The 141,436-nt window shown below is 51.9% G+C and overlaps 4 protein-coding genes across 4 annotated transcripts in view; 1 reads left to right on the forward strand and 3 right to left on the reverse strand.

The window, feature by feature from the left end:
• LOC115914356 (acidic leucine-rich nuclear phosphoprotein 32 family member B) overlaps positions 1-2,907 on the forward strand; it is a 7,673-nt gene extending 4,766 nt beyond the window's left edge. Inside the window, exons 5-7 of the mRNA XM_030966841.1 lie at positions 155-276; positions 599-653; positions 2,546-2,907. Coding sequence (XP_030822701.1) covers positions 155-276; positions 599-653; positions 2,546-2,634 — 266 coding nt within the window. The 3' untranslated portion in view covers positions 2,635-2,907. The remainder of the gene's footprint in view (positions 1-154; positions 277-598; positions 654-2,545) is intronic.
• A 3,343-nt stretch (positions 2,908-6,250) lies between these two features.
• ZNF414 (zinc finger protein 414) lies at positions 6,251-16,756 on the reverse strand. The gene is given in 10 exon segments (XM_030966721.1): positions 6,251-6,696; positions 7,392-7,547; positions 7,965-8,015; positions 8,358-8,671; positions 8,673-8,849; positions 10,951-11,056; positions 11,228-11,335; positions 11,414-11,515; positions 11,983-12,113; positions 16,671-16,756. Coding segments are annotated over 9 exon segments (1,161 nt in total). The 5' UTR covers positions 12,053-12,113; positions 16,671-16,756; the 3' UTR covers positions 6,251-6,619.
• Positions 16,757-19,255: 2,499 nt separating this feature from the next.
• Positions 19,256-36,886, reverse strand: MYO1F (myosin IF). Its single transcript, XM_030966648.1, has 28 exons — positions 36,778-36,886; positions 33,198-33,335; positions 31,520-31,609; positions 30,775-30,869; positions 30,143-30,230; positions 29,850-29,939; positions 28,850-28,981; positions 28,050-28,184; positions 27,840-27,972; positions 26,990-27,186; positions 26,816-26,896; positions 25,723-25,809; positions 25,488-25,574; positions 25,015-25,182; positions 24,859-24,944; positions 24,435-24,516; positions 24,225-24,331; positions 23,903-24,001; positions 23,292-23,436; positions 23,078-23,192; positions 22,299-22,468; positions 22,031-22,176; positions 21,624-21,770; positions 21,396-21,544; positions 21,075-21,158; positions 20,782-20,983; positions 19,759-19,925; positions 19,256-19,678 (listed from the first exon to the last, which is right to left on the reverse strand). The coding sequence occupies exons 1-28, from the start codon at positions 36,778-36,780 to the stop codon at positions 19,602-19,604; spliced, it is 3,300 nt and encodes a 1,099-aa protein (XP_030822508.1). The 5' UTR covers positions 36,781-36,886; the 3' UTR covers positions 19,256-19,601.
• Positions 36,887-38,474: 1,588 nt separating this feature from the next.
• On the reverse strand, positions 38,475-118,620 carry ADAMTS10 (ADAM metallopeptidase with thrombospondin type 1 motif 10). The gene is given in 27 exon segments (XM_030966749.1): positions 38,475-40,066; positions 42,092-42,248; positions 43,395-43,571; positions 44,155-44,359; positions 45,573-45,702; positions 46,826-46,952; positions 47,929-48,092; positions 49,924-50,004; positions 51,442-51,565; positions 52,871-53,004; positions 59,552-59,581; positions 59,584-59,624; positions 59,657-59,685; positions 61,281-61,344; positions 62,561-62,706; positions 67,941-68,048; positions 70,493-70,634; positions 73,221-73,367; positions 75,016-75,121; positions 77,168-77,211; positions 80,893-81,038; positions 82,095-82,178; positions 85,643-85,860; positions 88,299-88,458; positions 95,661-96,016; positions 100,269-100,580; positions 118,306-118,620. Coding segments are annotated over 26 exon segments (3,384 nt in total). The 5' UTR covers positions 100,423-100,580; positions 118,306-118,620; the 3' UTR covers positions 38,475-39,956.
• Between the last annotated feature and the right edge of the window lie 22,816 nt (positions 118,621-141,436).

A 141,436-nucleotide genomic window follows, 5' to 3' on the forward strand; every position in this document is an offset into this window, starting at 1 on the left:
TGGGAGGGAAGGGGACTTGCTGGGAGGTGACAGGGCTTGGTGCTGTCCCTCCTCATCCTCTGTGACCCCTGCCTGCTGCTCACACAGCACTGAGGGGTGAGGGGTGCCTGGGTTTGGGAACTGGGGCACTTCCCTCCCTCCCCCTTTTTGGTAGAACGTGAGGAAGAGGAGGATGATGAGGAAGAAGACGATTTGGATGAAGAAGTCATTGATGATGAGGAAGATGAAGACGATGATCTGGAAGGTGAAGAGGAGGAGGATGGAGTAGATGATGAGGTGAGGCTGTCACCAGGTCCCACGTGTGTCCCTTGTGTGGTGACCCAGGTGTCACAGGAGCCTCTCTGGGGGCAGATCTGAGGGGCTTGCCATCCACTCTGGGCTGCTGAGAGTCACAAACTGCAGAGAGTTTCCGGTTCAGCCTTGGCCTGGCACTTCCATGGCTCTGAGTGATGGATCCATGCAGCTCCATCCCTGGGATGTGAGGAGCTCTTGGAGATCCAGAGCTTCTCCTGCCACCCTCAGGCTTCAGAGGGGAGCAGGACTGGGATTACTGCTCATGGAATTGTTCTTGCTACAAACCCTCTTGTTTTCACTCCAGGAGGAAGATGAGGAGGAGGATGGTGAGGAGGATGAAGAAGATGAAGCTGAGGAAGGTGAGTTGAGTCCTACCAATCCAATTTCTTGCAGAGCTCCCTCAACAGTCAAATATTTGGTGGTTTTGGAGCTTCCTCAGCCTCGGTGCTGTTGTTGCTGCAGCTTTTCTGCCCGAGCTGGTGCTGAGCAGTGTCATCAGCCAGGGGTCACCCAGGGAGGGAAAGGGATGGAATTCCAGCCATGCTGGGTCATTCTGGGAAATGTGAGAGGTCAGCTGCTCAGAAAAGCAGTTCTGGGAACTGAAGGGCTGTGCAGGAGCAGGGCTTCTGTCCCAGGAGGGTCTGAGGGAATCTCCTGGGGGCACATTCCCCTCTCAGATCTGAGCCTGGGGCCAGGCTCCTCTGGCTGTACCGACAAACACCCAGAGGAAAGCTGACAGAATATTGTGGCTGGTGTGAATTCAAGTGATCTTGGATGAATCGTGGAATTGTTGAGGTTGGGAAATCCCTCTAATACTGAGTCCAGCACCACCATGTTCACCACTGACCCCTGTCCCCAGGTGCCCCATCCACATTTTTTTGAGCATTTCAGGGATGATGATCCCACCACTGCCCTGGGCAGCCCCTTCCAATGCCTGACCTCCTTCTTGAAGGAATTTTCCCCAATATCCCATTTAAACCTCACCTGGTGCAACTTGAGGCCATTTCCTCTTACCCTGTCGCTTGTTACCTGGGACAAGACTGGCTGTCCCCTCCTGTCAGGAGCTGTGCAGAGCCACAAGGTCCCCCCTGAGCCTCCTTTGCTCCAGGCTGAGCCCCTTCCCAGCTCCCTCAGCCCCTCCTGGTGCTCCAGACCCTTCCCCAGCTCTGTTCCCATCTCTGGACACGCACCAGCCCCTCAATGTCTTTGTTGGAGTGAGGGGCCCAAACCTGCCCCAGGATTTGAGACCTCAGCAGTCCCTGAGCTTGCTCAGGAATGCCTGATTTCTGCAGATGCTGTGTTTTTGAGGGTGCTCAACAAAAAATAATCCACTTTTCAGCTGTTGTACAGGATACTTGGAGGGCAGAGAAAGTTGTTGGTGTCTCATGTGAGCCCAGGCTTTTGCAGGAGGGGCAGGGCAGGTTGGAACTGCTCCCAAATGGTGCCAGTCTGTCCAGTGGATCTGCCCCCAAATGGTGCCAGTCTGTCCAGTGGATCTGCCCCCAAATTATGCCAGTCTGTCCCATGGATCTGCCCCCAGATGGTGCCAGTCTGTGCAGTGGATCTGCTCCCAAATGGTGCCAGTCTGTCCAGTGGATCTGCCCCCAAATGGTGCCAGTCTGTCCAGTGGATCTGCTCCCAAATGGTGCCAGTCTGTCCAGTGGATCTGCTCCCAAATTATGCCAGTCTGTCCCATGGATCTGCCCCCAAATGGTGCCAGTCTGTCCAGTGGATCTGCCCCCAAATGGTGCCAGTCTGTCCAGTGGATCTGCCCCCAAATGGTGCCAGTCTGTCCAGTGGATCTGCTCCCAAATGGTGCCAGTCTGTCCAGTGGATCTGATCTGCTCCCAAATGGTGCCAGTCTGTCCTATGGATCTGCTCCCAAATGGTGCCAGTCTGTCCCATGGATCTGCTCCCAAATGGTGCCAGTCTGTCCCATGGATCTGCTCCCAAATGGTGCCAGTCTGTCCCATGGATCTGCTCCCAAATGGTGCCAGTCTGTCCCATGGATCTGCCCCCAAATGGTGCCAGTCTGTCCCATGGATCTGCCCCCAAATGGTGCCAGTCTGTCCTGTGGATCTGATCTGCTTCCAAATGGTGCCAGTCTGTCCTGTGGATCTGATCTGCTCCCAAATGGTGCCAGTCTGTCCTGTGGATCTGATCTGCCCCCAAATGGTGCCAGTCTGTCCCCTGCCAGCTCAGCTGCTGTCCCTGGGCTGGGCTGGAGAGTGAATCCCCCCTCTCTTTGCAGACCACCCGTGTGGGCAGAAGAGAAAACGAAGTCTAGAGGATGAAGGAGAGGAAGATGCAGAGGATGAAGAGGATGATGAGGATGACTGATCCCAGCGAGCCAATCAGTTTTACAGACTCTGTGCTTGTCTTAACCTCCCCGTTGTGTCTGTGTGAGACTGTAAATCCCTGTCTCCCACTCCTCCTCCTCCCCCTTTGTAATGGCTGCAGCGTCCACAATATATTTTTTTAAGATTTAGAATACTGTAGGCATTCAGGGGAATCTTCCATACAAGGCTCACTTTTTTTCTCACAACTATCTCATGACCAAAGGCTTTTCTCCGTTCGGTGGTTTGTGCAGCAGCTTAAAAAAAAAAAAAAAAAAAAAAGGCAAAAAAAAATCAAAAAAAAAAGAGGAAAAAAAAAAATCTCCTCCTTAGGGTGTCAGGGTGTCCCAAATCAGCTGTGCCACACTGGACCCAGAGCTCCAGCTGTCACCCTGCCAGCACAGAAGGCCTTTGCCACCCTCGTGCCCTCAGCCCAGGGCTCTGAAGATGCTTTTTGAGCCACCTCGGGTGCAAAATCTGGTTCATCTGCGTGGACTCACAAGGATCCTGAGGGTGTCTCAGATCTGAAATCATGGTGATGTGATCTCTGGACATGCTTGAAGATGCTTTAGTGCTGGGGATGGGGGTGCCTGGGGTTTTGGGGGAGGGGAGGGAGGGAGGGGCTGCTTGCATGACCTGGTACCTCTGCCGATGCACCTTGCAGTAACCCTGCACTTGCTTTCCTATTTTATTTTATAAACTGGAACATTTTTCCCATTGGCCACTCAAAGAACCATCCCTTGGGCTGTCCCCAGGTGAGGGGGGTTCCTGTGGCTGTGTCTGTGCTGTGGGAGCCCTGCAGCAGCTTTGGGAAGGGATAGGGAATGCAGGTGGGGGGGTACTGCTCCTCCAGCCCTCATTTCACACTGCACAGCCCTGTGCAGCCACCACCATCACTGTGATCGATGCTCCTGCAGACCGTGTTAGCCTGGAAATTCTCAGGGTCCTTCTGCCAGCCAGTGCCACCTCTGCACGGGCCCCTGGTGCCAGCCTGGCCTGGGCATCCTCCTCTTCCTCCTCCTCCTCCTCCTCCTGGGTTCCCAGCAGGGAACAGAGCTCCAGCCTCGTGTCCCCACTGTGGGGGTGGCACCCCTTGGTGGCTGGAGGGAGGATTTGGGGGAGCCAGGCAGGTTCATGCAGCATTCCCAACCCCATTCCCACCTTCCCTGCCATCCCAGAGGTGTCCAGCCAGCGCATCCCTGGGGAGAATGGGAGGGAGGGACAGACAGAGGGACAGCCCGGGGGTGCAGACAAGCACTGGCACTTTGTGGCATCCCCACTGGGGGCTCCGTGTGCCCCCGGGGCCGAGGCTCCAGCCCTCCCCTGCCCTCCCGGGGGGTGTGGGGTGTGTTCAGCAGCACATCCCCCCTCCCTGCCTCGCTTTGCTGGTGTCTCTTGCATTGTACAGTCGCTGTGACCATTCGGACAAGAACTAATCCTGTAAAATGCAAACTGAGTAACTTATAAATGTTTTAAGGAATTTAAAAAAAAAGAAAAAAAAAGTCAGAGCAGCAGTTACTTCTAATTTTTTTTCCCTGCATTTTTAGCAGATTGTATGGATTTTATATTAGCCTAGTAACTGTCAGGTTTTGATTGGTCAGACTAGTCCCAGAAATAAGGATCTCCAGCCCTTTTGTATCTTTTGTTACAAAATTTGGATAAAACTTTAATAAAGACTTCAGTTTTTAAAAATCCATTGCTATGGAGCTTGTCTTGGCTGCCTCTGCCTTGGGACCAGCCAGGAATGCTCAGAGTGGGGGCTCTGGGGCACGTTTGGGTTTGTGCTGGGAGCAGGGACTGTCCCTGTCCCCAGCAGGGCTGGGCTGGGCTGGCAGGGACAGAGGGGGGCTCTGCTGTGGGGTCTGCAGCACCCCCTGGGCCAGTGCTGCCCTTTGGAGGGGGGAAGAGCTGGACCCAGGGTCGGGGACAGCCTGGGAAGGGTCTCTGTCCTGCCTTTGGGGTGGCACTGCCCTGGAGGAGCAGGGCAGTCACCTGTGCCAGCTGGGCATGGGGGCTGAGCTGTGCCCCCTGCCCCACTTTGGGGCCTGGGGGTCCCTCCCTTTGGGGTGCTCTGTGACCCCATGCTGGCTCTGTGATGAGCTGTCACTGCCAGGTCTGAGCAGCTCAGGGACACTTCAGGGTGTCCATCAGGGCTTGAGGGGACTGGGATGGGCTGGGGAGGGCACGGTGCCAGCTCAGGGGGGCTGCAGCAGAGAGCCCCGGGCATCCCGGGTGCTGCTCACACTGGGGGATGGCAGCAGGAGGAAGGAAGGGATGGGAGGAAGGGATGGCAGCAGAAGGGAAGGGATCACAGCAGGAGGAAGGAAGGGATGGCAGGAGGGAGGGATGAATGATAGCGGGAAGAAAGGATGGCAGAAGGAGGAAAGGATGGCAGCAGGAGGATGAAGGGATGGATGGCAGGAGGAAAGGATGGATGGCAGAAGGAGGAAGGAAGGGATGGCAGCAGGAGGAGGAAGGGCTGGCAGCAGGAGGAAGAAAAGAATGGCAAGATGAAGGGATGGCAGCAAGAGGAGGGAAGGCATGGCAGCAGGAGGGAGGAAGGGATGGCAGCAGGAGGAAGAAAGGCATGGCAAGAGGAAGGGATGGCAGCAAGAGGAGGGAAGGCATGGCAGGAGGAGGAAGGGAGGAAGGGATGGCAGCAGGAGGAGGGAAGGCATGGCAGGAGGAGGAAGGGAGGAAGGGATGGCAGCAGGTGGAAGGGATGCCCACCCCGCCCAGGTGGCCATTGAGCCTTTCCGAGCCCTCTCCCGGTGTTCGCGGCCCCTCCCAGCGCTGGCAGCAGAGCAGGGCTCCCCTCCTCGGGAGCAGAGCAGGGGCTGCCGGCCCTTCCCTCGCTCCCAGCCGGGGCTGCCGTGGGCACCGGCAGGTCCCAGCACGCCTCCCCTCAAACCAGTTTGCAGCAAACTTTTCACCCCGCTGGGCTGGGCCTGGCAGAGCGGGGCTGGGGAGCCCCAGGCTGCTCCCACGGGGGGGTGCAGCCCCCAGGCTGGCACCTGGGCCCGTGCCCCTCCCAGTGGCCCTTCTGTGCCATTCCTTCTGTGCCATTCCTTCTGTGCCATTCCGTGCCCTGTGTCTGCGGCAGGGCTGGGACAGGCACGGGGGCTGCCCGGGGCTGGGGTCCCCCCCTGCTCTGGGTGTTGGGGTGCAGAGGCTGCAGCCCTGTGTGCTCTGGGATGGGCTGGCAGGGGGCAGAGCAGCCCTTCCCCCTCCTCAGACCTTCCCCTTCCTCAGACCTTCCTCTTCCTCAGACCTTCCCTTCCTCAGACCTTCCTCTTCCTCAGACCTTCCCCTTCTTCAGTCCTTCCCCTTTCCCAAACTCTTCCCTTTCCCCTTCACAAATTCTTCCCTTTCCCCTTCCCCAAACTCTTTCCCTTTTCCAAAACACTTCCCTTTCCCAAACATTTCCCTTCCCCCTTTCCCAAACTCTTCCCTTTCTCCTTCCCAAACTCTGTCTCCTTTCCCAAACTCTTCCCTTTCCTTCCCCAAATTCTTCCCTTTCCCCTTTCCCAAACTCTCCCCTTTCTCCTCCCCAAGCCAGCCCCCGGCAGTGCCAGCCCAGGAGCACAGTGTCACACCTCCTGTGTCCCCATGTCCCCCTCCTTTGGTTTTTGGGGGCTCTCAGTGCCAGCCCCGCTCCCCCTGCCCCAGGGACTGACAGAGCCTCTCCCGGCTGCCACTCCTGTACAATTCCCATTTATTTTTCCGAGATCTCGTTCCAGAGCAGTCCACTAACTCCTGAGAACCTACCGGGCTCCCTGCAGAGCCCTCGGGGCTGAAGCAACAAAACCTTTCAGGGAGGGAGGAACAGCGGCTCCGGCTGCTGGAGAGCTCCCGAAAATACAAAGGAAGGGGAGAGGAAATTCCAGGGGAAACATCGGCCCTGCTGCTGCTCCTGTCCCAGCTCGGGGCTGTGCTGTGCCCCTGCCCGGCTCAGGGGAGGTGCAGGAGTCCCTTGGGAGCCGAGGGCATCAGAGCTGGGAGTACAGGGAGTTCTCCATCTCCGGCGGCAACTTGGCGTGGAACGGGGCCAGCCCCACCCCGAAATCTGCAGGGAAAGGGAAGAGAAGTGTCAGCACCTCGTGGGGCGGGGGACACGGACCCCCAGGGGCATCAAAGGGGCTGGGGGGCACTGGGGGGCACTGGGAGGGCACACAGAGACCCCCAGGGACATTGCAGGGGCTGTGGGCACTGGGAAAGCACACACAGCCTCAGGGGCATTGCACGGGCTGGGGGGCACTGTGGGGCACTGGGAGGGCACACGGACACCCCCAGGGTCATTGCAGGGGTTGGGGGTACAGAGTGGGCAAGCACATGGACCCCTCCAGGGCACAGCAGGGGTTGGGGGGCATGGAGAGGGCACTGGGGGGGCACAGAGACCCCCGGGGCACTGGGGGAACAGGGGGGCACACAGACCCCAGGGGCATTGAGGGGCTGGGGGCACAGGGAGGACACACAGACACCCCCAGGCCATTACAGGGGCCGGGGGCACAGGAGGGGCACACAAACCCCTCCAGGGCACTGCTGCAGGTTTGGGAAGCAGGGACTGGAACCCGGCCAGGCTGTGCCAGGCCAGAGGGAGCAGGATGTGCCTTATCCCCGCGGATCCCTGCCGCCCCCGGGAGCATCCCGTGCCTTATCCCCGCGGATCCCTGCCGCCCCCGGGAGCATCCCGTGCCTTATCCCCGCGGATCCCTGCCGCCCCCGGGAGCATCCCCGCAGCCGGGGGGGTCCCTCCCGTACCCATCTCTGCCTCCAGGCGCCCGGGCGGGGGGTTCTTGCGGTGGTCCTCGGTGTGCAGGGTCATCTCGTCGCGGGAGGCGGTGGAGAAGGGGCACTGCGTGCAGCTGTAGCGGCCCCGCGTGTGCTCCCAGACGATGCGGCTGGCGGAGGAGTGCCCTGCAAGGACGGGCGGGCAGGGAAGCACAGGGATCGCCCGGAGCCGGGGGGCTGGAGCCCTTCCCAAGGGAAGAACCCCGAATGCGGGAGCAGGGGGGCCAGGCTGGTCAGGGCACGGCGGGTTCTGGGGGTACTGGGGGCACTGGAGCTGCTGCTGCTGCTCCTCCTCCTGCTGCTTCTGCCCTCGGGGCCAGGCTGGGGGGTTTTGGGGGGGTGCAGCCGGTAACCCCCCTGCCTCGGAGCCGCATCCCCTCTCCGCGTGGCTCCCAAAAAGGAGGGAGCCCGCCCTCCCCCTGTGCCCTCCGGGGAGCACCGCAGTGCCCCTGGGGCATCTCCCGTCCCCTGCGCCCCCCCCCGCCGCCCCCCAAACCCCCCAGTGACAGAAAGCAGCCCCCACCCAGCAGGTGCCAAACTAACCTGGAGTCACTCCTGAGCCAAAGCATGGGAGGAGTGGGCTGACACTCACACCTGCGGAGGGAATCGAGGCCCGAGACAAGCATTAGGTCTTCCCCTCCCTTGGCTGGGGGGGACTCGTGGGAGGGCAGCCCTGGCCCGGCCCCCCCAGCACGCCGGGGAGCAGCAGGGCCGCTGGGGACAATTTGGAGGAGAATTTGGAGGCGTTTTTCGGTGCTTTTGCCCAATCGAACATCACACAGGGGGTGGCACAGGCGGGACGGGGATTTTTTGGGGGAAAGGCCGGGCCGGAGGAGATGGAGGGGGCCGGATCCTCGGGTCCTGCTCGGGGAGCTGCTGCTGCTGGTCAAGGCGGGAGCAGAAGAAGGTTTGTCCCGCACGGCTCCGCGCTCTCACCTTGGCTTTTCTTCCAGACGGCGTTGGAGACGCTGGGGGGGCCGTGGCCCGGCAGGAAGGGCCGCAGGCGGTGCTGAGCCGGGGGCTGCGCCAGCCCGTAGGGCGAGGGGGGCACGTAGGACAGGAACGGCCCCGGCACCGAGGACGGGGCTGGCCCCGAGAAGCGAGTCAAGGACGAGGGCCCGAACAGGGCGGGCTCCAGCAGCGGGAAGGGGTGCGGGGTCCCCGGGAGCAGCGGCTCCAGCGAGCCGGGCAGCGCCGCCGGGGCTGAGTCCGCGCCCGCGCCGGCGCTTCCTTCTCCGGGGGTCGCAGCCGGGCGGCTTGGGCAGCGCCTCGGGGGGCTTGGCCGGGGGCTCCTTGTGCGGGCTGGAGGTAGCGGGGGGCAGCACCGGCCGGGGGGGCGGCGCGGGGCCGCTGGCGCTGTCCGAGCAGACGTGCAGGTGCTTGAAGAGCGAGCGGTGCGTGCGGAAGCGCAGCAGGCAGTTCTCACACCTGGGGTGGGGAGAGAGCCGTGAGAGGGACTGGGAGACGATGATGGGCATGTGGGGATGGTTCTTGAACAAAATGACATTGGTTCGGTGTCACAGACGTGTGACACCGAGCTGACATGGAGGTGCTTGAAGAGTGAGCAGTGTGAGCAGAAGCGCAGCAGGCAGTTCTCACACCTGGGGTCAAAAAGAGCTGTGAGAGGGACTGGGAATCGATGATGGGCATGTGGGGATGGTTCTTGAACAAAATGACATTGGCTCGGTGTCACAGACATTGACCTGCACCCCTCTGACCTGAGCTGGGCTTGCAGAAGCAAAGTTGTTGCTACTGCTGGTGTAACTCAGAGATCTGTGTGAGTCCATGTTTATGACATGAGTTGTTACTATTAATATTTTTTGTTATGAGGAAACATTATAGTAAAAATAATGTCTGTAGTGACAAGAAAGAAACTGATGATCAAAGAAATTGATAATAATAATAATTATCAAAGAAATTGATAATAATAATAATTATCAATGAAATTGATAATACTTAGGAATTAAGTAGATTATATACTTAATTAATATATATTAAAGTATATAATTATTAAGAATTATAACATTGAATTGTTATTTTAGAGTTTGTAATAGTTGATAAATTTTAAATCAGTAGAGAATTTTAATTTAAATTTAGTAAATTTAGTAGCTTTAGTAAATCAATCACGTGCAGGTGCTTGAAGAGTGAGCAGTGCATGCAGAAGTGCAGCAGGCAGTTCTCACACCTGGGGTGAGGAAAGAGCTGTGAGAGGGACTGGGAATCGATGATGGGCATGTGGGGATGGTTCTTGCACAAAATGACATTGGCTCGGTATCACAGACATGTTTTATGAAAAATCTTTTCCTTAGGATTTTTCCTCCTGAGAAGCTGAGAGGCCTCAGGAAAAAAATGTAAACAATGGTTATCTGCTGCTGTGGAATGCAACAGGTGCATCTGTGATTGGTCTCATGTGGTTGTTTCTAATTAATGGCCAATCATGAATTAGATCAATAATAATTAATAATTAATAATTAAAGATTAATAATAATTAGTAATAATAATGTCCAGACTGTCTCGGTCAGTCACAAGCCTTTGTTATCATTCCTTTTCTATTCCTTGCTAGCCTTCTGATGGAATCCTTTCTTCTATTCTTTTAGTATAGTTTTAATATAATATATATCATAAAATAATAAATCAAGCCTTCTGAAACATGGAGTCAGATCCTCGTCTCTTCCCTCAACCTGAGACCCCTGTGAACACCAACACAGCTCGGCATGAGGCTCCCATGTGGATAAACCCAGAGCTGATCCCAGAGCTGTCACTGTCCCTTCCTGCCTCTCCCGCCCCAGCGTGGTCCCCAAAGCCCCCAAACATCCCCCCCAGGCATCACCAGGATCCTGCTCCTGTCCAGCCCACAGCAGCTGTAGCCAAAATTTCCCCCAAACTGGGGGGAAATTCCTCCCCAGGAATTGGAGGAACTGGGGAATTGCTCCAAGGATCCTCCAAGGGGATCCTCTCCAAGGCACAGGGATTGCTGGAGCTGCTCCTGCTCCCAGGGCTGGGGGCTCACTGGGTGCTCCCCTCAAAATCCCAAAGGGTTTTCCAAGCCAGGTGGAGCAGCAGGTCCCAGTGAGTGACTGGGAGTTGATGATGGGCATGTGGGGACAGCTCTTTCCCAAAATTACATTGGCTTGGCATGAGGGTCCCACATGGATGAGCCAAACTGGAATTCCCAGTGAAAATCATGTGGAAAACCCCCTCAGTCTGGGAGATTTCTCTGTAGTGTCTTAATGTTGGAGTGAGAGAGAAAATGGTGATAATAATGCTAATAAAAATAAGCATTGATGAAAAGATGGACAAAATGGTAAAATAAAAAGGATAAAAGGGTAAAAATATTTATAATAATGGTGATATTGATAATAATGACAATAATAAGAAGAACAGTATCAGTGCTGGGGCTGTGAAGTGAGCACTGGGTGATGCTTCCCCAGGAGCTCAGTAACTCCTTGGGAGATCTCCCTGGGGATCAGCTCTGCTGGCCAGGTGTCCCCAGGGAGGACGGGAGGGGACAGGGAGCAGCGGGACTCACTTGAAGTAGCGGTTGGGTTTGTAGTGCACCTTCATGTGGCCCATCAGGTCCTGCATGCTGGGGAAGGTCTCGCTGCAGCCCAGCGTGGGGCACTGGAAGGTTTTGCCTGGGCAGAGGAATTCGGAGAGAGATTCAGCACCAGCCCAGGGGGGACAGCCCCACTGCAGCACCTCCCAGCTGCCCCATTCCCATCTCCATCACCAGCCCTGCCTCACTCTGAGCCCTGCTCTGCCCCCTTCCAGCCAAAAAAAGAGCCCGTAGCGTGTCCTGGCCTTACCCTCGAGGGACTGCGTGGGTCTGTAGTGGACCTTCAGGTGGTCCATCAGCTCCTGCATGCTGGGGAAGGCCAGTTTGCAGCCGTAGCTGGAGCACTGGTAGTGTTTCCCTGCAAGGACACAGATCCGTCAGCCTCGCCCCTGGCCCGGCTGTCGCTGTCCCCTCCCCGGGGCGGGGCTGGCCTCACCTGGGACAGGTCTGCGCTTCAGCGGCCGCAGCTCCGGGGCCGGGGTCCCTCCGCTCCCCGCCACCGGCATCGGGGCACCGGGCACGGCTGGCTCACTGCAGCCTGCGGGGAGGGGTCGTGAGGCTCGGACCTGACAAACCAGAGCTCTGCCCTCCCCATCCCTCAGCTCTGCCAAACCAGAGCTCTGCCCTCCCCATCCCTCAGCTCTGCCAAACCAGAGCTCTGCCCTCCTCATCCCTCGGCCCTTCCAAAGCACCCCTTTGCCCTCCCCACCCCTCTGCCCTGCCAAATCACCCCTGTGCCCTCCCCATCCCTTCAGGACAGGGAAATGGGGCCGGGGTCTGCCTGGAGGGGGCTGGAGCCCCCCAAGGTGTGAGGGCTGGGAGGGGCTGTGCTGGTGCAGGTGAAGCCTGACGGTGGCTGGAACACCCTGGGTGATGCCACCTGTGCACCCGGGCACGCCCTGGCACACCTGGGCACATCCCCATGGGCGGGGTTCACCCAAAGGGACCTCCCAGCCACAGGAGCAAAGGTTTCCCCTGCTCCTGCCCCCCCATGAGGGCACTCACCTGCCCCCTCCGTGCCGAATTTCCCCCGCAGGGAGAAGGTGGCCACGGCCTCGTCCTTCTCCGTCTTCATGGCCTGGCCGGAGCTGGGCACGGGCACAGGGACAGGGACAGGGCGGCTCCTCCCGGCGGGGCTGCACCGGGAGCAGGAGGGAGGTCAGAGCCCAGCCCGGGGTCCGTCCTCCTCCTCTTCTCCTTCTCCTTCTCCTTCTCCTTCTCCTTCTCCTTCTCTTTCTCCTCCTCCTCTCCTCTTCTTCTTTTCCCTCCTCCTCCTCGGTGCCCCGTGGTCGTGGGACCAACCGTCCCACCCAGAGCTGATCCCAGAGCTGTCACTGTCCCTTCCTGCCTCTCCCGCCCCAGCGTGGTCCCCAAAGCCACCAAACATCCCCCCCAGGCATCACCAGGATCCTGCTCCTGTCCAGCCCACAGCAGCTGTAGCCAAAATTTCTCCCAAATTGGGGGAAAATCCTCCCCAGGAATTGGAGGAACTGGGGAATTGCTCCAAGGATCCTCCAAGGGGATCCTCTCCAAGGCACAGGGATTGCTGGAGCTGCTCCTACTCCCAGGGCTGGGGGCTCACTGGGTGCTCCCCTCAAAATCCCAAAGGGTTTTCCAAGCCAGGATGAGCAGCAGGTCCCAGTGAGTGACTGGGAGTTGATGACGGGTACATGGGGATGGTTCTTGCCCAAAATTACATTGGCTTGGCATGAGGGTCCCACATGGATGAGCCAAACTGGAATTCCCAGTGAAAATCATGTGGAAACCCCCCTCAGTCTGGGAGATTTCTCTGTAGTGTCTTAATGTTGGAGTGAGAGAGAAAATGGTGCTAATAATGGCGATAATAATGCTAATAAATAATAAGCAATGATAAAAATATGGACAAAAAGATGAAATAAAAAGGATAAAAGGGTAAAAATATTTATAATAATGGCGATATTGATAATAATGGCAATAATAATAATAATAGTATCAGTGCTGGGGCTGTGAAGTGAGCACTGGCAGATACTTCCCTGGGAGCTCAATAACTCCTTGGGAAATCTCCCTGGGGATCAGCTCTGCTGCCTGGGGCACCCCATCCTTGCCATTAACATCTGCTCCAGAGGCATTTCCCCAGCTTTTGGCTCTGGGGGGTCTGGCCCAGAGGGGCTCAGCCTGGCTCAGCAGCTGTTCCTGCAGCACCCAGCACACTGGGATCACAGCCCAGCAGGAAATAAACCAGGGAGGGGGGAAAAATCCACGTGGGATTATTCCTGTGGCTGCCACTGGCCTCCTGGCTTTGTCTGGGGTTGTGGGGCCTTTTTTTTTGTTGTTGTTTTCTCAGCTCAGCAGCCTCGGGATGGAATCAGCTAGCCATGGAGCGGGGTTGGCCATGGAAAAGGGAATCTGGGACAGGGCTGGGGCTGCTGATGGCCCAGGAGAGGAAATTCAGCCCTGGATGGAGGGGATGCTCCATCTCCATTCTCCATCCCTGCAGGACATGGGGAAAACATGGAAAGCTCCCAGCAGCTTCGATGGAGCTTTGTTTATCAGGTGGAAATGAGGGGTTTGGTGGGAAAAAAGGTCCTGGGAATCTTCTTTTTGGGGAGAGGCAATGCTGCAAATGTCGAGGCAGGGCTGTGTCTGCCTGGGCAATGTCCCTGTGGCACTGCCACATTTGGTGCCCAACCCTGAAGTGTCAGAGCTGGAACTATTGGTGCTGGAGAGTGCAGTGAAGCAAAATTCCTGCTGCCCTGCTGGAAATGCCCCTCTGGATCAAAGCTGGCTGGCCCAGCCTGGGCTCAGCACCCCTGGCAGAGCCCTGGGACCAACGGGCTCCAGGTGAGCCCAAAGGGAGCAGGGCCATGGCACTGAGAGCTCAGGGGCAGCACAGGGAAGTTTCCCCAAATAAATCAGGAAATTCTTTCCCACCAGCTCTGCAGCAGGGACAGGAGCTCCTGGAGCCCCAGGGTCAAAGCCAGCAGTGCCTTGGGGTGCTGGAACCTCTGTCCTGTCCCTCTGGGATCACAGATGCCACATGGAGAGTGGCACTCCCTGTTGCAGCATCCCAGTGATGCCTTGGAAGCTGATTTTTTTTCTCTGGAAAAGCTGGGAAACCTCTTGAGCAGATTGTGTGAGGGCAGGCAGGAGGGACACTTGGCCTGTGGCCCCAAGTTCCCCACAGGTGACATGGCAGAGGACACGCTGGCAGCACTGTGGCATCCCCCTGTGCCCAGCCAGGTTGTTGGAGAGCAGGTGGCACCTGGATCATTTTGCTGTCATTTGTCACCTCCCACGGGATGGTGGCCAACACCCCCCTCCTCCAGGACTGTCTGTTCTGCAGCCCTGAGTGTGACACCCCGGCCCAGGTGCTGCTGAGCTGCCACTGTCCCCATCCCCAGTGACCTCCTGTGGTCACCAGAGATGTGACTGCCCCAAAAATGTGACTGCCCCAAAAATGTGACTGTCCCAGAGATGTGACTGTCCCAGAGATGTGACTGACCCAAAAATGTGACTGCCCCAAAAATGTGACTGCCCGAGATGTGACTGACCCAGAGATGTGACTGATCCAGAGATGTCACTGATCCAGAGATATGACTGATCCAGAGATGTCACTGACCCAGAGATGTGACTGCCCCAAAAATGTGACTGCCCCAGAGATGTGATTGCCCCAGAGATGTGACTGACCGAAAAACGTGACTGACCCAAAAACGTGATTGACCCAAAAATGTGACTGCCCCAGAGATGTAACTGACCCAGAGGTGTCACTGACCCAGAGATGTCACCCCCCTGGTGACAAGATTCCCCCAGAGACAGGACCCCCCCAGAAATATGGCTCCCCCCAAGATGTGACCACCAGTGAAAAGCTGCCCTGGAACCCCAGTCCTGGAGCCACCACTGTTGCTGCCATTATCCCCATTATTATTATTTCCTGCCACCCCAAAAAGCTGCTGGCACAAAACTCCCTCATCCCAACCCCTTGTGGGGTGAACATGGACCCCAAAACCCTTCCAGGGGCTGCCAGCCGTGAGGGTGGGCAGGATGTTTGCAGCTGCCCATCACCCCGAGCAGGCTGTGCTGCTGATTCAGTGAATAATTAACACAGCTCATCCCCCTCAAACCACCCGGGGGCTTTATCCATACCCCGAGGCTTTGCTCAACCCACCCCGCGAGGATAAATGGGACAAATAATCGGATTTGAGCATCTCTGAGGCCCGAGGATGAGGAGGCTGCCCCCAAACGCGGCTCCTCGGCGCAGGAGATGAGACAAAGGCTCGGAACAAGGGGCTCATGTGATCGCGCAGCCGGCGAGCGCCGGGGGAGGCTCCGCTCCTGCCAGTGCCACCAGCCCCGACTGAAACACACCCTGAGGGCTCTCCTGGAGCCGCAGATACCGCGGGGAGCCCTCACAGAGCTGGGGGGTGATGGGGGGGATGCTCCAGGTGTCCAACACAAGGTGGGTGCCCCAATCCGGGCTGGAGCAAAGCTGCTGTTGGGGTGCCACCCCTCCCTTGGGGGGTTCCCTGCTTTCCAACTCAGGATCTGCCTGCAGAGCCTGAGGAGCCCATCCCAAACCCCGGGTGGGCATCCAGAGGGGTGAATGCTGAGCCCTGTGCTGGCCTTGGTGTCACATCCATGGGGCAGCTCAGCTCAGGCCCCTCTTCCCTCCAAAGGAGGGTCCCCACTGTCCCCCAGACACTCCAAGCCCTGCTGCCATCTCCCCACATCCCCACACCACCCCGGTGCCCACCTTGACCTGCCTGCCTGCCTGTGGATGGCCCATGGGGGAAAAACCCCACTTTGCCTTCAGGAGCCACCTGGGGATGTTGGAGCTCCCTCCCTGAGCCTGGACAAAGCTGAGCCCAGCACCAGGCGAGCTCACCCCATGGCCAAGGGCAGCAGCCCGGGCTCTGACAGCCACAGAGCGGCTCCAGGAGGTGTGGGAGGATGGAGGGAGCACGGGCAGATCCCGGCAGGTGCATCCCGGGATGTGAGGGGGTCCTGCTGCTCCCACAGGCCACACACCTGTCAGGACCCAGGGCTAGTGGCTCCCGAGGCTCCCTGTCAGCCCCACAAGTGGTAACCCCAGGGCAGCCCCCATGGCTGCTGGTTTTGGGGCTGCTAGCCCCCCACGGGCCACACACCCATGGCTACAATCCAGGGGGGAGTGACCCCACGGCCACCACCCCACGGGCAGTGGCACCGTGACCCGGAGCCCCCGCGGGCAGCAGCCCCGGGGCTGGGGCAGGTCCCGGCTCCCTGCAGAGCCCCGGTACCCCGGGCCCCAAGCCGGTACCGCTGCTGTCCCCGGTGCAGCTCCAGCCCCGGTGCCGGTCCATTATCTGGTACCGCTACCGGTACCGCTACACCCTCGGCACCGGTACGGCCCCAGTGCTGGTTCATCCCCGGTACCGATCCAGCTCCGGTGCCAGCACACCCCCGGCTCGGTACATCCCCCGGTGCCAGTGCTCCTTTCCCGGTGCCAGCACCCCGCCGGTGCCGGGGTACCCCCGATACCGGTACATCCCCGATACCGGCACATCCCCGATACCGGTACCTCCCCGGTGCCAATACGGTCCCGGTGCCGGTACACCCCCCCGGTGCCGGTAAAGCTCCCGCTGTCCCCGCACCCCCTGTGCCAGTCCATCCCCGGTGCCGGTCCATTCCCCGATCCCGGTCCTCCCCCGGTCCCTCCCGGTCCCTCCCGGCCGTACCGGGGCTGCGGCGGGGCCGGCACCGCCCGGGTCGCGCATCAGCGGCGGGGCGGCCGCGGGGCCATTTTCTGCACGGAGCTGTCGCGAGAGCGGGGGGAGGAGGAGGAGGAGGAGGATGACGGGGGGGAGGAAGGAACGTGCGGAAGGGCGGGTGGGGGCCCCGGGGGGGGCCCCGGCTCCGCCCCGCCCCGTTCCCCCAGCTGCTTTTCCCAGGAGATTCTCCGCACCCCGCATCCCAGCGTCTGCGGGCGGCTCCAGCATCCCGGGGGGTTTGGAGCATCCTGGGGGTTTTGGAGCATCCCGGGGCTTTTGGAGCATCCCAAGGTTTTGGAGGATCCTAGGGGTTTTGAAGTATCCCAGGATTTTGGAGGATTCCAGGGGTTTTCGATTGTCCCGGGGATTTTGGAGTATCCTGAGGGTTTTGGAGCATTCCAGGGATCTTGGAGCATTCTGGAGGTTTTGGAGCATTCCAGGAGTTTCGGAGCATCCCGAGGCTTTTGGAGCATCCCAGGGTTTTGGAGGATTCCAGGGTTTTTGGAGCATCCCGGGGGTTTTGGAGCATCCTGGGGGTTTGGAGGATCCTGGGGTTTTGGAGCATCCCAGGGTTTTGGAGCATCCTGGGAGTTTTGGCGGATTCCAGGGGTTTTTGGAGTATCCCAGGGGGTTTGGAGGATCCTGGGGGTTTTGGAGCATCCCAGGGGTTTTGGAGCGTCCCCGGGTTTTTGAACATTCCAGGGATTTTGAGGCATCCTGGGGATTTTGGGGCATTCCAGGGGTTTGGGGGCATCCCGAGGTTTTTGAGGATCCCAGGGGTGTTGGAGCATCCCAGGGTTTTGAAGCATCCCAGGGTTTTGGAGGATCCTGGGGTTTTGGAGGATTTCAGAGGTTTTGGAGCAGTCCCGGGGTGTTGGAGCATCCCAGGGTTTTGGAGAATTCCAGGGTCCTTGGAGCACCCTGGGGTCTGGGATCATGCCAGCATCCCAGGGCCTTGAGCCTCCTGAAGGCCTTGGAGCATCCCAGGGCTTGTGGAACATCCTGAGACTTTGGAGCATCCAGGTATTCTGCTGAGTACCCCAGGAGCTTTGGAACATTCCAGGGCTGATGGAGCACCCTGAGGCTTTGGGAGCTTTTGGGGGGGGTTTGGAGCATCTTGGACTCCTCAGAGCCTCCAGGGCTTTGCAGTGTCCAGGGGGCTCCAGAGCATCCTGGGCTGCTCAGACCCTGAGCCCAGCGGGAAGTGCTGGAGCCCTTGGAACATCCCAGGGCCCTCTGAGCACCCCGGGCTCCTGGGAGCACCCTGGAATTTTGGGAGCAATGCAGATTCCTGGGAGCACCTCGGATTTTTGGGAACACCCCAGATTTTTGGGGGCACCCCTCCAGCTCATGTGTACCCCGAGGAGCAGCCCAGGGCCCTGCAGGATCCTCACAGGAACAAAATCCCCTGAGAGAGCCCCAAACCCCCGGGAGCCCCTGGAGCTCTTTGGAGCAGCCCAGGGGTGCCTGGGCTGTGGGAACAGGCCGGGCTCTGCGGGATCAGGGAGGAAGAGGAGGGCTGGGCTGTGGGATCAGGAAGGGAGGAAGAGGAGGGTTGGTCTGTGGGATTGGGGAGGGAGAAAGAGGAGGGCCGGGCTGTGGGATCAGGCTGGGCTCTGTAGGATCAGGGAGGAAGGAAGAGGAGGGCTGGGCTCTGTGGGATCAGGGAGGAAGAGGAGGGCCAGGCTTTGTGGGATCAGGGAGGGAGGAAGAGGAGGACCGGGCTGTGGGATCAGGGAGGAAGAGGAGGGCTGGGCTCAGTAGGATCAGGGAGGAAGAGGAGATCTGCACTCTGTGGGATCAAGCCGGGTTCGGTGGGATCAGGAAGGAAGACGAGGGCCGGGCTGTGGGATCAGGCTAGGCTCTGGGGGACCAGGGAAGGAGGAAGAGGAGGGCCGGGCTCTGTAGAATCAGCCTGCCGTCACTTCCTCTGGCGTAGGCCTGGGGGAGGCCGGACATGAGGCGGACGCGGGGCCGGACATGGGCCGGACATGGGGCGGACATCGGGCCAGGCGTGAGGCGGACATGGGCGGACATGGGGCCGGACATGAGACGGACACGGGGCCGGACGTGGGGCGGACATTCCAACCCTGTTCCTCCCTCTCGTCGCTGAACCCTCCAGGGGCAGCCCCGGCTGGGGCTCAGCCCGCAGCCCACAGCCCAGCCCGGCTGTGCCGCTGCCCCAGAGGGTCTCAGCTGCCACCCCGAGCGTCCCTCAGGGCTGAGACCCCGCACGCTACCCCCGAGGGCCGCCAGGAAAGGCAGTGACAGCTCTGAGGGCTTTGCCTGAGGGATCCTCGGAGCTGTTCCTGTGCCGAGCCAGGCACGGCAGCACCGCCCTGCTCCTGCTTTGAGCGATCCCGAGCCACAGCGGAGCCTGGAAATGCCTCAACTGCAGCCTGGCAGAGCTGGTTGGTGTATTCAGCATTTTCTGGAGGGTTCACGGTGGGAGGAACGGGGCTGCCTCTGATCTGTGCCTGCCCACGTCACAGCTTTTGTCACACAGCCTCAGTGGGTGAAATAAAACCCCCAAACTCAAAATGTGAGTCAGCTTTGCTGAGTCTGCTTATTTATGAACAATAGAATTACGAGCAACAACTCTATTCATACAGCGGAACAGTTTTAGAGTCCCTGGATACTAACAAGCAGCCAAGAGCCCGTGCTTGCTGCAGGGTGCCCCCACTGAAGGGGCTGTGGAATCCAACCCCTGGCACCGGCACAGTCCGGGGGGTTCTGAGGAAACGCTCATTCTGTGCCAGCATCAGTGAGAAAACTTCACGGTTTGGAAGTTTTTGGGAAGTTTTGAAGTTGGTGGGAAAACTTCAAGTGCCCTGGCACCTTGGTCACAGCCTCTGGAGGTGGGGTGGGAGGATGGTGACCTCCTCCTTTTCCTCCAGCTCAGATCCTCTGCACGTAATTCCCAGGGAAAAGCCCTTCCTTGCCGTGCAGATGGCCTTTCCACCAGCCAGAGGCATCTGGGGACGGAGGAGACAAACAATCAGCTGTGCTGCCAGCAGGGCAGGGAGAGGAGGCGGGCAGGGCAGGAGCCTGGTACCTTCCATCAGGATGTCAATGACGTCCCCCACGTTGAAGCTGAGCTCGTCCACGTCCTGCCCGATGTACTGGTAGAGCGCCTGGCAGCGCGGCCCCTCCGCCCTGGGCTGCGGCTTGGGGCGCCGGGCTGGGGGCGGCCGCTGGCCCACGCTGCGGCGGCGCTGCACCCTGAACGGGGAGGGACGGGGTCTGCACCGGCAGGGCACCGGCAGGGCGTGTGCTGCTGCCCCCTGCACCCACACACCCATGGGATGGCATGTGCTGCTGCCCCCTGCCCACCCTGCTGTCCCCACACACCCATGGGATGGCATGTGCTGCTGCCCCCTGCACCCACACACCCATGGGATGGCATGTGCTGCTGCCCCCTGCCCACCCTGCTGTCCCCACACACCCATGGAATGGCATCTGCTGCTGCTGCCCACCCTGCTGTCCCCACACCCATGGGATGGCATGTGCTGCTGCTGCCCTCTGCACCCACACACCCATGGGATGGCATGTGCTGCTGCTGCCCACCCTGCTGTCCCCACACCCATGGGATGGCATGTGCCTGCGGGTGGGCACTTCCAGTTTAGGGACTGGGGGAACTGGGGCAGGATGAGCTGCCCATCCTGTGCCCACACATGGGGTGCTCTGTGCCTGCAGCACACCTGTGTGCTCCCAGTTCAGGGACTGGGAGAACTGGGGCAGGATGAGCTGCACCCTCCTGTCCATCTTGAGGTGCTCTGTGCCTGCAGATGGATTCTCCCAGTTCAGAGACTGGGGGAACTGGGGCAGGATGAGCTGCCCACCCTGCTGTCCCCCACCCATGGGATGCTCTGTGCCTGCTCTCCCAGTGCAGGGACTGGGAGGACTGGGATGCCCAAGAGCCTGGGAGATGTGTCCTGCCAGCAAAGCCAGGACACATCCCCTGTCACCGAGGAGGGGACACATCTGGTCCCCTCCTCAGAGGGGAAAGCACCTCCCAGTGCTGATGGCAGTGGGAGAGGAGGATGGGGCAGGGACAGGGACGTGGGACAGGACCTACCCAGCCACGCCCTGGTCGGGCACGTTGAGGAAGTCCATGTTGTGCTCGGATGGGGGCCGTGCCTTGGGCTGGTGGCCGGTGCTGCGGGCGGGAAGCGCTGCGGCCGGGGGACCCCGCGTCTGCTTCTGGGGCATCTTGTAGGTGTCCCTCTGTGCCCGGCCATCCCCGCGGGGGATCTGGGGACCCCCGTTCCTGCAGGCTCCTGGAACAGCCCGTCCCAGGGGGGTGAATTACAGGGGGGCCATGCACAGCCTGCACCCCCGGGTATCCCCCACCCCGAACCCCCTCCTCACCTCTGGGTGCTGATGGGGCACTTCGGGAAGGTGCTGGACACCTGCTGCCACCTCTGCCCTGTGCTGCTCCCTTCCTTGTGGGCTCTGGGGGGACACAAGCCCCCCGTTAGATGACAGTCCTCAGAGCCAGCTGTAGGGGCTGTCTCCCCATTTGTACCCTGTCCCCCAAGGGTCTCATCACCAGAGCAGAAATGGGGGGGAGATACAAACCCCACAGGGTACACCCAGCTCAGCCCAATGCTCCCAGGCCTCCAGCTGTGCCTTGTGACCCCAGCACTCCTGTGTCCCCCCTCTGCCACCCTCCAGTGCCCTGGCACTCACTGGCATTCCTGGGGAGCCCATCCCCGATGCTGACCGTAAGGGTTTTGCCTCCAGCTTTGAGGGCGGCCACGTCGCCCTGTCCTCTGACGAAGGTGACGTTGCGGGTGCCACCGCCGCCCCAGCCCTCCTTCTTCACCCGAAACTGTACTCTGGGGGCAAGACAAGCCATGAGGCTGCGGTGACAGGACCCTGTCCTGCTTTGTCACCTCTCCTGGCCTCCATCCTTACGTGTCCTTGAAGGAGAGGGGCAGCTTGGAGCGGGTGAGCTCCTCGAAGCGTTTGCACAGGAGGCTGATCAGCTCCGTCTTGAAGATGGACTCCAAGAAATTGTCGGCGTCATTCTCGTGGAGGATGAAGAAGTCGTCCTGCCTGGTGCTGGGGGGGCAACCAGGGGTGTCAACCTGGCTAAGGCTGGTGCCAGCTGGGCTGGGGGGGATTTGGGGACCCCACAGGGCTTGGGTCCACCCCAAGGAAATTTGGAGGGCAATTTGGAAAACTCCCTGGCTTCTGCAAAGCACCCATGGGGAGTCTCCTCCTCAGGGCTGGATGCCCCCATGGATGAGGGATTGGGGAGCAGCAGGGCATGGAGAGAGGGGAAGCCCAACCATGGGGAGAGCCTCTGGTAAGGGACACACCTCAGAGAGACGCCGCTCACTGCCTGCAGCTCCACCTTCTTCTTGAGCACCTCCTTGATCTGCCCCTTCTCAGGCCCCTTCTTCACCTTCTCCCGCCCGATCAGGTAGAAGTACTTGGGGGTGAGAATGAAATCCCGCTTGATGGGCTGGGAAAGGGCAGGAGAAAGGGGGTGAGGGGGCTTTGCTGGGGGGAACAAACCCCACAAACACACATCCCACCTGAGGGAAGCCACCAGGACCTGCAGCAGCCCCGGGTGTGTCCCTGCACCTTGAACCTCCGGTCGTATTTGGTGACGGAGTCGGCGAAGTCGACGCGCTCCCGCTTGGCCAGGAACTGCCGCAGCTCCGGCCGCTCCTCCATGCCCAGGTAATCCCCCACGAAATTCCTGTTGATGCTGTTCCTGCGCCGCTCTTTGAAGTTGTAGAGGATGCTGGCAGCTGGGAGGGACCCCAAAGAGGTGCAGGTCTGAGTGCTGGTGGCTCAGAGCCCCCCCAAGATGTCACACGGATCATGGCAGCAAGAAGTGGGGCTTGTTTTATGCCATGGGAGGAATCCCAGCTGCTTGAGCTTGGCTGGTTTTGAAACCTATTAATTGCCTTCAAAAACCTCGTGCTGTGGGAGGGAGGGATGGACCCAGCTGTTTTCTGGGTTTTCCTCCTTGATTTTTCCTTCTTGCTTGGGATGGTGGGAAAACCCATCATGGGGTCAGTGGCTTGTCCCATCCTTTTGCCATTGTGGGAATCAGCCTCTTTCCACAAACACCAGTTCATCCCAGCTGCTCCCCTCCATCCCTGTGCAGGCCATGAAATGCAGAGTGAGACAGCACAAGGCTCCCAGGGCTGGAAATAGGAGCAGGAAATCCCTGCTCTCCTTTCAGAGTGGGAAAAGACTCCCAACAACTCATGAGCCGGTTCCTCCATCACCTAATCACCATTAGTGCCATGATTAGGAGCCAGGCTGCTGCTCTCCCAGCTGGGCGGTCCTAGTGAAAAGCACCCTAAAAGGGCTGCTGGGGTGGCGCTGTCCCTGTCCTTGCCCAGCCTTACCCTCCTCTCTCATCTGCTCGTATTTGCGGATGGCCACGTGCCGGCGCCAGGCCTTCTGGATCACCCGGGCGAAGCTGTCAAATTTCCTCTCCCGCATCTCCTCGAGCAGGAAGAGCTGCGAGGGACAGGCAGTGCTGAGCCAGGACACCCCAAAAACCCCTCCCCAGTGATGCCCAGCCACGGGCAGTGCCCCCCAGGAGTCAGGGCCACCCACCGACTCGGGGTTCTTGACGAACACCTTGCTCCTGCCCATCTGGTACTGGTCTGGGTCCATGTTGACCGAGCGCAGGAGGTGCTGCACCCCTTGGCGCTCGTCCCCGCGCCACGACGGCCACGTCTCGGGGGTGAGGATGGCATAGCTGTGGGGACAGAGCAGGCTCACAGAATCCCACAATAGTTCAGGTTGGGAAGGACCTTAAAGCCCATCCAAGTCTTGCCACAGCAAGGACACCTTCCACTGTCCCAGGGTGCTCCAAGCCCCAATGTCCAACCTGGCTGTGGACGCTGCCCTGCTCTGGGCACCCTGTGCCAGGGCCTCCCCACACTCCCAGGGAACAATCCCTTCCCAATATCCCATCCATCCCTGCCCTCTGGCAGTGGAAGCCATTCCCTATGTCCTGTCCCTCCATGCCTTGTCCCAAATCCCTCTGCTGTTCCTTTTAGTCCCTGGAAGGGGCTCTAAGGTCTCGCCCAAGCCTTCCCTTCTCCAGGTTGAACACCCCCAACTCTCTTCACCTGTGAAGCTGTGCCAGGGCCTCCCACACCCTCCTCTCCTCCTGAGGAGATGCTGTGGGCCCTGTGTGCCCCGTGCCAGTGGCCACTCACCGTTGCAGGAACTTGTGGAAGAGGCGGCGGTAGGCGAAGCCTGCCCGGCGCACCCGGATGTTCTCCTTCAGCCCCAGGTACTCGACCTGGTGCTTCACCCTGTACAGCAGGGAGGGGCAACGTGGGATGATGACAGATTAGGAGGGCACCTAAAGGTGCACCTAAAGAGGACAATGTGTCCTCACACGCTCCTCGTGCTTCCCTGGGTTAGTGGACAGCTCAGAAGAACCAGCCCACGGCTGCAGTTTTTGGAGGAAAGCTGGTCCTGGCCACATCTCCATGGCTGGGTCCCCTTCCCTGGGCTCTGTGGGCTCCCTGTTACCTGCTCTCCTCCCAGTCCCGGGGTTTCTTGGTCTCGTTGGGTTTGATGCAGCGGATGTAGTGTGGGGTGCACTTCATGAGCGTGTTCACCAGGTCGTTGGCCTGTTTCTGGTGCAAGGATCGACCTCTGTAGCATCAAAGGGGGTGGTGGGAGCACTGCCCCTGCTACCTCCCCAGAGGCAGCTGTTGCTCTGCAGCCCTTAGGACACACCTTGATTTTGGAGCCTGCTGTGGTCGGCCGTCCCTTTTTGTCAGAATCAAGTTTTTCTGGGAAAAGCATCCGGATGAAACCGCTGGAAGGGAGGGGACAGTCCCCAGGTGAGAGCTGCCAGCATGGCCTGGGCTGAGGCCAGCTGGGAAATCCTCTACTGTGGAGCTGAGTGCCTTCTCCCTGACTATCCCCAGGAGCAGGAGCAGGAACAGGAGCAGGGGCAGGAGCAGGAGCAGGAGCAGAGCTGGTGGATGACCCTGCTCTGCCCAACCCTGCAACCCTGGGATGCCCCTGGTACCCATGGGGCCATGCAGGACTGAGCACACCAACCCACAAAGGCAGGACCAGCCTTTCAGATCTGCATGCTGAGAACTCTGCCCTCTTCCCCAGCCCTTTTGGGGTGCCTCAGCACTGCCAGACTCACTATTCACTGCTCTGCATGAGCTCGATCAGGTCGGTGAAAAGCACGTCCCGGTTGCGCTCGCAGAAGCCGTTCACATCGTAGGACACCTGGGGACAGGAGGGGACCTCAGCTGCGGCTGTGGGGTGCAGGCTGGGGGCTTTGGGGTGCCCTACCCACCTTGCCAGCGTAGTGGTGGATGACAAAGCCTGAGCTCCAGCTGTTGAAGTGCTCGTGGGTGCCCACGGCTGCCTGCAGCTTCTGCAGCAGGGTCTGGTCGGCGCCCTCGCCTGTGGCGTGCATGGTGGCACACACGTCATCCAGCACACTCATGATCCCAGGAGGGTTCTGTGACAAGGAAAGGGGAGCCATGGGTGTGGCAGGGCCTAATCCTGCACCTGGTCACAGCTGCTTGATGCTGAGCTACAGCTTAAGTGCTGGTGCCCTCGCATGGGTGCTGGAAGTGGCCAAGGATAGGTTGGACAGGGCTTGGAGCACCCTGGGATAGTGGGACAAGATGATCTTTAAGGTTCCTGCTAACCCAAACTAGTTTGGGATTCTCTGCTGCTTGGCACCTCAACAACCCACCCAGCCCCTTTCCCTGGGGCCTCTGCTCCCCAAAAAGCCTCCCCAGCAGAGGAGACCCCACTCACCAGCTTGTTCTCTATCAGGTCACACACCACCTTGTTGTTGAAGTACTGGATCTGTGTCCACTTGATCCCCTCCTGCACATATTCCTCCTGGGGAAGCACAGGGAGAGCTGGGTGGGCCCTGAGCCCCTGGGATGTGCTGCAGACCCTCTGCTCCAGCTGTGGTGCTGGGGAGGAGGGGGGTGCAGGAATTGGGGTGCTGGCAGAGCCCCACAGCCCCCAGCCCAGCCCCCTGTACCTGCTCTGCCTTCAGGGTCAACTCAATGAAGATCTGCTGCAGCTTCTCATTCACAAAGTTAATGCAGAATTGCTCAAAGCCATTTTTCTGCGTGAAAGATGGAAGAGAAAATGGTGCTGAGTTGTCCTTTGCTCACAGAATCACAGAATAATGAGGTTGGAAGAGACCTCTAAGATCATCGAGTCCAACCTATGCCCTAACACCTCAACTAGACTGTAGCACCAAGTGCCATGTCCAGTCTTTTTCTAAACACATCCAGAGATGGTGATTCCACCACCTCCCTGGGAAGAGCATTCCAGTACTTTATTATTCTTTCTGTGAAAAATTTTTTCCTAATATCCAACCTATACCTTCCCTGACGTAGCTGGAGACTGTGTCCTCTACAGTCTGTGTCCTGTCCTTTTTGCTGTCAGACTCCCCCAAAAGGCTCCCAAACCCAGCTGCTGCTTCCCTGTTCTGAGATGAGAAGCTCTTCAGCACAGGATCTTTTTCTGACCCTGCTGAGGCCTTTTCCAGGCTGGGGAAGTGGCCAGGAGCTGGTTGGGTCAGCACAAAAACCTCAGGGTTGTTTTTCAGAATCACAGAATCACAGAATAATGAAGTTGAAAGAGACCTCTAAGATCATCGAGTCCAACCTATGCCCTAACACCTCAACTAGACTGTAGCACCAAGTACCATGTCCAGTCTTTTTTTAAACACATCCAGAGATGGTGATTCCACCACCTCCCTGGGAAGAGCATTCCAGTACTTTATTATTCTTTCTGTGAAAAATTTCTTCCTAATATCCAACCTATACCTTCCCTGACTTAGCTTGAGCCTGTGTCCTCTGGTTCTGTCAGTGCTGCCTGGTGGAAGAGACCAACCCCACCTGTCTCCAACCTCTCTTCAGGAAGGTGTATAGAGCAATAAGGTCACCTCTGAGCCTCCTCTTCTCCATGCTAAACAACCCCAGCTCCTTCAGCTCCTCTGCCTCGTCGTGGGGAACCCAACCAGCAGTGCTTGGGTGCTACTCCAGGGACCCTTTTTGGGGCCACCTGACCCAGGTGCTGTCCCTGCTGTGGGAGCAGGGCAGGACATTCCCAGCCACACACACCTGGAATATCTCAAAGCCGTAGATGTCCAGCACCCCGACGCTGTACTCCTCATATGGCTTCTGCATGGCCCGGTTGATGGACTGCGGGGACAGAGGGGACAAACTGGCTGCAGGGCGGTGCTCCAGGCCATCTCCTGGAGCAGGGGGTGACCATCCCCTCTGAGGCCCACACACCTCCACCAGGAAGTCGAAGACACGGGCGTAGAGCCCCTTGGCCAGCGCGTCCCGGGTGTAGGCCGCCTGCTCCACGTTGAGGGTGACGGTGATGGACTCGGAGCGGCCGCCCCACTTGCTGTCCATTTTCCTGCTGGTGACCTTCTCGTTGAGGCGCTCCTGGTCGACCCCCAGCAGGTAGGCAGGGAAGGCCAGGGCTGGGCAGAGCGGGGCTGGTCAGGGCTGTGTTGTCCCCACCTGGCTCTGGCCATGGTTGAAACCCTTGGCCCCAACCAAGTGTGAAGGACAGCAGTGGGACAGTGACAGGGAAAAGTGACACCTCTCCCAAAGTGACACCTGGCATCTGTCCCCTGGCTAATCAAGCTCTGGCTGAGCCATTTACTTGCTGCCTCAAGCAAAGTTCATAGTGAGTTGCAAGCACATTGATGTGCATTTGTTATGTACCGGAGCCTTAGGCAGAGGCCTGTTGGTTAGGGCATATAGCTGTTAACTATAGTATTGTGGGATCAAAGCCCATCTGTCTAGTAAATTAGAAGGTCCTAGCTTAATTAAAGCACCTGAGTTGCACTTAGGGGATGCACGGTAATGGCCTGCGGACTTTAGCAGAAACTAAGAGGGTTTAACTCTTGTTTAAGGCTTTGAAGGCCTTCGGTTTAGGCAATCCTAAGTTTCTTAGATAATGGTAAGGATTATAGGGGAGATAGGAAGGAGGATGACGGACGTGTGGTTAAGATAGCAATTATAATGCCTGGTGCTGGTGCTGCTTCCCTCCTCTGCCAGGGGATTTGTGACACAGCCAGTTTGCCACTCCTTCCCAGGCTCCCCCTACTTGTCCCCTGTGGCTACTCACAGTCAGCGTTCTCCACCCGGGCGTAGTTGCCCTCCTCCCTGAAGCTGATGTTGCCCAGGTGCAGGATTCCTGCCACGATCTGCAGCACCAGCTGCTGGTCCTCACCACGGATGCCGATGACCTGCATGGCATTCTGGGGGTGCACAGGCCCCGTGAGCCCCTACCTGGCCCCAGGGCTTTTGGGGACTCCCCTCCCTCCCAGGCACTCACCATGGTCTCATGGAAGTCGCTGCGGTCGTCTGTGCCCTCCACCTGGTAGGTGTCTGTCTGGTTCAGGTAGAAGTAATAATCCGGGCTCATGATGCCCAAATTCTGCTTCTGCTCTTGGGACGCCCCTTGGATGAGCTGGGAGGGGACAGGGGGCTGTGGTCAGCCAGCTCCTGGTCCCCCCTGCAGCCTGGTGGCTCTAGGCCACCCCCATACTGTCACCATGATATTTTCTGAAAAATCCCTTTGCCAGGATTTTTCTCCTGAGAAGCTGAGAAGCCTCAGAAATGGAAATGTAAACAATGATTATCTGCTGCTGTGGAATGCATCAGGTGCATCTTTGATTGGTCTCATGTGATTGTTTTAATTAATGGCCAATCACAGTCCAGCTGTCTCAGGCTCACTGGTCAGTCACAAGACTCCTTTCCCTTTCCCTTTCCCTTTCCCTTTCCCTTTCCCTTTCCCTTTCCTCTTTAGTATAGTTTTAATATATAATTTTCTTTTAATATAATATATATAATAAAATAATAAATCAGCCTTCTGAAACATGGAGTCAAGATTCTCATCTCTTCCCTCGTCCTGGGACCCCTGCGAACACCAGTACACCTGGTGACCCTGAGTGAAGATAAATTGCACATTTGGTGATCCCGAGTGAAGAAAAATTCCACATCTGATGACCCCAAGTGAAGAAAAATTCCACATCTGATGACCCCAAGAGAAGAAAAATTTCACATTTGGTGACCCTGAGTGAAGAAAAATTCCACCTTTGGCAACCCTGAGTGAAGAAGAATTCCACCCCATACCTGGTAGTAGATGTGGAAGTTCCGCTCGCACTCATTCTGGCTCACCACGCGCGACTTCTCCAGCAGGAAGTTGGAGATCTTGCCCCCGTCGGGTTCTCCGCCCCGGCTGAACTGGATCTCAAAGTATTTGCCCTGCTCCAGCACGGATCCTGCTCAGAGCTGTGTGCCTCAGGGGTTCCTCATTCCTCCCAAGCCCTTCCCCACCACACCAGGAGCTTAGTGGGGTGTGCAACCCCTGGGTGAGGACTTCATGGTTTATGTGGAGACCACATTGCCCCCTCAGCTGCGCAAAAGGAGGTTGGAGCCCAGTGGGGTCGGTCTCTTCTCCCAGGTAATAGGCAACAGGGCCAGAGTAAACGGCCTCACATTGCCCCAGGGAAGGTTTAGATTGGATATGAGGAAAAATTCCTCCACTGAAAAGGTGGTCAGGCACTGGAACAGGCTGTGGTGGAGTCACCATCCCTGGAGGGATTGAAAAGCTGGATGTGGCACTTGGGGACACTTGGGGCAGTGTTGGGGGAATGGCTGGACTTGATCTAAAGGTCAACTTTGAACTCAGCTGGTTCAGTGGTTCTGCTGCAGCGCTGCCCCTGCACCTGCCCTGGTGTCACAGACATCTTTTATGAAAAAGCCTTTCCTCAGGACTTTTCTCCTGAGAAGCTGAGAGGCCTCAAGAACAAAATGTAAACATTGATTATCTGCTGCTGTGGAATGCAACAGGTGCATCTGTGATTGGTCTCATGTGGTTGTTTCTAATTAATGGCCAATCACAGTCAGCTGGCTCGGACAGAGAGCTGAGCCACAAGCCTTTGTTATCATTCTTTCTTTTTCTATTCTTAGCTAGGTTCTGATGAAATCCTTTCTTCTATTCTTTTAGTATTGTTTTAATATAATATATGTCATAAAATAATAAATCAAGCCTTCTGAAACATGGAGTCAGATCCTCATCTCTTCCCTCATCCTCGGACCCCTGTGAGCACCGTCACACCCTGGCACTTACAAAGCGGCTGGAATTGTTGTTCCGGACAGTTTTGGCATTTCCAAAGGCTTCCAGCAGCGGGTTGGACTGCAGGATGATGTCCTTCACGTGCTGGGGACACAGGAGGGCAGGGCTCAGCGCTGCTGTGTCCCACTCCAGGCCTGGGACAGACCTGAGGCTTTGCGTGGCCCCAGTCCTGGAGCGGCTGCTCCGTGTGCCACCACCAGCCCCCATCGGGGGGATGCTGGGGACCAGGGTGGTGAGGATCACTTGGGGGGTGAAATGACGAGTGGCAGGGGGGACAACAGACCCACCTGGACTTTCTCCCCACCGCCAGACACTTTGGAGATGTAGCCCATGATGTATTTTGCTGCCACCGTTTTCCCAGCTCCGCTTTCTCCACTGTGCAAAGGGCAAAGCAGAGCAGATGTGAGATGGCCCCACCAGAACCACCCATCCCTTGGGGGGGCTTTGGGGTGGGTCCTGGAGCAGGACCAGAGGATGACAGTGAATTCTGGGGACTGTGCCACCCCCACAGTGGGTCTGTGGGGGATCTGGGATGGGTCTGCCCAGGGGGATCAGTGTGAGCAGAGCGTGGCTCGGTGAGGAGATGTTGAATTTGTTGTCACTGGGTTTAGAAGTGGAGGAGGGGGACTTGGGAGCCTCAGAGGGAAGTCTCCAGCCTTGCTCCACATCCTGACCATTTCCCTTGCAACACTGCCCTGCAGAGCTGCATTGCACAAGGCTCTGGGGCTCTGTCCCTGCCTGGGACACCCCTGGTCACAGCCTTGCCTGGTGCTTGTGGCCCAGAGGGTCCCTCCAGACACCCCAGAGCCCAGGAGCCAACTCTTCAGCTGGGAAACCCCGGGCTGGGGAGAAGGGCTGGTGGGGACAGGTGTCCCCAGGGGCAGTGACAGCCCAGGTGTGGCCCAGTGTCCCCCAGTACCTGATGATGACACACTGGTTCTCCCCGTCGATCAGCATGTTCCGGTACATGTTGTCAGTCAGGGCGTAGATGTGGGGGGGGTTTTCATACTGGGCCTAGCCAGGGGACAGGGACAGCGGGGCTGAGCACAGGGCAGCCCCCAGCTCCCCTCCCCAAATCACCTTCACTGCCCACAGGGGAACCAGCCCCTTCACAGTGACCCTGAGCAAGGGACAAGGGCAGCAGTGCTGGGCAGAGAACAACCCCCAAACCCCCAAAACCCTCTCACTCTGCTCATGTGGGGATCAACCTCTTCACACTGAGCCTAAAAAAGGGACAAGGACAGCAGGGCTGAGCACAGAGCTCCCCAAAACCCCTTCACTCTGCTCATATGGTAATCAGTCCCTTCACACTGACCCTATAAAAGGGACAAGGGACAAGGACAGCAGGGCTGAGCACAGAGCTCTCCAAATCCCCCTCACTCTGCCCATGTGGGGATCAGCCTCTTCCCACAAACACCAGCTCATGGTGATTTTTACCCCCCCTCCTCCTGGGGAAGGGCTGGGCCAGAGCCACTCTCTGCATTTTACCATCTTTGGGTTTCTTTCTGTGCAATTCTGAGCCGAATTCCCCAGGATTTGCTGCTGGCTCTCTTGTTGGGAGCACTGACCCCTGCAGGGGCTGTGCAGGATGGGGACCCTCGGGGACGCCCCTGGGGGATGTTTTGCACAGATTTAACCCCCGCTTGCCCGCGGGGCAGCCTCACCGCGCCCTGGTACAGCTCGATCTCGCGGTCGGTGAAATACGGCATCTGCTTGAAGGGGTTCACGGAGATCAGCACGGGCCCGATGTAGGTCTGGGCAGCAGGTCAAGGGCCATGTGTCCCTTCCTGTGTCCCCCCTTCCCAGTGCCCGGTCCCACCTGGCGGCAGGAAGGTGATTATGGGGTCCCTGGCACGTCCAGGGATGGCACAAGGGTGGAATTTCCAGCCTGGCACAGGCAGAGCTGCCCTGCTGCCCTGACTTGGGGCAGTCCCAGAGCTCCCTCATGCCCTGCAGTGTGATGGGTGCAGGAGCATCCCCTCAGCTCCAAAACTTCTCCAGCATCCCTGGAATCCGCCCTCTGCTCACGCTCTATCTGGAGCCCATCCTGATTTTACACCCAGGGAAACTGAGGCATGGAGAGGAGAGGAGAGGAGAGGAGAGGAGAGGAGAGGAGAGGAGAGGAGAGGAGAGGAGAGGAGAGGAGAGGAGAGGAGAGGAGAGGAGAGGAGAGGAGAGGAGAGGAGAGGAATGGTGGCTCCTGCCTTTCCCTGCCCACCCTGCTGCCTTTCCTGCCACTGAGTGTGGGCAGAGCATGGAAAAACAGGGAATTGCAGCAGGATGGGCGTGAGCCCCCAGCTGGGTGAGGAGATGGAGCAGGTGGGGTTATCCAAGCCTTTGTTACCCTATTTGTGTCCCAAACAGGGGGGAGAGCAGCCAGAGGGCAGGAAGAGGGAGCTTTTCTGGGAAATGCAGAAGCTTGGGATGTTGAGTCATGACTGGACAGAGCCCTGCGTGCAGCAGCACAGCAAAAAAGGAAGGGAGAGGCTGCGTGGGGTATTTTTCCCCTCCAAAACAACAAAATCAAAACCCCCAAAAAAAGCCAACCCCACACGCATGCAAAGCCCCAGGGCTGTGGTGGGAGGTGGCTGAGTCACAGCTGGGACAGCAGGACAGCATCGCCTTGTAAGGACAGGGCCACATCCCCACATCCAGGGGGAGTGCAGCGATGTGGGCACAGCCTCAGCCCTGCTGCCAGCCCTGCTGTGCCCTGTGTGCCCCTCGGGGCTCTGCTGTGCCCTGTGTGCCCTGTGTGCCCCTCGGGGCTCTGCTCCTTGTCCCCAGCGGTGACAGCCACCCCAGGGCACCGAGCTGGCCATGTCCCCAGGCAGGTGTGGGGTGAGCAGGGCCTGGGGACACGTCCCCATCCTCCTGCAGAGCTGTGCTGCCCGCAGTGCCAGCTGGGCTGGAGCAGCTCCGTGTCCCCTGTGCTGGCATCACCGGGGACCAGGGGTGGCCCCTCCTCCCCTGCAGGGATCCATCCCTGCTCCATCCAGGGTTTGCCTGGATTTGGGGGGTTCAGAGCAGCCAGGACACGCTGTGGGCATTGCTGGGGTGGGTGACAGCAGCAGGGGACAATGTCACTGCTGCCACCAGGAGCAGGGGGAGGTGAGGCTGAGGGGCTTTGTGGCTACCAACGAAGGAGCACAGTGGGTCCTGCAGCATGGCAGGAGGGGGGTTTGGTTGTTGTGTCTGTGCCAGGCTCAGCTCAGCTCGGGAGCTGTGACATTCCCGCAGATCTGTCCCCACAGGGCAGGGACACGCTGCTCCATGCGCTGACAAAGCCTTGGAGCCCATCCCTGCCGCTCCCTGTGCCTGTGCCCGCCGCCTGGGGAAGGATACAAAGATGAAATCGTCCATGAAACGCTTCTTGAGGTTCTCCACGATGGCCTCCTCGGAGATCTTGGACAGCAGCACCATGTCGTCCACGCCGCTCTGCTTGACATTGTGGCTCTGCCAGTGGAAGCGCTCCTTGCTGCCCTGCGGGGACAGCGGGGACACAGCGGCTGTGCCGGGGCCACCTCTGGCCACCAGGGCTGGCTCTGACCCCCTGAGCTGCCACAGCCCTGCCTGGCTCAGCCCTCACCCCAACCTGGGGTTTGGCCAAGCAGATCCCAAAATTCAGAGCACTGGGGCTTGTCCAGGCCATCCTCACCTCCTGGCACCCTCAGAGGAGCAGGCAGGACCTGCCCCAGCCCCCTGCTCCTCAGCAGGGCCAATGAAGGACTTTTGTTGATGCACAGACTGATTGTGAGACAGAGCAATGCAGGGGAAGGGTGGTGGTGGCATCCTCTGCACCCCCACATCCTCCTTGCACCCTGTGTTCCCCTTCCTCCTGCCCTGGGAGGTGCCAGCAGCCTCTGCCCAGCTGTGCCCAGCTCTGTGCCCAGCTCTGTGCCCAGCTTGTCACAGACATCTTTTATGGAAAATCTGTTTTTTAGGATTTTTTCTCCTAAGAAGCTGAGAGGCCTCAGGGACAAAATGTAAACATTGATTATCTGCTGCTGTGGAATGCAACAGGTGCATCTGTGATTGGCCCATGTTGTTGTTTCTAATTAATGGCCAATCACAGTCAGCTGGCTCAGACAGAGAGCCGAGCCACAAACCTTTGTTATCATTCTTTGCTATTCTATTCTTAGCTAGCCTTCTGATGAAATCCTTTCTTCTATTCTTTTAGTATAGTTTTAATGTCATATACATCATAAAATAATAAATCAAGCCTTCTGAAACATGGAGTCAGATCCTTGTCTCTTTCCTCAACCTGAGACACCTGTGAACAAGGTCACACCAGCTCTGTCCCCACCTCTGTCCCCAGCTCTGTGCCCCGAGGGCTGGGCTGTGGTTTCAGCCTTGTGGGGTGAACAAGGGAGCTGGGAGGGAGGAATTCATCCTGCAAAAACCACCCAGCGGGCTCCCCTTGCCCTCGGTGTCCCCACAGACAGGCTGGGCACAGCCGTGGTGGCCCTGTGGCCCCTGCAGGGTGCCCAGGAGGGGACAGGGACCGGGCTGAGGCCCCTCCTCCCCCACCCCCGCGGTTCCTCTTTCACCCCCCAGGCTCCTGTCGCCGATTTCACTTCTCCCCCATCAGCCCTGGCCTCTTACTCATTCCATTTCCCTTTTCTTCTCCTCTTCCCCTTTTGCTTGATTTCCCTGCAGGCCCTCAAGGTTTCAGGCCCTGTCCCCCTGGGGTGTCTGTCACTGGGCTCTGCAGCCCCAAACATCCCCTGTGCCCCCTCTCCAAACCCCAAATGCCAGCCAGGCCCACCTAGCTATTGAAGGGGCTTTTGGGTGTTGTCCCACCACCTATTTGGGGTCAGCTCAGGGGCCTCAGGGGGTCCAGGGCTGCTCTTGAAGCCTGAAATCACCCAGGGAGCTTCTCCTCTTCCTTTTCAAGGCCTTTTTCTTGCCTTCATCCCAATATCCCCTAGGAAATCCAGCTGGAAAAGCACAGGCAGCCTCTCCAGGTCACTGTGGTGTCACCCAGGGAGCTGCCAGGGTCCCCAGGAGCTGCCCAGCTTCACCCCAAACCCTGGGCTTCAGGAGGAGAGGAGTGGCAAGAGCCCAAAGCCCCCAGTGCCCTGTCCCCAGCACCCCAAAGCTGCTGGCACTGCCACCCTGGGCTGCTGCTCGAGGCCAAATTAAGGCAAAAGGAGAATTTCCTGCGCTGAGAAATTCTGAGGTTTTGAGCTGACACCCAGAGATTCTCTGCCAGCTGCTCAGAGGTGTCAGTGGTGAGTGTGTCTTCACCTCCTCTTCCTCTGGGGCTTTCCTGGCTCTTCTGGGGCACCTGGTGCAGCCCAGCTGGGAGGAAAGCACCAGCTCAGGGCTGCTAAATGAAGGGTTTGTCACGATCTGCAGAGCTCTGCGTGTTCCTGCCTTCCCTGAGCCTCTCATGGGGTTTGCAGGGCCAGGGTTCACTAAAAGGTCAGGATGAAGGGGAATTAGGATCCCTTAAAGCCCTGGTGTTGCCCCAGCTTGGTGCCCAGAGAGCTGCCATGGGACAGAGGTGACATCTCAGGTGACATCCCTGTGGGGAGTGGGAGCACAAAATAATTTGTTTCCAGAGGTTTGAGGCAGCAGTTTCTCCATCCCCTGCTCTGTCCAGTCCTTTCCTCTGCTCCAGGGAAGGGCACCTGCACCAAGCCATTCCACCCTCCTGCCAAGCAGGGAGAAGCTTTTGTCCCCTTCTCCACCTTCCAGGTGCCCTTTGCAGCCCCTGTGCTCGAGGGACTTTGCTCCAAAGGGGGCAGGTGACACACGAGGAGCCCCTCAGTGCTCCAAAGGGGGCAGGTGACACACAAGGAGCCCCTCAGTGCTCCAAGGGGGGCAGGTGACACACAAGGAGCCCCTCAGCACCCCCAGCTGTGCCACGGGCACTATCCCCATGTCCCCATCCCTGTGCCCAGGGCCAGGATGCTCCTGGCACTCAGATAGTATCTCTGGGCAGGGAGGGGAGCAGCCCTATGTGTGGCATCACTTTGAAAACATGTTTTCTTCAAGCTCTGGGTTAAACCACAAAGGAACCTGCAAGCCTGAGCAAGGAGCTGATGCAGCCCAAGGTGGCACCTTTTGAGTCAAGACAGACCAAGCCCAGAAAGCATCAAAAACCTCCAAAACCACAGTGGAGGCAGAGAGCAGCAGCAGGTTTGTCACACCACTGTCACAGGGGTGGGGTGGGGATGGGGCTGGCAGGGGTCAGGCCGTGGCTGCAGAGTCCTTTGGTCCTCCAGAGAGCTGCAGAACAGCTTCAGGTTCTGCAGAGGAGGGGACAGCAGAAGCGTCCTTGGGGACAGCATCTGAGCAGCTTCTCGGAGGTGACAGCCACAAGCGTGGGTGGCAGGAGGTTCAGCTTCAGCCTGGCCACTGTCCCCTTCCTGTCTGGGTGGAAATAGCTGGGACACAACCTGAGGATGCAGAAGCAGAGCTGAGAGCTGTGGCAGCTCCTCACCCCCAGTCTGAGCATCTTCCTAATTCTGAGCCCTTTCACCTTCCTCTTCTGCCTCCACAGCAACTTCCACAAGTGGCTGCTGCCCTCCCTGCAGCCCCTGTCCCCTGGCCACGGGGACCTGCACCCAGAGGGTCCCTCTTAGCCTGGGGGAGGTGGCTGCCACCCCCACCCCACCCTCTGCCCCAGTGGGCACACAAATTCATCCCGTGGGTACCACAGCAACCCCCAAACCTCTGCGTGGCAGCACAGACCCATCCCCTGGTGCTCCCCACCCTGTCCCGGGGGTCACCAGCCCCCTGCACCCCACCCACGGCCTCTCTGAGCCCTGTCCCCAAGCTGGGGAGCGCTGTCCCCTCTGCAGCAGGGACACGGGGCAGCTCCAGGGTGTGGGGAGGGCAGGGCTGGGGCGGCAGCAGTAGGAGGTGACACCCTGGGGGACCCAAGGGAGCAGGGTGGGGCCCTGCTGGCACTCACCATGATGTCCCTGTGTCCCTCCCCAGCCAGGTGCTCAATCTCCTGTCACCGACAGCCCGGGGCCATCCCGGAGCTCTCGGATTTTGTCTTTCTGCTGTACCAAAGATTGTGACGAGGTCTCTTTCCCTCCCACTTCCTCATTTTGTACCCTTCGTTCGCGGGGGGGTGGGGAGGACAGCGGCAGCTTTGCTACCAGGGACTTGGGGGTGGCCCTGCCCAGGGTGTCCCCACCTCTGCTGCTGCTGCTGCTGGGTGAGGGACAGGATGCAGGACAGAGCCCAGCAAGGATGCTCAGAGCCTTGGTGACCTCTCCCCTCACCCTGCAGTGACACCTGGATGTCACCTGTCCAGTCGTGGCCAGTCAGTGCTTGGAGGTGGTTTTAGGAATGAGATGCTTTTGGTCGCATATTTTTTGTTGCTGTTTTTTTGGGTTTTTTTTCTCCCCCCTCCACTTGATGTGCAGAGCAGAGTGAGGTTACTGCAGGAAACTGAGGTCTGAGACAGTTCCTGGCCACCCTGTCCCCTGCAGAGTTACAGGATGGTTTGGGTTGGGAGGGACCTTAAATCCCATCCCATCCCAGCCCTGCCATGGCAGGGACACCTCCCACTGTCCCAGGCTGCTCCAAGCCCTGTCCAGCCTGGCCTTGGGCACTGCCAGGGATCCAGGGGCAGCCCCAGCTGCTCTGGGCACCCTGTGCCAGGGCCTGCCCACCCTGCCAGGGAACAATTCCTGCCCAAGATCCCATCCAGCCCTGCCCTCTGGCAGTGGGAGCCATTCCCTGGCTCCTGTCCCTCCAGGCCTTGTCCCCAGTCCCTGTGCAGCTCTCCTGGAGCCCCTTCAGGCCCTGCAAGGGGCTCTGAGCTCTCCCTGGAGCCTTCTCTTGTCCAGGTGAGCAGGCCCAGCTGTGCCAGGCTGGCTCCAGAGCAGAGGGGCTCCAGCCCTTGCAGCATCTCCGTGGCTCCTCTGGCCTGGCTGCAGCAGCTCCACGTCCTCCTGCTGCTGTTGCCCAGGGCTGGGGCAGCTCTGCAGGTGGGGTCTCACCTGAGTGGGGCAGAATCCCACCCTCCCCTCCTGGCCCAGCCCAGCATCACCAGCATGGGGGGGGTCTCTGTGCCATGGGGGAAATTCTTCCTCCACATCCTAAAACAGCTCTGGGTGAATCCCCACCTCTCCCACCTGCTTTTCCCAAGGAAAACCCTCCCCTGCTTCCAAACCTCCTTATTTGGAGTGGATTGTGGTGCTGAGGGTGCCCAACCCTGTCACAGACATCTTTTATGAAAAATCCTTTCCTTAGGATTTTTCCTCCTGAGAAGCTGAGAGGCCTCAGGAACAAAATGTAAACAATGATTATCTGCTGCTGTGGAATGCAACAGGTGGATCTGTGATTGGCCCATGTTGGATGTTTGTAATTAATGGCCAATCACAGCCCAGCTGGCTCAGACAGAGAGCTGAGCCACAAGCCTTTGTTATCATTCCTTCCTATTCTATTCTTAGCCAGCCTTCTGATGAAACCTTTTCTTCTGTTCTTTTAGTATAGTTTTAATGTAATATACATCATAAAATAATAAATCAAGCCTTCTGAAACATGGAGTCAGATCCTCATCTCTTCCTCAGTCCAAAAACCCCTGTGAACACGGTCACACAACCCCAACCCCAGACTGGAGGAACACAAGTGGGAGCAGAGGCTGTGCCCGGGATCGTAGCTACTCCTTTATTATAATTCATGCCTTACGTCGCTCCTCCTCAAGAGTTAGTATGTTAAACATTGGTCAGTAGGATATATATCGATATAAAAATGGTGAAAACACCCCCTCCCCTCACCCAAAACCATCAGAACTGGAGCATGGCACCAGGAAGGAAGAGAAACGAGGTTTGCTGAGCACCAGAGAAGCTGCGATCGGCCGAGGAGCAGGTGGACACAAAAATGGAGCTGGGAGAGGAACACACAGGGGCTTTGCTTGGGGAGAAGGGGACTGTCCCCTCCCTGCACCACAGGGATGGCCCCAAGGGAACAAAACACGGCTTTGGACAAAGCTTTCCCATCGCTGTGATGTGGAAAGGCCTGAAAATAATCGCCATAATTACAATTACAATGCCAACAAAAAGCTTTGGAGAGTCGAAGTCAGGTCTCCTCCACAGGCTGCCCATGGAGGAGTTGGCCAAGGTTTGGCCACCAGGTGACCTGGAGGAATTTCAAACCTGCTCTTTTCCCATCTCTGGAGGCCTCCTGTGGGCAGAGGGGTGGGTGGCACTGGGACTGGCACCTCGAGGCCACGGCCACCCGTGGCCAGGCTGCCTTTGGAGGCAAAGCACCTTTTGGAGGCAAAGCACCTTTGGAAGTCAAGCACCTTTGGAAGTGAGCCTGAGGCTACCTCTGGGGTGCCAGGCCCTGGGGACACTGTGCCAGGCCCATTTGTGTCCTGTGCTGCTCTCCCTGAGCCTGGCACAGCCTCGATGCCCATGCAGGGACTGCAAGCCCCAGCACGCCTCTGCCCCCAGCTCAGGGGTAAAATCTGGTCCTAAAAGTGACAAGGGCAAACAGGGGAACAGCCCAATCCAAGCTGGTGGCTATGGGAGTTTGGAGAGCCCCCTCAGCTCATGGGGTGGCCTGATCCCAGTCCTGAGGTGACAGGGTGCAAACCAAGGGACAACATCCCTGCTCCAGCCCCACTCCCCACAGCAGCTCCTCTCCACCCATCACCCAGGAGCCACAAGCCATGCTGGCCACCCCAGGCACCTGAACCCTCCTCCCTGGCTCCCCTGGCGTCCCGAGGGAAGGGCAGCAGCTCCTGGAGTGCCCAAGCCCCGTGATGGTGCCCTGGGGACACGGAGCAGGATGAGGCAGGAGCGGGGCGAGCGGTGCCGCCTCTCCCAGCGGGACCTGGCTCCGCTACTAATAAATAACATCAGAATTTCAAGTAAAGTCCCTGCTGTGCCCAGCTCCCCCCTCTCCCAGCGCTCATCCAGCTGGGGCTGCAGTGGTTGAACGGGGATCCTGCCTCTGTCAAGCTCGGGGGGCCAAGGGGGTCTGTGGGGGACGGGTTTGGGAGACGCCCGTGGGAGCGTGACCGGAGTCCGTGCGGGAGCCAGGGGAGGTTCCCGGGGAGGGCAGGGCCCTCTAGTGAAACTTTGGCCTTCCAGTTTTGCCACGGGGGTCCCCGATGTGTCCCGCTGTGTCCTAGTGGCCCTGGCAGGTTTTACAGCACATCTGTCGGAAGTAGGTCCGGCTGCAGAACTTGAACTTGAGGACCAGCGGGCAGTAGGCCACCTTGTTCACATCCTTGCATTCTGCAGGGACACAGAGCGGGGAACAGGGTCACAGACATGCAGCTACATTTCTCTTCACAGAGAAAAGCAAGGCACAGTTCTTCCCAAGAATATTTCTGGGTTTCACAGTCTCTGAACCTCAGAGAAAGGAAAAACAATTCTTATCATTTGCTGTGCCTGTGTTTGTGCCAAAGCAGAATGCAATGTGGGGTTGTTTACCCACAGTGATGGTGTTTGGGTTCCTTGGCCTGTCAGGACCAAGTGTGTAGCCCCACATTTCTCTTCACAGAGAAAAGCAAGGCACAATTCTTCCCAAGAATATTCTTATGTCATTTGCTGTGCCTGTGTTTGTGCCAAAGTGGAATGCAATATGGGGATTGTTTACCCACAGTGATGGTGTTTTGTTTCCTTGGCCTGTCAGGGCCAGGTGTGTGTGTGTGTGTCAGGACTGTGGGGTGACAGTCACGAGATTCTGGGCAGTTGAGTGCTTGGCAGATTCAGTTTAGATGTAATGTAATATAGTATAGAATAATCTAGTATAATAAAGTAATTAATTAGCCTTCTGATAAGATGGAGTCAGATGCATCATTTCTTTCCCCTTTGTTGGGGTTCCCTGCAAATTCAGTGAGTGGTGATCCCGACGTGATTAGAACATGCAGCCTTCTGCTCTGGAGTCAGATACATCAATTTCTGTCTCCTTGTTGGGGGTTCCCTGAAAATTCAATACAGCCAGGCTGAGGAGATCCTGGGGGGCTTTGTCAGGGAGCTGGAAGATGCAGCCATTATGAAGAAGCTGCTGAGGACCTCACTAATGAAAATCTGCCTTTGCCAGGTGCAGTTCCTGCATGTGGCACTCACATTCTCTGAGCACAGAGACATAATTCTCTCTCCCAGGATTTTCCCTGGGAAGGCAGTGAGAAGCACAGAGAGAAGAGGAGAAAACAATTCTTATCTCTATTCTTATCTCTATATTCTTATTATTTATCTTATTATCGATATTCTTATCTCTGTTTACTTGCACCTGTGGAATGGGTTATGGAGATTGTTTACCCAAAGTGATTTGTCAGTTGGATTCTACTGAGGATTGTTTTGTTTCCTTGGCCAGTTGGGTCAAAGCTGTGTCCTGACTGTCTCAGACAGTCACGGGTTTTTATTAGTATCTTTGTAGTATCCTTTTAGTATGTAATTTAGTATAGTATTAATATAATATAATATAGCTTAATAAAGCTATAATTGTTCAATTGTTCAGCCTTCTGAATCATGGAGTCGGGGCACATTATTCCCTGGCTGGGGGATCGCCTGTTTCTACAACACCTGCATTTCTCAGTGTGGAGTTCCTTCATTTCTCGGGGTCATGGCACACCAGGTTGGCCTGGGACCAGAGGGGACCAGAGCCACAGAATGGCCACATTTTCAACAGAATGATTTGGGTTGGAAGGGACCTTAAAGCCCATCCAGTGTCACCCCCTGCCATGGACAGGGACACCTTCCACTATCCCAGGGTGCTCCAAACCTCATCCAACCCAGCTCTGGACACTTCCAGGGATAGGTTCTCCCATCCTGGAGCCCAACTCTAGCTGCCATGTCCCTATCCCCAGAGTGGGACACTGTCCCTTCTGCAGAGACCCCTCCTGTACTCCTGGCACTACACCCCATGGACCAAGTACTCTGTGCAGGGGATGAGCTGTGATGCTGGGCTGCTTTGGGGGGACATGTGGGACCCCCCCGTGCTGCGTCTGGGCCTCTGGGGTCTCTACATGGCCCCACCCCACACTCAGCCATGTAAGAGTTGTGTCAGGCAGTGCCAGGGCAAAGAACCTGGGTGGGCCACAGGGATGGGCAGAAGGACCTCAAAGATAAAATTTTCCACCCCCCTGTCATGGTTAGGGACACCTTCCATTATCCCAGGGTGCTCCAAACCCCAATGTTCAACCTGGACACTTCCAGGGATGGGATCTCCCCACCCCAGAGCCCATCTGGTGCTGTGCTGGCTCCAATGTCCCCGTCCCCAGTGGGGCACGTGTCCCCTCCGCAGAGCCCCCTCACCTTCAGGGTTGTCCGTGGGCCCCGACTCGCACTTGGTCTCGCACTGCTGCATCCCGGGGGGCTGCAGGGCCTCCACGCACTCCATGGACGGCTGCCCGGTGTGGGCCAGGCACTGGACGGATCTCCTCTGCTGGCCCAGGCCACACTGGGCAGAGCACTGTGGGGACAGCACAAGGGAGCTGCCAGGGCCACCAGCAAGGTGACAGGAGCGGGCACAGGGGGGGTTAGGGGGTGCAAAGGGTGCTGGAGGGGGTTGTTCCTTCCCTTCCTGGCATGAGTGGGTGATGTGGCCCTGCATCCCAAAAATGCTTGGTGTGATTCTGCAGGGCTTGGGGATGATCCCACACCCAGCCCTAAATCCCTGCCTTTCCCAGGCCTCCTGCACCCCCACATCACCCTGCAGCTCGAGGGGTGCTCAAGGCAGGGAGTGTGGCCTCAGCTCCCTTCACAGAGAGCTGCAGGCACAACTTCCCAAGGATTTGTCCTGGGAAACGCAGAGAGAAGCCTCAGAGAAGAAGAGAAAACAATTCTTATCTCCACCTGCTGCTCCCATTTTTGCACATGTGGAATATGTTATGGAGATTGTTTACCAAAAGTGATTTATTAATTGGACACAGGTGAAAATTGTTTTGAGTGATTAGCCAATCACCCAAAGCTGTGTCCTGGCTGTCTCAGACAGTCATGGGTTTTTCTTTAGTACATTATCTCTTTAGTATAGTTTTAATATAGTATAGTTTTAATAAAGTATAGTTGTAATAAAATAATATAGTATAGTTTTAATAAAATAACCATGTAGTAATATAGTATATATAGTAATATAGTATAGTAATATACTAGAGTTTTAATAAAAATTGTGTAGTTTTGATATAGCATTACTGTAATACAGTATAGTTTTAATAAAACAATTGTACAGTTTTGATATAGTATTACTGTAATACAGTATAGTTTTAATAAAACAATTTTTTCTGAATCATAGAGTCAGATGCCAATCATTCCCTGCATTGAGGGCTCCTTGAATTTGATACAGGGAGGACTGCCAGGGTCACCCCACTGAGCTCTGGGGGGACCAGCAGTGGCCCTGCTTGGCAATAGGGCCAGCCCACCCCTGCTGACCCCCAGCCACCCATGGGGACCCTTCAATGACTTCTGTGAGGTCCTTCTAGGCCTGGGACACCCCCAGGGTCACCACAAATGAGCCAAAAAGGGTCCCTGGATAGTTGTGGTGACCACCCAGGCTTCTGCTGGATTTGAAGGGCTGGGGAGGCTCCTCCTGCAGTCCCCCCGTGGGGAGGGCTGTCCCTACCTCTCCCCACTCGCCGGTGACCCAGCGGGGCGGGGGGCAGCGCCGCAGGTTGCACCTCATGCTGGTGGGGGGCTTGGTGGCCTCGTGGCACTGGGAGGTGGGCAGGGTGACGCTGTGGTCGCCGCTCTTGCACAGCACGATGCGGTGGCGGAAGCCGGGCCCGCAGCTCGGGGTGCACTGCAGGGATGGGGGACACGGTCAAGGAGGGGACAGAGGCAGCTCTGGTTCCTCCCCCTGCTGCTCCCACCTCTCCTGGCTCCTGAGATACCACATTGTCACATCCATGGCTGTCACTGGTGATTGGCACTGTGCTCCTGGAGCAGCGCCCTCAGAGAGAGGAGGGATGGTGTCAATCACAGAATCAGAAGGTCCTGAGCTGGATCCCACAGTGATCATCAAATCCAACCCCTGTCCTGCACAGCCACCCCAACACCCCCACCCTGAGCACCCCTGGGAGCTCCTGGAGCTCTGGCAGCCTTGGCACCATTCCCTGGGGAGCCTGGGCAGTGCCCAGCAGCCTCGGGGGGCAGAACCTTGCCCTGAGCTCCATGCCAAGGCCTGGCCCAGCTCCAGCCCTTGCTGGGCTCCTGTCCCTGTCCCAGAGCAGAGCTCAGCCCCTGCCCCTGTGCCTGCCCTGGGGAGGAGCTGCAGCCCCCGAGGAGCCTCCCCTCAGTCTCCTGGGCTGCAGCTGAACCAGCCAAGTGCCCTCAGCTGCTCCTCAGCCCCTTCCCCAGCTCCATGTCCCTCCTTTGGCACTCGCCTCTGACCAGTCCAGGGCCACCCACTCGGGAGGACACGTTTGGTTGTTGCAGGGCTCCAGCATCTTGGGCCGTGGCTGGCTGCAGGAGGCATCATCCAGGGTTTTCTCCTCGCTGGCAGAGATCTTCCTCTTGCAGAAGACGCTGCGGGTCCGGACGCCCTCGTTGCAGCTGCGGCTGCACTCGGACCAGTTCCCAATGGCCCAGCTGGAGATGGGGCAGGAGCAGAGCTGGGCTGGGCTGGGCCCCAGAGCCCTGCACACTGCCCTGGCCCTTCTGCAGCCACAGCCTCCCCTGGCTGAAGCACTGAGTCCCTGCACATCTTCCCCTTCAGGAGAGGAGCCAGGCAGGGGCTGGCACAATTCCTCACTGAATATCTGGGACACAGAGGAGAAACTCCCATCCCATTCCTCAGCAGAGCTGCAGTGTCACCAGTGAGGGCTGTCACTTGGGATTTTCACTCTCTGCCACCCTGGTTTTCCCCCTGGCTCCCTGCCTGTGCTCCAGGTATGTTGGAATAAGTAATTTTTTGACTTAGACATGGGGTAACTGAGAGGTGTTTTAAAAATTTAAATTTAAAAATGTAATTTTAAAATTTAAATTTAAAAATGTAATTTTAAAATTTAAAATTAAAAAAATTGATTTTAAAAACTAAATGTATAAATTTAATTTAAATTTTAAATTAAAAATTTAATTTTAAATTAAATTAATTTGATTGCAATTTTCTTCTATTTAATCTCAAGCGAAGGGTGTGACAATGTAGATGTTATAATTTATGCTATTGTAATTGGACATTAACTATTTCTTAATTATAATATGTTACAAATGTTTCTTGGCTTATCAGTTTTTTCTACACTATGTTGCAAATGCTTTAAAGATATTATTATCTAAAATGTATTTAATATCATTAATAATAATGAATACATTATTATTATGCTAATATTATCATCAAATAATATTATCTAACAATATTATATATATATTATACTAATTATATATATTGTACTAATATAATATACTAATTATATTAGGATAATATAATTATCTAATAGTATTAGATAATAATAAAATATAAAATATTATTATCTAATAATACTAATATTATTACCTAAAATTATTTAATAATACTAATATTATTATCTATAATTATCTAGAGTAATTTTTGTCGAAAATGACTCTCTGTGGGTCTACCTTTCATAGTTCTATTTCTCCAAAGAAATGTTGATCTCCTAAATCAACATTTCTTATCTCAAAATTTACATACAAATCCGTACTATATAAACTTTCTATTAAACTTTAAAGCTTAACAGAAAAAAATAAATTATTATTAATAATAATAACAATAACAATAATAACAATAATAACAATAATAATGATAATGCTAATAATAATAATAATAATTTCCCCCACTGGTACTCACGCAGGGGGACAGGGCTCGGTGTTGCAGCTCCTCTGTCGCTCGGGGACTTTGGTGTCAGCGCTGCAGAAGTGGTTGGGGACAGTTGAGCCATCAGAGAGTTTTCTGCACACCACAGACTGGATCTGGCTGCCTGCCCAGAAAAAAGAGGGAAGGGGGAGAGGGAGGAGGAGGCTGAGGATGTGATGCCTCAGGTTTGAGCTTTTCTATTTTTCACATTCTGTGCTGCTTTAGTGGGTGGGTCTGGGTTCACATGAGGGGATGGTGAGCTCTGTGCACAGAGCAGGGAGACAAAACAATTCCTGCTCCAGCTGGGGACCAAGGACAAATGATCCAAATTTCAGGCCCAAGAGCACAAACAACGTGGGCTGGAGAGAGAAAAACAAGCAGGATGGGACTGCATGGGCTGGGGCTGGAATTGGACAATGAACTCCAAAATGCTAATAGACCAAAATTTATAAACGTGAGAATGGGATATTGGGAAGGAATCCTTCCCTAGGAGGTTGGGCAGGCCCTGGCACAGGGTGCCCAGAGCAGCTGGGGCTGCCCCTGGATCCCTGGCAGTGCCCAAGGCCAGGCTGGACAGGGCTTGGAGCAGCCTGGGACAGTGGGAGGTGTCCCTGCCATGGCAGGGGGTGGAAAAATTTGATCTTTATGGTCCTTCCACCCATCCCTGTGTCCCAGCTGAAGATGGCACCCAGGTGCTTTGCCCTGGCACTGCCTGACACAACTCCCACCTGGCTGAGTGCAGGGTGAGGCCATATTGATACCCCAGAGCCCCAGACACAGCACAGGGGGGTCCCACATGTTCCCCCAAAGCAGCCCAGCATCACAGCTCGTCCCCTGCACACAGCACAGAGCACTTGGTCCATGGGGTGTAGTGCCAGGAGTACAGGAGGGGGCTCTGGGGAGGGGACACGTGTCCCACTGGGGACATTGGAGCCAGCACAGCACCAGCTGGGCTCTGGGATGGGGAGATCACATCTCTGGAAGTGTCCAGGCTGGACATTGGGGTTTGGAGCACCCTGGGACAGTGGAAAGTGTCCCTGCCATGATAGGGGGTGGGAAAATTTTATCTTTAAGGTCCTTTCACCCATCCCTGTGTCCCAGCTGAAGATGGCACCCAGGTGCTTTGCCCTGGCACTGCCTGACACAGCTCTTACATGGCTGAGGCCATATTGAGACCCCAGAGGCCCAGACACAGCACAGGGAGGGTCCCACAAGTCCCCCCAAAGCAGCCCAGCACCAGAGCTCACCCCCTGCACACAGCACAGAGCACTTGGTCCATGGGGTGTAGTGCCAGGAGTAGAGGCTGGAGCCATCCCTGCCCACGGGAGCGTTGAACTTGTAGCGGATCCCCTGCGGCTCCGTCCTCACCAGCACCTGCAGGAAAGGCACCCCCAGGACATCAGTGCCACCACAGTGACCACCCAGTTGGCATGCCACAGCCTCTCTAACAGCCTGGAATATTCCCCTGTCCCCTTCCAGCCCCTCGCAGTGCTGGCAGGGCAGCCACCAGTGGTGACAGTGGTGCTCGATCAGAGAATGAGCTCCCAGAAACTCAAGGGTGGAATCATCCCCAAAACCTGACAGATTAGGGCAGCAGACCTGAGAATTAGGGAGGGAGATCTGGGAGTGCCCAGTGAATAAAGCAGTGCCCCCCAAGGCAGGCACTGGGGGCTCTTGTCCCACCTGGGGTGACTCTTTCAAGGCTGGATGTGGCACTCAGTGACACAGTCTGGCTGACCAGGCAGTGACAGGTCACAGCTTGGTCTCACAGGCCTTTTCCAAGCTAATTAATTCTGTGATTTACTGGGTGAATTCAGCCCAATTTACCTCTGCTCTCTGTGTCCCGTTACCCCCAACAGCCACACCAGGGGCTGATCAGCTCCAACCCCCAGGTAGCCACAGCAAGATCTGTCACAGACATATTTTATGAAAAATCCTTTCCTTAGGATTTTTCCTCCTAAGAAGCTCAGAGGCCTCAGGAACAAAATGTAAACATTGATTATCTGCTGCTGCGGAATGCAACAGGTGCATCTGTGATTGGTCTCATGCTGTTGTTTCTAATTAATGGCCAATCACAGCCCAGCTGGCTCAGACTCTCTGTCCGAGCCACAAGCCTTTGTTATCATTCCTTCCTATTCTATTCTCAGCCAGCCTTCTGATGAAACCTTTTCTTCTGTTCTTTTAGTATAGTTTTAATGTAATATATATCATAAAATAATAAATCAAGCCTTCTGAAACATGGAGTCAGATCCTCATCTCTTCCCTCATCCCCAGACCCCTGTGAGCACCATCACATTGATCCTTCCAGCCCAACTTAGGCCCACACCAGGAGGGGTATGAAGGTACCAACCATGACAAAGAGGGTGATGTTGGTGGGTCCCAAAGCCTCCAGCGACTCGGGCTCCTCAGGGGACCTCCTGTAGTGGAAGGTGGTGCCGGCGATGTCGAAGCGCCGGGGGGGATCGATGGAGAGCTTCCCGTTGATGAAATATTCCCCACTGTCCCCTTGCAGCGCTGCCAGCACAGGGGAGGGGGCTCAGCACAAAGCTCAGGGCACCAGGGCCAACCTCAGCCAGGTGCTGCTCACCTGCAGGGCTCAGAGCTTCGCTAAATGGCACCAGGGTGGGCACAGGGAAACTGAGGTACCCACGGTGCCTGCCCAGCACCTCCCTGGCCACGCAGCCAGGCTCAAACCCAGCTGGGAATCCCCAAAATCAGAGGGTTTTGGGAAAGCTGCAAAAGGCAGGCCTCAGAGGCAGCAGAACTGTGATTAGAGCTAAGCAGTAGTGTCGCAGACATCTTTTAATGAAAATCCTTCCCTTAGGATTTTTTCCTCCTGAGAAGCTGAGAGGCCTCAGGAACAAAATGTAAACATTGATTATCTGCTGCTGTGGAATGCAACAGGTGGATCTGTGATTGGCCCATGTTAAATGTTTCTAATTAATGGCCAATCACAGCCCAGCTGGCTCGGACAGAGAGTCCAAGACAGCTGCCTTTGTTATCATTCCTTTCTATCCTTAGCTTAGCTAGCTTTCTGGTGAAACCTTTTCTTCTGTTCTTTTAGTATAGTTTTAATGTAATATATATCATAAAATAATAAATCAAGCCTTCTGAAACATGGAGTCAGATCTCTGTCTCTTCCCTCATCTGAAAACCCCTGTGAACACCATCACACAGCAGCCGTGAGATTGGTCAGCAGAAAAATTATTTAAAAAGTAGAAAAGCAAGGATTAGTAGAACAATGGTCTGTGTATTAACGCTTGTCTGGTATAACTCCCTAAGCAACAGAAAAGTTTATCTAGCAAGATATCAGGTAGTTTGAAGCTTAATAATGGAGCTCTGGGCATTGTGTTTTAAGGCTCACAAGCAGGTATTGTATTTGAAATAAGCAAGTGTTGTTTTAACCAAAGGTACATGTGCTTATAGCAGTTAGATAGAACTATTGTCAATGTGCTTTTGCTTTGTGTGATTGGTCAAAAAACTTTTAAAGTGAGTTGTAACATTAAGTTCTTGGTCTGCTGGTGGCATCTTCCCATTGTTATAACCATGTAATGAGACTGATGTTGGAAAATAAAACAGCTCAAGGCAGTTCCTCAGCAGTCCCGTCCCGTTTGTGATTTGTACATAGCCCATGGCCGGCGACAGTCGGGGCTGCTGGGGCCCGGACAGGGCTGTGGTTGCCCGGCAGAGTCGCTAGAGGGGGATCGGAGCGTTCGCTCCTGCTCCTGCCTTCCCTCCGCTCCACCGAGCTCCGGGAGCGGCTCCGGGCACCGCTGCCCTGCCCGGGACGCGGGGGATGCTGCGGGGGCTGGAGGATGCTCCCTCCATATGGGATGCTCGGAGGGATCCCAAAGTGTCCAACACTGTCCTGAGAGCGCAGAAATGCAGAAAGGAGTCCCCACACACCGGGCAGGGAGGGATGGAGGCACCTCCGATTGCCAGGAGAATCCTGCTGGCACCCGGCAGCATCCAGGGAGAGCAGCCTGCCCTGCACCGCTCGGGGAACAGGGAGGAGAAAAGGGGAAAGAAAATCCTCGTGGTGAAAGCAGGACTGAGCAAGGATGGAAAACCAAGCCCGAGGAAAACGTGAGTGTTTTTAATCCCCGGGATGGCAGAGGGGAGATGGCAGGAGCTGAGGGATGTGGGGTTTGCCCAGGGTTGTGATGCTAACACAGGACAGGGGCACTGGGGGACACACAGCCCTGCTCCCTTCTCCTGCCCCAAATCCCAGCCTGGGACCCCCAAATCCCCATTCCCAGCTGCAGTGGGAAGTTGTCCCTGCATTTCCCTGTTAATCCCAGGGACATGGCAGGGCCTGGGTGGGATTTCAGCAGCCCCAGCTCACCCAGGTAGTTGATGGAGAGGTTCAGCTCCCGGATGTCGATGTGCACGGAACCCTTGGGGATCTGGATCACCTCCTCATAACCTGTGGGACAAGCAGGTGAGCAGCATTTTCAGCCTCCAATCCCAGAGCCAAAGCTGCCCTGGGCTGGATGGGAGCGTGAGCCAACCCCTTATCCATGGGGAAATGATGGAAAAAGCATTTTGGGCACCAAAATGGAGCAGGTTTGCACTGGGGGCTCTTGTGGTGGGACTGGGAATGTGCTGTGGAGCTGGGATCAACCCTGGGGAGCAGGGAAGGGGCTTGGAGCTGTGTGTCAGAGATTTGGGCACCACTGGAGGCTGGGGCACTATAGGAATGTGCCCTCTGTTGACAGAGTGACAAAACCATCCTTTGTCCCCTCAAAAAGGAAATAAGCTCAGAAGTTTCTGTCCTGGATTAGGTGAAAAGGCATCTCACAGGAGCTGTGGGATTTCACCTCCAACTTAAGGATAGCTAATTGGACAGGAGCCAAAAAGTCCCACCTGAGCAATTTACTAGAAAGAAGAGAACAAAGAAACTAATCGGGCCAAGAACCTCTTGCACCTGGCTGGGTTTTTCTCTGTAAAGAGTTTTGTTATTTTGCCTTTTATTAAAACCTTTTTGTTTCCAACACTCCCACAGAAGCCATCCTGCTGATTTTATGCCTTCTAAGCTAGCTGAGCTATCTTGGGTGTAAAATAGATCTCCAAGAGCTTATGAGACTCGAGGGGACCCCTATTTCATGGAACAGGTAACAGCAGCCACTCTCTAAACATTTTTAGTTTCCAACACTACCACAGAAGTATTTTATGCCTTCTAAGGTAGCTGAGCTATTTTTAAGGGATATCCCATATTTCAGGGAACAGGTAACAGCCACCATCCTCTAAACCAACACTTTTCATTTCCAACACTACCACAGAAGCCATCCTGCTGATTTTATGATTTCTAAAGTAGCTGAGCTATCTTAGGTGTGAAATAAATCTCCAAGAGCTTATGAGAGTCGAGGAGACCCCTATTTCAGGGAAGAGGTAACAGCCACCACCCTCTAAACCGACACTTTTCGTTTCCAACACTACCACAAATCCTGTTGATTTTATGCTTTCTAAGGTAGCTGAGCTATCTTGGGTGTGAAATAAATCTCCAAGAGCTTATGAGACCTGGCTTGAGGAGATATTTCAGGGATATCCCATATTTCAGGGAACAGGTAGCATCAACCACTCTCTAAACCACTTTTCGTTTCCAACACTACCACAAATCCTGTGGATTTTATGCTTTCTAAGGTAGCTGAGCTATCTTGGGTGTGAAATAAATCTCTAAGAACTCATGAGACCTGGCTCAAAGTGAATCCTATTTCACAGCACAGCTTGGCTGGTGGACAGGAGGGATTTGCTGCCTGGTGCTACCCCTTGGGATTGAGCTCTGGGGTTTGTCCCTGCGTGTCCCCAGGGGCAGGTGAGGAGGAGGAGGGACTGGAGGGTGAGCCGGCCGTTTGTTCCCTACCTCCCTCGGGCAGGGAGTGGTTGAAGACGCCCTCGATGGTCTCGCAGGAGCTGCCATCTCCCCCGCACACGCGGCACTTGTCCTCCTTGGAGTCGGAGCCCAGCACCCGGTCACAGCCCACGTGCTGCAGGGAGGAACAGCAGCAGTGAGCCAGCCCGGAGGGACCCTGCTGTCCCCTCAGGGTCACAGACATCTTTTATGAAAAATCTGGTTTTTAGGATTTTTCCTCCTGAGAAGCTGAGAGGCCTCAGGAACAAAATGTAAATAAACAATGATTATCTGCTGCTGTGGAATGCAACAGGTGGATCTGTGATTAGCTCATGTTAAATGTTTGTAATTAATGGCCAATCACAGCCCAGCTGGCTGAGACACAAAGCCTGAGCCACAAACCTTTGTTATCATTCCTTCCTATTCTATTCTTAGCTAGCTTTCTGATGAAATCCTTTCTTCTATTCTTTTAGTATAGTTTTAATGTAATATATATCATAAAATAATAAATCAGCCTTCTGAAACATGGAGTCAGATCCTCGTCTCTTCCCTCAGCCTGAGACCCCTGTGAACACGGTCACACAATCCCCCTTTGTTCCACTGCCCCATGGAGAAAAACAGATCCCAGAGATGCAGGAAGGGAGGCAGACAGACACGCAGCCTGTCTGTCTGTCTGCCTGCCTGCTGGGGGATGTTGGCCACTCCCACAGAGCTTCCTTATAATGAACTTTTACAGCTCCCCCCAGATCCCCTTGCAAGGGAAACATCAAAGGGGCTGGGGCTGCACAGGCTGGGAGTGCAGGGATCCATCTGAGAGGCAGGGAGTGCAGAGAGAAGGGGAATGTTCCTGCTCCAGGTAGAGAAATCATGGAATTACAGGATGGGTTGGGTGGGAAGGCACCTTAAAGCTCATCCCATCCCACCCCTGCCATGGCAGGGACACCTCCCACTGTCCCAGGCTGCTCCAAGCCCTGTCCAGCCTGGCCTTGGGCACTGCCAGGGATCCAGGGGCAGCCCCAGCTGCTCTGGGCACCCTGTGCCAGGGCCTACCCACCCTGCCAGGGAACAATTCCTGATTCCCAAGATCCCATCCAGCCCTGCCCTCTGGCAGTGGGAGCCATTCCCTGGCTCCTGTCCCTCCAGGCCTTGTCCCCAGTCCCTCTGCAGCTCTCCTGGAGCCCCTTCAGGCCCTGCAAGGGGCTCTGAGCTCTCCCTGGAGCCTTCTCCTGTCCAGGTGAGCAGGCCCAGCTCTCTTAACCCTCCACCCATCCCATGTCTGTGTGAGCAGTTTGAGGGCAGTGCTTGCCTGCCTAGGTTTCTGTCCCTGTCCCCTCTTCTTGGGGATCTGTCCTTGTATCCCCCCTGGTTTGGCTCTGTCCCTGTCCCTCCTGCCCAGAGATCTGTCCTTGCCCCCCATTCCAGGGCTCTGTCCCTGTCCCACCTTGCACTCCCCGTTGACACAGATGTCATTGGAGTCCTGCCTGCAGGGCGTTCCATCCACCACGGCTGCCGCTCTCTCCGTGTAGAAGTTGAAGCCCTCGGCCAGGCAGTTGAGGGAACACGCCTTGACACCCCCTGGGGAAGGAGCACAGCTTCAAACGGGTCCCAGAAGTGGTGCAGTCAGGTAGAAATATCATAAAGGTTCATAAAATGTTCATAAAATCAAGCCTGCTCTCCTGGAATCAGTAAAATATCATAAAGGCTTCCAAAAATCTTCATCAAATCAAACCTGCTCTCCTGTATTCAGTAGAAATATCATAAAATCTTCATAAAATGTTCATCAAATCAAACCTGCACTCCTGGGATCAGTAGAAATATCATAAAGGCTTCATAAAATCCTCATAAAATCAAACCTGCTCTCTTGGAGTCAGTAGAAATATCATAAAGGCTTCCTAAAATCTTCATAAAATCAAACCTGTTCTGCTGGAATCAGTAGAAATATAATAAAATCTTCATAAAATGTTCATCAAATCAAGCCTGCACTCCTGGGATCAGTAGAAATATCATAAAGGCTTCATAAAATCTTCATAAAATCAAACCTGCTCTACTGGAATCAGTAGAAATATCATAAAGGCTTCCAAAAATCTTCATCAAATCAAACCTGCTCTCCTGTATTCAGTAGAAATATAATAAAATCTTCATAAAATGTTCATAAAATCAAACCTGCTCTCTTGGAATCAGTAGAAATATCATAAAGGCTTCATAAAATCCTCATAAAATCAAACCTGCTCTCATGGAATCAGCAGAAATATCATAAAATCCTCATAAAATCAAGCCTGCTCTCTTGGAATCAGTAGAAATATCATGAAATCCTCATAAAATCAAACCTGCTCTGCTAGAATCAGTAGAAATATCATAAAATCCTCATAAAATCAAACCTGCTCTCTTGGAGTCAGTAGAAATATCATAAAGGCTTCCTAAAATCTTCATAAAATCAAACCTGCTCTGCTGGAATCAGTAGAAATATAATAAAATCTTCATAAAATGTTCATCAAATCAAGCCTGCACTCCTGGGATCAGTAGAAATATCATAAAGGCTTCATAAAATCCTCATAAAATCAAACCTGCTCTCTTGGAATCAGTAGAAATATCATAAAGGCTTCATAAAATCCTCATAAAATCAAACCTGCTCTCTTGGAGTCAGTAGAAATATCATAAAGGCTTCCTAAAATCTTCATAAAATCAAACCTGCTCTGCTGGAATCAGTAGAAATATCATAAAGGCTTCATAAAATGTTCATCAAATCAAGCCTGCTCTCTTGGAATCAGCAGAAATATCATGAAATCCTCATAAAATCAAGCCCTGCTCTCCTGGAATCAGTAGAAATACCATAAAATCCTCATCAAATCAAACCTGCTCTGCTGGAATCAGTGGCAAAGCTGGCACTTTGCAAGTTCCCATGTGAAAGCAATGCTGGTGTGAGCAGTTTATTAACAAAACCATCTATTCCTGGGTGAAAAACAACCAGCACCTTTATAAACTGGTTTTGGATAGAAAAATGAAAACTCTCTCTCAAAAACAACTTTCCCTGCAGGCACACACCAGGGTTTGAGTGACCAATCAATACAAAGTAAGAACTTATTACTAATCAATACATTGGCAAGAAAGCTACTGACTAATTGGAGTCACACAGGAGGTCTGTAAAATGGTATCAAAAGGAGAGTAAAGAATTTATTCTTTTGTGAGTAAAGAATGGGATTTTTTTTTTTCCACCCTGAAGAAAATGGAATCTGTGGGATTTATTCCCATAGGAAAGGATGTGGAAAACCAGGAGGATGCCCCTGGAGGAGGGAGCCAGGCCCTTGAGCTGGACACAGACCCTGGCTGTGACAGGGAAGGAAACAAAGTGATTTGTCCTTATCTGGGTCACTCCTGGCACTTTACAGGTTGTAAAACCCTTCTGCCTGCTTTACCAGCAGGGAAACCGAGGCAGCAGCTCCTGAGGAACCTTTCCAAGGTTTTTTTTTCAGCTGCCAGAGCAGAAGAACCAAGTTACTGAGCAGGGAAACCTTTCCTTTCTGCCCGAGGTGAATCCTTCCTAGAAAAGGTGATGAGGATGAAGGAGAAGGATCTTCAAGTTACAGCTGAAATTTCTGTATTTTCCTATATTTTCACCCAAATATCTGTGGATGAAGTGCTTGGGAGCAGGCTGTGGCTCCAGCAGAGCATTCCCTGCCTGCTGCCACTGGATTTTCTCAACCCCTGTTGAGAAGGATCTTCAAGCCACAGCTGAAATTTCTGTATTTTCTACATTTTCCAACAACCTTTTCCAAAGCACCACCCCAGGAACAGCTCCCAAATATCTGGATAAAGTGCTTGGGAGCAGGATGTGCCTCCAGCAGAGCATTCCCTGCCTGCTGCCACTGGATTTTCTCAACCCCTGGTGTAGCTTGAGGATGAAGAAGGATCTTCAAGCCACAGCTGAAATTTCTGTGAAATTTCTGTATTTTCCTATATTTTCACCCAAAATATCCAGATGAAGTTCCTGGGAGCAGGATGTGGCTCCAGCAGGGCATTCCCTGCCTGCTGCCATTGGCTTTTCTCAAATCCCTGGTGTGGCTTGAGGATGAAGAAGGATCTTCAAGCCACAGCTCAAATTTCTGTGAAATTTCTGTATTTTCCTATATTTTCACCCAAAATATCCAGATGAAGTGCTTGGGAGCAGGATGTGGCTCCAGCAGAGCATTCTCTGCCTGCTGCCACTGGATTTTCTCAAATCCCTGGTGTGGCTTGTGGCGTTTGCTGCCTTTATTGAGCATCCCAGGAGAGCCAGCAGGAGCCTGGCAGAGGTGCCTGAGCTGCTCCAGCTCCCTCCTGGAGGCACCACCCAGCTCCTGATCCCTGTGCCAGAGCTGGGGAAGCACCTTGGATGGGAGGAATGGGAATGTGCAAAAGGGAAACTCGACACAGAACATCAAAGGGGTGAAAGGAGGGGAGGGGGCCCAGCTGTGCCAGAACAGCTGGGGGGGAAGAGAGAGCAAAGCTGGGAGAGGGAGGAGCAGGAGGAGACACGAGAGGGGAATTCAGCAGCTTGGAGGCATTTTCTGGAGCAGGATGCCTGGGCAAGGCCCCTGGAGAAGCAGCTGCTGAGCAGGGGGAGCAGCAGCCCCCTCTGAGAGCAGGGGATGCCCTTGGGCTCCTGTGCTCACACTGCTCCATGTGGGATGAGTGAAAATGGTCCTGCAGTTTGTCCTGCCTCAGGGTTTCTTATTAAAACTGGGGGATTTTCATTCAATTTTGCCCGTGTGCTATTTGGAAAGTGCCTAAAAACTGGAGGGTTAGGGTCTGCAACTGAGCTATTAAAGAAATTAAAGACATCAACCTCATCTTAGGATTTTAGCTTTTCTATTTTTCATCTGTTTGTGATCCTGCAATTCTTTGGTGTAGAACTCCAAACTCCACATTCAGTGTGAGCTGCTGCTTTCCCTCTTTGGGCAGACACAACAATTCCTCTCCAGGCCTGGCAATCAAGGACACCTCACTGCCTCAGGCCCCAGAAATGGTAACAAAAGTGAGCTGGGGACAGCAAATTTGGGGTAAATGACTTCATTAGCTGAAGCTGTAATTGGGAGATTAACCCCCAATATGCAAATAGACCCAAATATCCGGATGAAGTTCCCTCACAGGAACAACCCCATCCCAATATCCCATCCATCCCTTCCCTCTGTCAGTGGGAGGCATTCCCTTGTCCTGTCCCTCCAGGCCTTGCTAAAATTCTCTTTCTTTCCAGCTCCCTTCAGGCACTGGACACAAACCAGCTGTCCCCAATTCTGAGAGAGAGCCCAGACTTGTGCAAAGTTGTTCCTTGGCCTTCCCTGCTCCATGGCTCCTCCCTGGGTCACCTTTTTCTTACCTTTTTTTTCCTTTCCTTTCCTTTCCTTTTCCTTTCCTTTCCTTTCCTTTTCCCTTTCCTTTCCTTTCCTTTCCTTTCCTTTCCTTTCCTTTCCCTTTCCTTTCCTTTTTCCTTTCCTTTCCCCTCCCTTCCCCTTCCCCTTTCCCTTCCCCTTCCCCTTCCCCTTTCCCTGGCACTCTTTGACTCTGAATAAACAAAATGAAAATGCTCCTCATGACCCACAGCCACTGTGGGAAGAGGAGATGAAGCTCCCAAATCCCTTCAAAACAAGATCAGCGCTGCCAGCCTCCCACCAGGGGAAGGGTTTCATCACTCATTTTGTGGCAGGGGAAGCTGAAGCACAGAGAGAGAGGAAGGGGCTCTTTATGAAAGCCAAAAATCCCTGTCAGGGTCAGGTGACACCTCAAGGGTGATGTCCAGCTGGCCAGCCAAGCCCTGGGCCATGCCTGGGGAGGAGAGAGGTCTGAGTCAGGGTTGTCTTCCTCCTTGGCATCCATTGAGGTCTCAGGGTGACTTTACAGCCTCCAATTTAATTACATTTTTATTGATCCATCCCCTGCAGCCTCAGCACAGCTGCCCCAGCTGCAGGAGCCCCGCTGGGAGCTGGGCTTGTTTGCACAGCTGGGAAGGATTTCCCCGGTCCAGTTCATTAACTCCACCGAGGAGATGAGCTGTTCCTCCTTGTTATTGAGACATTTGTGCCACAGAGCCTCCTCCAGAGCCTTCTGCAGGACCCAGGGCTGACCTCGGGAAGAGGGAAGTGCTGCTCTTTGAAGGATCCACCAGATCCCATCCCTTCTCCTGCTCAGGAAGCTTTCCCCTGCCTGCTCTGTCTCCTCCCAATCGAGCACCTGTTTTAGGTTGGAAATGGGGGTGTGCACTCTATTCCCATCTGTCAGAACTGGGGCAGTTATCTTCTGTCCATTGGGCAGTTTTCTTTATCTCTCCCACAGCCAACCCTCCCTCCAGGAGATCTCTGCTGTCCATGGCCACTGAGTGTCCCTGCAGGGCTGATCCAATTCCAGCATCCCATGGGGAGATGCTGCGCCCAGGGGAGGAGCCAAGCATTCCTACCTGGATCCAATCTGAGCCTGGAGCAGCACAGCAGCCTTTGCCCCCTGCATTGCCAGAGGAGCAGCTTTCTGCTGCCCTGCATTGCCAGAGGGAGCCCAGGCCCATCTGCAGCAGCCCTGGAGCTGCAGAGGAAAACTCCCCCCTTGTGCAGGATCCCTGCTCCAGCAGCAGCACAGCTGGCACTGCAGGAGGGCTGAGCCCCCATGGGATGGGGCTGTGCCACCCCCTGACACACAGGGGGGCAGGGCATGGTCTGATTCTGTCAATGTTTTTTTTGTTTGTACTATTGCATTTATATTTTCAGTTGTCCTAGTAAAGAATTGTTATTCCTATTGGCATATCTTTGCCTGAGATCCTTTTATTTTTAAAATTATAATAACTCAGAGGGAGGGGATGCTTTCACAGAATTCACAGAATCACAGAATTCAGAGAAGGAGCTGAGCTCACTGTGAATCACTGGGTTGGAAGAGAACTCCAAGATCATGGAGTCCAACCGAGCCCCAACAGCTCAACTGAACCCTGGCACCCAGTGCCACATCCAGGCTTTGTTAAACACACCCAGGGATGGGGACTCCACCACCTCCCCAGGCAGCCATTGGAGAACTTCATCACCCTTTCTGGAAAAAACATTTTCCTGCTATCCAACCTATATTTCCCTTCGTGCAGCTCAAGGCTGTGTGCTCTGGTTCTGTCAGTGCTGCTGGAGAAAGAGCCCAGCCCCAGCTGAGCACAGGCACCTTTCAGGAGCTGCAGAGAGTGATGAGGGCAGCCCTGAGTCTCCTTTTCTCCAGGCTGAGCACCCCCAGCTCCCTCAGCGGTTGCTCACAGGGTTTGTGTTCGCGGCCCCTCTCCAGCCTTGCTGCCTCCTCTGGATGTGCTCAAACATCTCAAAATCCTTCCCAACCTGAGGGCCCAGAACTGGACACAGCACGCAGGGTGTGCCCTCACCAGTGCTGAGCTCAGGGGCACAATGACCTCCCTGCTCCTGCTGGCCACACCATTCCTGATCCAGCCAGGAGCCCTTGGCCTTCTTGGCCACCAGGGCACACTGCTGGCTCATGTTGTTGACCAGCACCCCCAGGTCCCTTTTAGCCAGGGCACTGTCCAGCCACACCATCCCCAGCCTAGCACTGCTGTCACAGACATATTTTATGAAAAATCCTTTCATTGGCATCTTTCCTCCTGAGAAGCTGGGAAGCTTCAGCTTCTCCACGTTTTGCTGCTTTGGAATGTGATTTGGAGAATTGTTTACCCAGCATGTGAAATTGTTTTTTCTTGATGTTCAGTGACAGCCACTTGTGTCGAGGCTGTGAGCAGGCACGAGATTTTATTATCTTTCCTTTCGTTTTTCCTTTCCTTTCCTGAAATTTCATTTCCTTTCCTTGAAATTTCCTTTCCTTGAAATTTCCTATGACATCCTTTTCTTCTATTCTTTTAGTATAGTTTTAATATATCTTTTTTTAATATAATATATACCATAAAATAATAAATCAGCCTTCTGAAGCATAGAGTCAAGATTCTCATCTCTTCCCTCGCCCCGGGACCCCTGCAAGCACCACCACGCTCTGCCTTACTCCGAGTAAGGAGCTTCAGAAGCCTTCAGGCTTCTGCAGGGACACTCTGAGGGGGTTTCAGCATTTTTGCCACCCTGCCCCGTGGCAGCAGAGGAGCTCAGCGCCAGCAGCCCCAGCTCACCTCCCCGGTAGGTTTTCCAGGTGTAGTATTTCCTCGGAAGGGCACGCTGTCGAACTCGGCGCACTGCAGCCGGGGCAGTCCTGTAGGCACAGAGTCACGGGTCAGCGTGGGGCTGGGGCGCCTGGGGGGCACAGCTGGGCACTGCCACCAGCTCTTGGGACAGAGTCACGCTCTGACACTGGGGCTGCGGGCTGCGGGGGGCACCAGCCCTTGGGGCACGGACACCAGCTCTTGGGACAGGGACATCAGCTCTGACACTGGGGCACTGCCACCAGCTCCTCAGGGACACCAGTCCCTTAGGGACAGGGACACCCTCCCTGACAGTGGGCCACTGCCACCAGCACCTTGGGGACAGGGACATCAGCCCCTCAGGGACAAGGACACCAGCTCTGGCAACTGGGCACTGCCACCAGTGCCTTGGGGACAGGGACATCAGCCCTGACAACTGGGCATGATAACCAGCTCCTCAGGGACACCAACCCCTTGGGGACAGGGATATCAGCCCTAATAACGGGGCACTGCCCACCAGCTCTGGCAACAGGGCACTGCCACCAGCTCCTTGGGGACAGGAACATCAGCTCTGACATGGGGCACTGCCACCAGTCCCTCAGGGACAGGGACACCAGCCCTGACACTGCTACACGGTGGCAGGACAGTCCCTCCTGCAGAGCCAGGCACGATTTGAAGATCAGGAGCACGAGGAGGGGCCCCAGGAGCTCTGCCTGGTCTGTGACCCTGGGGAGCAATCCCCCCAAACCCAGGGAAGCAACAGGACCCATCTGTTTCCCTCTCCAGCAGCCCGTGGGTGTTAGAGCTGCAATCCCCCAGGTGCCAAGCTCCTCTGAGCACCCCCTCAGCACAGATTTCTCTGTAGATCTTTGAGGTTTAACCCCCAGCCCCGGGAAGCAGAGTCTGACCCAGCCTCACCTGAGCAGCCGTGCAGGTGCAGCCTGGGAGGAGCAGAGCTGGAATTCTCCCTCTCTCCTCCTTTCCCTCCTTATCTTTGGGCCCCTCTGGATCCCGAAGCCCCGCAGGTCCGTGCAGCCCCCGCCCCCGGAGCCGGCTCCCACACCTGCCTGGTCCTGCCCGGAATTCCCCTTTGTGGGATCACTGCCGGCACACCCCGCCCTGCCTCCTCCTCCTCTTCCTCCCACGGCTGCACAGAGCACCCCGCACCTGGGTGGAGAGGGCTCATCCCACCTGGACAGGGCTGATCCCATTTGGAGAGGGCTCAACCCAATCCTGACAGGGCTCATTCAACCCAGAGAGGGCTCAACCCAGTCTGGACAGGGCTGATTCCATTTGGACATGGTTCATGCCAACCCAGACAGGGCTCATTCAACTTGGAAAGGGCTGATCCCAATCAGAGAGGGCTCATCCACCCTGGACAGAGCCCTCCCAAGTGGAGAAGGCTCATCCTACTGAGACAGGGCTGATCCCAACCCAGACAGGGCCGATCCCATTTGGAGAGGGCTCAACCCAATCCTGACAGGGCTCGTTCCATCCACAGAGGGCTCGTCCTACTGAGACAGGGCAGATCCCAACCTGGACAGGGCAGATTCCCCTGGACAGGGCAGATCCCAAGCTGGACAGAGCTGATCTCATTTGGAGAGGGCAGATCCCACCCCAGACAGGGCAGATCCCCCCAGACAGGGCTGATCCCACCCTGGACAGGGCAGATCCCCCTCCTCCATCCCTCCATCCCTCCCAGCCCCGCTGCCCCGCTCACATCAGTGTTGCAGGAGCGGTAGCGTTTCCTCTCTCCCAGGCAGTATTTCCCTCCAATGGTGGGCCTGCCAAAGAGGAAGGAGGTTTGTGAGACTGTGACATAGATAAGAACTGATAACCATCTGAGTCCCAGCAAGAAATACCTTGCACATTTAATCCCAACCCAGCAAAAGAAGTTAACACTCCCCATCCATCCAGCCTCTGCTCTAGCTCAGCCTTTCCAAGGCATCACAGGCACCTGGATGTGCCTTCCCATGGACACCAAGGGTTGGGGACGCTGCAGGGCTGTGGTGACAGGGCCACCCCACGTGTGGGTGCCATGGCACAGAGAGAGAGAAGTGGCAAGCGTTTCTCACAGCGGCTTGGGAGAAGTTTTAGGGAGCTGGAAAGATGTGATAACTTGTTGACTATAAACAATTTGCAGGTGGTGTTTTTCTACTTTATTTTTCTGTTCCTCTCAAGTGTAGGAGTGTCGGGGGGTAGCATGGTCAGGACAGACGGAGATGAGAGATCTCTGCAGCCAGGTCATGGAATTTGGGGTTTATTGCAAAGGGCCTGGGTGCAGGGCCCTGCTGGGAGCTGCCAGCCACAGCTCAGAGCAGGCCCCAAAGAGGAGAGAGGGGGAGAGAGGATGAGAGGGTAAGAGAGTAAAAGAGTAAGAGCATAGGAGGGTAAGAGAGTAAAAGGGGTAAGAGGGCGAAGTTCCCGTTACAATACAATAAATCTTCTTCTGTGTTGAATATTCTAATTCTCACTAACCAATCTAGTACAAGATACAAATCCTATAGCATTTACATACAACCTATAAGAATCACTACATTACCATACTGTGTTATATTTTAAACCCTAAAATCTCCTCTTTGGGCCCCTTCTGCCAAGCTGTAGGGTCTGCTCTGACCCTTGGGCCTGTCTGCAAGCAGAGGGTGTTGTTCCATCAAAAGGGAATCACCTTCAGCTGGCCACACCATTGTTTTCCTGTTGTACAGTAACTGAGGGATCTCAAAGCTTGCTTTCGTTTCAATCTCACTTATAGTTTCTATATTCTCAAAATCTTTTGCCAGGCAATCATATTTATAAGGCTTTCCCGTTTCATCTTCCCCAACACTCAAGGACAGTGCGCGAGAAAGATGTTTCTGTTAGTTAGCCACTAAAATAGAATCTATCGTACCACTCTAGAAAAACCGCGCGGTTCTTTTGAATAAAGCCTTCTTTGCCTTTTCTACCACCCTGCCTCTCACCTGTTCCTGCCCTGACCCCAGCACAGGAGTGACCCCCACGTACCTGGGGCTGTCGCAGTGGCGCACGGACGAGGAGACGCCGCCGCCGCACGTCCGGCTGCACTCGCCCCACGATGACCACGAGCCCCAGGCTCCGTCCACACCCTCTGGCCGCGTCCCGAAGGGCACACACTCCCTCTTGTAGCACCACTGCGGGGACACAGAGCTTGGGACACCTCAGCAATGGGACCCTGTCAGAGCTCAGTCAGACATCCCTCCAGGTGTCCAGAGTTGCCGAGGACCCCGCCACGGGGCTCGGAGACCCTGGCACGCAGCCCAGAGCACCTGGGGATTTGATTTTGACCTGGATTTGATTATAACCAAGGCATGACATACCGGACAGTGGCACATCACCCAACTTACCCACCCAACGTCCTGCCTGATCCTCACTTCAGCAATTGCAATAAACCTAGGACTAGTACCATTCCACTTCTGATTCCCAGAAGTACTCCAAGGCTCTCCTCTCACCACCGGCCTCCTCCTATCCACCATCATAAAACTCCCCCCAGTCACGCTACTCTACATAACCTCACGCTCACTAAACCCTATGCTTTTAACTATCCTAGCTGTCCTCTCAGCAGCTCTAGGAGGGTGAATGGGTCTCAACCAAACACAAATCCGAAAAATCCTAGCCTTTTCTTCCATCTCCCACCTAGGCTGAATAGCAATCTTTGCATGTTTGTATGAGGACCTGAAAGTCACAGAAGTTTAAATAGTATAATAATAAAGTTATCACAGGGTGAAAATGTAGATTTTAGGATTTTTGGTATGGGGGTTGTGGGGACAAGATGGAGGAACTTGGGCGTGTCCAGCCTTTCTTCTTCTTCTTGGTCTCCATTTTCCACAGTGATGTTGGCACTTTGGGATTGGTTTAGAGTAGAAGTGCACTGTCTAACACAGGTGATAGGTATTGGGAATTAAGTGTAAATATGTTATATGTAGTTGGTAGTATAAAAAGACAACACCACCTCGGGGGCGGTCAGAGTGCCTGTGGCTGCCCTGCTGAACAGATCTCGGCTGGGCAGAAAGAAAATTTTATAGATAAGAATTAATAAACAACCTCAAGACCAAAAACTGAAGAGCTCTGACTCGTTCTTCAGACGCACGAGCCGAAACAGAGACACCCTGCACATCTCGGGGGGGATCCTCCTGCCAGAGCCTCCAGGGAGCCAGCGCAGGGCTGGGATCTGCTCTGGGATCTGCTTTGGTCCTGAAGAATCTGAGCTTGGAGCTGCACCAGCCTCAGAACAAAACTCTCCAAGGCAAAGGGTGCTCGCCTCTCCTTGGGTGCAATCAGTGTCCCCAGCCCCTGTGGCACCATCCAGGCAGGCACCGGCAAGGGGTCGCATCCCAAATGTTGCCCAGAGCAGCTGTGGCTGTCCCTGGATCCCTGGAAGTGTCCAAGGCCATTTTGGACACTGGGGCTTGGAGCACCCTGGGCTATGGAAGGTGTCCCTGCCCATGGATGAGGTTTAAGGTCCATCCCAACCCAAACCAGTCTGGGATTCTCCTCTGAAGATTTCCTGAGTCCCCATCTCACATCTTATAAAAGTCCTCGGCAGAATTCCAGGTGATCTTGGATTGGAGTTGCTGCTGCTGGGCAGGGCCAGGATCCCTGGGGGACATGGCCACAACCACTGCCAGGACAGAGTGAGTTTTGTTTGTACTGAGAGCTCAGGTTTGTGAGGTTTTTGTGTCCAAAATGCCCAGATCAGCAAAGAGCTCGAGTTCAAATGAAGTTTAAATTGTAATATCAGCATTGTGTCATCATTCTGCTGAGGATCCTTAAAGAATCCGCCTGTCCCCGTCCTACTGGGAGACACATGCTCATGGAAATTTGCCTATGAAATATTTCCCTCAGGCCTGGCACGTGTCCCACAGCCCCTGGGGTCCCCAGCCATGGGAGGGTGGGACGGTGCCAGAGCCGCCCGGGCGCGGTGCCGGACACGGAGCCCCGGGGCCTGAGATAATCCCAGGAAGGAAGAAAGCTCTGTGTGCTCCTTCCAGGGGCTGGGAACCCACCCTGGAGCTGCTGGCACAGCCTCTCCCTGCTCCTCCCGAGCCAGCTCTGCATGGGCAGCCGGGAAAAATGCACGGAGGCTTCCCAGGAATCCCAACTCACAATCTCTGGGAGCACCAGAGCCTCTCCAAAGGGGGATCCCATGTGGAGGAGATACTCCACAAGATTCCCACAGCCTGGGAATAGCTTCAATAAACTCTGGGGGCCCCTTCCCTTCCCTTCCCTTCCCTTCCCTTCCCTTCCCTTCCCTTCCCTTCCCTTCCCTTCCCTTCCCTTCCCTTCCCTTCCCTTCCCTTCCCTTCCCTTCCCTTCCCTTCCCTTCCCTTCCCTTCCCTTCCCTTCCCTTCCCTTCCCTTCCCTTCCCTTCCCTTCCCTTCCCTTCCCTTCCCTTCCCTTCCCTTCCCTTCCCTTCCCTTCCCTCTGAAGAGCCCTGGTTAAAAAGCAGTTACAAAGCTGGGGGGAAGGGATGATTAAAAGTGGGAAAAACTGGGAAAAAGGAGGAAAAAAATGTGGATTCTTGGGGTAAGACAGGCGAAGCCGTGACAACCACAGGAGATTATTTAATTTTAAAAAGAAGGATCTGAGAGGAGGAAATTCCCAGAGGTTTGGGATGTGGGCACAGCAGAGCTTGGCTCAGCCTTCCCCCACACTGGCTGGCAGAGCACAGGAATTTTCTCTCTCCTTTAATATTTCATACTTTAAATTCCCTCATCCTTCTGTCTGCTCTCCCCAGGGCAAAGGGAGAAGCCAGGGAAGACCTTGGAGAGCTGCTCCAGCCAAGGGCTGAGGTCTGGGGCTCACCCCAGCAGCTCCAGCTGGGAACAATACAGAAACTTAATATAAAAGTTTATTCTTAATATAAAAATATATTCTTCCACCCAAGGCCATCAAACCACTTCCAAATAATGAATGGATCCAAAAGGATAAGCACAGGGAGGTAACTGGGGGTTCAAAGTGAGCCAGAATCCTCACAGGGAGCAGCTCCCACAAATCCTGGGGGCTGTGACTGCTTCATTTCCCTTCCCTCAAGGCTTTTGAAGAAGTCTGGTTAAAAAGCGGTCACAAAGTGAGGGGAAAGAGATATTTAAAAGTGGGAAAAGCTGAGAAAAAGGCATGACTAGGAGGGGAAAAATGCCATAGTCCCTGTGAGTGTGCAGCAGGAGGGATGTGCAGCCCCAGGAGCTGCCTGCTGCTCTCTGCCCCAGTTCCCAGCAGAACTAAAATGAAAAGAATCTGTGGATTTGTCAGAGCCATGGTCTCCCCTGAACACCAACTCCTCCAGCTTCCTAAGGATTTCAAATATTTCTTGGGAATTACTTTTCTTCTAGTGGAATGGGGAATGTCCCAGCCCCATTGTCCCAGTGTGCAAAGGCTCTTTGTCTGAGCAGTGCATTCACTTTGTACTGGGGAAAATGGGCGTAGGAGGAGCAGGGAGTGAAGCAATCATTGCAAAATTCATGGTCAGGGAAAATCCTGCCCTCCCCTCCCAGCTGAGGGTAAAAAACCAAGGTTTCATCATAGCCAGTTTTTCCCAAATTCCTCTGAAAGCAAAAATCTGGGAAAACCGGGGGAAAAAAAAATCCCTTTTCTCAGAGCAGCCAGAAGACCCCAGGAGATCCCAGCAGACCTGAGGACAAGGTGTTCCTTTAAGGACATGGCATTCCATGAGATCCTATTCCTCCTGAAACAATCCATGGAAAACTCGCTGCTTTTCAGGAGGAGCGTGCCCTGTCTGAGGTTATCCAGGAAATGTTCAGCAGGTTCAGTGTCAGTGACAGAAACTGTCCTGGGACGGGCAGCAGAGCCAAAGCTGCCACAGCTGCTTGAGGTCACCTTGCTGTGCCTCAGGGGTGGCACCAAGGAGGACTTTGCCAGAGCAGGGATTTCCCATTCCATATTCCATATTACACTTTCCATATTCCATATTCCATATATCACATTCCACATTCCCCATTCTATATTCCACATTCCACTTTCCACATTCTATTTTCCATATTCCACATTCCATTTTCCATATTCCATATTCCACTTTCCAATTTCCGTACTTCACATTCCACTTTCCACATTCCATATATCACATTCCATGTTTCATATTCCATATTCCACATCCCACTTTCCACATTCCACACTCCACATTCCATATATCACATTTCATATTCCATATTCCTCTTTCCACATTCCACTTTCCATATTCCATACATCACATTCCACATTCCCCATTCTATATTCCACATTCCACTGTCCACATTCTGTATTCCACATTCCACTTTCCACATTCTATTTTCCATATTCCACATTCCATTTTCCATGTTCCATATTCCACTTTCCAATTTCCATATTTCACATTCCACTTCCCACATTCCATATATCACATTCCATGTTCCATGTTCCATATTCCACATCCCACTTTCCACATTCCACACTCCACATTCCATATATCACATTTCATATTCCATATTCCTCTTTCCACATTCCACTTTCCATATTCCATATATCACATTCCACATTCCCCATTCTATATTCCACATTCCACTGTCCACATTCTGTATTCCACATTCCACTTTCCACATTCTATTTTCCATATTCCACATTCCATTTTCCATGTTCCATATTCCACTTTCCAATTTCCGTACTCCACATTCCACTTTCCACATTCCATATATCACATTCCATGTTCCATGTTCCACATTCCACTTTCCACATTCCATATTCCACACTCCACATTCCATATATCACATTTCATATCCCATATTCTACATTCCATATTCCACATTCCACATTTAACATTCCATATTCCTCTTTCCACATTCCACTTTCCATATTCCACATATCACATTCCACATTTCATATTCCGCTTTCCATATTCCATATTCCACATTCCACTTTCCACATTCCATGTTCCACACTCCACATTCCATATCTCACATTTCATATTCCATATTCCACATTCCACATCTAACATTGCATATTCCTCTTTCCACATCCCACTTTCCATATTCCATATTACACATTCCATATTCCACATTCCGCTTTCCACATTCCACATACCACATTCCATATTCCACATTCCATGTTCCACATTCCATACTCTGTATTCCACAGTCCACATTCCACATTCCACATTCCATATTCCACATTCCACATTCCAGCACTTTGGGCTGGACCTTGGGGTGATTTCTGGGCTCCTTGGCCCATCCCAGCCTCCCTCCAGGGCAGCTCTGCCCTGTGGGGTCAGGGCTGGGCAGGCTGCTGGGTGCTCCCAAATCAACCCCACGCCCCCAGCACGAACAATAATCCCATTTTTGCTGGAAAAGGGACCCAGTCCCTCCCTGCCAGCCGTGTGGGGTGCCCAGGGCTGCCTTACCCCCTTGTCGATGGTGTTGGTTTGGCAGATGGTGCCCTCGGCTGCGGGGATGCTGTTGGTGATGCAGCGGTTGCTTTTGCTCAGACACCACAGCTCACTGCAGACTTCCTGCAGAGGGGAGATTTGGGGGGACAGGGAGGAGGGGAGAGACAAAGAAACAAAACCCAGATTAGGATTGGCTTGTGCCAGGGAGGCACCAGCTGGGTGGGACACGGGGACAGCAAGTGTATTCAGCATGGTGGGGACAGTGTGAGATCAAACCCTGCCAGCTGCAGCCACCCCAGGGCCACTGGGAGCTGTCCCCTGTCCCTTCCTCTGCGCTTGCAAACTAAGCACAAGCACCTAAGCAAACCTTGTGGAGGAAAAAATTAAACTAGAAACAAGTTTCAAAGGATGAGCTTACAGAAAAGACTAGGTACTTCAGAAAAATAGAACTTTAAAAATACATTATAGTAATACCCACAGAGAAATTTTAAATAATTAGCTTTAAAGTATTTACAATATAGTGTAGCAAAAACTGATAAGGCAATAAACGCTTATAATATATTTTAATTAAGAAATAGCTAGCTTCTGATAGTAATAGCATGTTATAATGCTATATTAAGTTATATATTACATATAATATAATATATATTATATTATTTATATATTATTTAGTTATCTAAAATATATATTATTTTATATATATTAAATTTAACATATTATTAATATATAATATAGTATAACATAATATGATATAATATATAATAATACAGTAATATAATATGATATATACTATACTATACTATACTATACTATACTATACTATACTATAATATAATATAATATAATATAATATAATAATATTTTTTCTATATATTTATATTAAATATAAATTATCTATATAATCTTGCCCTTCACGAGACTAAAAATAGAATAAAAGTTTTTAAAATGCCAGTAAGTTATCCCATCTCTAAGTAAAAAAAAACCCTAATCCAACAGAACAATCAAACCACAGAAAATACAACTTCAAACCAATATCAACACCTTATAAGATTTACAACAGCTTTTAAGAGAATTTAATTAAATTATATCTATTTTAAAAATTACAAATAATGAACTTCACTTTCTAACCTAGTAAGAGGGGACTGTAACATCAAATCTCCTAAAACTTTAACATTTAAAGCTCAAAAAAGCCCTTCTGGCTGTGCAGGTTCCCTGGGCTCAGGTGGCAGAGGTGACTCCAGCCAGCCCATGCCACTCTCCTTGCTAATCCCACTGTCCTTATCTGTGTTGGGGTTTTTCACAAACAGGATGGGACTGCTGGGATAAAATAAATAAATAAAACTTCCTGGAGCTTTATTGTGGCATAAGATAAGATGGTGAAGGGTTTATAATGAAACTTCCACAGACACAGGAGGGTTTGATCTGCAGCCTTGGAAGAAACTTGGACTGATGTAAAAATAAAATATACAGGTATTAAGCAGAAAAATAATAAAATTAAGTTCCTATAGTTGTAAGTAAGAATATGCTTTAGGTGAGAAATTGTATTGATAAGATGGTGAAGGTTTATAATGTAGGAAACTGTATTGGTAAGACAGTGAAGGGTTTATGATGTAGGAAACTGTATTGATAATATGGTGAAGGGTTTATAATGAAATTTCCACAGACATGGGAGAGTTCAATCTGCAGCCTTGGAAAAAGCTTGCATTGATGTAAAAATACAATACACAGACATTAGGCAGAAAAATCCTTAACTTATGTTCCTAAAGTTTTAAGTAAGAATATGGTTTAAGTGAGAAACTGTACTGATAAGATGGTGAAGGGTTTATAATGTAGGAAACTACTGATAATATGGTGAAATGTTTATAATGTAGGAAACTGTATTGATAATGTGGTGAAGGGTTTATGATGTAGGAAACTTCATTAATAAGATGGTGAAGGGTTTATAATGTAGGAAACTGTATTGATAAGATGGTGAAATGTTTATAATGCAGAAAACTGTATTGATAAGATGGTGAATGGTTTATGATGTAGGAAACTGTATTGATAAGATGGTGAAGGGTTTATAATGTAGGAAACTATTGATAAGATGGTGAAGGGTTTATAATGTAGGAAACTGTATTGATAAGATGCAGAAGGGTGTACAGAGGTGTGGTTGTATAGAATAAGCTAAGAGTTTGGAAGTTATAATAGAAGCATATGTGTGCAAGTGAGACAGAAGCCATTGGACAAAAGTATCCACAGTGCAGGAGAAGTAAAGGTGATAGGTTAGAAAAGCAAAATAAGTTCTGTGGCAACCGTCTATTGGTTTAGAAAGTTATATATTCTCTTGTAATGAAGAACTACTTATAGCTATGGGTGACTGCTTGCTGCTCTAAAATCTCACAGCCTCTGAGCCTGATGTTTATCTGAGCAATAAATCGTTCTTAGCTTGAAAATAACCAAATCCCCTCATTTCTAAGGGTGACAATAACAGATGTGGGCAGCAGGGACAGCCCCACAGACCTCTCCTTGCCCCATACCCCCTCCCACAGCCCTGGAACCGATAGTAAAGCAGGAAGGCTCTCTACCCCGTATTTACACTGGCGGGATTTGACTCCGTACTGGAAGCGGCACTGCTCGTCGGCATCGTAGGCCTGGCCCGGGGCCACCGTGGGGTAGATGAAATCCTGCTTGGGAGGAGCGTTGTTCAGGCACAATCCCATCCCCGAGCTGGAAACACAGAGAGACAATCAGAGCTGAGAAAGGTGAGGGGAGAGAGAGAACCTGAGCTGGGGGATCAGCAGGTGTCACTCCCGGCTTTGCTAGGCTGAGCTTTGTCGCAGACATATTTTATGAAAAATCCTTTCCTTAGGATTTTTCCTCCTGAGAAGCTGAGAGGCCTCAGGAACAAAATGTAAACAATGGTTATCTGCTGCTGTGGAATGCAACAGGTGGATCTGTGATTGGCCCATGTTGGATGTTTCTAATTAATGGCCAATCACAGCCCAGCTGGCTTGGACAGAGAGCCGAGCCACAAACCTTTGTTGTCATTCCTTTCTATCCTTAGCTTAGCTAGCTTTCTGGTGAAACCTTTTCTTCTATTCTTTTAGTATAGTTTCAATGTAATATATATCATAAAATAATAAATCAAGCCTTCTGAAACATGGAGTCAGCTCCTCGTCTCTTCCCTCATCCAAGAAGCCCTGTGAACATCGTCACAGAGCTTGGCTGCTTGAGGGGATAAATCTGGGTCTGCTCTGGGTGAGGGAAAGTGCTCTGAAATCCTTCCCAGCTTGGGAAGCACATCCTGGTTCTGAGGTAACTTTGGAAGTGTTGATCTGAGGGTTCATAGAAACCTGGAATATCCTGAGCTGGAAGGGATCCCACAGGGATGATCTCCACTTACAGAAAATGATCAGAGCACTTAAAATTCCCAGATGGCATCATCACTGGGCAGAGGTGGACAGAGGAGCCCAACTGAATATCCTGAGCTGGGAGGGACCCTCAGTGATGATCAGTGCAGCCCTGTCCCTGCACAGCCACCCCAACAACCCCACCCTGAGCACCCCTGGGAGCTCCTGGAGCTCTGGCAGCCTTGGCACCATTCCCTGGGGAGCCTGGGCAGTGCCCAGCAGCCTCGGGGGGAAGAACCTTGCCCTGAGCTCCATGCCAAGGCCTGGCCCAGCTCCAGCCATTCTGCAGGCTGTTGCCAGCCCCAGGCTGTCCCCGTGGTGAGAGCAGACAGGTGTACCCAGGCAGGTGTGCCCAGCACCCTCAGGTGGGCACTGGGTGGGCAGAGAGGCAGCTCCCCCACCCAGCTGTGATCCCCCAGCCCTCCTCTCCAAGCCAAACCTCCTGCTTGCCAGAGCTTTGTAGGAACATCCAAATTTAGCCAGAAATGCCTTTCCACCCCTTTCCTCACTGCTCTCTGAGCTCCCCCTAAATCAAAGCCACTGTCATCACCCCCAGCCCCAAATCCTGCTCCCAGCACATCCCACTGGAGGCTCCTGGAGCTGGGGGGGCCAGCACGGAGCACGAGGAGCAGGGATGTGTAGCAGGCACAGGCCCCCTGGCATGAAGAAGCCTAAAATAGGAACTGCCAAGTCATGGTGAATGGGCTAGAAGCCCCTATTCTGCCTCTGGACCCTTACTTATCTCTCTGTAACCCTATAGGTCACTTTCCTTTAACCTTTGCCATTAGACAATTTCTGATCCCCCTATACCCTATATAAAGAGCTACTACCCTGGAGGACTCGAGACCCTAGCAAAAAAGCTCAAAAATCTTAGCACAAAGTTAAAGATGCCTGTGCCTTTGATTTTAACTCATAAAAAACAATTACCAACTTTGTACAAAAAGTTACAAGCCACAGAAATTTGAATAAAATGGTAGTGAATTTATCACAAAGTAAAAAAGTAAAATTTTGAGGTTTTTAAAAATGAAAGTTCAAAAAGCAAAATAGAAGAATCTGTGTCCTGTCTTTCTCGTTCTTCTTCTTGTCCTCCATCTTCTGCTGTAACAGTAACACTTTTAAATTAGTTCACAGCAGAAACAAACTGTCTAACATAAGTGATAAATATTAGAAAATTATTGTAAATAAAGTTTATTTGGCGGATTCCTTAGTTTAAAGGTGGATTCCTTACTCCAGGAAGTCCCCCACTCCTCCTCTGGGGGACTGATCTATTTGTGAAGCTTCTGGACGTGGGAATAATAAATAAATAAAAATAAATTTAAAAATATATTTTATATATATAATAAATAATATAATAAATAAATAAAGCTATCCCAGCCACATTATAAATGGGTTCAACAGGAAGGAAAAACACGGGAAAGTGTAAAGGAAGGAAAGAATGTGACTGTGGGAGACAAGACAGAAGGTTCTGGGTGGGGTTTGAGGCTTTGCTTTGGCTTTACCCCCTCCTCACCAGAGACTGGGGGAGGCTGGAGGGAGGGCAGGGATGGGGTGGACTCCTTACTCCAGGGGTGGATTCCTTACTCCAGGAATTCCCCCCTCCTCCTCTGGGGGACTGATCTATTTGTGAAGTTTCTGGATGTGGGAATACTAAATAAATTTTAAAAAATTATATGTATCATAAATGATATAATATAATAAATAAAACTCTCCCAGGCACCACAGAAATGTTTTTAGATGTTCAATAGGCAGGAAAAACACGGGAAAATCTAAAGGAAGGAAAGAGACTCTGGGAGACAAGACAGAAGGTTCTGGGTGGGGTTTGGGGCTTTGCTTTGGCTTTACTCCCTCCTGACCAGAGACTGGGGGAGGCTGGGGGGAGGGCAGGGAGGGGTGGATTCCTTACTCCAGGAAGCTGGTGATGTAATCCCTGCTGCAGGTGGACCACACGAAGGGGTTGGTCTTCATGGTGATGTGGGCAGCCATCAGCTTGGCCGTCTCCTGCCCCCGCGAGCCGCAGCTGTTGCCGACCCCGTCGTGGTTCATGCCAAACCTGGAGAGCACCACAGCACACCGACTTGGGAAAAAATTACTTCCTCCTTCATTTGTTAAAAAAACTACTCAAACTAATATTTTATATAATTTAACAACAGCTCTCAAGAACATTCACATGGTTTTAAGTAAAGAATTTTTTTCAATTGTTTAAATTCTTAGTGTTGGATCATTGATGTGTCTTATGACTGATAGTCTAATGACAAACCCAACTTCCTTTATGAAACGGGTGTTTCTCAATAAGGAAATAAAGTTTGCAGATTTTTTTTCCCCTAAGCCCCAGTTATTGGGAAAATTCATCCAGCTGGGGTTGGACACTCCTGGATGGTCCACAGGAAGGGTTTTCAGCCTGTGAAAAGCACCTTCACTCTGCTGTGAAAATTTAAGAAGTTTAGTAAAGGACAATAGGAGACAAGGACCATAGAACAAAGGTTATTACTTGAGTTATAAAGGTTATTACTCAGCCAAGAACACCCTGTTATCTTCGGGGATACCCCTCAAATACCTTCTCCATTGCATCAGCCCTTTGCATATTCATAGACCCTTATGCACAGTAAACTTTTCCCCAAACCAGTTTACATGTTCCAAGAACTCTTTAGCATGGTTCCTACTTGGTTCCACCTTTTTAGAGCATGAACATTCCTTGGGTGTGGCTTTAGTCCTTTTTATCACCTCCAGTTTTTGTTCCTCACTGCCTTCAGTCAGTGAGTGCTGATGGCTGGCAGATCTGTACAGGTGTCCTCATTGTATTTTTATTAGATGTTATCCATCCAAGCGGGCATTTTAACACAAGCATATTTGTATCAGCTATTTCACTAAGCTTAATTAACAACAGAAACAAAAACTGTATCTTTATAACAAAGTTACTTCAACATCATACGTATAGAATCCATTTTAATATTTATGAAAAGGCAATATTATATAATATCTAATATATTATACAATATTGGATATATTATATAATATGTATGATATTATATTATAGTATATACGATAAAATATTGGATATATAATATAATATAATATAATATAATATAATATAATATAATTATAAAATATATAATACAATATAACTATATATATAACATAGTTATATTATATAGTATATAAAATATATAAAAATTATAGATACTATAATATACAATTATTAATAATGATATAATATATTATATAATATGTATTATATTATATTATATTATATTATATTATATTATATTATATTATATTATATTATATTATATTATATTATATTATATTATATTATATTATATTATATTATATTATATTATATATTGGATATATTATATAACATATAATATGTTATATAATATATAATATAAAATATAATATATAATATATAATATAAAATATAATATATAATATATTATAATATATTATAATATATTATTATAATCTATATAGTATAATTATATATATAATATAGTATATATTATATATTTCTAGAATATATTAAAATATACATAATCTATAATATGTAATAATTGATAATTATATATTATATAATGTTGGATATATAATATTGTATATATATATATAATTATCTATTATAGATTATAGATTATATGTGTTTATAACAAGCCCCTGGTGGCAGGGCCAGAGCAGCAGGAGCTGCGGGGTGCTGCACTCACGTGTGGCCGATCTCGTGGGCGATGGTGAAGGCCGTGGCCAGCCCGATGTCCTCGTTGATGCTGCAGCTCCTCTCCCGCTCACACATCCCCCCCACGGGGGCCAGGCCTGGGGAGGGGACAGAGCTGTCACACAAGGCCACCTCAGCGTGGCTGAGGGGGTGTTTGGGGCTGCCTGATGTGCTGCATGCTCTGCAGCACTGAGCTGTTGTGGCTGCAGCTCTCTTCACTGCAGCAGGCACTACTTTCCCAAGGATTTTCCCTGGGGAAGGCAGTGAGAAGCTCAGAGAAGAGAAGAGAACAATTCTTATCGCTGCTTTCTGCTCCTGTTGTTTGGCACACGTGGAATGTGTTATGGAGATTGTTCACCCAAAGTGATTTGCTAATTGGACACCAGTGAAGGTTGTTTTGATTCCTTAACCAATTGGACCCACTGTCTGGAGACAGTCACTGGTTTTTCTCTAGTATTCTTTGGTGTAGTATCTCTTTAGTATGTAATTTAGTATAGTATTAGTGTAATATAGTATAGCTTAATAAAGCAATTGTTCAGCTTTCTGAAGCAATTGGAGTCAATGAACATTATTCCTCAGCTGGGGATCACCTGTTTCTACTCTAAGCAGTTCCTTCTCACCATTGCCCTGAGCTTTGGGATGGACTCATGGCTCTTACAGGACTCACTCAGCACTGATGGTAAATTAACAGTGACAGGCTGAGAAATGCTAAAAATCCTCTGAATTTCATGTCCAAATGGTGCAAAGGAGAGCAGTCCTTGGGACAGCCCTGGTGGGGGAATCTCAGATGGACTGAACCAGCTCTGGGGCATCCAAACCTGGCCAGGGAGAGCTGAGCCAGCCAGGATCCAACCTTAGTTCTGCCTGGCACCCACCAGGAATCCAGCATGGCTCATTTGGAGGACTGGGTGATGCTGAAATTCCCCCTGAATTGTGACAGCAAATTCCCTCTGCACAAACTGTGCCCCTGCCCCAGGCCAGGAGAGGGCCTGGCTGTGCCAGGGGAATGATTTGAGCCATCCCAGCACCTCCAGCCTCAGGCCAGAGATCCACCAGCTCTCCCCGCAGTGATGCAGAGCAGGAATCCCTCCCTGCCTGCCCAGTCCAGACCAGGACGAGACAAAGGAGGAGCTGCAGCCAGACAGGGCTGCAGGGTCTGGCTGTGACAATAAAAACTGCTTTGCAGTCACCACAAAACTGTTGAATTTCTCCCTGCTCAGCCAGGAACTCCAGCAGGCCATGGACAAACCCTAAAAATGTGAGTGGTTCTTAATCAGCAGGCTGGAGCTGGAGCTGGAGCTGGAGGAGTTCCAGGGTCCAGTCAAGCTCAGGGCTTCTGGTTTAGTGCTCACAGAAGGGACAGGAGGCTGGAAAGGACTGGCCTGGGGCTGGGGCAGGAGCTGCAACTTCACTGGGAAGGGATGGAATGGGTGGGAAAGGATGGCACAGGTGGGAAATGGATGGTACAGGTGGGAAAAGGGAATGGCACAGGTGGGAATAGATGGAAAATGTGGGAAAGGGATGACACAGGTGGGAAAGAGAATGGCACAGCTGGAAAGGGAATAGAACAGCTGAAAAGGGATGGCACAGGTGGGAATGGGGTGGAGCAGGTGGAAAGGGGAATGGAGCAGGTGGGATTGGGATGGCACAGGCGGAAAGGGGAATGCACTGCTGGAAAGGGGAATGGAACAGATGGAAAGGGGAATGGAACAGGTAGAAAGGGATGGAACAGGTGGGAAAGGGAATGGCACAGGTGGAAAGGATGGGCACAATAAAATCACAGGTAAGGATGGCATAGGTGAACAGTTGGGATGGGGATGGCACAGCTGGAAAGGGGATAGCACAGCTGGGAAGGGGAACGGAACAGTTGGGAAAGGGGGTGGCACAGGTGGGAAAGGGGGTGGCACAGGTGGCATGGGGATGGAACAGCTGGGAAAGGGAATGGAATAGCTGGGATGGGGATGGCATAGCTGGAAAGGGAATGACACAGATGGGAAAGGGGAATTGAAGAGCTGGGATGGCACAGCTGAAAAGGGTGTGGCACAGCTGAAAGGGGATGGCACTGGCACAGCCCACCCTCATCACGCTCCCAAAGTTCTGTGTGCTGCTGGGGGCTGCTCAGGGGGTGTCACATTTCCACTCACCCAGGGTGCCACAGGGCTTGTTCTTGTAGATGCAAATGTCGTACCTGCAAAGGGGAGAAGGCGGCGTTAAGGACATTTCTGGTTTTGGGGGTTGTCATTTTGCCCATGTGTTCACATCCAAACCACTCCAAACCAGCCCATGAAATATTCTGGGATGGAAATACCAATGGTGACAGGTAGGACAACACTCACTTTGCCCAGGCTGAGATTCACTGAGGGTTTTAATGACATTTCCTGTCTTTTAACTCTGAGGCACGGCTGAGCCAGAGGTTTGGTTTTGATGAAATGTGGTGGTAGAACATGAGCAGGGAAGGGAATGGAGCTGGGGAAGGGTCTGGAGCACCAGGAGAGGCTGAGGAAGCTGGGAAGGGGCTCAGCCTGGAGAAAAGGAGGCTCAGGGCGGACCTTGTGGCTCTGCACAGCTCCTGACAGGAGGGGACAGCCCAGGGGTCGGGCTCTGCTCGCAGGGAACAGGGACAGGAGAGAAAAGAGCATCAAGCTGTGCCAGGGGAGGTTTAGATCACATTTTAGGGAAAATTTCTTCATGGAAAGGATTGTCAGGCATTGGAATGGGCTGCCCAGGGCAGTGGTGGAGCTGCCACTCCCAGAGGTGTTAAAACCATGAGCAGATGTGGCACTTCAGGATGTGGTTTAGTGGGCAAGGAGATTTGGTCAAAGGTTGGACTTGATGATCTTGGAGGCCTTTTCCAACCTTAATGATTCCATAAATCAGCAGGGACAAGGTTATTTCTTGTCCAAGGTTATGCCAGGGCTATTCCAGACCTGGAGCTCTTTGGGTTTGGGTGGGTCCAAACCCAGCACTCCTGGGAGGCATCAGGCACAGGGGGGAGAGGACAGGGCCAACCTCTGCTCTGTCAGCTCAGGTCTCTTGCAGGAAATTGCATCAATCAAACAGAGAAACACAGAATCCCAGCATGGTTTGAGTTGGAAAAGACTTTAAAATAATTTCATCCCACCCCCTGCCATGGCAGGGACACCTTCCGCTACCCCAGGGTGCTCCAAGCCCCATCCAGCCTGGCCTTGGACGCTGCCAGGGATGGGGCATATGAAATTCTGATTAAAAACAAAATAAAAATAAAGAAAACATTTCAGTTTGAAAACATGTTCCATTTCAAATCCCACTGTGGTTTCATGAAAATGCTCAAGTGATTTTTTTTCCCCAGCTCTTTACTGAGAATTTTCCTAACAAATCCAATCTGGGTTGATTCAAGGTGACTCTTCCCTCTGCTCCTGCCCTCAACTTCCAGCCACTGCATGAAGGAATCCACTGTTTGTACCAGGAAAGGTAAAACAAGAAGAGCAAAAACCTCCTCCAGATGGAAACGCACCAACCTCAAAATGGGAAGAGGTGGCAGCTCCAAATGAGACCAGTTTGGGTTAGAGAGGGAATATTCTCATTTCCTTGCAAAGGTCAACATTTGGGGCTTGCAAATCTGGGCTGAAAGGGGCCAGGCCGAGAGCTGGGTAGGGTGGGGTCAGCTGGGGGACCAGGGGGCAGCTGGACTGGGCCACCCTGGAGCCAGGTTGGGGTTGCACCAAGGACTGTGACCCCAGAGTGGGTTTAGGGACACCGGCAGACTGAGGTTTGTGATAGAGGGGTTTAAGGACACCAATGGTAGAGGTAAAGGGACTCCAGAGAAGGTTTGGGGACACCCATGGGGTGGGGGTTGAGGACTGTGACCCCAGTGTGGGTTTGGGGACACCCATGGGGGTGAGACTTGAGGATTGTGACCCAGAGGAGGTTTGGGGACACCCATGGGGGTAAGACTTGAGGATTGTGACCCCAGAGGAGTTTGGGGACACCCACAGGGTGGGCAGGACTGAGAATTGTCACCCCAGTGTGGGTTTGGGGACATTCACAGGGTGAGGTTGAGGATTGTGACCCCAGAACAGGTTTGAGAACACCCACAGGGTGGGCAGGACTGAGGATTGTCACCCCAGTGTGGTTTGGGGACATTCACAGGGTGAGGGTTGAGTATTGTGACCCCAGAGTGGGTCTGGGGACACCCATGGGGTGAGGTTGAGGATTGTGACCCCAGAACAAGTTTGAGAACACCCACAGGGTGGGCAGGACCGAGGATTGTGACCCCAGAAGGTCTGAGACAGCCGTGGGGTGAGGTTTGCGGATTGTAATCCCAGAGCAGGTTTGGGGACCCTCACAGGGTGGGCAGGACCAAGGATTGTGACCCCAGAACGGGTTTGGGGACACCCACAGGGTAAAGGTTGAGGATTGTGACCCCAGAGCGGGTTTGGGGACACCAGGCAGGACCCCCTGGCACTGCTCCCCCCACTGATCCCCCCGGGATGAGGGTGGGCGGTGAGAAGTGGCAGCACACGAAGGGTTAAATGCGACACATTCCAGGGGATGGCTCCTGTCCCTTTGGCCCCTGGAAGCGCCCAAACCTCTCCTCTCCTCTCGGCAGGAAACCGAGCAGAGCGCAAAACATTTGTTGCTTTGTTTTGAGCCAATGCCTTTAAAGCCTTCGGAGGCTCTGCTTTGACACGTTCCTGCAGGAGGAAAAAAAGCCCCGAGCTCAGCAAGATCTTATCGGGACACCGGGAATTTATTGGGGCCGGGGCCGGATGCGCCGGGCGCTGTCCAGGCTCAGCAGCGGCTCCGGGCTGGCTCGAACATCTGGAGGGAGGACGGAGAGCCCGGAGCCGGCGTTTGCATCCCAAATGTGGGTAGGGAGGGTAGGAAAAAGCTGCAGCCCCCTCGGGAGGGGGAAAATCTGGGGCTGAGGGGCCCTTTTGTCGCTCCTCTCTGGGGTCTCATCAGGACCGTGCTGGAGCTGGGGCAGGAGAGCAGCACATGGAGAAAGGAAGCAGCTCCCACCTGGAGGCTCCCCTTGCCAGCACTTTCATTTCCTGACTTTCTTTCTCTGAAGGAGAGGGGGAAAGGCACAAAATAATGTTGGATTTGCCTTGGGTCTCTCCTGGAGTGTTTTGTCTCTGACCAAGCAGGGATTTGTGGGGATTGGAGAGACAATCCTGGACACAGCTGGCAGCACTTGGGGAGCTCAGCACTCCCTGTGCCCTCCATCCCTGCAGCATCCCGTGGCCTTCCAGCTGCTCTGCCATTCCTTCCACTGTTCCTGTCATCCTCTGTGTCCTCCTTCTGACCATCCATCCATCCATCCATCCATCCATCCATCCATCCATCCATCCACCCATCATCCATCCATCCATCCATCCATCCATCCATCCATCCATCCATCCATCCATCCATCCATCCATCCATCCATCCATCCATCCATCCATCCATCCATCCATCCATCCATCCATCCATCCATCATCCATCCATCCATCCATCCATCCATCCATCCATCCATCCATCCATCCATCCATCCATCATCCATCCATCCATCCATCCATCCATCCATCCATCCATCCATCCATCCATCCATCCATCCATCCATCCATCCTAGCAAAGACCAAGGGAAGACTGGAGGGTGACAACAAACTGGGATGGAGATTGATAACAAAAGTGAAGGTAGAGATTGATAACAAACTGGAGTGGAGATTGATAAGCTGAACTGGAGGGCGATAACAATCTGAACTGCAATAATCTGCACCCACTGAGAGTCAGGAAGCCTTGGATGAGCTTGGAGCCCAGGACAGCTGCCACACCAGGGGACAGCTGGCACCCCCAGGGGACAGTTGGCACCCCCGGGGACAGTGCCACCCCAGGGCACAGGGCTCACCGGGTGATGAGCACAGCGGTGTCATGGTTGGCGATGCCGTTCTCCGGGATGGCGTTCCCGTTGCCGTTCCTGTTCACGATGGATTTCTGCCACTTGCAGAAGCTGTCCAGGGATTTCCCGGCGTGGTGGTTGATCTCCAGCGTGGGCTGGAATGGAAGCAATGGCAGAGTGTGTTCCCAGGGAAGCTCTGGGGGGAAGGCACTGCCCATTCCGTGCCAGCAGAGCGCTGACACCATTGCAAACACTCCCAATTCCTCATGGAGGCCATGGGAAAGCAGGAAAAGTGGGACTTTGTCGAGTCTTAACTTCTTATTGCCAGGGTCAGGATTAAATCATGGGATGGTATTTCTTGTTTGGACTCAGATGTTTATTAGTTTAGTGTATTAGACAAAGATGTTTATTGGTTTAGTGTATTAGACTATGTCATTACCTAAATTATTTTTACTTTTAACCCAATAACCAACCATCCGTGGCTCATAATGTGGACTTTTTTATCCAATTACACAAAACCACCCAAACCCATGGAGAAGAAGGAGGAGGAGAAGGAGAAGGAGAAGGAGAAGGAGAAGGAGAAGGAGAAGGAGAAGAAGAAGAAGAAGAAGAAGAAGAAGAAGAAGAAGGAGAAGGAGAAGGAGAAGGAGAAGGAGAAGGAGAAGGAGAAGGAGAAGGAGAAGGAGAAGGAGAAGGAGAAGGAGAAGGAGAAGGAGAAGGAGAGAGAAGGAGAAGGAGAAGGAGAAGGAGAAGGAGAAGGAGAAGGAGAAGCAGAAGAAGAAGAAGAAGAAGCAGAAGAAGAAGAAGAAGAAGAAGAAGAAGAAGAAGAAGAAGAAGAAGAAGAAGAAGAAGAAGAAGAAGAAGAAGAAGACACACCCACAATCCCAGTTCTATCATTCCATTTTGGAAGCTTCTCCACAGCCTCAGGTCAATGCAGTGTTCTCTTGGGGGTCTGTGCCTGTCATCACAGAAAGTCTGAAATTCTCAGCAGCCTGGATTCCAACATCACTTTAGGAGGACTAAAGCTGCTTAAACCTCCCTAAAGTCACCTGATCATGGAAAAATTCAGATTCCCAGAGGTCTGCTCAGTCCTCAGGGGGCATTGGGAGGATGTGCACTGGGGGGAATTCCTGGGCGTGACATCCAGGGGGGACACAGAGCTCCTGAAGGGAAGTGCAGCCACAGGACAGGCTCAGCAAAGCCCAGCTTACCTGATCCTCGGTGAGCAGGATCAGCCGGGTGACCAGGATATTGACAATATTGCCCAGACTCGAGTCCTGGAAAAGTTTGGCAACCTGACCTCCAAGAAACAAGAAAAGAGGAGTCTTAAAAATGAGCTCTGTGGCCAGGCGAGCTGGGGAGGGCTGGGCACTGCTGTGGGGAAGTCTGAGCCCACATTTTGTGGGAAGCAGGGATAGGAATGGGACCCCGAACCACCACTTGAGCAGCAGAATCCCCTAAACCACAATCAGGGCTCTCTGTCCCAGAGCAGCGAAGCCAAAATCCCTCAGCCCAGGTGGGGCAGCCCCCACTGCTGGCATTTCCAAAATCCCTGTTATAAATAAAAAATCTGCCAATGTAATCCCCGGTCGTTCTCGTTAATTGCTCCTTTTGTATCAGTAAGGCCCTGCCTGGGGCTAAGTTGTCCTTCTCCCCGGAAGGTGAGAGGAGGGGTCATGGAGGGGGCACCAGAGAGAATGCAAAATAGCCTCGAGACCAGCATGCCATGGGAAGCAACCCCACCAAACTTACCGAAAAGACCCCAAAACCAACGAGACAATACAGAATGAAGAGATCAGAGTAATGTCTAGACGTGAGGAACAGAGTGCCGAGCCTGCAGAGGTGCTGAAAACCTTTGTTACCCCTCACCCTGAGCAAACACCTCAGCTGGAACCAGGACCCAAGCCTGGAAACTTCAAAAGTTAAAAAGCATGGGGTATGAATCCGCTGGTTTTGTGAGGACTGGATCCCCAATTCTGTCATTTAGCGGGCAAAGCTGCACATTATTTCTTCTCCAAATTGCCCTGGGAGTGTCGACGGAGACTTAGGATCCGTCAAACCTCCCAAGTTTAATCTGATCACTTCTAATAAAGGCGTTGAAAAAGAGAAAAAGTCTCCTGCCCTGTTGCAGACATCTTTTTATTAAAAATCTTTCCTTAAGATTTTTTCCTCCTGAGAAGTTGAGAGGCCTGAGGAACAAAATGTAGACACTGATTATGTGCTGCTGTGGAATGCAACGGGTGGATGTGTGATTGGTCTCATGTGGTTGTTTCTAATTAATGGCCAATCACAGCAGAGCTGACTCGGACAGAGAGTCTGAGGCAGCTGCCTTTGTTATCATTCTTTTCCTTTCTATTCTTAGCTTAGCTAGCCTTCTGAGATGAAACCTTTCCTTCTATTCCTTAGTATAGTTTTAATGTAATATATATCCTAAAACAATAAATCAAGCCTTCTGAACATAGAGTCAACATTCTCGTCTCTTCCCTCACCTGAAAACCCCTGTGAACACCGTCACCCTGTTTATTTCAGGGCAGCCCCCACTGCTGGCATTTCCAAAATCCCCAAAAATCCCCACTGCAGCCCCGGGGCTGGAGCTTTGCTGAGGGGAGGGCACAGCATCCCTCGGGGAGGATCGGGAAGGCCACAGCATCCCCCAGGAATGTTTCGGAGCAGATGAAACCGGGATTGTTTGAAAAATCTGGCAGTCGGGGCTTTAGAAATGCAAAGTGTGGAAAGCGATCCTGCGGAGGACGGGACAAAGAGCCATCACAGAGGGGCTTTCAGAGGGTTGATGGATCACTTCCAAACCCATCTCACCTCACAGGAGGATCCAGCACGGCCAATTCAGGCTGGTAATGCATCCAGCCTGGTACCCTGCCGCCAGCAGAGCCCCACACCAGAACCAGAGCTCGGGGGTTTCTGAGCCCCTCTCTCTGCTCAGCCCCCAAGCGTGAGAGCTGCCTGTCCTTCTGCTTTCCCATGTGGTTCTCAGCTTGCCTGGCTGCATTTGCAATGCTAATTTCAGCTGAGAGATGCTGCTCTAAGAAAGGCTTTTGTTCTCCCAGCCCGGGGTCAGACAGGCCAGAGTTTATCTCTGCAGGCTCCGGGGTCCCACCGGGGTCCCACTGCTCAGCAGCAGCAGCCTGGCAGGATTTTGGACCCCAAAACCTTGCTCTGAGACAGGGGAGAAGCCAATGCCAGCCTGGCAGGATTTTGGACCCCAAAACCTTTGTGAAAAATGCATGCATTTTATGATTGGCTTTTCGCAAATATTAAGATGAATATTATATGCGTTGTGTTAGAAAGTGATGCTGTATTAATTCTCTTAAGTAGTGTGTTAAATATAGTTTTAGGTTATAAAAAATGTTAAAATAGAAACTGTGCTGTGTAGGATACTTTTTTTTAAAGAAAGGACTCGCAGTGAGATAGCAGCCACAGGACACCTGAATCTTTCAGAGAAAGAGAATTTATTGCTCCATTATCAAAAGAAACGAACTTCTTCCCACCTTGCTCAGTTAGGATAAGGAGGAAGAAGTTGACACTGACCAGACAGAATCCTGTATTTGAATGGAATTGATGCATCATGTATGAGGTGTATGAATATGCAACAGGTTATTGCTCTTAAGGGTTAATCCTTTGTTAACTGTGCCCTTTTTCGGGCTTATGCTGCCCAGAAAAAGGTACCCGGACATCTGTAACTCTTTGTTGTCTCATATTGTCCTAATTCAATTTGTCCAAATTATTATTACTCTAATTATATTACTATTTTTATAACCATTTAATTACTATTAAACTTTTAACATTTTAAAAATAACTGATTGGTGTTTTTCACACCTTGCTCTGAGCCAGGGGAGAAGCCACTGCCAGCCTGGAACAGATCCCATTTCCCCATCCTGCTTCATGCAGGAAAATCTCCTTTTCCCTTTCTCCTTTCGGGGTTGGGAGGAATGATGGATTTGTCTTTACAAACAAACTGTGGAGCTGCTGGTAGATAAAACCAGCACTGAGAGGTAAAAGAAACAATGGGAAGGATCCCACTGATTGATGAGTGGAAAAAGATATTGACCTTCACAAACAAACTGTAGGTTTGCTGATAAATGAAATTGGATATTGAAAGATGAAAGAAACAATGGGGGAAACCCCCTAAATTTCATAAGAATTAAAAATTAAAAAGGAGGGTTATACATTAGAGGGGAATCTTTGAGATCAGGTGTATTGGGAAGTCTGAACATCTCAAGTACCTCAGCCAATGGGGAAAACCCCCAAAATTCCATAAGAATTAAAAATTAAAAAGGAGGGTTATACATTTCAGGGGAATCTTTGGTATCAGGTGTATCAGGAAGTCTGAACCTCTCAAGTACCTCAGAAATGGGGGAAAACCCCTAAATTCTGTAAGAATTAAAAATTAAAAAGGAGGGTTATACATTAGAGGGGAATATTTGGTATAAGGTGTTCGGGGAAGTCTCAAGTACCTCAGAAATGGGGAAAGAGAGAAGGGAAATTGGGATAAAAAAGAGGATGCATCCTCCCAAAATCTGAGAGGCCCCATGGCCTGTCCCTTTATTCAAATAAAGTAAAAAAGACTCCTAAATTTGAGAGGCCCCATGGCCTCTCCCTTTAATCAAATAAAGGAAAAGGACTCCTCTGTCTCCTTTTCGGACATAAACTTCTGATGTTTGTGGATTAATTTTCCTGACAGGGTGATGAACAGGAGTTCTCCCCCAGCCCTCGAGGCTCCTGGTGTGGGTGTAACACTTACAATATTCATGATGGCCAGGATGTACTGCTCGATGTCCCTGCGGCCGTGGTAGCCCACCATCATCTTGTCAGCCACCACCAGGGTCTCCACGTAGCGCTCGGTGCTCACCGACCTCTTCAGGGGCAGCTGGCCCCGCTGGCTGTGGTTGCCCGAGGGCTTCAGGGGGGAGGGTTTCAGTGTCCGGAGCCACCAGTGCCTCCCCTTCCAGGGCTTCTCATCTGAGGAGGGAATGGGATGGTTGTGATGCCCTCGGGATGGTTGTGATGCCCTTCAGATGGTTGTGATGCCCTTGGGATGGTTGGGATATCCTTGGGATGGTTGTGATGCCTTCAGGATGGTTGTGATGCCCTTGGGATGGTTGTGATGCCTTTGGGATGGTTGTGATGCCCTCAGGATGGTTGTGATGCCCTCGGGATGGTTGTGATGCCCTTGGGGTGGTTGTGATGCCCTTGGCGTGGTTGGGATGCCCTTGGCGTGGTTGGGATGCCCTTGGGGTGGTTGGGATGCCCTCGGCATGGTTGTGATGCCCTTGGGATGGTTGGGATGCCCTCGGCATGGTTGTGATGCCCTTGGGATGGTTGGGATGCCCTTGGGAGGAGCTGCCGGCTCCCAGTACAAAGCCGCTCTGTCCCAGTTGCTCCCAGTCCCTCCCAGGTTAGGTTAGGTTTCCTAACCTGCTCTGAGGTTCATCACATCCAGTCATAGGGCAGACCTCAGGCAGCCCCAAAACCTCGGGCAGCCCCAAACCCTCCCAGCTCCTGCTCCTTTAGGGATCCAGGGGAGCTCCTGGGGGTGCTCAGGGCCCAGGAGGGCAGGGCAGGGCAGGACAGGACATGTCCAGCCACAGGGTGGCCTTGCTGGAGCTGTTGTGCTGTGGTTGTTCTAAACTTTGGCTCCTGCTGCACATCTCTGCTTTCCAAGAAGCAATTAGGAGAGGGCTGAATTATTTCTGGAAGCTGGGGAATGTGGCAAAGAGTCAGCAGGAGGGGAGCCTGCCTCCAAACTGGCTTTGAGAGATGGATGAGCAGGGCCAGGGAAGCACAGGGTGGCTCGGGGGACACTCAGAGAAGGTGACAGTGCCTCCTCATCTGGCCAAGTGTCACTGCTGGGGCAGTGAGGGATGGACACCCTCAAGTGACATCCAAACAGGGTGTCAGTCCCTCCCAGTCCCTCCCCCCCAGTCACTCCCAGTCCCTGGCAGGGTTTTTGACCCCAAAACCTTGCTCTGAGCCTGGAGAGAAGCCAGGAGCAGCCAGGGCCAGCCCTGCTCTGCTCCCACAAACTGATCCATGAAAATGCAGGGATGGCATCTCCCCTCAGCCCTACAGAGCCTCTCTGAAATGAGGGAGGGGCACCCTCTGGGCCTGCAGCATTTTGAGGAGATGGTGAAACTCTGCCTGTTCACAAGGGATTCCAGCCAGACTCTGGGACACACTGGTGGGAAGGGCAAGGACCAGGTGGTCTCATGGGGAGAGACCAGGGCTTGTATTTGTGGGTCCTTTTGGAGGTCAAAGCCCTGTAGGTGCAGCAATGGGGCTGATGTGCTGTTGAAGATTGTTTTCAATTGCCATCTGTATGGCAGATTACCTTTGTCAAGTGGGCAGTTTGCCTTATCTCTCTCTTTGAGTGACCACATTCACACCTCCCTCGGGAGGGGACATCTGCTGATAAGAGGCTGTTGAATGTCACTGCATGGCTGATAAGAACTACAGCATCCCATTGGGAGATGTGAGCCCAGAGGGAGGAGCCAAGCATTCCTATCCGGATATAATCTGGAGATTCTGGAACACCAGCACGGCTTCTCCACGGGATTTCCCAGAGGATCAGCAGCTGCCTCTCCTTCCACTGGATCTTCAGAGGAAGAATACATCCTTCTCTACAGACCCCCTTGCTCCAGCAGAACCACCCCTGACACTGCAGGAGGGCTGAGCCACAATTCCAGTGGGACTGCTGCCAGCACCCTGACCCACAGGGTGTCAGGTTGGGTTCTGACTCTGTCAGTGTTGTTCTAGTGTACTGCATTGTTTATTTTATCCTTTTATTTTTTCCTTTTCCTATTAAAGAACTGTTATTTCCTGCTCCCATATTTTTGCCTGAGAGCCCCTTAATTTAAAATTGATAGCAATTCGGAGGGGTGGGGAAGATTCACATTCTCCATTTCAGGGGAGGCTCCTGCCTTCCTTAGCAGACTCCTGTCCTTCCAAACCAAGACATGTGCTGTCACCATTGTCCCTAAACTTCCCCAGAGCCCCCTGTGAAGGGCCAGACCCCACATCCCCCCCTCCAAGGGCCTTTTCCACGTCAGCAGCAGAGTTATCCCAACATGGACACAAACCCCAAAGCCAAGGCTGTGCTGAGCACACGTGAGCTGTGATTTCCCAATCCTCTGCAAATTGGCCAAATCTGGGAGGATTCTTCTGAAGAAAAACAAGAGGTGTTTTTTTTTCCCCTCTCCCATTCCATGCTCTATTTACAAATTTTCAAGCCCTGCTGCGAGGAGGAGAGGACGGGATCTTCCCAAAGCCCAGACCACCAGAAACCCAAAAAGCAAAATCCAAGAAAATCTCAAATTCAGGAGATAAATTTGGTTCTTTGCCAGGATTTTCCCAGGGAGTTTTGGCCAGGATTTGAGGAGGAGGTGGTTGGGGGCACCTACCCATCACTCCACAGGCTGCATCCATGTGAGGGTACTGCAGAGACGAGCGCTTGTACACCACGTGGGGGCTGCCCTTGCCCTCTCCCCCTGTGCTGACGTTGGCTCCAGGGCTCAGGGGCTCGATGAAATATTCCTCCTCATCTGCCACGATCACCCCGTGCTGCAGGAGGGAACAGAGGGGGTGCAAGAGGTTTTACAGCCACTTCTGGGAGCCAGAGAGAAGTCTGAAAAGAGGATCCATGTTTGCCCCTGAAAGAATTTTCTACCAAGGTTGCTGACATAGAAAATAAGAAAGCAAGAAGGAGAAATAAGAGAAACTTGTGACTATTCCAATAAACATTTTGTCTCTCATCACCAATAAGTATAAAGTTATGAGCTTTGTAAGAATGTATAAAAAGCATGCCTGCTATAATAAAAACAGGTTTGAAGCCCTCTGAAAATGGAGTGTTGCTTTGTATTGTCTCCATCTCAGTTATGACAAGAGGGGAGGCAATACCAGAGGTGCACAGAGAACCTGGTGGCTTCTCATGGTGAGGTTTTTGCTGATTAACCCCGAATTTCTGGGGACTGACAAAAGCTGAGGAGGAATCCTGCACAAACACTGAACTACAGGAAGCCACAGAGCAGAGGAAAACCCAGCCAGATGGTGCTGGATGCCTTGGGACATCTGTGTTCACTAAAGTCCTCTGGAAATCACAGCCTTGCCTTGCTGAGTTACGAATGAGTTGTTTCCTATTCCACCCACTTGGACTCATCCCTGTGGGATCCCAAAACCCCCTTCAAACACAGCAGCACTCAGCTCTGAGCTCAGCCTCCCTAAAAAACCAAAAAAGCAGCTCAGGACCATCCCCAACAGCTGGGAATTGGAGCTGCAGAGAGGGGTAAATCCCCAGAGGCTTTGGGAAACACCCCAAATATTTAAAATCTGAAAGCTGATTAAGCAGAGGCCCCCAGCAGAGCCAAACCCCTTCTCTGGAGCCTGGATGGGGCATCCAAGCCCCTTGTACACCTCAGATTGGCCGATTGAGTGAGATTGAGGTTGCTCCCTGGTTTGCTTTAATTTGATATTCTTTGATTGATTGAGTCTCAGCTGTGAGCCCAGGCTTTGCTGGTCATCACCAAACCCACCAGGTTCTTACAGGTTTCCTCCTCTCCACCCTCATAGCAACATTGCCTCTACCTAAAAGGTCTGAGCAGCACCAGAAGTTTCTGGGAGCCCAACACCAGCTCCATCCCAGCTCCTGGCACTGAGTTTCTCCAAGGAATGTGGTGTCCCATCAGCTGAACTCCACCAGCAAGCAACTGAGGCACAGAAATGTGCCTGACATGGCTCAAAGTTGATCCCAAAAGTCCAACACAGCTCTGGGTGCAGACACACCAGTGATGTCCTTTGGATGTGACAGGGCTTGTCTGTCACTGTCATATTTTCTGAAACATCTCTTTGCCCAGGATTTTGCTCCTGGGAAGCTGAGAAGCCTCAGAGAAAAATGAAGATAATAATTATCTGCTTTGCTTCTCCTGTGTTTTGCTGCTCTGGGATGTGGTTTGGACATTGTTGACCAACAGGTGATTGTTTTATTGGTTTCTTGTCAATTGTTTTTACTTAATGGCCAATCAGTGCCAAGCTGTGTTGGCCTCTGAGGAAAGAGTCATGAGTTTTTCATTTTTATCTTTCAGTCTTCTGTAAGTATCCTTTCTCCATTTTTTGGTATAGTTAATTTATATATATATATAAACTATATCTATATTTATATAGATATAGTTTATATATAAACTATATATATTATATATATATTTATATATATATATATAGTTTACTTTAATATTCTTTTATATAATATAGATCATAAAATAATAAATTAGCCTTCTAATGGAGTCAGATTCATCGTTTCCTCCCTTTGATGGGGGTCCCAGCAAACACCACACTCATCCAGCTCCCTCTGTGTCCCAGGGACAGGAGCCAGGGTGGGGAGCAGGGAATTCTGTCCCTGTGAGCAGGGAATTCTGTCCCCATGGAGGTACCCCGTGGCACAGCTCCTGTGCTGGCTGTGGGTGGGAGAACCTCCCCAGGGACTGTCCCTGTCCCCTCTCTGGGGACTGTCCCTGCTGGGCTGTCCCTGTCCCCTCCCCTGGGACTGTCACTGTCGCAGACATCCTTTATGAAAAATCCTTTCTTTAGGATTTTTCCTCCTGAGAGGCTGAGAGGCCTCAGGAACAAAATGTAAACAATGGTTATCTGCTGCTGTGGGATGCAACAGGTGGATCTTTGACTTATGTTAGTTGTTTCTAATTAATAGCTAATCACAGCTTAGCTGGCTCAGACAGAGAGTCCAAGCCACAAACTTTTGTTATCATTCTTTCTTATTCTATTCTTAGCTAGCCTTCTGATGAAATCCTTTCTCCTATTCTTTTAGTATAGTTTTAATGTAATATATATGATAAAATAATAAATCAAGCCTTCTGAAACACGGAGTCAGATCCTCGTCTCTTCCCTCAACCTGAGACCCCTGAGAACACCGTCACACATCACTCCCTGCCGGGGCTGTCCCTGTCCCCTCCCTGGCCAGGCTCAATGGCTCACTGTGTGAGCAGCCCCCGAGTGCCGGGGGATTTCCTCCTGCCCCGGGCTCTGCTGCTCTTGGCTCGGCTCCACCTTTCCAAGCACAAGTGAGGCACTGTGAGCTTCCCTTGGCCAGGGGAGCCCAGCAGAGCCAGCTGGAAAAGCTTTGTGGTGTGGGATGGGGGGAAGGAGGTCACCCCCAGCCTGGGGGCAGAGCGAGTCCTGCCCCAAATCCATCCTGCTGCCAAATCCATCCGGCTGCCAAAGGGATGCTCTCACTCCAGCCTCTGCAGAGGCTCCATGCCTGCCTGGCACCTTTGTTTTGCGGAGATAACCAAAAACTCCACAACTTTTGTGAAAGTTATAAAGCTGGTATGTTTATTACAGTGCTGGACGCATGTGGAGATTACTCTCCTTAAAAGACATGCGTACTTCTGGGAACTTCAGGTCCCTTTTTATCCCCCTCTCAAATACATATGCATACAATTTCACAATAGATTCATACATATTCATTTTTACGAATTTTGCGTGACATTTGCTGCTAGTTCTTCTTTATCAGAAAGAATTCTTAGGTCAGGTTGACCTGCTCTCACAGCAGTCTCTCTGTCTCTCTCTATCACCCTCTGTCTCCTCCCCTTATCTCTGTCCTTCACTGAAGCAACTTCTCTGAGCCTAAGCTTTGCAGTCAGGCTAAATAGCGATGTTTTCTAACCACAGACTCAAATATGTATATTTCACCTAAATCAAAATGGATTTCTACTTTAGAGAATTTCTACTCTGTCTCACCTTCCAGCAGCAAGGCTTGGATGTCACAGGAGTCTTGGAATTGTCCCATCTCTGACCCCAAGGACTGAGCTGTGAGGGCTGGACATGGACGTGACACAGGGCTGGTGAAGTGGGTGGTGAGAGGTCCTGAGAGAGCTCTGTGGTTTGTGGGGGAGCTGCACTGGATATCCTGTGTGTGATTCACACAGGTCAGCTGCAGAGCGAGGAGGGTTTGCACTGTCAGCTCATACCACACTTGGCAGAGGCACAGCCATGGCCTGGGGCCAGAGCTGTGTTACAGAGGGGTCATCTGGGTCCATTCCTCCTCATCTGGGTCCATTCCTCCCCATCTGGGTCCATCCTCCTCATCTGGGTCCATTCCTCCCCATCTGGGTCTCTTCCTCCCCATCTGAGTCCATCCTCCTCATCTGGGTCCATTCCTCCCCATCTGGGTCTGTTCCTCCTCATCTGGGTCCATCCTCCCCATCTGGGTCCATCCTCCTCATCTGGGTCCATTCCTCCCCATCTGGGTCTCTTCCTCCCCATCTGAGTCCATCCTCCTCATCTGGGTCCATCCTCCTCCTGGCCTCCTCATCTGGGTTCATCTCTCTCCATCTGTGTCTATCCTCCCCATCTATGACCATCCTCCCCGTGTGGATCCATCTCTCCCCATCTGGTTCCATCCTCCTCATCTGGTTCCATCCTCCCCGTCTGGGTCTATTCCTCCCCATCTGTGTCCATCCCTCCTCATCTGTGTCCATCCTTCCCGTCTGGTTCCATCCTCCTCCCCGTCTGGGTCCATTCTCCCCATCTGGGTCTGTTCCTCTTCACCTGGGTCTATTCCTCCCCATCTCTGTCCATCTCTCCTCATCTGGATCTGTTCCTCCTCATCTGGATCTATTCTTCCCAATCTGGGTCCATCCTCCCCATCTGGGTCCATCCTCCTCCTCGCCTCCTCACCTGTCCTGTGAGGCAGTGACAGCCAGGAGGAGCAAATCCCCATGGGGTCACACCAAACCCACCAGGTACTTGCAGGGTCCCTCCTCTCCAATCCCACAGCAACATTCCCTCGACCTGAAAGGTCTGAGCAACACCAAAAGTTTCTGGGAGGCCAACACCAGCTCCATCCCAGCTCCTGGCGCTGAGTTTCTCCAAGGAATGTGGTGTTTGGGTCCCTCCAGGCACTCCTGCTCGTGCTGGGCTCAGGAGACTCCCCAGGAAAGCTGCCCCTGGATCCCTGGCAGTGTCCAAGGCCAGGTTGGACAGAGTTTGGAGCACCCTGGGACAGTGGGAGGTGTCCCTGCCTGTGGCAGGGGTGGAATTACATGAATTTTAAGGTCCATCCCAACCCAAACCATTCTGGGATTGTCTGATGAAGATTTGGCCTTTTGGCCGTTATTCTGACACAAAGTTGTTCAGAACCAAATCTTGCAGGCATCCCATTCCTGAGGGATGTGGGAGTTGGAGAGCAGGAGGATGGCCTGGAGCTCATTACTGTGTTCACAGTCATCCCTTTCCCTCCTCCTCGTGCTCAGCTCACCCCATAACCAGCTCAGGTCCCAGTTTGTGCCCAGCTCAGGTCCCAGTTTGTGCCCAGTCACCACCACAGCTCCCAGGTGCCCCTGCAGCATCACCTGTGCAGAGGTGGGGCAGTGCAGCTCCCCCTCAGCAGGAACCTGCACCTGGGGCCCTCTCCTGTCCCTTCCAGGATGGGTGATGCCCTCCTGGAGCAGAGCCTGCTGGGGATGAGGGATGGCACGAGTGTATCAGCAGTTCCTGGTCACCCAGAGCACAGCAAAACCTCTCTCATGGCAAATCCAGCCCCTTCTCTACCTAAAAACCTCTAGCTAAAAACATTCCTCTCTTCCTAAAAACCTCTACCTCTAGCTAAAAACATTCCAGACTTCTCTTGCCCAAATCCAGCTAAAAACATTCCAGACTCCTCTTGCTCCAATCCCCAACCCCACTGTCCTCGCTGACCCCGAAGCTGTGTCCATCACTCTGGAGGGCAGAAGGACAGAGTTCAGGCAGAGGAGAGATTGTTGGATGACACTCTGTCCCCCTCTGTGCCTGGCTGCATTCTCCTCCAGACAGCCCTTGGTGCCTCTCCAGAGCTAAACACGGCCTGGGGATGGAATTCTCCCAGTTCCAAGGGCTGCAGGGCCAGTTCAGCCTTTGTGAGCACCACAAAATTCCCTGGGACTGGAGCAGAGCTCCCATGTCCAAACAAAGGGCTTGGGAAGCAGGAGTTTGTGCAGCTCAGGAGTTTGTGCAGCTCGGGTTGTTGGCTGTGAGCTGGAAACTTTAGACTCTGTGATATAATGAGTCAGATTCTCATTTTCTCTTAATAACCCACAGCACTGTTCTGGCAGGGTCAGCCGGCAATAAATCAAGTGGGAATTCATTCCCTTTTGGAAGCTCTTCCACGCTGCCAGAATGCTGCAAGGAGGTGGGGCTGGAGCAGAAATATGAACCTGGCCCAAAGAGGATTTTTCTACCCCTCCAAGGGAGCCATCAGCCTTAGGATCTACTCACGGGGTATGTTTGCTCCATCCCTCCATCTGGCAGCTCAGGGAATGTGCTGTGTGAGCCAGAAATATCAGAAAATCACAGAAAAATAGGGATGGAAGCCCTCAGTCTATTCCCAGGGCTGGGAGAGCTAATGAATCATACCTGAAGGGTTTTTGAGAGGCTTTTGTCTGGCCTGTTCCTAAAGATCTTCCAAGATCTTGCTCTCTCCAAGCAATCTAGTCCAGAGCTCAGCTGTTCTTACACTGATGTCCACCACTAAGATTCCTTGCTGATATTTAGGGCTGAGATGTTCAATTTGAGCTGTCAGGACTTGGAAAATCAACATTCCCACTCTCCTTCCTGCAGCCTTGCTGGTTTCGAGGAAATGCACCTTGCCGCCTTCTTGATGGTCCATTTTTTCATATTGAAAAACAGATTATTTCAGGATTTTTCCCCTCAAAAGCAGCATTTTTTATCTCCTGAAACATGGACAGAAGCACCTGGGATCCCCAGGGGTGCATCTGCAGCTGGAAGGATCTGGATGCACTTGTGGCCCTGTGAAATCCCTGCCCTCCCTCACTTCTTCTTCACCAGCTCAGCAAAACATTCTTTGCTGTTGCTGTTGGAAAATCCTGGTGAGAGCCAGGTCTGGGTATCCCCATAGAGCCAGGATTATCCCATTCCAACCAAAATCAATGGGAAAATGCCCAGAAACTGGATTGGAAGTGACACAGAGATCAGCAGAGATCAGGAACCCCCATGGATGTCTGAGGGATGTCTGCACCTCTGCCGATCACAATGCCAGTGTGGAATATTAAATATAAAATAAATATGTAGATAAAAATATTATATATATAATATAAAAAATTTATATGTATTTTATATATAAAAATATATTGTATTTTATATACTATATTGTACTCATATATAATTTATATTAAAAGAATATATTCATATTGATATATTAATATTATACTATATATAAAATTTATACATACATTTTGTCTACTTTATACATATAAAATATTATATATAATATTTTAAACTTATAAAATATTATATATAATATATAAAATAATATAAAATATATAAAATAATATAAAATATATATTTATATATAAATATATAACATAAAGTATAATCTAACATATGATAAATATATAAATATAGTATGATATATAATATGTAATAAATATATAATATAAAATTTGTATATCATATATCATATATATAATATATAATATATAATATACAATTTATATAAAAATGCAAATATAATGTCTATATAAATATATAGAAAATATAAATATATACTATATAATGTATCTACTAATAAAATATAATATAGAAATATAGAAATATAGAAATATAGAAATATAGAAACACAGAAATAAGTGGGGTTTAAAAAATATATTAAATATAAAGCTTGCCACCAACCCCAAGCTTTTCCCACCACATGGATCCACCTGCTGGAGGACCAAAGCAGCTGGCACTGCCCCCATCAAGCCAAGCCAAGGCAGACTCACCAGCCCGTTGCAGTTGCTGATGGCCACCTTGGAGCTGAGGTACTGGTCCTGCAGGTGCCCAGCGTAGTGGCAGTCCTCGTGGAAGTCGTGCTGCCAGTCCATTCCATCCCGCTTCCAGTACTCCACGGTGAAGTGCTCGGCCAGCAGGTTGGAGTGCAGGGTGAGGTTGAGCAGGAACTGGGTGTGGTGGGCAGAGACTTTGTAGAAGACCTGCTGCTCCGAGGGCTCGTAGGGCAGCGAGCGCCGCGGCCGCGGCTTCAGCTGGCGGCGCATGTCGAAGGTGAGGAAATCGCCGTTCTGGTCCACTTGGATGGGGAAGGCGATCTCATAGTGATCCAAGCTGGAGAGGAATTCCTCTGGGGAGGGAAGGACACGCATGGGAATGGCAGCCTGCAAAGGGAGTTGGACGCCCAGCAATGCCAGCCCGAGTGCAGTGCAGGGGGAGGGTCATGGTCCTGCCGTGGCATTCCAAAAATTGGGATCCCAAGGCTCTGCCCAGCCTGCAGGATCCTGGGTGTCCTAGATTGTCAAGGAAATTGTATTCTATTTGCCATCTGTATGGCAGTTGTCTTCTGTTCAGTGGGCAGATTTCCTTATCTCTTCCACACCCACTCCTCCCTCTGGGCAGACATCTGCTGATAACAGCTGTTGAATGTCCCTGCATGGCTGTTAAGAACGACAGCATCCCATTGGGAGATGTGAGCCCAGAGGGAGAAGCCAAGCATTCCTACCTGGATATAATCTGAGATTCTCCACTGGATTTCCCAGAGGAACAGCAGCTGCCTCTTCCCCTGGATCTTCAGAGGCAGAGACTCCACCTTTCTCCAGGATCCCTGCTCCAGCAGAACCACCCCTGACACTTCAGGAGGGCTGAGCCACAATTCCAATGGGACTGCTGCCAGCATCCTGACCCACAGGGTGTCAGGTTGGGTTCTGACTCTGGCAGTGTTGTTTTAGTTTACTGCATTGCTTATTTTATCTTTTTATTTTCTTCCCTATTAAAGAACTGTTATTCCTGCTCCCATATTTTTGCCTGAGAGCCCCTTCATTTAAAATTTATAGCAATTTGGAGGAAGGGGATTTACATTTTCCATTTCAGGGGAGGCTCCTGCCTTCCTTAGCAGACACTTGTCTTTCAAAACCAACACTCATCCTGAAAAGGGAGTTGGACATCCAGCAATGCCAGCTTGAGTGCAGTGCAGGTGGAGGATCATGGTCCTGCCATGGCATTCCAAAAATTGGGATCCCAAGGCTCTGCCCAGCCTGCAGGATCCTGGAAAATGCCCCAAATGCTGCAGCTTGCAGAGCCTTGGGACAGCAGTTTTTGGAATGCAGCTTTTTCCTCTGCAGGTGATGGAGAGGAAGAGCCTGGCCCAAAGGGCCCTTCAGGACACCCTGATTGTGGCTCTGGACCTGCAGTGTCTCAAATCCTTTAATCTCCACTGGGCAGAGGGAATCCCAGTTTTGCAGAGTCTAGCTCTGAGCTTTGGAGAGTTATTTTGACCTGGATCCTTCCAGGAACAGACCCAGCAATGAGGTCTCTTCAAAAGGAGGCAGAAGGAGCCTTGGGGTGACAATGACTCAGGGGAAAATTTTATTTCATTTTCTCCCTCTGGGTTCCTCAGGACATCTGCAGCTGCCACAGGGAGCTGCTGGCTCTGAGAACACAAAACAACAGCACCACCCCAACCTCGCCTGCAATCAGAGCTGCAGGGGCACAGAGTCCTTGAAATGCCAATCCTGACATCAAAATAAGAGAGAAACCAGAATTCCTCCAGTGATGCTGAAAATGAGCAGGAGGAGAAGTCAGACGTCCCAATTCCCCAGCCAGGTCTCTGTCTGTGACCCCACCCTGCCTTCCCAGCTCTCTGGATTGGTTTTTATCACCTCAGCCTGGTTTAGCAGCTCCTTTTGGGGCCCTGTGTGGTGCCACCCAGGTTGTGCTGTGACAAGGGCACTGTCCCCAGCCCCTCCACCTGTGCTGGCACAGCAATGCATCTCTGCAGGCTGCCAAACAAACTGGCACCCTGCAACCTCAGCAGAAACTACTCCTTTTCAAAGGAAAATGTCCCAGGGACTGCCAGATTGGATCTGAGCAAAGATCTGGTGTTGGAACCCTGGTTGCTGAGAATTTCAGACTTTCTGTGCTGGCAGGCACTGACCCCCAAGAGAACACTGCATTGACCTGAGGCTGTAGAGAAGCTTCCAAAATGGAATGACAGAACTGGGATTGTGGGTGTGGAGTTTGAATAGAAATGTGTGATATCACAGGGTGGGAAACTTGGAGTTGAAGGTTTTAGAATACAGGAATATGTATAAAGCAAGATGGAGGTTTTAGGGTGCAGGATGGTTTTTCTTCACCACCTTCTTCTTCTTGTCCTTCCTGTCCTCCTCCTCCTTCTTCTTCTTCTTCTTCTTCTTCTTCTTCTTCTTCTTCTTCTTCGTCACCTTCTTCTTCTTCTTCACCTTCTTCTCCTTCTTCACCTTCTTCTCCTTCTTCACCTTCTTCTCCATGGATTTGGGTGGTTTTGTGTAATTGGATAAAAAAGTCCACATTGTGGCCCATGGGTGGTTGGTTATTGGGTTAAAATTAAAAATAATTTAGGTGTCATTTCTTAATTGGATAGTTTATCCTTAAAAGGCCTTGTAGATAGAGAGATGGGGCTCCATTTTTTAGTTTGTTAGAGTGAAGTGCTGTAGAACTCAGGGTTTGTGAGACTGTGACATAGATAAGAACTGATAAACATCTGAGTCTGAACAAGAAATGCTGTCTTGAGTGCTTTCAATCTCAACCCTGACAGAGGCAGAAAAGAAGCAAAGGAACTCACAATCTGGCTCTGTCTGACAGCCCTCAGCCCCAGAGGCTTGGGCTGAAATGGGAAATATCCATGTGCTGGAGCAGGACAGCTCCTCCTCACTGAGTGTCCTCCTGAACCCCTCATGCCTGGAGGGTTTGAGCATCCTGAGCCCTCATGGGAGGAGATTTTCCCTCTGTTCCCTCTGGAAAAGTCTTTCTGTGCTTTTTGCATCCCACTTGTTGTTGTTTCCTAAGCCAGCAGGAGGGGCCTGGCTGCTCCAGGGTGGCTGAATTTTGCCAGCCCCCACCTTCAGAGCTTTCCCAGCCATCAGAAGCTCAGCCAGCTCCAAACTGCACTCTCACCACAGGGCAGCACTGGAAAGTTTCCTTTTCCTCTGTTTTCCAGTGTGGGAGCCTGACAGAGTGGTTTCCTTGGCCACCAGGAATGGCTGAGCTCCCATCTTTCCTGACCATAAACACTCCTGGCACCTCTGAATGGTCAGAATTAATTATTAGGGTTTTAACTTCCCATGCTCCAGCTTTTCCTCCATCCCAGCACCTCCCTGTGATGGGGCTGGGCAAACAAGGGTGACTTTTGCACTCAGAAATGACTTCAGGCTTGGAAAAATTTGCTGTCAGAAGTGTTTTGTTTTCCTTTTTGCCTCTTTGCAGTCCACGTGGGCTTGGAAAAGAGTGAATCAGAGGGTGGTTTGTGCTCACTGTGGCTACAAAGCACCTGGGACTGGGGGTTGGAGGCTCTGATCCTGACCTGAAAGGCGCTTCCAGGAGGAAAAACGTGTCCAGAGCTGAGGGTGGGGTGGTGTGTGAGAAGCTGGTGGCACTGCGGGGCTGGACACTGCATCTCCTCAGGGAAGTCACTCTGGACACAACCAAAACCACTACTGCTGGGAAGGATGAAAGTTTGACAAGAAAGTCTCACAGATATGTGTGCTTTGCAGAAAGATTTTTGAATGTAGAATCTGAAGAATGAATAGAGATAGAAGCAAGTTTTGATATAGAAGAAAAGAGCTGCTGAGCCAGTCTGACTGTATAACCAAGAAGGCAAAGGGTGTGTTAGTTAGAAGGGGTTTTTATGGCTTAGAGCAAAGGATAGACCCACCTCAAACAAGATGTTTTTACCAAGTAGAAAGATAGTACAGGCAAACAAGTCAGCAAATGTTGCAAGTAGAAAAAAAGTCTCAGAATTTTCTACTGCAAGAAAACTGAAAAACAATTTCTAGCTTAAACTGTAATGTACTAACTTTTAGTGATTGGAGCATAGTAACATTAATCTGGTAATTATAGTAGTTATGATAGGCTATAGATAATAGTTAAGGTATAGATGGTTCTACTGTATTAAAATGCTCAGTAAAGTATCTAATGCAATATAACCAAAACCAAAGGGTCACCAGTCCTGCCTGCAGCTGGAGCTGACAGCTATAGGCACAGGCTCTGTTGCCCACAACCCTGGACTGCTGGAACGTCTTGGATGGAATAAACTGCATGTTGAAGAGCCCCTGGAGTCCCACATCCCTCATTTAGGTTCTTACAGTGGCACCCAACGTGAGGCACCATTAGTAAGAGGCTGAATGAGGGATGTGGGTCTCCAGGCCTGCCTGCAGCTGGAGCTGACAGCTGTAGGCACAGCTCTGTCACCCATGACCCTGGACTGCTGTAACCTCTTGGATACAATAAACTGCATGTTGAAGAGCTGCCTGGAGTCCTGCATCTCTCTTTCAGGCTCTTATACACTACACCATCCCATCCCATCCCATCCCATCCCATCCCATCCCATCCCATCCCATCCCTACCTTGTGACTGGAAGGGGAAGCCGGGGAAGGTGCCCCCGGCCAGGCCGAGGGTGATGGTCCAGGTGAGGAGCCTCCAAGCTGTGGCCATGGTCAGCGCCGCTCGCGTGTCGGAGCAGGGAGATCTGTGCCGGCTGGGAGGGCGCTGTCCCCACATGTCTCTCCCTCGGCCACCCCTTATGTCCAGAGAGGAGTCCCGGGTCCCTCCGCAGGCATCCTTGGCTGCTCTGTGCTCTCCCGAGGCCGGAGGTGGTGGCAGTGCCAGGCCAGCACGGCGGGGTCAGCACGGGCTCGTCCCCAGCCCCGGCATCGCCCCTGCGGAGGAGTGTCACAGACATCTTTTATGAAAAATCCTTTCTTTAAGATTTTTTTTCTCCTGAGAAGCTGAGAGGCCTCAAGAACAAAATGTAAACAATGGTTATCTGCTGCTGTGGAATGCAACAGGTGCATCTGTGATTGGCCTCATTAGTTGTTTCTAATTAATGGCCAATCACAGTCCAGCTGGCTTGGACAGAGAGTCCAAGCCACAAGCCTTTGTTATCATTCCTTCCTATTCTATTCTCAGCCAGCCTTCTGATGAAACCTTTTTTTCTGTTCTTTTAGTATAGTTTTAATGTAATATATATCATAAAATAATAAATCAAGCCTTCTGAAACATGGATCAGATCCTCATCTCTTCCCTCATCCTAAGACCCCTGTGAACACAGCCACAGGGGAGAGGGGGATGAGCAAAGGGAGGGAGGAGAAGGACTCAAGGCAGGCAGGGAAATGAGGAAAGCAGGGTCCTGGAGAAGGCAGGAGTGGGATGGAAGGGGAGGAAAAGAGGAGAAAAGGATGGGAAGGGTTTGAGGATGGATTAATCCCATCAGCTCTGCACTGCACTTCCGGGGGTTCTCCCAGCTGGTACCTGCAGAAAGGAGCTCAGGACCAATGGGAATCCTTTATCCTGTGGTAGCACCCTCAGGGAAAAGCAGCCCCAAGAGTGCCCTGGGTCACCTGATCCCTTAAAGAGAGCAGGAAATAACAGCACTGGCAGGGGGTGGTGAGCAGCAACCCAGAAATCCTCTCTGGGGCTTCTCTGGATTTCAAACACACTTTAAGGACTGTCGCTGCACTGTGGGAAGAGCTCTTGCTCTCGAAAGCGTACTGGCTGAACCTAAAAAAGTGATGGAAAACAAAGAACTCATTCAGGGAACTCACCCTCAACCCCATCCACAAATGGATCCCGAGATTCCAACCGCATTTGTTCTTTAAAACGCTCTGCTAATTGCTCTGGCGAAAGATTCCTGGCTTGCAGAGAATTTCCACTGAGTCTGAGGCAATTACCTCAAACTCGAATCGTGCTGGGGACTTGCACAAAAGCCTGTGGGGTTTTCCTCTTGCCCACCCACTCCATGAGTATGGGATGAGTGCAGCACATCCCAGAGAATCCCAAATATCCCAGCGGTGATGCTGCAGGGCATGACCCAGCAGCCAAACCCAAACCTCCCTGCAGGAGTGGCAGATCCCATGGGCTGGTGCAGGGCTGGGAAAGGCAGGAGGAGATTCCTGGGAAAGGAGGGATGAGCTGCTGGGAATGGCAGGATGAGATCCCCATGAAAAGGCAGGATGAGCTCCCAGGAATGACGGGATGAGCTCCCTGGGAAAGGCAGGATGAGCTCTCGGGAAAGGAGGGATGAACTCCCCAGGAATGGCAGGATGAGCTCCTGGGAAAGGCAGGATAAGCTCCCTGGGAATGGCAGGATGAGCTCCCCGGAAAAGATGGGATGAGCTCCCCATGAAAGGTGGGATAAGCACCCCAGGAAAGGCAGGATGAGATCCCTGGGAATGGCAAGATGAGCTCCCTGGAATGGCAGGATGAGTTCCCTGGGATGAGCTCCCAGGAAAGACAGGATGAGCTCCCCAGAATGAGCTCCCCGGAAAAGATGGGATGAGCTCCCCTGGAATGGCAGGATGAGCTCCCCATGAAAGGCAGGATGAGCTCCCTGGGAATGGTGGGATGAGCTCCCTGGAAAGGCAGGATGAGCTCCCCGGGATGAGCTCCTGAGCATGGGAAGAGGCTGGAGATGGGAGGAGGGTGCTCTTTGCAAGGTGTCAGCAGCCAGGGCCTGTGTGTGGTCCTCATCCAGTAGGGAAACGCTTAACCCCTGCCTTGCTGTGCTCTGGGCTGGTTCAAACAGCCCAGGGCAGGGGAGCTGGGTCCTCCTGGGAATCTGCCCCACTCACCTCCATGTCCTTATGGGAATCTGAATCCCTGAAAGTGAACTTCTGCTCCTGTTTTCCCATCTTTACTGTGCCATGAATGGTATTTGTGCTGCAGGAAGGACACCCAGCGCAGCCCAGAGGTGGTGTAGGGGAGGTACAAGGGGAAATCCTGGAGATGATTCCTGCCCCAAATTTATTATGGAAGTCACAGAATGGTTTGGGTTGGGAAGGACCTTAAAGCTCATCTTCTTCCACAGGGGCAGGGACACTTTCCACTAGCCCAGGGTGCTCCAAACCCCATCCAACCTGGCCTGGGACACTTCCAGGGATCCAGGGGCAGCCACAGCTGCTCTGGGCAACCCCACAGGGAAGGATTTCTTCCTAAAATTTCATCTAAATCTCCCTCCTTCAGCTTAAAGCCATTAACCTAAATTAAAGTTATTTTCCTCTACTAGTCAGAAACAGTTGGAGATGAAACACGCAGCTTTAAACACAATTTGGAGTTACATAATTTAAATATTAAGAATTTTCACTGCTTATTTACAGTTAAGAATGGCCAAAGATCCTCGCTGAGGCCTCCCTGGATTCCCCAGTCCCATCTGGGGCCTCTTGTCAGGTTTTCCTCTGCAAAGCCTGGACACAACATGAGGTGGCCTCCAAAACTGAACATCCTGTGCGTGGCCCTGAGAATGAGAGGGACAACTCGCACCTTGGGCCACTCCTTTTCCCTGGGACAGGTAAGGGGAATCAGGGAGTGGGGGGGAAGAGGGTTGGGGCAGGAATTCTGCCCTGTTCCACCCCAAAAAGAGGATGCTGAGATCCAGTGACAGCATCACCCTGTGGTGCCACAGCGAGGGCACAGCCAGGGCCAGGCAAAGCACGTAGGGGCTGAGGGAATTGTGCTGGAAAAGGGAGAAGTTGCAAGCAAAGCCCTCTCCTAAATCAGCATCTCCCAAAGCTTGTGATTCCAGCTTTTCAATCCTGCCATGGCTCCAAAACCCATGGAGCCCCGCTAAAGTGTTGTTGAAGATTGCAAGGCAAGATGTTTGCAACTGCCATCTGTATGGTAGATTATCTTTTGTCAAGGGGGCAGTTTGCCTTATCTCTCTCTTTGAGTGACCACAATCACACCTCTCTAGGGAGGGGACATCTGCTGATAAGAGGCTGTTGAATGTCACTGCATGGCTGATAAGAACTACAGCATCCCATTGGGAGATGTGAGCCCAGAGGGAGGAGCCAAGCATTGCTACCCAGATATAATCCAGAGGTTTTGAGACACCGGCACGGCTTCTCCACGGGATTCCCCAGAGGAACAGCAGCTGCCTCTTCTTCCACTGGATCTTCAGAGGAAGAATACATCCTTCTCTACAGAACCCCCTTGCTCCAGCAGAACCACCCCTGATACTGCAGGAGGGCTGAGCCACAATTCCAATGGGACTGCTGCCAACACCCTGCCCCACAGGGTGTCAGGTTGGGTTCTGACTCTGTCAGTGTTGTTCTAGTGTACTGCATTGTTTATTTTATCCTTTTATTTTTTTTCCTTTTCCTATTAAAGAACTGTTATTTCCTGCTCCCATATTTTTGCCTGAGAGCCCCTTCATTTAAAATTGATAGCACCTCGGAGGGGTGGGGAGGGTTTACATTCTCCATTTCAGGGGAGGCTCCTGCCTTCCTTAGCAGACTCCTGTCTTTCCAAACCAAGACAAGTGTATTTTCCCCTGGGCTTCACACGACTGATTTTCCCTGTTTTCCAGCTGTCAAACCCTTTTCCTCCAGGCCTCCCGTCCTCCCCCCTCGTGTCCATGACCCTCCCCGTGTCCCCCCTGCCCTTCCCGGCTGCTCAGCATCCCCCGGAACCACGACCGGGAGGGAGCCCCGCGCCAGGAGCCCGCAGCCTTGACCCTGGGGGAAGGAGAAGCGCTGGGAGCAGCACAAGGCAGGAATTACAAAAAATTCCTGCGGGCCGGGCTGGGGGAAGGGCCCAGCTGTGATCCCTCCCTGCAGGCAGCGGGGAAAACACGTCTCCTTCCCAGCGGGGCTTCATTCCCAGAGCCCGAGGAGCAGGAGGAGCACCTGGGGAAGGTGTTCTCTTCACAGGTGGATCCAGCTCCTCTCCCCGTGGGTGGATCAGGCTCCAAGGAGCACCTGAAAGAAGGTGTTCTCCTCACAGGTGAATCCTTGCTCCTCTCCCCACAGGAGGAGCAGGATCTACCTGGAGGAAGGTGTTTTCCCCACGGGTGAATCCTGCTCCTCTCCTCGTGGGTGGATCAGGCTCCAAGGAGCAGGAGGAGCTCCTGGAGGAAGGTGTTCTCCTCACGGGTGAATCCTTGCACCTCTCTCCATAGGTAGATCCAGCTCCAAGGAGCACCCAGAGGATGGTGTTCTCCTCACAGATGATTCCTGCTCCTTTCCCCACGGGTAGATCCAGCTCCAAGGAGCACCTGGAGGAAGGTGTTCTCCCCATGGGTGAATCCTTGCACCTCTCCCCATAAGTAGATCCAGCTCTGAGGAGCAGGAGGAAGGTGCTCTCCTTACAGATTAATCCTTGCTCCTCTCTCCATGGATGGATCCTGCTCCTTTCCTCATGGGTGGATCCAGCTCTGAGGAGCAGAAGGAGCACCCGGAGGAAGGACAAGGATCCAGAGGAACTCTGGTGTTTCCATTCCCTACCAAGTTTTCTGTAACCTCACTGTGCAGCTCACAGGATGATCCCGAGGATCACAGAGCCCCAGCGGGACACGGGGTGCCACGGGCTGGGCTGGGACAGCTCGGGGACAGCCTGGGGACAGCCTGGGGACAGCTCGGGTGTTGGGGTAGATGAAACAGGAAAGCCTTATAAATATGTTTGCCTGGCAAAAGATTTTGAGAATATAGAAACTATAAGCGAGATTGAAACGAAAGCAAGCTTTGAGATCCCTCAGTTACTGAGCAACTGGAAAACAATGGTGTGGCCGGCTGAAGGTAATCCCCTTTTGATGGAACAACACCCTCTGCTTGCAGACAGGCCCAAGGGTCAGAGCAGACCCTACAGCTTGGCAGAAGGGGCCCAAAGAGGAGTTTTTAAGGTTTAAAATGTAACACAGTATGGTAATGTAGTGATTCTTATAGGCTGCATGTAAATGCTATAGAATTTGTATCTTGTACTAGATTGGTTAGTGAGAATTAGAATATTCAACACAGGAGAAGATTTATTGTATTGTGACAGGAACCTCGCTCTCTTGCCTTTTACTCTCTTACCTTTTTTACTGCCTTACACTCTTATCCTCTTACTCTCTTGCCCTCTCATCCTCTCTACCTCTCTCTTTTCTCAGCCTGCTCTGAGCTGTGGCTGGCAGCTCCCAGCAGGGCCCTGCACCCAGGCCCTTTGCAATAAACCCCAAGTTCCACGGCCAGAAGAAGATTTATTGTATTGTAACAGGAACCTCGTCCTCTTTTACTCTCTCTTTACCCTCTTTACTCTTCCTCACTCTCTCATCTCTTTACCACACTCTTGCCTTCTCTCTCTTTACCTCTCTCCTCTCTCAGGCCTGCTCCAAGCTGTGGCTGGCAGCTCCCAGCAGGGCCCTGCACCCAGGCCCTTTGCAATAAACCCCAAGTTCCAAGACCAGAAGAAGATTTATTGTATTTTAACGGGAACCTCACCCTCTGATCCTCTCTTTTACTCTCTCGTTCTCTCTTTACCACTCTCTTTATCTCTCTCTCCCTCTTTGGGGCCTGCTCCGAGCTGTGGCTGGCAGCTCCCAGCAGGGCCCTGCACCCAGGCCCTTTGCAATAAACCCCAAGTTCCACCACCTGGCTTCAGAGATCTCTCGTCTCCATCCGTCCGACCGTGCTACCCCCCGATGCTCCTACACTCGGGGACAGCTTGGGGACAGCTCAGGGACACGGCGTGACCTTTCCAGTCTCGTGCCTCCCTCGCTTGGGCCGCTTCCGATCTGCTCCTTCCCAAGGAATTCGCTGTCCTTGGCAGCCTCGGCCCGGGCTGACGCTCCCGGCTCCCAGTGCCAAGGGTGGCTTTGGCCGAGTGAACCCGAATGACACCAAAGGGACAACGCCACCAGAGCAGCCAGCTCACCTCCTGCCACCCCAAACAGCGCCGGGAAGGAAGGGGCTGGGAAAGGGGTGAAATTCCAGCTGGGATGAAGCGAGGAGAGAAGAAGGAGCGGGGCAGATGAGAGCTGCTCCCAGCTGCAGACAGAACTCCCCGGCTGCTGGGCCGGCTCCAGCAGCGCAGGGGAAGGTAATAGGAAGCAGATGGGCGATGCTCGGGGCCAAGAGGAAGGTTCAAGGTGCCTCCTAGTGCAGGGAAGAGGAATTTAACTGCTTTTAAAGATGCAGGACCCTGCGGCTTCCAGGTTTCTCATCCAACTTTTGCAAATTATGAGCTCAGGTGTCCTTTTCTTTTTTTTTTTTTTTTTTTTTCCTGAGGGAGAAATAAATACAAACAGAGATTTCTGTTTCCAGCTTGCCCCGGGGGAAGGAAATACTTTTAGTGCACCCCCTGCCAGGCCTTCCACTGACATAATTCAGACATGGGAGAACTGGGAGCAGTGGAGACCAGTGGAGAAGTGAGAGCAGCACCCCAGTGGGAGCACTGGGAACAGTGGGAACAGTGAGAAAGCAGTGGGAAAACAGTAGGGAAGCAGTGGGAAAACAGTAGGAGCAGGACCCCACAGCTGCACCACCCCAACAGCATTTCTGGGCTGTGTTATTTTAGGAATGAAAGCCTCAAGGTTCTTTTTTTCTTGTGTAAAACGGGGAATTGACACCACCCTATAACCATATTTGGGTTATTGGGGTTATCTTGGTGCCACATCTCACAGCTTGGTCCCTTTTTGGCCCCAGGTGCCTCCTGACCCTCCCAAGGGGCTGCTCAGCCCCACAGCAGCCCTGGCAGCCCCTACAAACAGCACCACAGGGGTTTCTGCTCCTCCAGCTGCTCCAGCCTGGGAGTTGTTCCATCAGGTCAAGGTTTATCTCTGGGGAAGAGCTCTGAGCCCCAGCCTGACCCCACGGGCCTCATTTTTGATGGAATCCAAGTTAAACACAGCAGGGACTGCAGGGGACTGGAATTTGGGCTCAGGGGCTGTGCCAGGGCAGTGAGGGCACTTGGCAACAGCAGCAGCAGCAGCAGATTTTTCAGGCTTTCCTGAAAAAAGGACCCACAGGGATCCCATGCTACCCACGGTGGGCTCTCTCCTGCTGCCCTCCAGGACACACCACAGCCCCTGAGTGCCTGTAGCTCCTGGGTGCTGCTCCTAAAGCCACCTGAAGAACAGTGCCCCTGTCACCTGCCATCGCTGTTTCATGGAGGTGGCACCTCAGGTTTGAGCTTTTCTATTTTTGACATTCTGTGCTGCTTTAGTGGGTGGGTCTGGGTTCACATCAGGGGATGGTGAGCTCTGTGCACAGAGCAGGGAGACAAAACGATTCCTGCTCCAGCTGGGCACCAAGGACAAATGATCCAAATCTCAGGCCCAAGAGCACAAACAACGTGGGCTGGAGAGAGAAAAACAAGAAGGATGGGACTGCATGGGCTGGGGCTGGAATTGGACAATGAACTGCAATATGCAAATGGAGCAGAACTGATCAAAGTGAGAGACCCCGTGACCAGGTGTCCATTTTTGTGACCATTTTGGTTCATCTTGGGTGTAGCCCTGGCTGGGCTCTTGTGCTGCACAAGGTGCATCCATTGAGGCCTTTTAATAAATCCCTGCTTTATTCTTTAGCTCTGTCTGGTCTCTGTTCTAGCTCAGACTTCACAAGGCATCAGAGTGCCACAGGTTTTGGCTGTAAAACCTCAGCTGGAATCAACTTTCGCCCTTCCAGTGAAGACATTTTTCCTCATATCCAATCTGAACATCTCCTGGGGCAATTTGAGGTTGAACACTGCTTGTTCCCTGGGAGCAGAACTTGACCCCCCTGGCTGTCCCCTCCTGTCAGGGAGTTGTGCAGAGACACCAGGTCCTGCCTGAGCCACCTTTTCTCCAGGCTGAGCCCCTTTCCAGCTCCCTCAGCCTCTCCTGGTGCTCTAGAATTATCAAAGCAAACACCATGGAACATCCTGAGCTGGAAGGGACCCTCAGGGATGATCAGTGCAGCCCCTGTCCCTGCACAGGCACCCCAACACCCCCACCCTGAGCACCCCTGGGAGCTCCTGGAGCTCTGGCAGCCTTGGCACCATTCCCTGGGGAGCCTGGGCAGTGCCCAGCAGCCTCGGGGGGCAGAACCTTGCCCTGAGCTCCATGCCAAGGCCTGGCCCAGCTCCAGCCCTTGCTGGGCTCCTGTCCCTGTCCCAGAGCAGAGCTCAGCCCCTGCCCCTGTGCCTGGCCTGGGGAGGAGCTGCAGCCCCCGAGGAGCCTCCCCTCAGTCTCCTGGGCTGCAGCTGAACCAGCCAAGTGCCCTCAGCTGCTCCTCAGCCCCTTCCCCAGCTCCGTGTCCCTCCTTTGGGCACTCTCCAACAGCTTTGGATCCTTCTGATCTTGTGGTGCCCAAAGTGCCCCCAGCACTGGAGGTGAGGCTGCCCCAGGGCAGAGCAGAGTGGGACAATCCCTCCCTGGGCCCAACCAGCAATGTTCAAACCCTTCTCATCATCTCTCCATCCCTGCTCCTCCTCTCTTTGGGCTCTCTCTGCACACCCCAGGGCCTGGCAGGGGCAGGTCCTGCTGCATTTCTGTGTTTCCTGGGGGGGTCTCAGCCCCTGCACTCCCCGGGGCTCTGGGTGTTCCCTGCATGCTCAGGCACCTCCCCAGCTCCCAGCTGGCAGCTCGGGGCAGGTCCCTGCACGTTCCCGGGGATGGAACACACAGCCAGGCTCCCCCCGCAGGGCTGAGCACGTGGGGGATGCAAAACTGTCCCAGAGACCTCCCTGGCTTCCAGCAGGAGAACGTCCTGATAGTCCCGACAAAATATTTGGCCAGGCTGCCAAGTGGAAAACATGCAGAGCTGCAGATGGCAGAAGTCTCCCCTGCAGTCATCTTGCCAGCACGACAGGACTTCCACTGGGAAGTCATTTCTCAGCTCTAGGGCAGCACCAGGGGTTAAACCCACAGAAATCAGCGGTTTTTGCTGCCAGGAGCGTCTGCAAACTGCGAGAAAAGGGTTAAAGTCACAGGTCTGCAGAACACAGAGTAAGAACTTGAGCCATAATCTGCTTTGCTGCTCCAAGTGTGGCCTCTCTGAGGCCACGGCGAGTGAGGAATTAGAGACATGGAGTTATCCCTGTTCCCAGAGCACTGCAGCCTCCAGCCCCGAGGTGGCTCCTGCCTGCACAGCCACCCTTTGGCTGCCCCTCTGCTGTCCCCTGCCACCAACCCCAGCTGCTGCAATGCCACCTCTGCTGTCCCTTCCCTGCTGACCCCCTCGGGGCTGGGAGGGGGCCTGGGATGCTCAGTGCAGCCCCCCTCCCTTTCGAGGGCTGTTCTTTGCACACCCCAGTGGCTGCAGGTCCCATTTCAGCTTCCCAGGAGGGGAGGTGCCGTTTTCACACCGTTAAAATCAGATCCAAGCCCATCCAAAGGCGCTCCCCAGCAATGTGGGAAATGCAGACTGACACTGCCAGTGCGACCCTGAGAGCTGAGGGCTCTGAGCTGGGGTCTCTGTGTTGTGGTGTGATTTCATGGTTTGCCTCAGATACCCCGGGTTCCTCCCTGATAATTCCCTGCCAGGTGTGTCAGTCCCCTCTCCTTTCCCCTCCCAGCACTGTCTGTCTTGGAATTCCAGAAGGGATTGGCAGATTCAAAGGATGCCCTCTACCCCTGTGTAGCCATGATATTTTCTGAAAAATCCTTTCCTTAAGATTTTTTTTCCTGAGAAGCTGAGAAGCCTCAAGAACCAAATGTAAACAATAATTATCTGCTGCTGCAAAATGCAGCAGGTAAATCTGTGATTAGTCCATGTTAGTTGTTTCTAATTAATGGCCAATCACAGCCCAGCTGTCTGGACTGTCTCAATCAGTCACAAGCCTTTGTTATTCATTCCTTTTCTATTCTTAGCTAACCTTCTGATGAAATCCTTTCTTCTATTCTTTTAGTATAGTTTTAGTATAATATATATCATAAAATAATAAATCAAGCCTTCTGAAACATGGAGTCAACATTCTCATCTCTTCCCTCATCCTGGAACCCCTGTGAACACCATCACACCCCTGGGGGGCATTGGGCCATCCAGGTGTCCTTTGTCCCTTTGTCCCTCCCCTCCTGTCCCTGCTTGGTGGCTCCCGACCCCTTCCCTGCCCCTCTCCCCGGGGTTAAAGGAGCAGCAACCACGGGCTCAGGGAGTTCTGTTGGAGCTGGTGCTGCATTCAGAGGCCTGTGGGCCAGAATAAAGCTCTGGATCCAAACCCTCCATCAGAACCGACTCCTTTCCTTCACCATCGCCTTAAAGCTTCTCCACAGAGGGAAACCTGAGGAGCAGCCCCTGGTATGGGGGGAAGCTCCATCCCAGCACCACCAGAGCTCCTGCAGGCCTGGACTTGTCTGCAGTGCCCAGAGCAGCACCCAGCCAGCCCAAAGTGTCTGTGGGGTGAAACACCACACACCAGCCAGCCCAAAGTGTCTGTGGGGTGAAACACCACACACCAGCCAGCCAAAAGTGTCTGTGGGGTGAAACACCACACACCCAGCCAGCCCAAAGTGTCTGTGGGGTGAAACATCACACACCCAGCCAGCCAAAAGTGTCTGTGGGGTGAAACACCACACACCCAGCCAGCCAAAAGTGTCTGTGGGGTGAAACACCACACACCCAGCCAGCCAAAAGTGTCTGTGGGGTGAAACACCACACACCCAGCCAGCCAAAAGTGTCTGTGGGGTGAAACACCACAGCTCCACTATCTGGTTCAGCACCAAGGGCCAGACAAGCGTAGGCACGTCCTGTCCAGCTATATTGGTAATTATTCCAATATCTCTGTCCCCCTGCCGGCACCCCAGTGCCAGCCTGGGTGCCAGGGCCACACTCTCCCTGCCTTTGGAACACCAGCTCCCCCTTCCAGGCTCTCTGTGGTGCTCCACAGCTGGCCCTGGCCGGGCACACCCTGCATCCCTTTGTACAACAGCTTCACGGGGCTTTGGGCTCGCTCCAGCACTGTGTGGGAGGAGGGTTGGTTTTTGATTTTTTTTCCCAAAAAACGAGAATTATTTTACAGTCAAATCTATTCAGTGCAATCCTGGTGAGGAAAGGGCTGAAACCCCCCCCACCTCGCTCAACTCCAAAATCTTTAATGTTGCCAGCAAAGGGGCAAAAGGAGCTTGTGCCAAAGCCAGGGCAGGGGGAGAAGAGCTGGGAGCAGCGACCTCGCTCTGACACCGCCTGCTTGGCTCTCTGGAAATCCTATCCCTGTGTTACATAAGGACCTGGCCCTATCTGGAACGCCGGGGTCATTGCACTTCTCCAAGTGTGGTAAAATGCTCGGAGGTCCTCAGCAGGAAAGCAGGAGGGAAGTGCCAGCTCTTATCCTCCTCAGGATGGGCAGCTGGGCCCGGGGCAGGGCTGGAGCTGCCCGAGCAGCGCCACAGCTCCAGCCTGGGGGAAGGTGGGCACTGAGAGTCCCTGAGCTCCCATCCTGGGACTGCTCCTGCTTTCGGGAGAGGATCCACCAGGCAGGTCCACTCTCAGACGGGACTTATGCAATAGTTTGGAGCCTCTCCATGTGACCCAGACTTGCTGGCGCTCTGCCACCGCTCTCCTCGCTGGCTGCAGCCAGGCACGGAGCGGCGGGATTAGAGAGAGGCCGGGCAGTCATTAACGGCGTGCCAGTCATTAACAACGGCGTGTTAGTCATTAACTGAGTGCCAGTCATTAACCGAGTGCCAGTCATTAACGGGCATCCCCCACCACACAGAGACACACATGTCCCATGAATGAAGGGACACTCATGTCCCATGAATGAAGGGACACTCGTGCCACCCACATGCACCCAGGGCACAGCTGCAGCTGCTTGGGTGTGAGGGGATGGGGATAGGTGGAGTTTTTATGTGGATTAAACACTATTTGCACATGGATACATGTTGTCTGCATGTGATAAGACATTATCAGCATGAGGAAACACGTTATCTGCATGGGAATATATGTTATCTGCACAGATAACATGTTATTAGCATGATGATGGAATAGATCTTATGGAATATATCATTGAACAGATCTTATCTGCATGGGGATAGATGTTATCTGCACATGGATACATGTTATCTGTATGTGATAACATGTTATCAGTATGAGGATACACGCTATCTGCATGGGAACACGTTATCTGCTTGGGGATAGATGTTATCTGCACATGGATAACACATCATCTACATGATGATGGAATAGATCTTATGGAATAAGTCATGGAATAGATCTTATGGAATAGATAATGAAATAGATTTTATGGAATAGATCATTGAACAGATCTTATCTGCATGGGCGCAGACATTATCTGGGTATGGATACATGTTATCTTCATGTGATAATGTGTTATCAGCACGATGATACACACTATCTGGATGGAATAGATCTTATGGAATAGATCTTATGGAATAGATCATGGAATAGTTCTTATCTGCATGGCCACAGACGTTATCCGGCCATGGATACATGTTATCTGCATGTGATAACGTGTTATCAGCATGAGGATACACGCTACCTGCATGGGAATCCATGTTATCTGCGTGGGGATAGATGCTATCTGCACATGGATACACGTTGATAACTCTTTGTCTGCACACACTACCTGCAGACAGGTCTGGTGCCCACCCCGTTGGGCCCTGCCATCCATGGAATACAGATATTCCATGCACAAATGCCATTTTTATACCCTGCATCTCTGTGGCCACCTCTGCCCCCATGAAATGCTCCCTCTGTGTGGGGTTCAGCACAGCCAGGACAGAATCCAGACCTCCTGGGCCTGTGCACAGGCAGCTCTCCCTGTGCTCCTGCTGCTCCTCCCAGCATGGAGCAGAACCAGGGCTCTGCCAGGAAAGTGCTCCGGGAAAGGCGCTGACACCTTGGAGCGGGCAGGGAAGCAGAGGCAGACCTGGCCACCTCTGCCCCGGCAGGGCTGGTTCATCTCCATCCCGCGACTGCTGGTTCATCCCCACCCCGGCAGGGCTGCTTCTCATCTCTCCATCCTAGCACAGCTGGCTCCTTTCTCCATCCTGGCACAGCTGGTTCTTATCTCTATCCCAGCCCTGCTGGCTCATCCCCATCCCAGCCCTGCTGGCTCATCTCCATCCTGGCAGAGCTGGTTCATCTCCATCCCTGCAGACCTGGCTGCTCTCTCCATCCTGGCACGGCTGGCTCATCCCTAACCTGGCATGGCTGGCTCCTCTCTCCACCCAGGCACTGCTGGCTTCTCTTTCCACCCTGGCAGAGCTGGTTCATCTCCATCCCAGCACTGCTGGCTCAGCCCCATCCTGGCAGGGCTGGCTCCTCTGTCCATCCTGGCACGGTTGGCTCTCATTCCCATCCTGACAGGGCTGGCTCCTCTCTCCATCCCGGCAGGGCTGGCTCATCCCCATCCTGGCATGGCCGGTTCATCCCCATCCTGGCACTGCCAGCTCCTCTCCATCCTGGCAGGGCTGGCTCTCATCTCCATCCTGGCAGGGCTGGCTCATTCCCATCCTGGCAGGGCTGGCTCACCCCCATCTCGACAGGGCTGTCTTCTCTCCACCCCGGGACTGCTGGCTCCTCTCTCCATCCTGGCAGAGCTGGTTCATCTCCATCCTGGCAGGGCTGGCTCCTCTCTCCATCCCAGCACAACTGGCTTCTCTTCATCCTGGCAGAGCTGGTTCCTCTCCATCCCGGGACTGCTGGTTCCTCTCTACATCCCGGCAGGGCTGGCTCTCATCCCCATCCCGGCAGGGCTGGCTCATTCCCATCCCGGCAGAGCTGGTTCCTCTCTACATCCCGGCAGGGCTGGCTCTCACTCCCATCCTGGCAGGGCTGGCTCATCCCCATCCTGGCAGAGCTGGCTCACTCCCATGCCGGCAGGGCCGGCTCCCGCAGCTCCCCTCCAGCCGTGCCGGTGCTTACACAACCCAGCCCCGCGGGGCACCGAGCCCTGGGCTTGCATAAAGACAAACAGCCTCGTGTGCCAGCAGCGAGCTGGGCTCACCTGCACAACCAGCCCGGCCCTCTCCAGCAGGGAGCTGCTCCTGCTGTGAGCCCCAGCTGAGGCAGGGTTATGTGGTTGGTGCAGCTCCAGCTCCCAAGCAGCTGTCACAGCTCTCACACCGAGTGTCACACCCAAAATTTGGCTCTTTGTCAGCCAGGCTGTAGGACAGGACCATACCCCCGTCACAGAATGGTTAGGATTTATAATAGGGTCTTTTCACAGACTGGTGAAGACAAAACAATCCTATTCTATTCCAGCTGCAGACTCAAGGACAATCCCTTCAAACTTCAGGCCCAAAGCACAAACAACGTGAAAAGAGGAGTGTGGGCAAGCAAGCAAGGAGGATGAAACTTCATCACTGGAAGCTGTTAATTGGACAGTTAACTCCTGTATGCAAATGGACTAAAACTTATAAAAATGTGAGATCTCATGGCCAAGCCCTTTTTGCTTCCATCTTGGAGCCACCTGGGCAGAGCCACGACTGTGGCTGTGGCACTGCCAGGGTGTGGCCCTGGAAGGCATTTCAATAAAATATCCATTTTATTCCTCTGAACTCCCTCTAGCCTCTGTTCCAGCTCCTTAAGGCATCACCTCCATGCCAGGGGAGCCCTGCAGGAGCAGGGATGCCTCCTGTGGGATGAAGTGTTCTGAAGCAGAACACTTCAGCTCTGGGATCCCTCCAGCCCTTACAGACCTGCAGATCATGTCCAGGCTCCTTGAGAGCTCCAGGAGAGCTGCTGGGCAGAGATTTTGGGCCATTTTCCCCTCCCTGTAGGTTCTTTACTCAGGGAAATGTGGCCCACATGCAGCTCCTTCCTCCACAGCCAGGGAATGAAGAGTCCCTAACCCTGACAGGACTGAGCTCATCCTCTGCATTTTCATTTCAGTCAAAGCAACTTCCCACCAAGGTCACAAATCCTACAGGAGGAGGCCAGGACTTCACCTGCCAGTTCAGCTCATTTGGGACCAACATTTAGGAGTGTCTGACTTCAGAAAGATTTGCAGGACAGCACAGGAACAGATTAATTTTAAGTCATTTTTCCTTTTAAATTAAGCTACGATGTAAGAGTAGGAAACACAATATTGATAATTGTGATAAACAGAAGTGTAAAGCTGTGGATGTCCCATCCCTGGAAGTGTCCAAGGCCAGGTTGAACAGGGCTTGGAGCAATCTGGGACAATGGAAGGTGTCCCTGCCCAAGGCAGGGGTGGGACTGGATGAGCTTTAAGGTTCCTTCCAACCCAAACCATTCCATAATTCCATGAAAGACTCTGAGTAGTCAGACATGGAATATCCCAAGCATTTCCCAGCCTGGGAGGATGCAGAAGGTGAGAGAGGAGCAGCAATGGAGCAGCTGGATGGAGACCCTGCACTGATGTTGCTCCACTGAGGTCAGACAGAGCTAAAATATTCCAGCAGTTTCCCAGTGGAGCCTCTCCCAACCCTTCAGCAGCCTGCAGACTTCATTGAAGGCCCTCACAGAAACCAAGATGGGAAAGTTGGCTTGGATGGTGTCCCTTTAAACCTCCCTCAGTGCTGGAAAACAGGGCTGCATCCAGGCTGGTGGTTTTCCATGTGTCTCTGCCCCGCATGGGATCCGACCTGCTCACAGATTCCTGGGAAATGTTCATAACTCCTCGCCCTGCAAATATTTCCCACAGTGGTGGGGTCAGGCAAAGACCTGGGTGTCTTCAGCACATCTGAGCTGACATCCCCCAGCCGGCTGTTTCTGAAAACGTGACGGGTTTGGTCCCAATCCTGTTCGTTTTAAGCTCATCTTGTGTTAACCCAAGATCGAGGCAGGGCAGGACGTGACAAACACATCCTGCACTGCTCCCAGCTCAGGAGGAACTCATTGCTGGAAACTTGGCAAGAAAAGCGGGGTTTGGACATGGGGGTTTCAGATAAGCTGGAGATAAGGGTTTGCGCGGAATCATCCTGTGCCGAGGACCCTCCATGGAGCTGCTCCTTGGGGAAGAGGAGCCCGGGCTGCCCCTGCACCAGGATTCCATGGAATGGTGAGAACAGCAGCTCCTCCCCGCTCATCCCTGGATGGCCTGGAGCCATGGGTGATAAGAGAGCCTCTCATGTTTCAGGTTGGAGGAGCAGACACTGTTTATGTTGAGCAGCACCACCTTCCTCCCCTCGGGGGCTCCTCCTCAGCCTCTCGGCGGCTGCTCAGGCCCGGCTTATCGGGGCCTCCCGGTGCCAAAGGAAACAGCTCAGCCCCCCCAGCCTCATCCGGGCAGAGCTGATTTGCAGGAGATGACAGCACCTTTCCCATTCCCCGCGTGGGGAATGCTGCTGGAGCCGCCCCAGAGAGGCGCCGGGAGCTTTTTGGGATGTCAGGAGGAGGAGGAGGAGGAGGAGGAGGAGGAGGAGGAGGAGGAGGAGGAGGAGGAGGAGGGGAGCACAGGGTGCTGCCCCGGGGCGAAGCAGGAACGGTGGGAGGCTGAGGATGGAGCAACTGGAGCACTCAGCACGTTCCATATATGGAGAAACTTCGGGAACAACCTCCCCAGGACTGCGGGGAGCCTCACTGATGGAGGCATTTCAGAGCAAGGCTGGTCCCAGCTTGGGGAACATCCCAGAGCTGGGAATCACCCGGGTGTCCCACAGAACGATTCCCCTTCCACCTTATGGAACTCCCCAGACCCTCCCTGCCATGCCCAGCATCGCACCCTGGCACCACTGGGTGCTGCTAAGGAGGATAAAACCGAGCACGGCCAGAACCAGAGCTCTGCTGGTCTCCAGCACCGGGGATGTTGGCAGGGATTGCAGCAGGAACACGAATATCCCCTGAGGTTTGCATCTTGACCACAAAAGTCCCCAAAAATGGGCCTTGCTCTGAAATGTTACATTTACCTGCCCCCAGCACAGCTCCACATTTCCCTCTTGGTTGGTTCTTCCCCTCTGGAAGATATTTGCCAAGGTTATTTTATAAACTCCTTTCTATTTATAGTCCAGCTCCTTCAGCTCTAATGAGATAATCTTCTGGCATCTCACCACCACTAATATTTACTTTGATGTTTAAAATAACATCTTCTGAGGGATTGATTAAAAAAAAACCAATAAAAAAAAAACACCTTTAAAATATAATCAAAGCAAAGAAAGAACTGAGCAGAGCAGTGGGGCCGAGCTCCTGGGGATGCACACGGAGTCAGTGACACTGCAACTTTTTCAGGGCAGACTCTTTATAATCCTCTGAGCACATCAGGAGGGAGAGAGGCATTGGCAGCTCCTGAAGATGGAGAGAGAGACAGGGAAGGAGGGAGAGGGAGCGCGGGCTGTGTTTATTCTCAGGAATGAAGGCAGCAAGGAACGTTTCATTCTGCAGCAGGGCTTGGAGCTGCCGCTCTCTGTAATTGAGAGCTTGGCCCCGGGCAGCTCAGCAGAGCAGATTTGGGGTTTAGAGAGGCAAACATTCCATCCTGGGGTTAATACAATTAAAAAGAGGGGCTGGGGGAGGCGAGGGAGGCAGCAGCAGAGCCCGGCTCCCGCTGCCTGCAGCCACTTTGAAACACAAGCCTGCGTTTTTATGGAAACTCTGAATGTTGGAGAAGGGTGAACATGGTTTTCATTCTCATAAATGTTTTTCCAGCGTGCAAGGCTCTCCGGGCTCATTCCTTCTCCAGGGAGACGGTTCTGATTTCAAAGAACATTCGCATTCCCTCCACCCCAGACCACCCCACTCCAACCTCAAAGAGCCTCCTCTGGAAAAATTATTTTAAAGAGCGTTTTACCTTTTCGAGTGCTTTCCCTTCTTTCTTTTTTTTTTTTTTTCCCCTTTTAATTCCTTCAGCTTCTCTTTTTTTTTTTCCTCTTTTTTTCCCAGCAGCAGCCAAAAGCTCCTCTCTCCCCCTCAGCCCTGCGTGTGTCAGAAAGTTTCCAGGCTGAGGGTTTGTGTCGCCTTCCTTAAGAAACTTCTTCTGTCAGACCCAGGCAGAGCTGGAGTTGGAGTTGCTTTGCTAAAAAGTCTCCTTTCAGGAAGTGAGGAGTAATAAGAGAGCAGCTCGGAGGCAGCACATGGATAGGGGCTGCTCGAGAGAAAAAAAAAAAAAAAAAAGGAGAAGAAGAAAAAAAAAAAAAAACAACTTTGCTCAGGAATTTTGCCAGGATTATCCAAAAGAAAAAAAAAGAAAAAAAAAAAAAGAAAAAAAGAAAATCCCCAAACCCACAAGGCTGGAAAAGTCCCGCCCTGGCTGCTGACATCAGTGCAGAAGGCAGGTCTTGGCTGAAGCGGTATAAAACTACTCAGCCTTTCTGTGGAGGAGCAGGGAGGGAGCTTGGGGCAGCCCTGGAGGCGATGCTGGGGCTCCGCTGTGGATAAAACATCCCAGGAACAGCCAGAAAGGACAGAGGCCGTGCTGGCAGTGCCACACAGAGCAGATAAAGCAAAGCCTGCCATGGTTTTGGTTTGGAATTTTCTCGCCCCCCCAAACAAAAAACAACAAACCCATCGTGCATTTTAACCAGAGCTTTCCCAACGCTGTTAAAAACTCAGGGAGTGTGTGAGGAAATGGCCTGAAAGGCTCCACAGCAGTAGCAGGGACTGGCTGGGAATCGAAAAAAAGCCTTTAAGAACTCGGCAGTGCTTTCAGAAGTCCCTTCCCTCTGCAGTTACATCATTCCTGCCCCGCTGGCTGCGGGGATTGCTGCGTTCTCCTGCTCTCTGGAGGGTCCTACTGAGGGATAAATCCCCCTCCAAAACCAAGAATAACCCCTGGGAATAACCCAAACAACCAAACTCTGCTCGTTTCCAAACAACCCCCTCGCAGGACACCTCAACAATAAAAGGCAGGAGCTCATTTCCTCCTTCCTTCTGAAGGCGGCTCTGGGATTTCAAAGCTGAATTTGTGAGCCTTGGTGGAGAGAGAATTACCTGGCAGTGCTGCAAACGCTGGAAAAATGAGCCTTTTCCGAGCTGCCCTTCCCTGGGAAGAGAGAGGGGCCCTGGGGAAGGACACAGGGGAAGGATGGAAGCACCAGGGTGAGGAGGGACCCCCAGCCTGAGCCCTTGGTGGGGACATAACAACCCCAAAACCACCCTGGAGGTGCCTTTTCCTTCCAGGAGGATTTGAATGAAGAGTTAAGGGGTGAAAAGTTGCCAAGGGAACACATAACATATTAAAAAAATTATATATATATATATACACACACATAAATATATATATACATATACATAAATATATATATACACATATATATTAAAATATATATTAATATATATATATGTTCATATATATACATATATATTAAAATCTATATTAAAACATAAATATATATCAAAATTATATATATATACATATATATTTAATTATATCAAAATATAAATAAAATAGATATTAAATATTAAATAAATAAAAAATTTAAATGCATATTAAATCTATGTATTAACTGTTATATTAAAATATGCTAAAATACAAATTAAATTTATAGATTAAATATTAAATTAAACATAAATAGGTATTAAATAAATGTATTAAATATTATATTAAATATAGATTAAAATATATTATATGTGTATTAAAACAAACTCTCTGAACCTGAGACCCCAGGAGGGGATTGCAGGGGGGGTTTGGGAGAGCAGCACAGGATTTGCATCCCTGGGCAGTTGGTGTGGATGCCAAGTGCAGCACAGCCCTGCAGCCTCGTGTCCTGCCCTGACCCTTGCAGGCACAGCCGGTGCCAAAGCCACGGGACACAGCCCTGGGCAGCCAGAGCTCCTGGCCATGGTCCCTGGTGCCACCCAGGCTGCCCCAGCCGCCACCAGACCGTGAGATGGGCATGGAGAAAGAAAAAAAGCCTCAAAGGCCTGGCCAGCCCCGTGTCCTGATGGGATGCTGGCCCAAAAAAACCAAAAGGGATAAAGGAAAAAGCAAGAAGCTGTGGTACTTTTTGTGGTGGATGCCCCTAAATCCTCTGCTATAAACAAAGCAGGATGAACCTGACCTGGAGCTGGACCAGCCCTAATTCACGTTCTGCCATAAATTCGATTTTTGGAGCCCTCTGAACTCCCCTCCAGGGATGGAGCAGCAGCAGGAGATGCCCAGGAGGGACCTCCCGAGTCCTTGTGAGCTGTCTGGAAGGTTTGCTGATCCAAATAACCCAGAAAAACCAGGGAAAGCATCCTTTGCTCCCAGGAGGAACTGGCTGAGGGTGGGAGATCGCAGCCCCCAGCTCCACTCCAGCCACTCTGTGCAGACTGGAAAGGGCTGGCTCTGCCCTGGAAAAAAAGAGTTCAAAAGGGACTGGGATTGATTGCTGGGCTGGATTTTGGGCCAGTTCCCTGGCTGGGTGGACAGAGTGGTTTCCTTCCTCCCCAGGCCACGCTGGCCATTGTCTGAGCCCCCAGAGCACACCCAGAAAAGAGCAACTGAACAAAATATTTGGGGTTTAATTGAATGGTGCTGCTGCTGGCCAAGGAAAAATTAATTGCTGCAAGTGTGGCCTGGTGCCATTCCAGGGGGGTTCTGTCTGCTGGGGCTTGTCTCAAACACACTCAGTGTGGAATAAACAGGGATGGAGGGGCAGATTTCCTTCCCCAGAGAGTGGCTCTGTTCTGCCAGACCCTTTGGAAAACTTGTTTTTCCCTAATTCACAGAGTTTCCAGTCCCTCCTGGGTGGTAAATACAGAGTCAGACACTCCTGACTGGCAAAGCAAATCCCCCCAGCCCTGTACCCCAACCCACCAGTGGTCTGAGCACCCTCAGATTTGTACCAGAGCAGCTCCAAAATGGGCTTTACTCCAGTCCCACCCTGTCTCTGAGGAGAGGATGGAGCAGCACAACCCTGACAAGCCAAGACCTCCATCCCCTGCACAAATCCTGGAAAACAGGGAATGCTAAAACGACCAGAGGCTCACAGCAAAGAGGAGGAGGTGATAAACAGCATAAAGAATAGAAATTTCCAGTCCCTGAGGTTGCTAGAAAGTTTATTTTTCAGATTAGTTCGGTATCAGAAATATCTGATACCTGAAAAAATCTGAAAATCTGCCTGAAAAAATGGTTTCATGGGGCAACCAACAACCCCCCATTAAAACTCCAAAATCACCCGTCTGCTTCCTCTCCCCAGGATGAGGAGACGAGGCTGAATTTGCAGCGGAGGTTTGAAACCCTCGCTGTGCGGGGGGATGGAGAGGAGCCGGGAGCAGCCCGGTGTCACTGCACCCTCCTGTGGCTGCACGGAGCGGCCGGGGCCGCCCGGAGCATGGGACAGCGGCGGGAGGATGGAAACACCCTGGGATGATGGAAACACCCCGGGATGATGGAAACACCTTGGGATGATGGAAACAACGGTGGGATCCTGGAACCTCCTGGGATGATGGAAACACCTCAGGATGATAGAAACACCCTGGGATGATGGAAACACTTCCAGGATGGTGGAAACCCTGCCAGGATCCTGAAACCCCTTGGAGTGATGGAAACCCCTCGGGATGATAGAAACACCCCGGGATGATGGAAACACCTTGGGATGATGGAAACAGCAGTGGGATCCTGGAACCCCCTGGGATGATGGAAACCCTGGGGGATGATGGAAATACTTCTAGGACGATGGAAACACTTCCAGGGCAATAGAAACCCTCTTGGGATGATGGAAAACCCACCGGGATTCTGAAACCCCCTGGGATGATGGAAACACCTTGGGATGATGGAAACACTTCCAGGATGATGGGAACCCTTCCAGGATTCTGAAACTCCTCGGGGTGATGGAAACCTTGGTGGGATGATGGAAACACTTCCAGGATGATGGAAACCCCTCAGGATGATGGAAACACCCCGGGATGATGGAAACCACCCGGATGATGGAAGCCCTGCAGCTCCATCATCCTCACAGGATCCTGAAACCCCTTGGGATGATGGAAACTCCTTGGGATGATGGAAAGGATGGCAGGATCCTGAGCCCCCCTGAGATGATGGAACCCCCCTGAGATGACGGAAACCCTGCCAGGATCCTGAAACCCTCTTGGGATGATGGAAACAACAGTGGGATGATGGGAACACTTCCAGGATGATGGAAACACTTCCAGGATGATGGAAACCCTGCTGGGATCTTGAAACCCTCTGGGGTGCTGGAAGCAATGGTGGGATGATGGAACCCCCTTGAGATGATGGAAACCCTGCCAGGATCCTGAAATCCCATTGGGATGATGGAACCCCTTGGAATGATGGAAACCCCCCTGAGATGCTGGAACCCCCTTGGGATGATGGAAACCCCTCAGGATGACAGAAACCCCAGTGGGATGATGGAAACACTTCCAGGATGATGGAAACCCCCCCCAGGATGATGGAGACCCCACTGGAATGATGGATTGAACCCCTCAGGATGATGGAAACCCTGGCAGGATGCTGCAAGCCCTGCTGGGATGATGGAAACCCTGGGAGGATGATGGAAATACTTCCAGGGTGATGGAAACACTTCTAGGATGATGGAAACTCCCTCAGGATCATGGAAACCCCACTGGAATGATGGACTGAACCCCTCAGGATGATGGAATCCCCCTGGATGCTGGAAATCCCCCAAGATGCTGGCCTGAACCCCGGAGAAGCACAAAGGCCAACACTTCCAGGCTGATTTGGCACCTCCTGGAGGTGCTGGATGGTGCCCAACATGTCCAACCTGCACCACACCAGGGCCAGGGCTCGTCTGAAGGCTTGAAAAGGCTGCAGACTGTCCTGGTTGCCAGTAGGACACACAGGGAATGCTGCTGAGGCCTGACAGGGTAATTCTGTGTAAGCATTTTGTACATAAAATGAAATATTCTCCCTGCCTTGCTATGTCTGAACTGCAGGGCCTGGGCAGAGTTCCCAGCTCTGGCTCTACATCACAGCCTGGCCCCAAGTCCGTGCTGGGACAAGCTCCTTGGCCACAGACTCACCCTTTTTATGGCTGTTCAGCACCCAACACAACAAAGCTCCATTCAGCCCTTCAGCTACTGCAGCAATAAACAAAGTGCTGGGCTTTGTTTGCAGCCCAGAGGCTGCAGGTCGAGAACCTGCGAGTGAAACAAGCTGGAAACAAACGGGTTTGTTTTTCCACCAGGGCACAGACGTGTCAACTAATTGCCCAACAGTAAAGCCAGGCTTAATTAGTCCCAGGTGTTAAATAAAATAGGGTTGGTGTTTCCCAAAAGTGTAACTCTGGCTTGAAGGAGGGGCAGGCTCTGAGAGCAGAGGCATCAAGAAGTGATTCTCAAGAATTTTGGGGGGATTTTGGGGCAAAGGACAAATATTCAGGTGGGTTTTGCTGAGGGCACTGCAGTGGGGTGCTGCATTTTCACCTCAGGATCTCACCTTGTCCTTGGAAAAAGCTTTGTTGTGGATTTTTGGGTAAACACCATGAAGAACTCCATGTGAAAATTAAAACAAAGGACTCCTGGGGAAACTCAACATTCCATGGGGCTGAGGGATGCTCAGGGGTACCTTGTACTCTGCCAATCCAACCTATTCCCAATTTTTTAAATTCCAGTCAGTCCTGAACATCATTAAGCTCATTTTGCTTAATCAGGTCCTTAGTCCTGACTTCTACAGTACAATTTTCTGCCAGCAGAAGTTAAGAAACACTGGCATTGTGCATCCATCTCCTTGGGACACCTCTTTGCATTCAGCAGCAATCAGTCATGGATGGGGCTGATCCAGAGGGAGGTGTCCCTGCCCATGGGGGGGTCGGAAAGATGGGATTTAAGGTTCCTTTCCAACCCAAAGCATTCCATGATTCCATGGTGCCACAGCCTTGTCCCTGTACCCAACAATTCCAGGATGGGTGGCAGCGAGCTGGGGATGAAGCACGGAGATTTTTCCTCCTGGAAAGGGAGACCTGGCCCTGAGGAGCAGCTGGAAATCCTGCAAAACATCAACACCTTTTGGTGGCACTGCAGATGGAATGTCCCCAGCCCAGCTGGCAGTGGTGGCACTGGAGATGGAATGTCCCCAGCCCAGCTGGCAGTGGTGGCACTGCAGATGGAATGTCCCCAGCTCAATGACAACATTCTGGCCACTCTGGCACCACAAAGAGCCGATCACTGATCAGAAACAGGGAGGAGAACCAGGCCAGGAGAGGCTTCCTGGGCTCCTGAGCCTGCTCTGGCCCATCACAAACCACAACTCCCAAGCAGCTCCTCCCAGAGGGCCTTTCTCAGTAACTCCTGGCTTGGATGTGGAAAATCCAAAGAAATTCAGTTTTCTTTACTCCTCTGGCTGCCCAGCCTGGCATGACAATGGCTCTGACAGGAGGGGGCAGCCAGGGGGGATTGGGCTCTGCTGCCAGGACAGGGACAGCATGGAGGAAATGGCCTCAAGCTGCTCCAGGAGGAATTTGGAGGACACCAGGAGGAATTTCTCATGGAAAGGATGGTCAGGAACATAAAGGGGCTGCCCAGGGAGGTTTGGAGACCCATTCCTGGAGGTGCCCAAGGAAGGCCTGGGAGGTTTGGAGTGCCCATCCCCGGAGGTGCCCAAGGAAGGCCTGGAGGTGGCACTCGGAGCTCTGGGCTGGGGACAAGGTGGGCATTGGCCACAGGAAGGACTCGGTGACCTCAGAGGGCTTTTCCAGCCCAGGTGACTCTGTGATCCTGTGGCAAAGACACTCCTGCACAGAGATTCCCTTTCCCACCAACATCTGCTCAGTGGGAACTGTTCAAGGAGAGAACTTTGCTCTCAAGGCAACATCTCCCCTAAAACATCCATTTAAATAACAACAGCTCCTCACCAGCTCCCTCTGACCCCTTCCCTGCCACAGCAGACCCCTGCCCTGACACGGAGAAGATCTCAGAGCTCTTTCACTCTTCAGAGCTGCACAGCTTTTGTTTGCTCTCCTTTCCTTTCCTGTGCAACAAGGAAATAGGGTCACGTTTCAGAGAAACCCAGCCAGCAGTGGTTTGCGAATGCCAGAGCTCTCGCTGGATGCTGCGGCCTCTTCTTTCCCAAAACCGACACAACCCTCACTCCACAGAGATTATTTTCCCTCTTTTTTCCCTTCCTGCTCCCCAGCTGCTGTAGGGAAGCCCCCAAAGCTCCTCGGCAGAGCAGGTAAGAGGCACTTTTTGTTCGCTGCTGTTGTTTGGGGTGGCGGGTGCATCATGGCTGCTTTGTTCCCTGCCTGGTGCCTTTCTGCAGCACCAGGCCATTCAGAGGGAAGATCCCGTGAAATGTTGGTGTTAAATTCCAGATTGGTTCCTCATTCCACCTTGGTTTTCTTACTGATCACCCCACTGGAAAAAAACGGGGTTGAGTTGGGGCCATCATGTTGTTTTTGAAACTGAGGGGGTTTAGATGGGCCAGAAGACAATGAGATGATGGCTTGTGGTCCAACACTCCTGGCCAGCCATTCCCTTCCCTTCACCTCTGGACATGGTACCAAAACTCTGGAAGTTTCTCTTTATATTTCCTGCGAGCCTCAGTGGCAACGTGGGAAGGTTTAGGATCTCAGTGAAAATGTGGGGAGATTTAGGATCTCAGTGGCACTGTGGAGGGTTTAGGATCTCAGTAGCACTGTGAGGAGATTTAGGATCTCAGTGGCACTGTGGAGGGTTTAGGATCTCAGTAGCACTGTGAGGAGATTTAGGATCTCAGTGGCACTGTGGAGGGTTTAGGATCTCAGTGGCAATGTGGAGGGTTTAGGATCTCAGTGACACTGTGAGGAGATTTAGGATCTCAGTGGCACTGTGGGAAGGTTTAGGGCACCTGGCACCTGCTGGATAATGCTCCAAACACTCCAGAAGAACTTCGGGGATTTGCTGCTGGCCATCATAGCAATAAACAGACTGGAATCCAGAGGCAAACTCACTTTTATTTCCTTGGGTTTCTTTGGCATCTCCTCCGTTGATACTCGGTGAGGACAGGCACAGTTCAAAGTCCCATCAATCAAAACACAGTCTGGGGTGGTAGGTAATGACCTGGGACAAAGGAAACTTGGGTTTGAACCTCAAAAAAACCTTCCCTATCCATTAGACTTGGAATAAACCCCACAGGAACACCAGGGAAAGCCATCCCAGGGAAGAACTGGAGAAGGGATCAGGCTCCTCACTGGCAGGGGGTGGAAAAAAGGGATCTGTGGGGCTCTGATTGCTGATTTATTTATGATTCTGCTGATTTCAATCCCTCATCCTCCTTTTGCCTCTTGGAAAGAGGGACTCAATTCTCTGAAAAGTTTATTTATGCTGCTGGGAATAGGATTTCCTAAAGAAATGTGGGTGCTGCCATAGCAGGATTTAGAATTCACACATATTAACATACAACTTTAAAAGTTAATACCCATTAAGATGTTGGGGAAGAGGCTTTCTGGGAGCTCCCAGATAACCAGGACAATCCATAGTCTCTCTGTGAAGCACCCAGCTCCATGAAAAGCAGAAATTCTGGGAATTCCCAGGTTCCCTCCATGCTCTAAACCCACCCAACCAAGCACAGAGAACTTGGCTTGAGCAGCCAAGGTCAGGAAGGACAAAGGTGTCGGTTAAGCCGAGCTTTTCCTCTCACAAACCCCAAGCAGGTGGGACTGGAGGCACAAAAACAGAGAGGCTGAAGGCAAAGAGTGGCACTGAAAGGGTTTTTTTTCACCTCTGACAACTTTTGGGGTTGAGTTGGGTAAGGAGCAGGGAGCAGCTCCTTGTGGGGCAAAGCAGGAAGATCTGGAGGGTTGGAAATACTAAAAAATACAAATAATTGTAATTAGGTGATTGAAAGGCTCACACATTTTGTTTAGTGCTTGATTTCCTGGGAATCTCTGTGGATTCCTGGGGAGAATTAGGTGGCAACTGCAAGTGGATGGGTTGGGAATTAAAGCCATGGAATCCCAGAATGGTTTGGGCTGGAAAGGACCTTAAATCCCATCCCATCCCAGCCCTGCCATGGCAGGGACACCTCCCACTGTCCCAGGTGCTCCCAGCCCTGTCCAGCCTGGCCTTGGGCACTGCCAGGGATCCAGGGGCAGCCCCAGCTGCTCTGGGCACCCTGTGCCAGGGCCTGCCCACCCTGCCAGGGAACAATTCCTGATTCCCAAGATCCCATCCAGCCCTGCCCTCCGGCAGTGGGAGCCATTCCCTGGCTCCTGTCCCTCCAGGCCTTGTCCCCAGTCCCTCTGCAGCTCTCCTGGAGCCCCTTCAGGCCCTGCAAGGGGCTCTGAGCTCTCCCTGGAGCCTTCTCTTGTCCAGGTGAGCATCACCAATGTTTAATGCTGGCTAATATAATACAGGTTGTAAGTACACACACCTAAAGTATAGACATAGATACAATAAATATATTAATATTTAATAGAAGGAAACATAATAATAGGATATTTAATATCATTAAATATAGACATAGATACAAAAATACATTAATATTTAATGGCATGAAACATAATTATAGAATATTTAATATCATTAAATATAGGTATAGATACAATAAATACATTAATATTTAATATAATGAAATATAAAAATAGAATATTTAATGTAATTAAATTGAGACATAGATACAATAAATGCATTAATATTTAATTGAGTGAAATATAAAAATAGAATATTTAATGTAATTAAATAGAGACATAGATACAAAAATACATTAATATTTAATATAATGAAATATAAAAATAGAATATTTAATATCATTAAATAGACACATAGATAAAATAAATACATTAATATTTAATGGAATGAAATTTAAAAATAGAATATTTAATTTAATTAAATACAGACATAGATACAAAAATATATTAATATTTAATAGAACGAAACATAATAATATAATATTTAAAATAATTAAATATAAGTTTGAAGTATAACCCTTGCTCTTAGTCCTTAGTGCAGGAATGTGCATTTTTAAACACAGCTTTGATCCCTGAATATGCTGATTTGGCTTTGCAATATCCCAGAGGTGGCAGGAAAGACTCTGCTGGGTGTGGAATTGAATGGGCACAGCAGAGAGGGCCCAGAGCATGGGACAGATCCCAGGGGGCCATGGGGACCATGGGCAGCTTCCACAAACTCCACACAGAGCCAGGAATCAAATTCCAGCCCCAGTGAGGGAGGCAGCGAGGATAAAACACGAACCAGTCTGAAATAACTCCATTTCCCCACATCCCATCCAAATCATTGCAACAAAACCCCTTTGCTGTTGTAATGAAAAAGAAACAAAACGCCCTGGGCAGATCTGACCCTTTATTTCTGCCTCAGAAAATCTTGGCTCAGCTTCATACTTAGAAAATAGGGATCCCAAGCTGCCTGTGAGTGGAGCATTTCCACACCCAGGGAATGTGGGAACAAATTCCCATTGTCCCTCACAAATCACTGCTCACATGCAGGGATGTCCTGATCCCCTCAGAGCTGATGTCCAACACTTCCACTTCCCAGTTGTCTTCTTTTTCCTCCTCAGAATTTCCTCTTCAGGAATTTCCCCTGGCCACCCTCTAATCAAGCCCAGTTAGATTTTCTGTTTGATGCCCAGAACACAGATGAATAAAGGAATGGTCTCTGTCTGCTTTGAAATAATGTTCCAGCAATGCTCAGGCAAAGTTGGAGCTCCCAGTCCCATGGAGACCCTTCCAGAGCATCACCCACCACAGGACATTTCACACGTGGAATTTTGGGCCCTCACCTGGATCCTGCAGAATTCCTTTCCTTGTTGCGCTTTCAATTTCAGCCTTAACGTTCATTTTTCCTCTTTTAAAACTCCAACCAGAGCATCTGATGCTCAATAAACTTTCCTGCTCTTAAACTTTCTGCTGGCATGGAGCTCAGGGCAAGGTTCTGCCTCCCGAGGCTGCTGGGCACTGCCCAGGCTCCCCAGGGAATGGTGCCAAGGCTGCCAGAGCTCCAGGAGCGTTTGGAATCACAGAATTCACAGAATTCCAGAATCACTGGGTTGGAAGAGACCTCCAAGATCATCCAGTCCAACCCAGCCCCAACAGCTCAACTGAACCCTGGCACCCAGTGCCACATCCAGGCTTTGTTAAACACACCCAGGGATGGGGACTCCACCACCTCCCTGGGCAGCCATTGGAGAACTTCATCACCCTTTCCATGAAAAACTGAAAGAATGATCAATTTTTCCTAATACCCAACCTATATTTTTCCCTAATATTCTAATTAGGTTTTTCCTAATATCCTACTTATAGGATAGGATCTTGCCAACTTCCTAATATCCAACCTATATATTTTTCCTAATATCCAACCTGAATTTCCCTTGGCGCAGCTTGAGGCTGTGTGCTCTGGTTCTGTCAGTGCTGCTGGAGACAGAGCCCAGCCCCAGCTGAGCACAGGCACCTTTCAGGAGCTGCAGAGAGTGATGGGGGCAGCCCTGAGTCTCCTTTTCTCCAGGCTGAGCACCCCCAGCTCCCTCAGCTGTTCCTCACAGGGTTTGTGTTCCCAGCCCCTCACTGACAGAGCTCTCAGGGTGGGGTTGTTGGGGTGGCTGTGCAGGGACAGGGGCTGGATTTGATCCCTGTGGGATCCAGCTCAGAATATTCTGGGATGCTCAGAAAATCCTGTGTTTCAAGAGTTAAAGCCCAAAGCAGAACCTTGAGCCTCCCAGTTCATCCAACTGGATGGAGGAAATGGGACACTCTGGATTCTGCCCAGGGCTGGGTGGGCAGCACTGGATGAGCAAAACTGCAGAGCAGAAATCACTGAGCAGCAAAAGCAGCAAAAAGTAGCAAAAGCAGCATTTTGGGTGTTATTTTATCCACCAACTACACCAGGAGTACTCCAGAAAATAAGTGAAGTCTCAAATCTTCTTTCATGACGATTTCACCAAGCCAGGCCCTCCCTCCCAGCACTTCAGGGAGGTTTCTGCCTGTCAGGAATTAACTGGACAGGAAACAGAGGCAGAGCTGGAAGAGACCCCAGCCCCAGCATCTCTCAGTGATTGACTCCAACCCCGAGCTCAGGTCTCACAGAAAATCCTTCTGCCTCCAAGGTGCCCAACACAGCCACATTTTGCCCAGGTTTTCTCTTTTTCTGGCCAAAAAAAGCCCAGGGGCTGAGTGTTTTAAACCTTAAAAAGGTTTAAAATTTTAAGAGACTTAAAAAATATCTTACAAAACCAACTGATTTGTGCCTCTGAGTAGTTTCTAAACATCCCCCCAGAGCCTCTGAAGTCACTCAGGTGTGAGAGGTTGGGCCAGGGAAGAACAGATTATCCAGGTTTTTGGCTCTCCTGCTCTCCATCTCACCAGAAAACTCCCAGTGTTGGTCTCTGAGGCAGAGTGAACCCTTCTAATTTCATTTTGGAAAGGTGCAGTCAGCACTGAGCACCCTGAAGCAGATCACACGCAAATCTGATGTTGAGATCTGCAGGGCAAGTGGAAAGTGCTGGGTTTTTTTCAGTGAAAATCACAACTTTTTTCCTGTCAGATGTTTGTGCAGATCCAGCAGATGATCTAAGAACACATCCATGTACGGTTTGCCCCTCTGTTTTTATCTGGGCTTCTGATCTTTCACACACAGAGGCAGAGGTGGGAGCACCCCCAGAAATAAAACATCACAGCCAATAAAACTTTGTTTTATTAACGCAGTTCCAGGGTGAGGCTGAGCATAAACCAGTGGGAAAGCATCTCCCAGTTTCTGTGTCAGATGTTCAAGGTCCTGTTGTCACCTCCAGGACAGAGGGGCGGGGATGGAGGAGGGTCCTGCCAGAGCCAAACTGGGCACAGACCCCAGAGCTGGGGCTGAGCCTTGAAAGCATCCAGCAAATCCAGCAAATCCAGCAAATCCTGCAAATCCTGCAAATCCTGCAAATCCTGCTGATGGGTTTCTCTTTGGGCCAGGTTTTATGAGCTCTCAGAGAACCCATCACACCTGAGACAGCCCAGAATGGCATCAAATGGGCAGGATGGCTTCTGTGGTAGTGTTGGAAACAGAAAAAAGTTTAATGAAAGGCAAAATAACAAAGTTCTTACAGGGAAAAACTGAGCTAGGGGCGAGAGGTTCTTGCTCCTGCTAAAATACCCCACAAAATCAATTATTTCCTTAGTTCTCTTCCTTTTCTAGTGAATTGCCCAGGTGGGACCTCTTGGCCTCTGTCCCATGGACAGCCCCAGGTCTGAGGTGAAATCCAACAGGTTCTATGAGGTGTCTTTGTACCAAACTGGGAGAAAAACTTCTGGTCTTTTTGCCTTTTTAAGCAGATAAAGAATAATTTAGTCACTCTGTGAACGGGGGGCACAACCCTACCTCCTGCCCCAAGGAGCATCATGTGGATGTGGAGGCAGAAAAGAGCGTGGAGAAAAACCCCACAGCCCCAGCAGGGCAGGGTGAGGGATGCCAGAGGGATGGGCAGAAGGTTCAGGGGTGCTCAGTGCTGTCTGCACCTCCCCAAAATCAACTCCCATGGCTTAAACCAGGCCTTTCTGGGCACCCAGCTGGGCCCAAGCAGGGCAGGACAGGCCCAGCTCAGCTGCCATTCCCTGGCATGTGGAGGGATTTCCACCCTGGCTCTGCTGGAAGTGCTGAATAAAAGCTGCTGGCCCTGTGCAGAGGCTCTGGGGGAAATAAGAACTCTGCTCTCAGTGCCCCAAAACACAGCCAGGAACATCCCCCACAGCTGAGAGGGACCTCCAGCGCCAATCCCCACTCCTCTGAGCACAGGGAAATTTTTGTCCAGTGAAATTTGTGTCCACGTCTTGGGTTTTTGTGGTTGAGATGAACCCCGAGGTGTTAGAAAGTATTTTTTTTCCTCAGCCTTATGACTGAAGAAGAAGTCAAGATTTGTTGGTTCTGCTTTTCAAGGTTGTTTCTTTTCTCTTATCTATTCCATTCTTTCTCTGACCTGCTGAGGTCTGTCCAGCAGGTTGGATTGTGGCACACTGACCACCCTTGGGGTGGTGTTAGCTTTTTATACTAAAAACTACCTGTACTTTATTTACAATAATTTTCCAATACCTATCACCTATGTTAGACAGTCTGTCTCTACTCTAAACCAACCCAAAAGTGTCACCATCACAGCAGAAGATGGAGGAGGAGAAGGACAGGACATGCCCAGATTCCTCCATCTTGCCTCTTGAACCCCCATTCTAAAAACCCCAAAATTCTACTTTTTCACCCTGTGACAAATTAACTATCATTCTACTCAAACTCTTGTGGCTTGTAAATCTTCACACAAAGTTGGTAATTGTTTCCATGGGCTAAAATGGAAGCCACAGGTGGTTTTGACTCCATGCCAAGGTCTCTGAGCCCCCTGCCAAGGTCTCGAGTCCTCCAGGGCACTCAGAGGACTGTCCTGGGTTCTGACATCCATGGGCTCTTCTTGTCCCCAGGTCCAGTTTGAGAGGGAGCAGAACACGAGGGCGCCAAAGGTTTTCTGTGGGGCAGCATTTCCCTCCTCTGCTCCTTCTATGGTCTTTTCCAAGAGGGAAATTCTGGGTTTTGCCTGCTCTGAGGTGTTCAGCTGCAAGGCCACCTCAGAGATATTTTTTCTGGGTGGAAAAGTGAAGGGAGAAGTGAATAGTGCCCATGTGGGAACAGCCTGAGCACGGGCAGTTATTGATTATTGCAACCTCCCCTTGAGAGCACAGGAAGGACAAACAAACACCAGGAACTCACCAGACCATAGAGAATGAGTTGTTTTTGCACCTCAGTCCTGATCACTGAGTTATAAAAATGTGCCAGAGAGTGTTTACTGCTGTGCACAGGGAGGGTTTCACTCTCCTTTCACACAAAAATGTCACAAAGTCTTCCTGTGCTCGGTGGTTTTCAGTTTTTCACAAAAGACTGACAGAACTGGAAATCACATTGGCCCCAGAAAGAAACTGAAAGCAGGATTTTCCCTAGTGGAACTCAGGATTGCAGGAATCAGCAATGGGAAAGTCCTGTGAGCTCATCCCTGGGGGTTCTTCCTGCCTGGGGAGGATTGCTCCCATTTCCTGATCCAGTGCTAGAGGCCTGCCAATGGCGCTTCCAGGCTCCCCCTGCCTCACATCCTGATGAATCTTCTTGCTTGGAAATGTTTATTGATACCCAGACTTCCTTTCCACTGATTAATTTCTTCTGCCTTATCCCTGTTCCATTTTAGCAGCACATCCAAACCAGCTTTTCCTCTCTGAAGGAAACTTGTGCTCCTCAGATGCTTCTCCTTTGCTCTCAGATGTTCCCCCATCACTCTTGGCCAACAATTAATGTTTGCCTCCATCCCCCAGGGCTGAGCCCATCAATCAGCCCAGCCAGGCCCTTCATCTCCTCCACTGCTCTTTCCTGAACTTGTCACATTTCCAACACTTTGAGGCTCAACTCACCCCCCCAGAATAACTCATTTCAACCTCTTCAACGTGCTGGGATCATGGGACTGAGCCCCAGGGGTGCTATTTATTTCATTCCTTAATTTTCAAACCGCAGGGAATGTTTAGGTCTGGTCTGTGCAGTCTGAGCTCCTCGTGGTGTGTCTGAGGAGCAGTGAGAGCACCCAGGGCTCCTCCAGCTCTTCCCCACCTGGCAGCAGCTTTCACCCTCTGTGCCCACAGGAATATTCTGGCTATAAAGATGAACACGACACATTCATTTTGTGGTGCTGGGAGCTGCTGGTGGCTCCTTCACCTGAGATTTCAGACTGTGACTCACAGACAGCAGAGCCCCTGGCACTGGAGGCACAGAGAATTCGCTTTGGTCTCTCAGCCAACTCCAGAGCTGCATATTTCTGTATTTTTATATTCCTAAGCTGCCCAAAACCCCTCCAGCAGGGCTACAGGAGGTTGTGTCCCTGTTCCAGGCACTCCTGGAGCACAGGAGCTGCTGTGCTCCACTGGCAGGTGAGGATGAAGCAGCTCCAACATCTGCTGCAGATGTTCAGAGACCAAAGTGGTCTGGAACTTCCAGCTGGCACTGCCCCAGGCAGAACCCCCTGGCTGTTGTATTGACAGGGAATGTCCTGATGAAGGCAGGAATGATGAATCTGACTCCATGCTCTTAGAAGGCTCATTTATTACTTTATAATACTGTATTATATTAAAGAATACTATATTATACTAAAGAATGCTATATAGAATATAGAATACTAAAAATACAAAGAATAGTATTATATATTATAATATATAATACTATATAATACAAAGAATATGATATGATATGATATGATATGATATGATATGATATGATATGATATGATATGATATGATATCTATACTTAAGAATACAGAAAGGATACTTACAGAATGCTAAAAAGATAATAATGAAAATTTGTGACTCTTTCCAGAGTCCTGACACAGCTTGGCCCCAACTGGCCAAAAAAGTCAAAACAATTCACATTAAACAAATGAAACAATCACCTGTGGGTAAACAATCTCCAAACACATTCCACACAAGCACAACACAGGAGAAGCAAATGAGATAAGAATTGTTTTCCTTTTCTCTGAGGCATGCCCAAATTCCTCCATCTTGGCACGCTGAGCCCCCATTCCAAAAACTCCAAAAAATCTACTTTTCACCCCATGACAAACTATTGTTCTACTTAAACTTTCTTGGCTCGTAATTCTTGATATAAAGGTTGGTAATTGTTTTTTCCAAGGGCTAAATCAAAGGCACAGGGGTCTTGGGCTCTGTACCAAGGTCTCTGAGCCCCCTGGGTGGGGGTTCAAGCCCTCCAGGGCAGCCAGAGGAATTTCCTGGGTTCCAACATCTGACACTCCCCAGATCCTCTGCACTGTCAGAATCAATCTCCAGGCCCCTGATGTTGTGTATAAATTGTAATTTCAGCAAAAGGTGATGCAGGGAGGCCAGGGAGAAGCAAAGGAAAAACCAGAGCCCTTCTCCTCCAACTTGTGCACAAACTGCTGCAGTTTCCTGCTCGATCCCAAAGCCAGAGGAGCTGCAGCATTTCTGACTGCTCTCCATTTGTTGTCCACACCTTGGTGGCAGGGACGAGCTCTGTGGTCCCCCAGCCCCAGGACAAAGCTCCTGGCATCGTTTGCTGGGAGCCAGGGCTGAGCTCTCAGCCCACAGGAGCACAGGGGGATGCCAGGCAGGAAAGCGGGGGGCGGATTCTGTAGGAGCGGAAATGAGGGATGTGGGACTCCAGGCAGCTCTCCAAAATGCAGTTTATTCCATCCAAGATGTTACAGCAGTCCAGGGTTGTGGGTGACAGAGCTGTGCCTACAGCTGTCAGCTCCAGCTGCAGGCAGGCCTGGAGACCCTTTGGTTTTGGTTACATTGCATCAGATACTTTTCTTTGCTGAGCATCTTAATACAGTAGAACCAATCTCTACCTTAACTATTACCTATAGCCTATCATAACTACTATAATTACCACATTCATGTTACTATTCTTCAATCACTAAAAGGTTAGTACATTACAGTTTAAGCTAGAAGCGGTATTTCAGTTTTCTTACAGTGGAAAATTCTGAGACCTTTTTTCTACTTGCAACTTTGCTGACTTGTTTCCCTTGCTGTCTTTCTGCTTGGTAAAAACATCTTCTTGTTTGAGGTGGGATTATCCTTTGCTCTAAGCCATAAAAACCCCTTCTAACTAACACACCCTTTGCCTCCTTGGTTATCCAGTAAGACTGGCTCAGCAATTCTTTTCTTCTGTATCAAAACTTGCTTCCATCTCTATTCTTTCATCAGACTCTACATTTAAAAATCTTTCTGCTAAGCACACATATCTGTGAGACTTTCTTGTCAAACTTTCATCCTGCCCAACAGGGTTGTGTTTAACTCTGTGCCCCAGCCCCTCATTAAAAACTGTTCAGGATCAATGGCTCTGGAGCCAGGAGGGTTTCCAGTGGCCCCACAAAGGCTCTGCAGGGTGTTTTCACAGCTCAGTCCACAGCCAGCAGAGGAGCCCAGGCTGCCTGAGGACAGCACAGTGACTTGGTTTTACACAGAAATGTCCCAGCAGTGCCACCCTGGCCCCAGCACCCTCCTGCTCCAGGGGGAAGCTGCTCACCAGGGACAACTGTCTTGGGAGAAGATGCTTCCACAAAGCACGGCCAGCTCCAAGAAGAACTTCTGTCCCTGCTTTAACCTCTTGGCGTTTTGGACAGCACAAGGGTACAGCCAGGCCTGAGCCCAAAATGAACCAAAATGGTCACAAAATGCACAAGCGCTCACAGGGTCTCTCACTTTGCTCAGTTCTGCTCCATTTGCATATTGCAGTTCATTGTCCAGTTCCAGCCCCAGCCCATGCAGTCCCATCCTGCTTGTTTTTCTCTCTCCAGCCCACGTTGTTTGTTCTCTTGGGCTGAGATTTGGATCATTTGTCCTTGGTGCCCAGCTAGAGCAGGAATTGTTTTGTCTCCCTGCTCTGTGCACAGAGCTCAGTATCCCCTAATGTGAAGCCCAAACCCACCCACTAAAGCAGCACAGAACCTGAAAAATAGAAAAGCTCAGACCTGAGACATCAACCTCTTCTGTGGCTGTGACCTCACAGAAATTCCTGTCCCAGGCTCTGTGGGGAGGCACCTGAGAAAACCGAGAGGAAGTAGGGTGACACCAATAAATTGCTTTCTGGGAACCAAAAAACCTGCTTTCTGTCAGTGCCAGCCGTTAGAGAAGCCCAGCCTGAAGGGAGCAGGCACAGAGGTGTCCCCAGCAGCCCCAGTGCAGGTGGCCCTGTCCCTCCCCTGCAGCAAATTGCTTCCTCCTGTTAACAAATAACCCTGAGAGGAAAAATCCCTGCAGGATCAGGAGAGCCCAGGCTTTTGGGGCCATCTGAGGGCAGCAGACCTGCCTGGCAGGGATCTTCCACAGGTCCCTTCTGGAGACCAGGATTGGAACAGGGAGTCACAGAACCATGGAATGGTTTGGGTTGGAGGGACCTTAAAGGAATGGGTTAAAATTATAAGGGAAGTAATTTTAGAATGTCCAGCTCTTAAAACTGTCTATATTCGATTATATTATATTATATTATATTATATTATATTATATTATATTATATTATATTATATTATATTATATTATATTATATTATATTATATTATATTATATTATATTATATTATATTATATTATATTATATTATATTATATTATATTATATTATATTATATTCTCACAAGCACTTGAACAGAACCATCCCCTCTCCTTTGGAGCTCCACTAATGCTGGGATGGGGTGGCAGGGGGCACCTGAAAAAGGATTTAGAAGGGGATAGAGGAACATGAGGTGAAATAGAGAAAGAGGAAAGGCTAGATAAGGGAAAGTCTTCCAGTGGTAGTGACTCAGTTTCTATCTTAAAAAGCCAGGAAAAGATATCCTACAAATAGTCTTTTCTATAGCCAGGGCTGCTTATTACCTTGAATGCTAAATCAAAACTATATATATTTTCAAAGACCAAAACCCAACTCTTCCTCTGCCATAAAGCTAAACAGAATTCTACTTTCTGTTTTCAAGTAGGCTGGTAAGTCATACAAAATATTTTTTTACTCTTTTTTAGATGCTGTCCCTTATTTCATATGACTCATGGGCTCAATGACACAGGCAGTCAAACACTACACATCCTTCACTGAAAAGAAACACAATTAATTTTGAAATTTCCCATAGGAAATTTCCTGAAAAAGGATTTAGAAGGGGGTAGAGGGACATGAGGTCTCTGAAAAAGGATTTAGAAGGGGTAGAGGGACACTGAGCTCCCCAGTACCAGCTTTTCCCCAGTCCTGCCACTGCCAGGAGCTTTCCCACATGGCCAGGTCCCTCCATGGGCCTTGCCAGTGCTGTGGAATTCAATATTTTTCCTTCTGAAGAGGACTGGGGATCGTCCCTGGGGTGAAATAGCTCCCACCTTTCACTTCAGAGGGGGAGGAGGATATCAGGGAGGATTTCTTCATGGAAAAGGTGTCAAGCACTGGAACAGGCTGCCCTGGGAAGCAGTGAAACACCTTGGAGGTGCTCAATAAACAACTGGACATGGCACTCAGTGCTGGGGTTTGGGTGTTGGGTCACAGGTTGGAGGTCTTTTCCACCTTTGGTGATTTTTTCTGGAGCATTTCTGCATCAGGCAGTGCTGAGTGGGAAAAATGCCAATCACTTGTTTTTAAAATTTTAAAAGTTTAATAGTAACAAAATGGTTATAAAAATAGTAATACAATTAGAGTAATAATAATTTGGACAAATTGAATTAGGACAATATGAGACAATAAAGACAAAGAGTTATAGACAGTCAGGGTACCTTTTTCTGGGCCTGAAAAAGGACACAGTTAACAGAGGATTAACCCTTAAAAACAATAGCCTGTTGCATATTCATACATCTCATACATGATGCATAAATTCCATTCAAATACAGGATTCTCTCTGGTCATCCTCAGCTTCTTCCTTCTGATCCTAACAGCGCCTTCGAGGTGGGAAGACGTTCATTTCTTCTGATAAGAGGGCAATAAATTCTTTTCTCTCGGAAAGATTTAGGTGTCCTGTGGCTGCTATCTGGTGCGAGTGCCTCATTCCTTTCTTAAAAAAATCCCACTAACATAGTTCTTATTTAAACTACAGAAGTTACCTTTTAATTACAAGACTACATTTATTATTAAAATGTTAATACAGCACTACTAATCAATACATCAAAATACATATGGTAAATATCTGCGTAGAGCCATACAATATGCACTTTTCACAGCTTGTTCAAGGGCAGCAAGAGCAGGTCCTCGGTGGGAATCAGGGAGGTTTTCCTGCAGATTTACTGTAAACTCACCCATTTCAGGCAGCTGTGAGTCAGTGAGCTCCCTGAGCAGGGGAGCAGATCGTTATCTGCACACAGCCCGTGTTTGTGAGCACAAACACAGACAGGCTCCCACAAACTCCCACACAGCTCGAGTGTTAATCAAGAGCTGAGCAGCTTTGGCGTTAATTAGCAGCCAGCAGGGAGGGCAGAACAGCAGCTCCAGCCAGGAATGTGAGTGCTCCTAAATGTTGGGAAGAGCTGCCATGGAGTGCATAACTAATCAAACATTAGTAATTAGAAGAACGCAGTCAGGTCAAGGCAAAGAGAAATTTTTCAGGTTTTTTCTTTGAACTAAGGAACCTTGCATTGAATCAAAGTTATTTCAAGTTTAATCAAAGTTATTTCAATTTAAATCAAAATTATTGCAAGTTTTCTCTTTAAGATTTTAAAAAATCTTATTTTTTAAGATTAAAATTTTTAAGATTAAAAAAAAAAAAAACAAGCCCAGGAATCCTCCAGGAATCAGCTCCTCAGTTCCTCCTCTTGCACAGTCCCAGCCAGTCCTGGGACGAACAATCTGCAAAAGCAACTTGGACACTGCAGGTGTTTTCCAGCCTTTCTTATCTTCAACCCCAACTCAGAAACAAGAGAATAAAATGCAGGGAAGGGCTGGGGACAGTCCTTGGCTGTGCCATCCCCTCTGCAGCAAACAGCACCAGAACAAAGTGTGTTTATTCTGGCATTAAATGCAGGTGGGTCCAGGCAAGGCAGCACCAGGAGCAGCTTTGGGGCCATTTGGCATCAGGAGGGGACAAGGAGGCAGCAGAGGCTGGGGGAGCTCAGGGCAGAGCTGGTGCCTCACACCCACCCTGTGCCTCCACCTGTGGTGCTGCTGCAGGATGGGCAGTCCCAAAACTGGGCTGTCCCTTGTCCATCAGGAATGACCTTGGAGGAATGACAAACATGGGCTGTCCCCTATCCATTGGGAATGACCCTGGAGCAATCCCAAACCCAGGCTGTCCCCCTGTCCATCAGGAATGACCCCAGAGCAACCCCAAACCTGGGCTGAGGTGGGCTGTCCATCAGGAACCCACTCTGGAGCAATCCCAAGCCCTGGGCTGTTCCCTGCCCAGCAGGAACCCACTCTGTCCCTCTGTCCATCAGGAATGACCTTGGAGCAATCCCAAACCTGGGCCATCCCCATGCCCATCAGAACCCCCCCCAGAGCCTCTCCACAGCCCTGAGGAGCAGCAGAAGGAACCCCTGGAGCAGTTCAGAGCCCCCAGGCGCCATCCCAAGCGGAATTCCCCTCTCAGCCATCCCCAGGCACAATTTCCTGGCACTTCCTTTGAGCTGCCCTCTGCAGTTAAACTCCATTTAGGGATTTGTTCAAACCACCCCACACTGACAACACAAACCACCCCAAACTACAACACCCCTACAGGACAGAAGTCCCCCAGATCCCCCTTTTTCCCTCTCCAGGCTGGTTCCCCATCACAATTCCCATCCTTCAGCCCTTCCCCATCTGCTCCCCTCCAGGCAGGTCCCTGCTGCCCCCCAGACTGTCCCAACTGCCCCATTGTGGCTGTGTTAGCAGGGATTATCTGTGGTGTGTGGGATTATTGCTGCCAGGACAAGGAGGCACAAGACATGGTCCTAACAGGATGCCGAGGCTTCCAGTGCTGCCTGCAGTTTCACCAGTACAACCCCCCTGCTCTCAGGAACTGGTCCGGATTTGCATCAAGTGCTGTTCTGGGGAATTATAAAATCAAACCCGTTCCTGTTGGTTCTTGTCTGATCTGAGTAAAAAGAGTGGCCAGCTATAAATAGATGTGACTGAGTGACATCTCCAGGGCTTCCTGCCTGCCTTTCCTGTGTTCTGGGGCACAGACCCGACTGATTTCATGTGGGAGTTGTTTTTTTGGGTGCATCTTCACACATCATCACACCAACTTGGCAACATGACCATCACCAGAGGAACCCTGGGCTTCCAGCCCTGCCTGAAGAAAAGGAGACTCAGGGGTGCCCTCATCACTCTGTACAGCTCCTGAAAGGTGCCTGTGCTCAGCTGGGGCTGGGCTCTTTCTCCAGCAGCACTGACAGAACCAGAGCACACAGCCTCAAGCTGCACCAAGGGAAATACAGGCTGGATATTGAGAAAAAAATATAGGTTGGATATTAGGAAAAAAAATAGGTTGGATATTAGGAAGATCCTATCCTATAGGTAGGATATTAGGAAAAACCTAATTAGGATATTAGGGAAAAATATAGGTTGGATATTAGGAAAAATTCATCATTCTTTCAGTTTTTCATGGACAGGGTGATA

This window comes from Camarhynchus parvulus, chromosome 28, assembly GCF_901933205.1.
Source record: "Camarhynchus parvulus chromosome 28, STF_HiC, whole genome shotgun sequence".
Classification (NCBI taxonomy): domain Eukaryota; kingdom Metazoa; phylum Chordata; class Aves; order Passeriformes; family Thraupidae; genus Camarhynchus; species Camarhynchus parvulus.

Coding starts and splice junctions, on each gene's coding strand:
- MYO1F (XM_030966648.1), bottom strand. Junction 29,940..30,142: donor GCGGTGGGGAGAAAGTCCAG/GTGGGTCTGTTG, acceptor CTGTGTCCCCAG/CACGTGAAGGACATCATCCT. Junction 19,926..20,781: donor CCCGACCAGGGCGTGGCTGG/GTAGGTCCTGTC, acceptor CTCCCCGTTCAG/GGTGCAGCGCCGCCGCAGCG.